Source organism: Temnothorax longispinosus, chromosome 9 (genome assembly GCF_030848805.1).
Source record: "Temnothorax longispinosus isolate EJ_2023e chromosome 9, Tlon_JGU_v1, whole genome shotgun sequence".
NCBI classification, from domain to species: domain Eukaryota; kingdom Metazoa; phylum Arthropoda; class Insecta; order Hymenoptera; family Formicidae; genus Temnothorax; species Temnothorax longispinosus.
In genome coordinates, this window is record NC_092366.1 from 12,603,832 (window position 1) to 12,743,119 (window position 139,288).

A 139,288-nucleotide genomic window follows, 5' to 3' on the forward strand; every position below is an offset into this window, starting at 1 on the left:
CTGTAAACCAAAAATACACAATGTGACTTCGATGTGACCCTACTTGTGAGTCAATCGGTCTTGCCTTCACTGGCCGGATCAATGTTGGGTCTTGCCTTCACTGGCCGAATCAAATCTTGGGTCTTGCCTTCGCTGGTCGGATCAAATCTTGGGTCTTGCCTTCACTGGCCGGATCAATGTTGGGTCTTGTCTTCATTGGCCGGTACACCTTGGGTATGCTAATGCCGACGGGATTGTAACTTTCAAGCCTTGTAACTCGAAATAAAAACTTTATGAAAAAATACTCAAATATAGGGTTTTAAAAAGCTCTTTAGGTAAGCTACAAGAATATGCAATGAAAAATAGAGAGTTTCATTTAAAAAAACAAAGTTAAACTCCATATGACCTCGACACGTTCACTCAAGGTCAAACCAATGACACCATCTTATGTCCCCCTTCGAACCAAACAACTTTTGTCTGAAACGTTTTTCCGTATCTTTCATATTTTTCAAGATATTTGCCTGGGGCGATTAAAATGAAACACCCTATATATAGGCTATTATTCAGTAATAAATCTAAAATTTCTACAATCATAATAAATTAATTAACTCAGTTTACCTTAGCAAATTAAAATTTACATTTAATATTCAAAAACACTTATCTTTCGTTCACAACAAAACAATGCAATCTGACTGTAAAAACTAAGATTATGTTACCTCCTGGATAAACAAGGCATGCAATAATGACAGTGCAGCCAACCTAAAAAACCCCCTTTTCCTCCAACTAGCAGTATCTCAACATGCCCTGTGTCTCAACATGACCCTGCACTCTTTTCCTACATATGTATATGTATGTGTATGTATGTTGTGTATGTGTGCGCGCACAAGAGATAAATTCAATTATACAACCTCCATATCGTACAGCTTAAGTAACACTAATATCGACGGTGTCATAACTTCTATGGCTTATCCCAGCAAACAAAAAAAGATTGAAAAGAATTAAAACGGGATTGCCAGGAATTCAATTAAGATCTTTCCGAATTCCATTTTGTCCAAAAAAGGGATTGAAATAGTTTCAATATCATGGAATTCCTTATTTTGGAAAGAATTTGTCTTTTTTGAATCCCATCCAATTCCGACACAAAAACGTAACAAAATGAATGCCACTGAATGCCAAGTTAGGGATTGGAAAGTTTCGTCATGAATTCCATTGAATACCGTTGATTCCGTTAACGAAATGAATACCATTGAATGCCAAACTAGGAATTAAAAATTTCCGTATTGAATTCAATGGAATTCAATGGAAACTATTTCAATCCCTTTTTTGGACAAAATGGAATTCCTGGCAATCCCGTTTTAATTCTTTTCAATCTTTTTTTGTTTGCTGGGATAACTCAAAAAGTTCCTGGTCACTATAGGGGTCAGCATAACCCCAAAAATTTTTCAAAGCAGAATTACACTAACTCCAAACTTTGAAACAGACCTTGTGGTGCATCTACCAAAAATTGACATTTAAAAAAAGTCATTTTTCATGTACCTTAAGGGGATCCTTAGCGAAGGCCAAACTTCCTCGATGTCGATAATGTCGAACATTTTTAATTCCGTTCTAATTCGTTTCCTATCATTTTCTATATTACCGGCCTATATCTGCCCTTGTCTAACAAGAGGCATCTGTCCTTGTTTCGATTGCTGCGCCATCTCTCGCTACACGCCATACTGCTCTTCTTGTCATTCCGCATGTATATTTGCATGTATAAAAGTTAAAACAATGACACTTTTTTTCTACACTTCTATCGTAGTTGTAATTGCACGATATTGTTCTTCAATGTTTTCCCTAGAGGGCTAGATTCTCATTTTGTATATATAAACTGCAGAATTTTTGTATAACCAAATATTGTCGTCAGTGACAGCTCTATGTGCCCAAATTTTTAATTTTTTTTTCGTTTTGGAAGTTAAAACCGATCTAGCCCTCTACATTTTTGTGCGTACTTTAATTCTAGACCAAATTTTTGCAATTCCGTAAAGCCAATTAAAAGTGGTTTTGTTTTAATTAAATGTCGGTAATTACTGCCACTATAGGATCCCCTTAACTTCTGTGATTTTTTTTAATATGTTAATATTAAGTAATTAACAAAATTATTATTGCGGCAGGTTTTACAACATTTCAAGAGGTTAAGTAATTTTTTTCAAGTCAAAATAATGAAATACTGAAAATGCGGCAACCGATTTTTAAGTCGCTGGGGTCGTTTTGACTCCGGTGTGACTGTTATGAAATTGTAGATAAGTATGACCACGAAGAGTTAACAAAAAAAAATTAATTACACCATTCTCAAAACATCTCAATATCAACTACAAGAATTTATAGTAATAAATGAAAATTCATGTTGAAAAAATATCAAAATAGCCCTAACCTGACTTTAAATTTCATCTAGGGTCAAACAAACATTACGTTTTACATTCTACACATATTTTACATTCTACTTCAGTCTTAACCTAAAAAATTTTTTAATACAACGTATTTTTTTTTAAACATTTTTGCATCATATTAAACAGTTTATCCGGTATACTTATACAAAACATACATTATACAGGGTGTTGAAAAAAGGTGATACCAAATTTTAGAAGTATGTAGTACTCATAAACCAAGAAGTCTTTAAAAAACCATTCTCAAAAACCACTTATTTCCGAGTTATAAAGAATATAAAGCATTTTCTACAGCAAATGTTCGATGTGCCCTCCATTCATTTCTATACACAATTCGGTATACTTTCTCATTGAAGATCGAACATGTTCAAAAACTTCAGGTTTATTTCGTATTAACAAAAGTTTTCTATTTTTTGTATCAGTTTATCCGATGTGTCAACTAATGTGTACACTATGCTCTTCAAATGTCCCTCCCATAAATAAAAGTTGAACGGATTTAAATCCCATGAACGAAATGGCCATACAACTAGACCGTCACTTCCTATCCACTTTTCCTGAAAACAATTGCTTAAATGTTGCCTAACAATCATGAGAAAATTCGCAGGAGCACCATCGTGCATGAACCACGGTTGTTGTCTACGTAGAAGAGGAATATTTTCCAAAAGTTTGATGATGTTCATTATTCGTCAACCTTAGAAGCTCGTGAAGGACGGGTCGCGTGTAAATACGTTATACTAGAGACCCTCTAATCAGAGGCCAGCCATAAAGGGGCTACTTTTGATTGGTCCGCCATTTTTCTTCAAAAAACAAGAGAAAGAAAGAGATATAAGAGAGAGAACGAGAAAACAATATAAATTTAAAGGATCTCTATGAATGTATATCGCTTTCTCTTTCTCTCTTATAACCTTTTCTCTTGCAGGATTTTGAAAAAATCGCCTGATGACCAGTCTCTGATTACAGGCGGGTCTCTACGTTATACAATGCATAATCGTAAAACGAATGGAGAATACATCGAATACTTTATAACTCGGAAATAAATGGTTTTTGGAGTAATACTTATTAAGACTTTTCACGAGTACTACACACTCTTAAAATTTGGTAACACCTTTTTTCAACACCCTGTATATATACAGGGTGAATGGAAAGATGAGGTCACCTCCAACTAGGAGGTGAAAGAGGAGCTTAAGTAGAATAAAAAAATGTATATAAACTTTTGTTGTATTCGCTATGGTTCAGTAAGTGTAGCACTTCATACATATAGTATTTTATATCTGCAAACTAAACATACAATACATTGTTGAAGACCGATTACAATGTTTTGCGTTTACTAGAATAAGGGCCGGTATCACAGTCTCCGATTAACGTGATCCTCCGATTAAACTCACTCTTCGTCTCTTTCTAGAGGGACAGTTAGAAAGAGATGCAGAATGAGTTTAATCGGAGGATCACGTTAATCGGAGACTGTGATACCGGCCCTAAGTGTTCAAAATGCTTTTCTCCCTCGCGCAAGCATAATTTTCTCGATCCACATGTCTACATTATGCCTTAGACGATCAACATGATGGTGTAGTTGAAGTACACCTGTCTCTCCTATCCTTCGATGGCTTCCTCCTAAAGGTGCCTTTTCATGCTGACGCTCGACGCTCATTTTCAGCGGCAAGAAAGTCGCATGACCACAATTGACGCCGGCGTCAATTGAAATTCATGAAAAGGAAAACAGCATCAAAATTTCGGCGTCTTCGCGCTGCTTTGGCTTTGACGCTTCAAGTTGGAAAAATCCAACTTTTCTTTCTTGACGCTGGCATCATAGTGATGTCACGTGACGACGCTCAACGCTGTTTTTCAGCGTCCCATGAATTGGCACCTTAAGGCTTCAAACATTCGTCTATTAGGATCTTTTCGCCGCGGAAATCGCATCTGAATATTCTCTCTCAGCTGTGGCAGCATTGCCACCACAAAACTCATAAAGATAATGCATATCGCGATATTCCTCATATTAAAGCGGGGAGCACACACTTCTGCATAACGCATAATGCGTAAGCATAAGAAAATTGATTGGTCCGTACACATGTGCATAAGGAAATAGACCAATCAATTTGCTTATGCTTACGCATTATGCGTTATACAAAAATCTGTGTTCCCCGCTTTACTAAACATTTTCTATCTGTGATCTCACTATACAATTTTCTATGTAAAGCACTTGGTTGACTTCACTCTTTCTTTTAGTATTGTTGTAGATACATAGTCTGACTGAACACAGTAGTCTTTTAAATAAAGCATAGAGACATGACGACAACAGATATATGGACACAGTACGGACGCGGTAAACACAATTGGCTCACAAATCACAACATTACATATTCAGCATAAATAGTCTAATGGGTCTCTAGAAGAGTGTTCAGAAGAAGGTTGATCATGTTTATTTTGCAAATGTAAAACCTACAACACACCTGTATTTACTATAAATCATAGCGAATACAACGAAAGTTTATGTACTTTTTTTATTCTACTCAAGCTCCTCTTTTATCTCCTAGTTGATTGACCTTACTTTTCCATACACAATGTATATAAATCAGGATGAGTCACTTAAGACTGGCTACCTGAATAACTCCCACAGATTTGGAGATAGAAAAAAATGCTTCAAGTAAAAATTGTGAAGGAGACATCTTGCGGATATTTTTTCCCAGATGGAAGTACTTAGGAGATTTGAAGGTCCTTATTCTTTTAAATGGGACCATGCATTTTTGAACACCTATGATTAAAACCTTTTGAAGACAGTTTCAATGGTCACATGAAAAAAGTTAAAAAATAAAAATTTATCGTGAATATTTTCGAAACAGAATACTCGTGGTTTTATTAATTGAATTAAATCGAAATGTTATTATTTATGTCATTGGTTCATATTTTATTGAGATGGGACGTTAAATTGTGAACAATACAAAAGATTTTTAACGCAAGTTATACTATTCACCTTATTATATGTCCTATTACACGTTTGAAAGGACTTTTCACAGTTCATTTATAATGGTGTTCCGAACATTCGTACGAATTTTCAGCTCTATCGGAATTATTGTAACCTTACCCCTATTTTTTGGGCTAAGTTGACCGGACTAAAGTGTTATTATTTATGTTATAGAGGTTCATATTTTATTGATGGGACGTTGAATTGTAAAAAATACAAAAAACTTTTAACGCAAATACTATCCACCTTATTAGAAGATGTCCCGTTTACCAAATCTTATAATATGATAGTTGTTCAGTACATTTCACATATGCTATTCGAAAATCGTTGGATTAGATGAATGGGGAGTCATAAATAGCCATTTCATCTAACCTAACAATTTTCTATTCAAAATTGCAGTTACAGCACATGCGGAATATGCTAGACAACCATCATATTAGATCGTGCAATTATCTATAATAATTGTCTCTATACTTTTTTCTGTAAGAGTCACCGTTTCCGAGATATAATCATTCAAAAAGTTGAAAAAACGGTGTTCTTCATAATATGTATGTACGCGGCGTACTTATGCATATTATGAAGAACACCGTTTTTTCAACTTTTTGAATGATTATATCTCGGAAACGGTGACTCTTACAGAAAAAAGTATAGAGACAATTATTATAGATAATTGCACGATCTACAATTATTGTCTAAGCTATTTTTATGATAAAACTTACCATTCGGCTGAAAAACACAAAAAACCCATTTTTGCCACCTTTGACCTTGAATAAAATTTTTTCCAGGCACGGGATGTATGGGGACTTTTCACAGTTTATTTATAATGGTGTTCTGAACATTCGTACGAATTTTCAGCTCTATCGGAATTATTGTAACCTTGAATGTCTACTTTGACCGGACTATTTCAATTTGATTCAATTAATAAAATCGCGAGTATTCTGTTTCGGAAATATTCACGATAAATTTTCACTTTTTTCATGTCCATGACTTTGAACCATGACCATTGAAACTGTCTTGGAAAAAGCTTCAATCGTAGGTGTTCGAAAATGCATGCTCCCCCAGTTAAAAAAATGAAGATAACCTTTAAATCTCCGAAGCACTTCCACCCAGGAAAAACTGCACTTCCGTAAGATGTCCCTGTCGATACCACACAACTTTTAACTTGAAGCATTTCTTTCGTGACCCTATATACTTAATTATATCAATGACGTATATACATAGACCAAACATTCCTATACTTCTGCTACAGCAGCGGTTGACATCAAGGTCGGTAGCGCCATTGTCCATTTACCGACTTTGGTTGACGTCCCAGCAAACAAAAAAAGATTGAAAAGAATTAAAACGGGATTGCCAGGAATTCCATTTTGTCCAAAAAAGGGATTGAAATAGTTTCCATTGAATTCCATTGAATTCAATACGGAAATTTTTAATTCCTAGTTTGGCATTCAATGGTATTCATTTCGTTAACGGAATCAACGGTATTCAATGGAATTCATGACGAAACTTTCCAATCCCTAACTTGACATTCAGTGGCATTCATTTTGTTACGTTTTTGTGTCGGAATTGGATGGGATTCAAAAAAGACAAATTCTTTCCAAAATAAGGAATTCCATGATATTGAAACTATTTCAATCCCTTTTTTGGACAAAATGGAATTCGGAAAGATCTTAATTGAATTCCTGGCAATCCCGTTTTAATTCTTTTCAATCTTTTTTTGTTTGCTGGGGGTTGAAAGTCAGATGTTGGCAGTTTAAGGCCGGTATTCATAAGTTATTTAAGACTGTCTTAAGTTCAATCTTAAGATGTCATGAACCAATCACAGAGCCGTATTAGCGTCTTAAGACATTACTTAAGACGATCTTGAAGACTACGAATACCGGCCTAAGACAGAGTGAGATAGTTGATTTGGTTCTAGTGCTTTCTCACTTTGTCTCTTTCTGTCTTTCTATAATATCTTATATCCAACTTTCTCTCTGCTTATATAATATTTTCAATTTTCTCTTTTTCTTTCTCACGAATAATGGCGACTTTTGACAGTCACTCTTAAGATGGAGTGAGAAAACAGTAGAGTAGACATAATATAACTTTCTCACTGTTCTAAACTGCCAACTTCCGGCTTCACGTCAATAGACGGAATGTTTGGTCTACATTAACTATGTCGCTGATATATAAGTATATATATATATATATATATATATATATATATATATATATACATATATATATAGGCTGCGGTCCACTTGACGCTACAAATGCTTTGGAGCGTTCTTCTTCTCCTTCTTTCTTCATTAAAAGAAAAGAGAAGAGGAATGTTTCGAAGCATTTGTAGCGTCAAGTGGACCGCAGCTATATATATATATATATATATATATATATATATATATATATATATATGTATATATATTTATTTATATGTATATATATATATATATATATATATATATATATTTATTTACTTATATATATTCTGATCTATTAATTCTGTCCTCTCATTACTTTTATTAGAATTAAAATAAAACATTCTAACATGAAATGAATTATAAATTAAATTCTAGAAAATATATTTTTTATAACAATCAATATATTGATAATGGAAATTTAAATATTGCAACAAAAATTTTCTTAAAAACATTTTATTTTCTCCAGGAAACATGTACGTTATCTGTCCGGTATCTTTGAGCACAAGTAGTTTGCATCCAAGGAGTACTACCCTTACATTTGTATTGGAGTAATCCGGCAACCGCGATCATAACACCATTATCTATGCAGAACCGCTCATCCGTCGCATAAAGAGTTGCATTCCTTTCCTTACACATGACACCCATCATTTCCTGCAGTCTTTCATTACATCCTACACCACCCACGATCAATACCTCATTCGAGCCTACATGCGCCATTGCACGTTCTACAATATTATTCGATGTAAACAAACAAGGAAAAAAACGAGAGAAAAATTCATCTACTTGGAATTACCTGTGATTTCGATGAGCATGGCAAACACAGTCTCTTGCAAAGAGAAACATAAATCTTCAGGAGTAAACTCTTTCGTATCAAGCCACTTGGAAAGATGTTCCTCTATGTAACTCAAAATACCAGAGAATGATACGTCCATCCCTTTTACAACATATGGTAGTGGTACCAATTTTTCACATCTTTTCACATCCATAAAATTTTAGTTGAATCCAGCAAACGTGACATACATGAGCATAAATTTAAGATTAATATTTATATTGAGAATAAACAATAATCAGATAAAAATTTACTTGCTTTTTTGCTAACTGCTCTATATTATATCCAGGGGAAGGATTATTTGAAAGCTTTAGCAGCCTTGCAAATCTGTCCAGACAATTTCCAACTGCTATATCAATTGTTTCGCCAAAAATGCGATATCTTTGTCGAGAATATGCAATGATTTGAGTATTTCCACCAGAAACATACAAAACAGTAGGATTTTTAGTACCAGTGATTAAACGTCCCATCTCAATATGGCCAATGCAATGATTGACTGCAACCATAGGTTTATTGTATAATTGAGCAACAGTCCTAGCTACTAAAGCAGCAACTGTCAATGGTGCTCCCATTCCAGGTCCCTTTGTATAACAAATAATATCCACATCCTTCAGACTAATCTTTGCATCGTCTAATGCTTTTTGCAAGATATCTAATATATGTTTCCTATGATGTTGCGCTGTCTCTCTAGGCAAGAAACCTAATAAAAAAACATATCTAGATTACATGTTAAAATATTTACATATTACAACTATTTAGAATGTGTAGAGAAATATAAACTAGACCAATCTATATACATATATTAAAGTCCTAAAAAAATAGCTAATAAACTTTATTTGATAAATAACTAAAAAGCTTATACTGTGTATAATATGTGCTTTTTATTTTTATCATTATTTTATTTTATTTTTATATTTGTATTGACAAATTAAGCTCAAACTAATAGAATTCATATAATAAATAATGAGAACACTAATGAAATAAGTAAACAAAAAATATATATAATCTTAACGTACAGAATACAATGTCCTGATTAATAAGAAAGTAAAAAAAAATTAATATAACATTAATTTATTTTTGTAATCTAAGTAAAACTTGATTCTTATATAACCTTTAATATTTTAAATATAAACCTAATTCAACACATAAAAAATATTTTTTCAAAAAATAAAAATATTGTATTTATAAAAGTAATTTAAGAAATAAAACTTTATTTAAATCTATTTTTTTCCCTTCTGTATTCCAACCAACTGTGGAAGTTAATTGAATCGTTTTGAAATAACAGATGGACATACAGTAAGTAGTACAAATTTAAATGGAAAATATAAATAACTCAAAAATTAACTTATATTAATAAATATAAAACATTTAATATATGCTTGTGCATATTTACAAAATATTATTTTGAGGTTACCTTCTCCAGGCGGAGTAACATAAGTGTGGCGTACGTTCGACAATACGTTTTGATCACGAATTATTCCTACACCCAATTTATTCGCGCTACCTTCAAATCCAATAACTACGACCATTTTTTACAAGTTTTTAACAAATCGCAAACTTCCTCTTCTTTTTCTATTTAATGACTCCCCACATCCATGGTGTATGTATGTACAGTATAAAGGCTATCGCACACAAAATGCATAGAACATAGACATAGCATAAGCATGGCATAGATATGCAACCTACACAAATGTGCATAGACATAAGTTTTGGCCAATCAGAATTGAGGGAAAAATAATTGACATATATTCCTAACCGAAATATTAGGCTTGTTCACGTTGCTTGAAATCCCCAAACATTTTTGCACTTGAAATGAGATAAATATATATTTGGCCGTTGGAGAGAGAGAAAGCGAAGATGCTGAGTGCAAAAAGTGCAAGCAACGCGAACAGACCCATTAAGGGGATCCTAAAGACGTTTGTATTACCGACCGAATTCTATATCCTATATCTATCCTTGTATAGACAATGATGATAGGCAAGAATAGACATGGTTATAGGTTATCACGGTCTTACATACAGGTCTGGAAACTTGTAGGGTGGGGAGTGACTCAGATAGTGAGGCAAAATGGCGAACCTAGGGGTGAGCCAATCAAATTAGGCCGCGTTCCGATGCATGTTCAAAGCGCTATTGGCGTTATTCTATCCTTGTTTATGCCTAATGAATGATAAAGATAGAATGATGCCAATAGCGCTCTGAGTGTGAATCGGACTGCGGCCTTAATTATATATATACATATATAATATGTATGTATGTATATATGTATATATGTATGTATGTATAATTGTATATATATATATTATATACCTTTGTACATTGATATATATAATACCTTTGATATATAATTTTATATAATTGTATATAATTCTTTATAATTAATACATAACCTTATGCAAATGCGAAAATGCAATCGACAAAACTGTTTAAATAATTCACACTTACATCAATGAGAATTTTTCCATCTGGACCACGCTTCTCTAATTTTCGCACGATGCACGTTGGCTCAAAATGACGCACACACATGTTGCGACGATTTCAATACTGCAATGCCGGGAATTGCAGATTCCCATTTTTTACGCAATTCTTCGTCCTGAGGCACTTTAAAAACGGAACATTTTTCTGTATTGTCCTTAAATTTCTTCCAGCAATTCGGCACAATGCACGCTTTTGGCATTGTATTTACAATTTATGTTAACTTTCACTCATACAAGTTTCAAAGATTTTCACTGATTTCGAATTTTGACACACGATCACCACCATTTGAACATGGTCACGGTCGGCTCAGTTTCCCGTCCGTCCGATAGGTTTGCTCCAATACTGGGGTCTACGTGCCTCACTAACGGTGACACCCCCCACCACTTAAAAACACAGGAGTTTCCAGACCTGTATGTAAGACCGTGTAGGTTATAATTTCTTCGAAGCTCTCATTTTTATTCCAGGCTTTCAATCTCAATTTCAAAAGTACGTTATTGTTTGTGCACGTCTTCTGAAGGGTGGGAACATTTCATTTCGTACATATTACTTATACAACTGTTTATATTAGAAAATAAGGTAACAGCATTTTTAATTTTTTTCAATTATTACTAATTATTATACATTCCCACCCTTCATTAGTACCTATACTTTACTCCTGTAAAAGGATTTTGCGATCTATAAAGCCGTTTCAAAATTAGACCTTTGACTGTAATTGTCGGTAATTGAGTCAGTTTAGCATCCCCTTAAGGCGATCCTAAAGCCGTGATCCTAACCGGTTTTTTTCAGTTTTTTTCTTAGCACTAATCTTTTAATTGGCTTTATAGAAATGCAAAATTCTTGTCTAGAATTAAAGTACGCATCAAAATCTAGGTCATGGTGGTCGAATTTATATGTGGTGGTCGTCACGTATAACAAAAAATATTAATTTTTTTTCGTTTTCGATATAAATTCGACCACCATGACCTAGGCCGGTATTCATAGTTATTTAAGACCGTCTTAAGTTCAATCTTAAGATGTCATGAACCAATCACAGAGCCGTATTAGCGTCTTAAGACATTACTTAAGACGATCTTGAAGACTATGAATACCGGCCCTAGATTTTGATGCGTACTTTAATTCTAGACAAGAATTTTGTATTTCTATAAAACCAATTAAAAGATTAGTGCTAAAAAAAAAACTGAAAAAAACCGGTTAGGATCACGGCTTTAGGATCACCTTAATATGTGTCAAATTTGTCAAAATGGACACGGATGACTGCATAATTTACGCTGTGCTAATAGCTGCAAGTTAAGGCCATTGCACGTAACAAAGTTTAGTCATAATCGTAAGGCCGTAAAAATATAGACCAATCACACTCGATTATTCTTCGAGCTCGAGAAGAATAATCGACTGTGATTGGTCTATTTTCTTACGGCCTTACGATTATGACTAAAACTGGTAAATCTGAAGAATAGTGGCCTCCTCACCGATTTCGTTCAACTTGGGCTCAATCGACGCGTTTTTGCACGAAACGACCGAATCTGGCAGAAAAAAGTGTCGCTCTGCCCCGCGAAGCGAGATATTAACGGTTAAAGTTGACAGGAATCAGGTTATGATTCCTGTCATACCGACGAGATGCAGCGACTACGACCATGCCCTGTGGCCACACGCGCATGCTCAGTAGCCGCACGCGTATGTAAAACTGCGCCAATTTTAAATGAATCAATCGTGCAGAATAACCAAGCGTCTTGATTCAAGCAGTTAGGTATCACGCTGGGAGTTTGTTTAGTTTTATTATGCGGGGGAAGGGGCACCGCCGCAGGCTATTTCTATGTAATCTTCGGTATTTCTATTTTCCATTATACAGTCCCGTAAGTCGAGGTCATCCGCTCGGGAGATGAAAGGGGAACCAAAAACAAGAAAAAAAGTTGGTACAAACATAGGCCCAAAAATGCGTTGTTTTCGAGTTATCGCCATTTTTATGTTAAAATTTGAAATTGCTCTGCCTTCAAATTTTTTTGTCAAAATTGAAACATAAGATGGTTTTTATGAGTTTTAAAACACAACTAAAGTCAAATAAAAGTTGCGGGCTGCTTTAGCACTACCCAGGATGCACCGCGTGGAGGTACAGCCCGCTTAGCATCCCTTGACAGAGATCAGGACCCCACAGTTCGTCACTCCTGTGATATTTAGTGACTCCAAACTCTCTCTATCATGTGTATGTGTGGCGTGCGTGCGTGCGTGCTGCGTGCGTGCGTGCGTGCGTGCGTGCGTGCGTGCGTGCGTGCGTGCGTGCGTGCGTGCGTGCGTGCGTGCGTGCGTGCGTGCGTGCGTGCGTGCGTGCGTGCGTGCGTGCGTGCGTGTGCGTGCGTGCGTGCGTGCGTGCGTGCGTGCGCTGCGTGCGTGCGTGCGTGCGTGCGTGCGTGCGTGCGTGCGTGCGTGCGTGCGTGCGTGCGTGCGTGCGTGCGTGCGTGCGTGCGTGCGTGCGTGCGTGCGTGCGTGCGTGCGTGCGTGCGTGCGTGCGTGCGTGCGTGCGTGCGTGCGTGCGTGCGTGCGTGCGTGCGTCGTGCGTGCGTGCGTGCGTGCGTGCGTGCGTGCGTGCGTGCGTGCGTGCGTGCGTGCGTGCGTGCGTGCGTGCGTGCGTGCGTGCGTGCGTGCGTGCGTGCGTGCGTGCGTGCGTGCGTGCGTGCGTGCGTGCGTGCGTGCGTGCGTGCGTGCGTGCGTGCGTGCGTGCGTGCGTGCGTGCGTGCGTGCGTGCGTGCGTGCGGCGTGCGCTGCGTGCGTGCGTGCGTGCGTGCGTGCGTGCGTGCGTGCGTGCGTGCGTGCGTGCGTGCGTGCGTGCGTGCGTGTGCGTCGTGCGTGCGTGCGTGCGTGCGGGCGTGCGTGCGTGCGTTGCGTGCGTGCGTGCGTGCGTGCGTGCGTGCGTGCGTGCGTGCGTGCGTGCGTGCGTGCGTGCGTGCGTGCGAATGTAAAAATTATATGAGGTGTTCAAAATGACCTCCTTCTGCACGAATGCAGGCTCTAAGCCTTCTTTCTAAGGAGTCCTGAACTCTTTGTAGCACTTCCGGAGTTTCTCTAATATTTTCAAATCCATTAGTTATTCTTTGCCTAAGTTCATGGACGTTATTGCGGACGCTAAAGCAGCCCGCAACTTTTATTTGACTTTAGTTGTGTTTTAAAACTCATAAAAACCATCTTATGTTTCAATTTTGACAAAAAAATTTGAAGGCAAAGCAATTTCAAATTTTAACATAAAAATGGCGATAACTTGAAAACAACGCATTTTTGGGCCTATGTTTGTACCAACTTTTTTTCTTGTTTTTGGTTCCCCTTTCATCTCCCGAGCGGATGACCTCGACTTACGGGACACCCTGTATATTATTTTAGCCGTCGCTCGTTATTCGTTAAAAAGTTATTAACAAAAAAAAATTTGGAAAATATAGCAGCTATTTTAAGTATTGAAAGGCATAAATAACTAATATATATATGTCGAAATAGTTCACGCACATTATACACACTTTCCACGCGAAACGAGGTGCCACATGGGTTTATGACGCGCTTTACAACTTAAAATGCTAAGTTGACACACACACACACACATACACACAGACGAGGCGGTGCGAGGGGGGGCCGAAGGCGATAAAAGTAAAACAAATAATTAAAAACGTGAGCGCGCAAACTTTATGCGATAACATTTATAATCCAAAAATAGTAGTTATGCCGTCAAAGTTTTCGTATCGTCCTCGGATTTTCGGCTTTAATTAATTTCGGAAATGTACACTATATTAATTAATTAAGGTATTATACATATTATAAATTGTAAAAAAACACGGAACAATAATAATCGCACCCTCGTGAGGAAAAGAAAAAAAAATAACACGAGAAACACCGATAATTCTTCCCATGATTTATAAAATTCTTGGTATCACAGATTATATATACAATATTTTCATTATCTGACCCTTCAGTTGAGATTTTTGAGGTTCCGACATTTTTCTTAATTGACATGCAACTGCTTTTGCAAAAATATCATCTTCATCTATAATTACATCAAAGGGTGCTATATCTTGAGTTTTGGCTATATTTTGAGTTTTTTTGTTTTCTAAATGCGTTGAAACCACTGACGATGATAATTTTAAGAAAGACTGTTCTATCTTATCTGGTGAAAATGGACGTTTAATTTTTTTCATAAACCTATTTGGTGCATCAGATAACATGCTTGAGGAAGGATCAAGAGACAGTGCTGGCAATACTGATTTTCGATCAAGTTGAGATAAAATCTTTCTGTTAGGTGGAGATCTTGCTGCCGGAGAAATTGCTTTGTTCTTTGTTAATGTTTCTGAACAATTTAATAGAGGAAATATTTCATTGTAATCATTTGTTACATCTGGAGTATGCGATGTATAAAAATCATCATCGTTATCAAATGATTCTAAAGAAGAAAATAAAGAGAATCAATACATAAATATTAATTTGTCTTCAGTGTTATACAGGGTAAAGAGAATCTATAGGTACAAACTTTTAGAGTTGGTAGAAAGGATTGAAACAAACATTTTTTGCTTATAAAGTGGTCGGCTTCCTTTTTCCTTAGACACTAAGTAAATGGTGACAATTGGAACACAAAACAGCTATACCAAAATGTTTTATTTAACTCGAACACAGTTATTTTCTGGTCGTTAAGGCATTTAAAACTCCGTGTGTACAATTACATACAGCAATTCCAAAAAAATAAGCAGAAATTTTTTTTCGTCTACCTACTGTTATGTTCATAAGTTGAATAAACCGCCCTGAGAGTGCAACCGCAAGAGGGCACGATAGCCATAAGATTACAACCGCAAGAGGGCACGATAGTGAGTTTCCGGTCCCGTCAAAAAGAATTAAGAGCCTTCTGGCAGACATTTTGTAACTGTCAACTCGGTCGCATGACTGCTTCCTCGCACGCAATAAAGACGAGTTATTTTATACATTGTGTAGACTTACTACCTGCTCACGTACATAATAAGTGGCGACGAGGACGTTACGAACCCAAGTGCAAGTGCTGCAGACTTCCTACATACATTGTTGCGCAGTACGAAATACGACTAGTGCAAAATGCCGAATACATGGCAAACCACTACGTTCCAGCAAGTTGTCTCTATTGAGTCATTCGATGCGTCAAAGACAACGTTTGACCGTTGGACGAAAAGACTGGAAAGTGCATTTGGAGTGTTCAATGTGCCGGTGCCACCAAGAAGGGACTATTTACTTCATTACATGGGTCCAGAAACATACGACCTATTGTGCGATAAATTGGCACCGGTGGAACCGACTACAAAGACATACGAAGAATTGGTGGCTATAATGAAGAACCATTTCAACCCGGAAACTTTGGAAATAGCGGAAAATTTCCGATTTCTGCAACGACGCCAAGGAGAGGGGGAGACGGCGCAGGAATACATGGCGGCCCTCCAGAAGCTGGCGCTTCATTGTAAATTCGGGGACTACTTGCGCACGGCGCTGCGGAACCAATTCGTTTTCGGCCTGCGGTCGGAGAGAATACAAGGACGCCTACTCGAATGCAGAGACCTCACGGTGGACAAGGCAGTAGAAATTGCAGTCGATATGGAAGTTTCGGCGCGGGACGCAGCACAATTACAGAAGTCCAACGCAGCGAGCGTAAATAGCGTAAATACGAATAAGCAGAGTAAGATTAAGTTCCCAAATAAAAATCGTAAAACTCAGGTCAACACAAAAGAAAATAAAAGTCAGAGTAATAACAAAACTTGCTATAGATGTGGTTCAGATAAGCATTTAGCGAATAATTGCGATAAGAAAGAGGTAATCTGTAATTATTGTCAAGTAAAAGGTCATTTAAAGAAAGTATGCATGAAAGCGAAAAAAGATGGTAATCAAACGAATCAGATCGAAGTAATTTGCCTGGCTGACACCGAGCATGCGACATTTCGAGAGAAATTTATGGTAAACGTTGAAGTAAATAAAGTCAATATTCAATTTGAAGTAGATAGCGGTGCAGCCGTAAGTCTTATAGGCGAAGAACAATTCGTGAAGTTTTTCAAAGATGTACAGATACATTCGACTACGCTTAGACTAGTTACATATTGCGGTACGGAACTCGAGATGTTAGGAGTTTCTAATGTCAGCGTATGTTACAAGGGTATTACAAATAACCTCGAAATGTATGTAGTTAAGGGGAAAAGGAAACCTTTGCTAGGTCGAGAATGGATCAGGAAATTAAATGTAGATTTGGGTGAGATCGCTCAAGTAGATACTGATAACACCGATGTGCAAGCACTTTTAAAGAAATATTCGCGAATTTTTCAGGAAGATATCGGGAAAATTACAGGTATACAAGCTAAATTAAAACTACGCGAGGGGACTACTCCCGTATTCGCAAAAAGCCGAAAAATCGCTCACGCATTGCTACCTAAAGTAAAGGAGGAAATTGATAAATTGGTCAAAGAAGGGGTATTACAAAATAAGTCGTTTTATTTTCGACCCAAATGGCCAATTGAAACAAGATTGCACGACGTTTCGACCGAGTTCCGGTCCTTATCAAGTGCTTTAATTTAAGTTACACCGATCCGCATGACAAATTTAATTGCATCGTTGACGTGGTGTCCTGACAACGTCAAGACAAACGCAAAACTAAACAAAAGAGAAAATAATACATTTAACAATAGAAAAACTATATAAAATCGTTACAATATCGCGCTGGTCAAAAAAATAAAATTAATTAACACTGTAAAAATCAGTTAAAAGCTTACAATTCTTATGTGTTCCAAAACAAACGGTGAAATCAAAACGTCACCAGCCATATCGAGGCACAACGTCCGAACAGTAAGACAGTCAAAGTCGAAATATTGTCAAACGTGATCCGCGGATAGCAAACGGCGCTCTGGTGGAAAAACGAGCAGAACCGAATATACAGGGCCGACTAAGTAATACCAATGACACGGTTATAAATAGATGGCAGGCTCTCAGTATCGTTTTGTAAATTGATTGTGCAATCAGGTTTTTTAATGAAAAACATTTCCGATATTTCTCTTTTTTTGAAATGTTTTTCTTTGTATAAAATTTTCGGATGCTGCCACTTGAAATCATGATTGTGTGTAAGACGGTGTTTGCTCACAACAGAGTGATTATCTACATTTTTCCTGATATCACATCGATGTTCTTTGATGCGTGTTTCTAAATGCCTTTTTGTCTGGCCAATATATACCGCATCACAATTTGCACAATTAATCTTATAAACTAACTCAGTCTGACTGAGATTCGAGAAGGGGTATTACGTAAAGTGCAACATTCCGATTGGGCTACACCAATAGTGCCGGTAACGAAGTCAAACGGGGGAATTCGTTTATGTGGGGATTTCAAAATTACAATAAATCCGTTTTTGGTCGTGGACCAGCACCCTTTACCAACGACTGACGAAATGTTTTCGTCGCTGAACAGTGGTACGGAATTTTCGAAATTAGACTTACGGGAAGCGTACCTACAACTTGAAGTAAGCGAAGACAGTAGGAAATGTCTGGTACTTAATACTCCCTTTGGACTTTACGAAAACTGTAGATTAATGTATGGGGTTGCTAGCGCGCCGGCAGTATGGCAGCGCAAAATAGAAAATCTGTTACAGGGCATTGAGGGAGTCGGAGTTTTCTTGGATGATATCAGGATCACAGCGCCTAACAGGAAAGTACATTTACAAAGGCTTGAGGCGGTACTAAAAATATTATCCGAATATAACATTCGCGTAAATTTAAAGAAATGCATGTTTTTACAAGACAAAATTGAGTATTGCGGTTACGTAATAGATAGAACAGGGCTGCGTAAGTTGACCAGTAAAATCGAGGCCATACAAAACGCTCCCAGACCAACTAACAAAACGGAAGTCAAGTCTTTCGTGGGCCTAGTAAATTATTACGGTCGTTTTTTTCAAAATCTAAGCAAAGTACTCCACCCATTATATCACTTGCTAAAGGATAGTGTACCCTTTAAATGGAATACAAAATGCCAGGAAGCATTTAATACGGTAAAAAAAGAAATACAATCGGACAAAGTTCTGGCACACTTCGACCCGACACTTCAATTAATACTCGCAACAGACGCTAGTTCTTACGCGGTAGGTGCGGTACTTTCGCAGATTTCCCTAGACGGAACAGAACGGCCAATTCAATTCGCTTTACAAATGTTGAGTAAGACTCAGCAAAAATATTCACAGATTGATAAGGAAGCTTATGCAATCATTTACGGAGTAAAGAAATTTTATTACTACTTATATGGCAGGAAGTTTACGCTAATTACAGATCACAAGCCATTAGTACGAATTTTTTCTCCAACTAATGGCCTTCCAGTGTTCTCTGCCGCACGCATGCAACACTATGCAATTTTTTTGCAAGCATTTGATTTTCAAATTAAGTATAAAAAATCAGAAGACAACGCAAACGCGGATGCAATGTCTAGATTACCCCTACAAGATGAAGCTCATGGCTAGAAGTTACATATGGTGGCCTAACTACACAAAAGATATAGAACAATTAACGAAAAATTGTTTCGAATGTAATAAAATTAGGAACGACCCTAGTAAAGTCACGTGGCATCCATGGGAAAAAACTACGGAACCGTTTCAAAGGGTTCATGTAGACTATGCGGGTCCGTTCTATAATACATACTTATTGATATTAGTCGATGCTTACTCGCGTTGGCCAGAGATTTACATAACAAAAGATATGACAACTGCGACTACTATACAAATTTGTCGTAGAATCTTCTCAATTCGGGTTACCTAAAGTTCTAGTTAGCGACAATGGAAGACAGTTCACTGCTCATGAATTTAGGAACTTTATGAAGGAAAATGGTATTTTTCACAAATTTAGTTTATCATACCATCCGGCTACCAATGGTATGGCAGAGCGATACGTACAGACAGTGAAACAAAGTTTAAGAGCGTTGCACTGGCAAGGGACTAACAAAGAGAAAGATAGAATGTTGTGTAAATTCCTCCTACAATACAGAATTACACCACACAGCGTAACCAACAAACCCCCAGCAACACTTTTTTTCAATCGGAATAACTTACGTACACGTTTAGATCTTTTGAAACCAGCCATCGAGCATGTAAAGCAAGAGGCGATGAGCGAACAAGGGATTAGAAACTTCGCGGAGGGGGAAAGAGTGGCGGTTAGAGACTATATTCACGAGGATAAGTGGAAATTTGGTAGAGTTGTACAAAAGTTAAGAAAACTTATATATACGATACGGTTGGATGACAGTAAAATCTGGAGGAAACATATTGATCAGATACGAAAGATAGGAGAGAACACAGCAAGCGATCAGTTACTACAGCCAGAGCCTCTCACCCAACGGAGTCAGAAATGCGAATGCGATATACCAAGGTTGCTAGATCGAGACCAGGTTTCGGAAAGCGGAACAGAAAGCGTAGCCGACGAGCGTCCGACCGAACGGAATACAGAGGATAGGCCTAAGAATAGGGAGTTGGAGACTGTAACCCCTAATGTAATAACCGCACCCGAGATAGCTCTCGATAGAGACTTAGAAGCCAAAGCAGAAATACCTAAGACTGTAGAATTACGTAGGTCTAAGCGAACAAGGAAGGCTCCTGAGAAGCTTGACCTGTAGGTAGTTTAGTTCAGGACGTTGCGTTATACTTATAACTTCTTAATGTAACTAGTTGTAAGTATTTCCTAAGGGAGGGAGGAAACTGTTATGTTCATAAACCGCCCTGAGAGTGCAACCGCGAGAGAGCACGATAGCCATAAGAGTACAACCGCAAGAGGGCACGATAGTGAGTTTCCGGTCCCGCCAAAAAGAATAAGAGCCTTCTGGCAGACATTTTGTAACTGTCAACTCGGTCGCATGACCGCTTCCTCGCACGCAATAAAGACGAGTTATTTTATACATTGTGTAGACTTACTACCTGCTCACGTACATAATACTTACTGTGTACATACTGTATACTGCGTTACAATTAAGCTTACCTTTACGAATGGAAATTTTTGCCTATTTCTTTGGAATTACGGTATTTGTACACGCGGAATCATAAATGCCTTATCCGCCAGAAAATAACCGCGTTTAAGTCAAATAAAACGTTTTGATATAGGGCCGTTTTGTGTTTCAATCGTCACCATTTACCTACTGTTTAAGGGAAAAGAAAGCATTTCCGCAACTACTACTTTATAAGCAAAACATGTTTGTTTCAATCCCCTCTACCATCCCTAGAAGTTTGTACCTATAGTTTCTCTTATATATAAAACTGTGCATAATTCTGAAAATAAAGATTGAACTATATTCTGTTCAGTAAGAGGTCGCTGGGCGATATCTCACTGAACAGGGTATATACTTGTTATATTTGCAGATTCAGGATTTATAGGAAATGGTCTGAGTAGTTTACTATGCTTATCTGGTTCCTTTGCCATATTTCTCTGGAAACAATTATCACTATTATTTGAGCAAGATGGGAGAACTGAGGGAGAAGGAGAGTAGGATGCAGACGGAAGCGATGAATTTGTAGAAGTTTTTGTTGCTGATGCATTCACAGTTTTTAATATTAGTTCAGATTTGTTTAATATTAGTTTAGATTTGTTTACTATATTTTTCTCGTTACTTGATTGGATCTGATTTCTTGATATATTTGAGGATTCTGCAATTGCAATTATATAATTTAAAGTAATAACACAATATTTTATAAATAAATACAATATTATTTTAGCTGTCTATTAAATATGACCAATGAGCGTCGAGAATTTACCCTAGCTAGCCACACTTCCCAGACACTCCTTGAGGAGCGGTCGGTTCGGCGGGACCACGCCGGACCCCCGCACTTGCGCCCTCAAGCTCGCAATCCTTCCGCCCCGCCGATTGGTTGTGTGCGTCGCCCTGTTCGCGACGTTGCAGACGATTTCCGCCATTTTCCCGCAGCACATTTGATTCGGCTGCTGGTTGTGCGCGGGCCCCTCGCGGTTTTCCGCCCGGCTGATCAGGCCGTGGCGGCGCCGCTCGGCCCTTGGGGCGCCGTCGGGTGAGTGTGTGGGTCGTCCACCCGCGCTGCAGTCGCGGTGGCGCACCCGTGTTCATGCTGCGGCGGGGCCGTGTTACGCTGGGCGAGGCATTCCCGGCGCTTTTCCAGCGGCAGGTCCCGGTGGCCCGCCCGTCGGCCGACCACTCCGTCGTGCGTCCTCCGAGCGCCCGTTTGTCCCTCGTCGCGACTATCGTCGTTACAACAGGTCGTGATCCCACGCTCCGGCACCACCTGTCATCCCTACGGAATGTTTCTTAAAAAAGGTTAGTTAACGCGGGTAGTCCTTCCTCGACCCGAGTCGAGGCGCCATCCCTGACCTTCCCCTCGGCCGAGCTATCGCCTGGGCGGCGGACGCTACAAATGTCACGTCACAATGCATATGCATATTGAAAGAATCCATAAGAACGAAATTTCTATGCATATGGTCTATGCTACAGCCAGCAATTAAATGACAAACTATAGTTCCATCATATCGTATATTTATCCATATTATATTATTTAGTGTAGACTGCATTGAAGATAATAAATTAATAATAATAAATTAAAGACAATAATTAAAATCATAATATAAAATCATAATAATTATAATTTAAATGAAGAGAAAATGAAGAAAATAAAATAAACTCACCTAACTTTTCTTTTTGTATTATTTAGTATAGAGTGCATTAAAGATAATAAATTAATGATAATAAATTAAAGACAGTAATTAAAATTATAATAAAAGATCATAATATAATTATAATTTAAACAAAGAGAAAATAAAGAAAATAAAATAAACTCACCTGACTTTTCTGATGTTGACTCATTTGTCTGGATTGGATGTAATAATTTTTTGGACGTCAAGTTTGATATATTGGTTATAGATCTGAATAAAACAATCACTATTATATATTTAAATCACACTAATCACTCAAATATAGAGGATTATGTAAATGTTTTAACAAATATAATATTCCAGGCAGCACGCATGTCTAAAATCGGGACATAATACGTTTTATGTCCCGATTTTGGAAATGGTGCTATCTAGGATAGCTATTAAGAATATTAATTTATAGAAAAACTAACTTCCTACTCTTAACATATAAATTTCTCTTTTTTCATATTTCTCTCGTATCGTCAAAAAAATTAGGAAACATTGTGTCTTGCGAAACATGTTTCCCGCCACATCAACCCATTAGTGTAACTGGACTACAATTTAAGTTAAATCTTGAATAAGTAGAAAATTATATTTAAAAAAAAATAGAACATGCAATACGTTCGTGGTAAGTGCACATTTACAGAATATTCAGTTAAAGCTACACTTTTAACTTCTATGCAGATTCCGTCTTTAAACCTGGAAAACTTGGCATATTATACCACCAGTCAGTTTATCTCGATATCTTACGAACTTTATATTAATTAATGCAAGTAATGTTTATAATCATTGGTAATAATTATAAATAATAATTATATTAAATAACTTTTATTTTATTGTTACAAAATCAACATCAGATAAATTACATTACTAACAGTGGATGGTCTGGTAAAATTTTAATATTACTTTGGAGAGAAAGTGTGTTGTGTGTATGTGCATACACATATTCGTGCATGTGTGTATCAGTGTATATATATCGTATGTTTTTTGTTACATATTGTTTATAAGGTTATAATAAGTCCGGACATGGAGCGTAATAGATTTGCAAATATTAAAGGAGACAGGGGAAGAATAGTCGGTTTATATCAAGCAGGATTCAGTAGGACAGAAATTACGCAAATAACTGGATACAACAGGAAAACCGTTAACTTATGGATAAGGAAGCATGAAGAAGGAGTACAGTATTTACGAGATCATTGAAAAAATAATAGACGCCTAAAAAAAAAAAACACCTGAAAAAGATCAAGAAATTGTTGAAGCTATCGATGAGCATCCTTTCGAAGCAGCTGGAACCGTTTTACACGACAGGAATGTAAATATTTCTGAAAGTACGATCAGACGCCGTTTACATGCTGCTGGTGTTCATTCACGTCCCGCAGCGAAAAAAATTGAATTGAAGCCAGAACATCGAAATCGAAGAATCTAATTTGCAACAGAGTACTTGCCGGGTCGTCGGAGACGTCGAGATCTTCGCTTGCTTCTTCTTCTTTAGTTTAATACAATCATCCCGAAGATGACCTCTATTACGGCAATATACACAGAAAATTTCCTGTTTCTGTGAACTGCTGCTTCCTTCGGCATCATTTCATATCCTTTAGTTTGACAGGTTTGACAGAAAATTCTTTGAGCTTATCAAATTAATCCACCGAATCGGTGCGGATTGTGGCTGCTGCTGATTTCATGGAAAAATTGGTAATTCCATTTATCAGCAAATGGATGATGATTCATGTCTTCGTCTCGCAATCTAAGTAGTTATATTAACGCCAGTTTATCCATTGCGTAGTCTTGGTATGATTCTGCAAAAAAGTTCCATGTATGATTGTTGATTTTTTGCATCACCACATTAAATAAGACTCTTCTTTTAAATCTTCTGACGATGGCCTCCTTGAAGGCCTCCCAGGAACGAACTGGATCGAACCATCGGCGCGCTGCCTTGTTTAATTTGATCGTGGCCGCAGACAACCTGGTCACTGAGGATAAGTTGTAATTCGCGGCAATGGCTTCAATTTTTTCCAACCACAGAGATACATCCTCTTCTTCCGTACCACCTACCAAAAGAGGGAATTGCCGAAGACAAGAACTTGACTGAGTGACCAATGGCTGCCGCACCGAAGGCTCTGCAGCATGTTGCGTATTAGAATTTCGACCATTTTGGATATCGAATTCGGCAGAAGAGAGTACATCTTGAGTTTGTGAAGGTCTTCCGCTCATCCCAGCAAACAAAAAAAGATTGAAAAGAATTAAAACGGGATTGCCAGGAATTCAATTAAGGACTTTCCGAATTCCATTCTGTCCAAAAAAGGGATTGAAATAGTTTCAATATCATGGAATTCCTTATTTTGGAAAGAATTTGTCTGTTTTGAATCCCATCCAATTCCGACACAAAAATATTATACCACTGAATGCCAGGTTAGGGATTGGAAAGTTTCGTGATGAATTCCATTGAATACCATTGATTCCGTTAACGAAATGAATACCATTGAATGCCAAACTAGGAATTAAAAATTTCCGTATTGAATTCCATTGAATTCCGTCTATTCTGACAATAAAATGAATACCATTGAATGCCAGGATAGGGATTGAAAAGTGTCCGTGTTGAACTCTGTGGCGGTACGCGCCACCAATAGTACACGCCCGCGCGGTATCTGCATTACCGGCAATTCGCGTCGACGCCGCTAGGCGTCACATCGCCGGGGCATCTTCTCGAGTTCAAAGTTTCGTCTCGACCGCTATGTAAACTGACCCCCTACGGTGCCTGACAGATCTTACAAATTTCATTTTCGGGCTAATTGCCCGTCGGCAGTAGTGCGTGTAATGCCCTTAGGCATACACAAAAGCTCACCGACGAACAACGGCGCTTGGTCGCCCAACGGAGGCGCGAGACGTTTCCTAAACCATCTAATGCCATGCAATTCCATAACCTTTACGGATTCCATAGGATTGGATGGAATTGAAAATTTCTTTTTTGGATTCCATGGGATTGGACCATCTCATTTCGAATCCCATCTAATTTCATCTAATTCCGCCAAAAAAGGGATTCAAAGGTATTAAAAAATTTTAATATCTTTTAATCCTTTTGCGTTTGCTGGGATATTCATCGCCATAAACATCTGCTGCATCATGGCTTGTTGCTGGGCTAATTCCCGAGTAGAAATTTCAGTTACTGTCTGAACAGGTCCAGATCAGGTGTGCCATAATACATAATCTGGCCCTGGTAAAGTCACCTGACATGGTCCTGACAAGATGTGTAACGCATTGCATGTTCAGGACCGGATTTCATTTACCTAATAAGGACCATGTCAGGCGAATTAATGAAAACCCTTATATTCACCCGACATAAAAAAATTTGTTTATTTTGAAATTTTATTACTATTTTTTAACTAAATTTGTTTCTTAGATGCAGTCTATAATTATAAATATTTTCTGTATTTGAAAAAAACACCTACCTTGGTGGGATTCGAACTCGGGACCTCTGGATCGTGAGCCAACTGCCTTACGTGGTAGACTACTTTTTAATTTAATGTAAGTGTTATATATGGTCTACATATGTCATAACCAGCGCAAATATATAATTTTTCAAAAATCATCTTAAGAAACAAATTTAATTTAAAAAGAGTAATAAAATTTTGAATTGGCTATATATGATATAATATTATATTAATATTATATAATGAAAGAAGACGAATTGTACTTCCTACAATAATAATATTAGTCAAATAAAAAAGGCCTTCAATGTTTTATTATAGATATTATATTAATAATATCAGATTAATTATAATTATTAATTAATTTTGATATGACCTTTGAAAATTTGTGTATTAAGGGATACTCAATAAGGTCCTGACTATTGCCTTATCAGGCTTGCCTGGTTATATATAACCAGGCATGCTTGATATGGCACCAGTCAGGACCTGATCATGCCGTAGTCAGGCATGCCTCATTCATATCTGATCAGGGCCGTACATGACAACAGGCACGCCTGAATAAATTTCTACTCGGGTTGCTGCAACAGCCCCTGCTGCTGTGCCATTTATTCCTTTTGCAAGCGCGTCTGTTCTTCTCTTTGCAAACGCATTTGCTCTACCAACAGCATGTAAGGCTGTAACGTTGATTTATCTGCAGATGAGGGCTGTAAACTGCTGTCAAATATGTAAATTTCTGGAGCTGCCTCCGCTATGTTACCTACTGCCGATGAGCTTGGTATATCGGCTTTACTATCGGCCTCCTAAGACTGGTTCTGTCTTTCTTTTTCTTGATTGCTTCTTATTAGGCGATCGATGCGATAGCATCTATCCATCGTTCCGGCTCGTCAGTGGAAAAGTTGATTCCATATTTTTTTGCCTCTTCCTGTAATTATATAAGAGACATCTGTGTGAGTCGCTCCTTCGCCACCTCCATCAAAGTCTCGGAAACCGACATAATTGTTTTTTATGAGCCACTGTTCCGCGCGGGAAAACTGCGATGTGCTGACGAACACGTACACTCGCGGGAATCTCTACAGTCTACGATAGCGAGAGAAATATTACGACTGCGTGCACATGAGGAAATCTTCACAGTCTAACCCTTACGAAAAAAACGCCCAAGATTTTGGTGTTTACACCCAACTTTGGGTGTTTACACTCCATTTTCGGTGTCAACGCCTAAATTTTCAGTGTTAACACCAACATTTGAATGTCGACACCCAAAGTTTCAGTGTCGACACTCAACTTTTGGTGTCGACACCCAAATTTAGTGTCGACACCAAAGTTTCAGTGTCGACACTCAACTTTTGCTGTCGACACTCAATTTTGGTGTCGTCATCCAAAGTTCGGTGTCGACACTCAACTTTTGGTGTCGACACCCAAATTTTGGTGTCGACACCCAAAGTTTCGGTGTCGACACTCAATTTTTGGTGTCGACACCAAAATTTGGGTGTCGACATCCAAAGTTTCGGTGTCACACTCAACTTTTGGTGTTGACACCCAAATTTTGGTGTCGACACCCAAAGTTGAGTGTCGACACCAAAACTTTGGATGTCGACACCTAACTTTTGGTATCAACAATCGGGTTTCAGTGTTGACACCCAATTATAAAACAAAAGATAAAAATTATAAAATGCAAGGTTAAAACTTTAACTTATTATGAGGCCACATTATACATATATCTAACTTTAAATTATATATATATATATATATATATAAATATATATATATAGGTATATACCTAAGTAGCAAATGATATTTTTTAATTGTTTTTTTAAATATTTATTTTTCATTAATTATACATTGTACAATTCATTGTAAAAAAAATTTTTTTTAACATTTATTGAATATTTATTTTACATTAATTATTTGTTTGAACTAATGATTTAGACGCTCGACAGCACACGGATGTGCCTTTGTTGATTTGGTGTGCGTTGGCAGCATGTGGGGGGATGCGCTGCTAACGCATGCGCAGGGGCCATATTGTGTTCGTCGTCAGTGCCGTTAAGGGGATCCTGCAGCCGTATGATTTACCGACATTATCGTTAATCGATGGATCTTTTAATTGGCTTTACAGAATTGCAAGTTTTTAGTCTAGAATTAAAGTCTGCACAAAAATCTAGGGTGGAAAACGCGATTTTATATCAAAAGCACCAAAAAATTAAAAATATTACTTATTGGGGCACATACACAGCTGTCACCTGACGACAATATTTGCTTAAAACAAAAATTCTACAGTTTATACGTACATAATGTTTATCATCCACCCTTGGGAAAACATGTAGGAATAATATCGTGTAAGTAGAAGTAAGATTCAATGCGTACAAAAAAAGATCCATCTAATAATTATTTTAGTAATGCAAATACGGATGCAGGATGACAAGAAGAGCAGCAACAGTAGTTGCCGGATCTTGCGTAAGATGGCGAGCAATCGAAAAAAGGACAGATGTCATTTCGTTAGACAAAGACAGATATAGGGAAAACAAAATTAGAAAAGTTGACATTATCGACATCGAAGCGTTGCCGCGTCTTATGGATTTTTTAGCAATACGGCCTGAACCTGAAAATGCTTTCTGGCCGTCCGTAGCAGAAGGCAGTAACGTATCAAAGCTGATAAGTACCCGCTTTTTATAAATTACACATATTCTTATGCACACATGTGCGTATATATATATATATATATATATATATATATATATAATATGCATCTAATTATTATGTGTATGTTTATAATTGTCTGATGACAAATAATAACAGTAGCATAATTGAGAAGGTGAATTAGTATACATAGTATATATTGACGCGGGTACTTATTAGACTTGGCAATTTACTGCATCTCTTGCACCTCAAATAATTTTTTTCTTGTAATGTAAATAAATGATGTAAAACTATTTCAAAGGATCTATTCATTCTTGATAGGGTAAAATAATAACTTCTATAACAAATGCAATAAATATTAAATTTATAGTATTGATTTATATAACTAATTTTATTCTGTCTTTATATAGAAAAATATACACTCAGTCTTAGCATCAGAGTAGAGGGTAACGCAGCTGATAATATAGATAACAAACTGAATAAAATATAACATAATGATATTAATAATTAAGATTTTTATTCAGTTTGTTAATTATCTATAACTGCATAACGTGCAGTTTACGCCGAAGCGGCTGTTTTAACGCGAGCGATATGTTTCGTCGACGGATGATTATTAGCTACTAATTATGATTGTATACAGAGGCTGCGTTCGGGGAGCGCGCTATCATCGCTATTTGCTTATTCTATCCTTGTTTTACACCTGATAAGCGATAAAGATAGAACGATGCAATAGCGCTAATAGCGCGCTCCCCGAACGCAGCCAGAAAGTGGATATTTGCGTAAAGTATCATTGCCTCGCGAATAAAGTCGAAGGACCGTCGAGAAGAGGAAGCTCGCGGTGTTTTCATTTCCCTTCCGAGTGCGCTTCAAGGTGCCTTTTCATGCTGACGCTCGACGCTCATTTTCAGCGGCAAGAAGGTCGCATGACCACAATTGACGCCGGCGTCAATTGAAATTCATGAAAAGGAAAACAGCATCAAAATTTTGGCGTCTTCGCGCTGCTTTGGCTTTGACGCTTCAAGTTGGAATCCAACTTCTCTTTCTTGACGCTGGCATCATAGTGATGTCACGTGACGACGCTCAACGCTGTTTTTCAGCGTGCCTCGCGAATAAAGTCGAAGGACCGTCGAGAAGAGGAAGCTCGCGGTGTTTTCATTTCCCTTCCGAGTGCGCTTCAAGGTGCCTTTTCATGCTGACGCTCGACGCTCATTTTCAGCGGCAAGAAGGTCGCATGACCACAATTGACGCCGGCGTCAATTGAAATTCATGAAAAGGAAAACAGCATCAAAATTTCGGCGTCTTCGCGCTGCTTTGGCTTTGACGCTTCAAGTTGGAATCCAACTTCTCTTTCTTGACGCTGGCATCATAGTGATGTCACGTGACGACGCTCAACGCTGTTTTTCAGCGTCCCATGAATTGGCACCTTAAATCTTTTATCCGTTTTCGCCCTCGTCTTCGTTTCCATTGTTAGTATGCGACAGCCGTTACTGCACTCCATGAAGGGTATCATTGCTTTGTCGAATAATACGTAAGCAAAAGAGATGTCTTTCCTTGTGCTTAGAAATCCAAACAGATTTGATTTCGAGAATTATAAAGAAATTGTATTGTGTTACTTTCTTTCCATCGCGGCGAGTACCTAATCGTTTTTATACATTTATAGTTTACAAGTATACATAGTACTTGAAAAGAAAGAAAAAAAGTGATCGTCGCGTTTTTTTTTTACAGAGATGGGCAAACGTGTAACTGTGTTCACGTTGCCCGACTAAATCAAACTCGGATGCTACAAGTATTTAGTTTTTATCCATCGGGACTTTAGGATGCCGCGAATGCTGATATCAAAAATAATTATGATTTATCTTATTGTTAGTGGAGTACGTACATCTTTTCGGCTTAGAAACGGAGACGATGACGATCAAACGAACGCTTCCGTTCTTGTCCCAAAATTGTTTTCGTTTTCTCTTGTAGCGAACGTTTCGAGGAATTTGCTTACGACGGTTCGTTAGCATATGTTTCGCGGTAATTAACGATTATACGGAGCCGTCATATTTTCCACAACGCGTCGGGAAAAAATTGAATGGTTTCTAATATGTATTCAGAGAATGTTGATTCATCATATTATTCTTTCAAACTTACTTTCCTCCTTTTGAAAATTTACACCAAGAGAAACTTTTGTTACATATTACTTTATATTAATTTTTTTTAACATCTTTATTTCTTAAAAAGGAAACGAAAACCGTAGAAGAAAATTATTAAACTTATCTTTATCGTGTTGGAAATTCATTCAATTTTATCGCTACGTGTCTCAACTTCTCTTGTTAAAAACAAAAACTAATTTATAGCTTTTGATTTTACATATAATTGTTAAATTTCAGTTTTGTCAGATGCGATTTGTGCGAGCTTATTTCGTGGAGCAAATATTTTGTTGCGTTTTCGAGAAAATGTTTATCCGATCATTAGCGAGGCGACGCGATGCATTTATATTCGATCACGAGGGACTATGCGCAAATTTTCGCATTGTTTGCGGATTTTATAACTTTATTGACAAATATAAGATCTAAGATCTTTCGCATAACTGATTTACGATTAAACTTGCGCTTTATATTGAGGCTCAGATGTACACCTGTCTGTATCACGTCAATACAAATCTAGCAGCAAAACGTGTATAAATTCATTCGTTTAGCAAAGGATGCGCGTTGACCTTAGAAGCGCACGTTGGAATTTCATCCGGAGGGAAAAAACTTTGTCGCGTTTTTTTAATTTTTCTGATTCTCAAAATAAATTCTTCGTGTATATTTTTTTGTGCTCATAATATTATTTGATTTTTACAGATTAATTTTCTTTTCATGAAATATATTTTGGCAACTATGCCGTCTATAGAAAGAAATCTGTCGGACCTGTGCTAACTCGGACCACGTGCGTTTCTGACGTTTAGATATTAGTGAAATTCGGTTAATGATTGAATTCTCTTAGAAAACAAAAAAATGACCTATCTCGTTTCTTGATAGAAATTCGATAGAAATTCGATAGAGATTCGATACTAATTTATTAGGTGCGTTCGGGAAGACGCTATTAGTGCTATTTGCTTATTTTATCCTTGTTTTACACCTGATGAGCGATAAAGATAGAATGATGCAATAGCGCTAATAGCGCGCTTCCCGAACGCAGCCATTGTGTTATAAATTCGACGTTCGCTTTTCGCGTGACACTGACATCGGCTTCCTATCTCGCTAAACGGGCCTTTTTCAGTCGGATACGTTTCTTTCATTATAATATAGAGAGGAGAAGAAGCTATAGGGATAGGTAGACATACATTTTGTACGACAATATCGGGGGTCTATCGTTTGTATAATACGATTATTTTTTCTCTGGGCCCGGAGCCTCGTCCACGATGACGATATCGCGGACACGGGATGTCTCCAGGATCGTGCTCCGATTACTTTGTACTAAGAATAATTCTGCATAAATTTCTTTTGTGCCTTTTATATCATATGTATTTTTCAAGCAAAGTTCATTTGTAGAATTTACGCGATGGAAGATATATATAGGGCGTTCCACGCCAAATCGGACACCATTTGGGTTTTGCATCTCCGATTTTTTTGAAAATTTTTTATGTTATAGTATTGGTTGAAAGAGGCCTCCATGATTTTTTTCAAATTTTTTTGTCAAACCGTTTTCAAAATATCGATTTTTGAAAAATTACGTTACTTTTTTTTTAAACGCCTATAACTTTACGAAAAATGGGCCAAATGGGACGTTTTTTTCAAAATTTTTCTTTTTAAACACTTTTGATAAAAAATATCAAAAAAATTTTTCAAACTGTATTTCTATAAGATTTTCAAATTTTTGACACAAATTTTTGATTTACAAAAAACACGTACTGATCGATTTTCTCCAAAATTTTTTGTAAAAAACTCATCGATTCCACAACTTTTAAGCCTAAATTTATAATGAGATAATGACGGGATCTATTTTTTTTCGATTTTTTAATTTCCATCTTTTATTTATCCGTGCTGAAAAATATCTGAAAAGAAAAAATAATTTACACAGGAACTACTATTAATAATTATCTGAGACATAGTGATTACTAAATAGTTTACAAATTGATTAAAAAAAAAATACAGTTGAATTAAAGCGTTTATTATGCTTGATAATTTTTTTTGTATTAAGTAGCGTTTATTTTCTTACACGTTTAAATATTTTAAAAATTCGAGATTCAACAGATGATGAAAATTGTTTAAATCTCAAAGTGCCTTCTCCGTCTGGAATTACACAATGATATTTCTGCGTTCCTGTTATTGTCTTAGCTCTAATATATCGCTTGTTTAATGATTCTTTGCTCTGAATATAATCTTCGTTAGAGAAGAATTGCGCATAGATATTTGGCAAATTTTCCGACGGAGCACCTCAACAATTTAAAAATTATAAAAATTTTGTAAATCTCAATTTTCATGAAGAAGACTTTGGGCTAAAAGCTAAATGGCATTATTTTGCAACTGCTCATGGCAAAGGTCCTTGTGATGGAGTAGGGGGAACTGTTAAGAGAATAGCGGCACGAGCAAGTCTTCAACTTTCATATGACGAACAAATCTCAACTCCTCAAGAACTATATAACTGGGCGATAAAATCAAATTCTTTGCCAAATATCTATGCGCAATTCTTCTCTAACAAAGATTATATTCAGAGCAAAGAATCATTAGACAAGCGACCCAGTAAGCAAAACGATAGCAGTCTGTCGGCAGATTGGCAACAGATTTAATCAAAACATGTCAGCAGACTGATGTCAACTGCGTTCGCATTTAGATCATGTTCTGCCAACAGAGTCTGCTGACAGGCAATGTAAGCAGATTGCCAACAGAAACCGCGCAGAGCCTGCATACAAAACCTGGCAGCAGATTGGCAGCAAAAACCGAGCAGAGCCTGCGCGCTCGACCTGAGAACAGATTGGCAGCAAAAACCGAGCAGACTTTATCCATACCCATACAGCACAAAATATTTTTTAGAAAGATTAAAATAATTTACAAAAATATTTTTTAAATGTTTCTATGTTCGCCAGATTATGTCAGAAAAATATTTTTGAAAATATTTTTAAAAGATTGCAAATAAATATATACAATAATATTTGTAAAATCTTTCTATCAGAAATATTGCTTCGAAAAATAAAATATATATGTTTCAGCAATAATTGTTTTGTTTGAAAGATTTTTTTAATATTTAAAAAATATACATTACACACAATATACTTTACATCTTACTTTAGAAAATATTATTTTGCATATCTATATCATTGCAGTAATTTTGGTTGAGCCTTGCGTTGTATTGCTGACAAAGATATGTCTCGGGGATGTTATGATTTTGCTTCGCAGGAGGCCTGCTTATATTAGCCCTCAACTGACTACCCCTGAATTTACTTACGAGTTAGTCTTACCATTATGCGCCGCTTAGTAGCGTCGTTGCAAACTATCACGGAAAGGATCTGTTCGGTTTTTGCTGCCACTCTGTTCTCAAGTCATACGTTTAGGCTTTGCTCGATCTTTGTTGTCAATCTGCTGCCAAGTATGTGTGCAGGCTCTGCGCGGTTTCTGCTGCCAATCTGCTCACATTGCCTGTCAGCAGGCTCTGTCGCATTTCTGGCTACAGTTTGACAACATCATCTGATAGAGCAGTTTCCGCATGCAATTTGTTGCCTTTCTGATACAAAAAATTTAATGCAGACTCTGCTTGGAATTTGCTGCTCAGGTTTGGCTATCTAGGGATATATTAAAGCTAAGACAATAACAGGAACGCAGAAATATCATTGTGTAATTCCAGACGGAGAAGGCACTTTGAGATTTAAACAATTTTCATCATCAGTTGAATCTCGAATTTTTAAAATATTTAAACGTGTAAGAAAATAAACGCTACTTAATAAAAAAAATTTATCAAGCATAATAAACGCTTTAATTCAACTGTATTTTTCCTGAAATCAATTTGTAAACCATTTAGTAATCACTATGTCTTAGATAATTATTAATAGTAGTTCCTGTGTAAATTATTTTTTCTTTTCAGATATTTTTTAGCACGAATAAATAAAAGATGGAAATTAAAAAATCGAAAAAAATTAGATCCCGTCATTATCTCATTATAAAGAGCATAGGGGGATAAGCATGTAAAAATTGCCCCCGCAAGTATGAAGTTGATATTGGCGTCGTAAGTTAGTACCCATGTGACCTTGAACTCCTGCAAATATTGACCTTAAAATTATATTTTTGAAGGAGTTATGGAGGAAGAAAGAAAAAAAACAAAAAATTTCTTTCTCGAAAACAACTCGACCAATTTGTATGAAAAAAATATATGTTGTAGGTATCAATAATGGTGTTTAAAAGAAAATATTTTGTAATTTTTGAACAAATAATAGAGCTAAAAAAATTTTTTGAATTTTTCAAACAATTTTTTTTTGTGTTTCTTTAGAGTGACACCTTTAATTTTTTTTGCAAAAACATTGTACTAGTATCTATTTTAACATATAATTTTCCTAGATTTTTAAAAAATATAGTTTTGGAGTAAAAAAATGAAAATCATGATCGTGTCACCTGACGCTCAAAGTAACGCCTTGTAGCGCCGGTCAAGGCATAAAGGCGCTTTGTCATTGAATGGCATATTTTGTTAGAAAAGCTTTGGCTTATTATTTATTACTTGTTTATCACATTTTTTTTAGGCTTTAATTACAATTTTTTAATTATTTTATATTTGTTTTAAATGTTTATTCAATAATGGGTATTCTTCTGTTGAATATATACAATGATTTCATTTACATTTCTATAATATTCATTTGACGGAGCAACATCTGGAATCTGAAAAGTAATGCAAAATTTTAATTCATAGAAACTGCAAAAATCGCATCTTATAATTATAAATGCTAACCCCTTACGAAAAAAACATCCTAAATAACACCCAAAAAAACACCAAAAAATAATAGTGTAATTTCGGATCCCCAAATGGCGTTTACACCATTTGAGCGTTAACGCCAAAGATTTCGGTGTCATTTTGGTGTTTTTCTTGGCGTTAACGCTCAAATGGTGTAAACGCCATTTGGGGATCCGAAATTACGCTATTATTTTTTGGTGTTTTTTTAGGTGTTTTTCTTGGCGTTGACGCTCAAATGGTGTAAACGCCATTTAGGTATCCGAAATTACGCTATTATTTTGTGGTGTTTTTTTTAGGTGTTATTTAGGGTGTTTTTTTCGTAAGGGAGCGACAACGGTCGAAGAATCGCGAACACGCACGGACGACATTGACTGCCGTCTTGCCTGAGTTTTGAGCGTGGCCGGCCACGGATAATCTTCTCAGTCTTCGCGACAACGTGAGAACCGTGAACGCGCACCACGAATTGCAAGCACACGCGAAAAATCTCCACAGTCAACGGGAGACCCGCGAATGCCCGCCCCGAGATAGGAACTTGTCGTTTGTATCAAAAAGAAAAAAAATTGCGCTGTCCAAAGCACGCGTACATCCCACTTCTGATGCTGCAAGACCCTGATGGTGATGTCAGGAACTGGGATGGGCGACCAATAGGACGATGCTCGGACAAGATAACACTTATTCGTTTTCTAGCAGTCTATATTTCTGATATGTACTTTTGCCGGTGTTACAATGGCTAATGGCGCCAGGGCCCGTTGCCAGGTAAATATCTCTCTCTGTCCCGCGCTCTTAACCCATTACAGCCCGAGCCGTACGCGGTATTCCTACGCCACCAATGACAGGCGAGATTGCCGCTGTGCGCGCCACCTCGCTGTGTAATCTATAGCGTACCCTTACACAATATTACATCAAATAAGAACTTGTTGGCAACTTGCTTGCAATATTTTTTAGCAAGTTGTTAGCAAAATGCCGGCAAAATGTTATAATATCTAAAAAATAAGATTAACCTACCCAGATAGTCAAATGCTGTCATGTTGCCAACAATCGTTGATGCAACTAATTTTTACAAACTTGGGACAAGGTGAGACAGCATTATGTCTGTCGGGTTGAACTCACATGAATTCTAATTTTATTCACGGCAAATTGAGAGCAACATGTTTACACAGATTCGTTATCCATGAAAAGATGATTTGTGACTGCAACTTGATGATAACTCGTTGTCATCTACGATTAACAACATATTGATTGCAATTTAAGGGCAACTTCCCAGGCACCAGCGTCACGTGATTTTCAGGTCAGTTTTTGATCAATCGTTATGTCAATAATTATTCTTTTATAATCACGTAATAATGACGTAAAAATGACAGGAATAAGTCACCGATAAAACCAATGACGATATTTTAAAGCGTTAAAACCGTGACCTTTATGATCTTTTTAGCCTTCCCTTACGAAAAAAACACCCTAAATAACACCCCAAAAAACACCAAAAAATAATAGCGTAATTTCGGATCCCCAAATGGCGTTTACACCATTTGAGCGTTAACGGCATTTGGGTATCCGAAATTACGCTATTATTTTTTGGTGTTTTTTTGGGTGTTTTTCTTGGCATTAACGCTCAAATGGTGTAAACGCCATTTGGGTATCCAAAATTACGCTATTATTTTTTGGTGTTTTTTTGGGTGTTTTTTTAGGTGTTTTTTTCGTAAGGGTATATATTTCATAAAAACGATATATATTAGGGTGTCATTTTGGAGCAACTTTTTTTTTATTTCACGAATAGCATGTATACTTGCAGGAAGGTAAAATAAGATACCTGTTAAAATTTTAGCCCTTAATATTAATATTGACAGGTCGCTCATCGCGATTTTTTATTTTTCATTTAGTAAGATAGAAAAAATTTTATAACTATCTAACAAACAGTAATACAGCATTGCGCTACATAGATTTTCTGTAGTAAATTTACCGCTCTACAAAATTTATCTCTTATCATTTTTTCATAAATTCAACCGTTCAAAAGATATTCAAAGTTAAAGTTTGATAAATTTTATAAAAATTGTTTTTGCTTCTTATGAATGTTGTATCATATCGACTATCAAAAATTATGAAATAATCAATACACATCTTTGTAGAAAATTTAACAATCTACAAAAAAGGTCTCTTATATTTTTTTCATAAATATAACCATTTAGACGATATTAAGGTTTATACTTTGAACTTTAAACCTTAATATCGTCTAAATGGTTATATTTATGAAAAAAACATAAGCAACCTTTTTTGTAGATCGTTAAATTTTCTACAAAAATATGTATTGATTATTTCATAATTTTTGATAGTCGATATGATACAACATTCATAAGAAGCAAAAACAATTTTTATAAAATTTATCAAACTTTAACTTTGAATATCTTTTGAACGGTTAAATTTATGAAAAAATGATAGCAGATCTTTTTTGTAGAGCGGTAAATTTACTACAGAAAATCTATGTGGCGCAATGCTGTATTACTGTTTGTTAGATAGTTATAAAATTTTTTCTATCTTACTAAATAAAAAATAAAAAATCGCGATGAGCGACCTGTTAATATTAATATTAAGGGCTAAAATTTTAACAGGTATCTAATTTTACCTTCCTGCAAGTATATATGCTATTCGTGAAATGAAAAAAAAAGTTGCTCCAAAATGACACCCTAATCTATATATATACTAGCTGGTTACCCGGGCTTCGCCCCGGAGGACATATGTAATAAGACACGCAAATAGTCTCTCTCTCTCTCTCTTCCTCTCTCTCTCTCCCTCTTCCTCTCTTCCTCTCTCCCTCTCTTTCTCTCTCCCTCTCTCCCTCTTCCTCTTCCTCTCTCTCTCTCTCTTTTTTTTTCTCTCTTTTTTTCTCTCTCTTTCCCCCTCTCTCCCTCTCTCTCTCTCTCTGAAAAATTTCGTAACCGATTTCCAAAAAAATACCGGTTCCCAAAAAAATCGGTAACGAAAAACTATACAGTTTATAGCACTCCCCGGGACATTCTACCCCTGTTTTATATACAATTCTTTAAAATTCGATCAATTATTTCCCGAAAAATTCGTCAAACTTCTGATACCAGTTTCCAAAAAGATCGGTAACAAAAAATTATATATTTTATAGCACTCCCCGGGAAATTCAACCCCTACTTTATGTACAATTCTTTGACATTCAGTCATTTGGAACCGGTTTCCAAAAAGATCGGTAACAAAAAATAGTATACTTTATAGCACTCCTCGGGAAATTTTACCCCTACTTCATGTATAATTCTTTGAGATTCAATCAATTATTTTCCAAAAAATTTAAAAATTTAAAAAAATCGGTTTCCAGAAAATCGGTAGCAATAAACTATACACTTTATGGCACTCCCCGGGAAATTCTACCCCTATTTCATGTACCCTTGATAAAAATTCGGTCTACTAACGAATGAGTAGTTCGCGGACAGACGGACGGACGGACGGACAGACAAACAGTCGGGTTTTATATAATAGTATGATATATTATATATATATATATATATATATTAGGGTGTCATTTTAATATATATATATATATTGAGTGTCGACACCGAAACTTTGGGTGTCGACACCAAAAGTTGAGTGTCGACACCGAAACTTTGGGTGACAACACCAAAATTTGGGTGTTGACACCAAAAGTTGAGTGTCGACACTGAAACTTTGGGTGTCGACACCAAATTTTGGGTGTCGACACTCAACTTTTGGTATCGACACCGAAACTTTGGGTGTCGACATTCAAATGTCGGTGTTAACACTGAAAATTTTGGCGTTGACACCGAAAATGGAGTGTAAACACCCAAAGTTGGGTGTTTTTTTTGTAAGGGTTTTAATGACGTTTTAATAAGAGAATTATAAAAATAAAAATTATATACAAAATATATACAAATGATATACAATAATTAATTAAGAATTGTTATAAAATACATACATTTTGTTTTGTGTTTATTTAATTATTATCAATCTTTAAAAATAAAGGTATGATAACTAAAATAAGATTACATTAATTCAAAAGTGTGTCACACATTATTATAAAAGTAGACTCTACAATACAACTGATACAAGTTGTGCAATTCCGCCATTTATGTATTGTTCATAATATATATACTATCGTTCGTCATATTTTAAATACGAGAAGATCCCATCAAATGCCATCTATCGGATCCGACATTTGCACATTCTTTATAAACGTGTGACAATTTCACATTTAGCAAATGACTTATTTAGCAAATGACTTATTACAATTAAAAAACTCCATAGCTTGACGACATATACGCAATAATGGGTGAAAATCATTATATATGTGTTGTTGCCATCATGTTTGCATCATGATGCTCAACATGGAACGGCAAATCATTTATTGCTGTCATGTTGCAGACAACATAACGTATCAGTATTGCGGACCGCTTGATGCTCTTGAAATTGCGTCAACTGGTTGCATGTATAAGCAATCATGTAGCTGTATTTGTAAAACGTGTTCTATTTTGATGTCAGCAAAATTACAGCAAATATGTAACACAACACATACAATGCATTACCCTTATGGAAAAATACGTTTAAAAAACACCATAGAAAAACCCTTAAAGTTGGGTGTGATTTCGGACCGCCAATTAAAGGTTAACCATCATTTAAAGGTTAACCTTCAATTGGCGGTCCAAAATCACACCCAACTTTAAGGGTTTTTCTTTGGATGATGGTTAACCTTCAAGTGATAGTTAACCTTCAATTAATGGTTAATCCTTAAAAAAATGACGGTATGAACCCTAAAAATATAACCTTCAAATGAAAGTAACACCCAAAGAGAATAAACCCCATATTTAAATGTTCTCAATTTGCTTCCGCCGATAATGCATATCCGCAAAAGAAAACATCACCACACACTATGCAAAGTTTATATATATATATATATATATATATATATATATATATATATATATAATTAAGGTTTTATTTCGTGTGCCAATTATTTCCACCAATTATCTAAGAAAGTATTGGTTTATTGGAAAAGTGTTTCAGATAAAAGTTGAAAGGTTTGAAAGGGGCCAATAAACGATCTTATTGGATTTTGGATCCAGGGCCTGTATTGAGCTCTATAAGGCCTAAGTCAAATTTTTTAAATAAAAACCCTTTTTTTTATTGTACCATCTTTCTCTATTAATTAATTTGAACAACTTTTGTTTGAAAAATTCTTTTATTTGCTTAATACTTTTTGAGATATTGGGTGCGTTCGGGGAGCTCGCTACCACGCTACCAACGCTAACGCTATTAACTCCGTTCATGGAGCCATGATAGCGCTAGCGAATGCGAGCGCATGAACAGCAGTAGCGTACTAGCGTAGCGTTTCGTAGACCCCTGCGCCGCCAAATTTGAAAAGCTGAGTTAATAGATGCTGCTGTATCAATTACTTCTTTAATATTTTCAGGGCAGAAGTTGAGAATAGTATGTGTGTATGTGTGTAAATGAATACGATTCATTCGTAAAACAACTTAAAGAAACTATTTTATGAAATGTTATGTTTGCAAAGCACTTCTGGATTCGACTCTTCAAAGTATTAGAGGTGTTGCTGAATATCTCGCAGACAAGCAGCATTATATTCAAGTCTCGTTCTCACGATTAACAAGTAGTACCGGCTTCCATGCCCGGTGGCGCCACAATCTTCAGAGTAACTTTTTTCCCTAGCCCCATGCTTCCACGCTTCTGTTCTTCATAACGTTTTTTGTGCTCGTAGGAGTCACAACTCAGAGTATTGAATTGAGATTTAGAGAAGTTTTTCTTGTCAATATTCTTCTGCCAGGATGTCGAAAAGGAAGCTGCGTGAAGCGGATATAGGAGAGTTAAATAAGCAAATGAAAAGATTGCGTAAAAAACTGAAGAAGCTCGAACGGGAAGAGACCAAAGCGGTTAAGAAACCTTCGGCCGCCATTGTGGTAGGCGAAGCACAAGGTCAAAAAGACGATAGAGAAATCGGTAAGTAATAAGGAAAAATGTGCTCGTGCTCGTAAGCGTCTCGGCGATGAGCCTCCACTAGAGGGAGGACATATCGCGCGCTCGGAAGAGAGTAAATCTCTCGGCGATGAGCCTTCACTAGAGGAAGGACATATCGCACGTCTGTAAAAGAAAAATCTCGCGGCGATGAGCCTTCACTCGAGGGAGGACAAATCGTACGGATAGCGAGTCAGCTGCATATTTCTTATTGTTTTGCTTGATATATTTTCATGGCAGCTGCCACAAGGAAGGAAGCAGACCTTGTGAAGGACGCGAGCGAGGAGGGGCCCTCTCAGTCCTCTCGTTCCTCTACGTCAGTTGACGCGTTAGATACTGACGAGGAAGTTGGAACGGACGCGGACGTAGAGGTTATAAAAGACGAGGCGATAGATACTGCGGTGAGCAGCCTCAGTAACGAGACTCGAGAGAGACTTTGCCTCAAAGCAGAGCCGGCGCGGTCGACGGATATCGCCCTGCACCCCACGCTGATTGCAGAATGGATGAACTGGATGCGCAAAGGCCTCTATGAAGGGGACGAAGAAGACGACAAGAAACGTGAGGAGGAGGAGAGTAAGCTACGCGAGGAAATCATGAAAAAATTTCCTAGAGGGGGAGCGTTACAAGCAGAAGCTCCGAAACTCAACCCAGAGGTTCTGGCTTACATGTCAGTGACTGCAAAGAGCAGGGACAAGCATTTTGTCTCTTCGCAAAACGCTTTAGGCTCGGCGATGGTAGCTATGGGCAAAGCTATCTCCTTAATTCTCGAACTGGAAGAGGATGAGGCCTCGAGTGCCCTGTTGCATTTTTTGGGAAATGCAGGCAAGCTGTTAGCAGGCTTGCATTATCAGCAATCGGTAACGAGGAGAGCGTTTATCTTGCCAGGTATCGAGGAGAAATATCGAGATCTGTTGAGGAAGTCGGATATTACGTCCGAGTTATTTGGCAAGGATCTGTTTAAGAGGCTTAAGTATACAAAATCCTTGGGCAAAGTAGTAGAGGATCTCACTCCGCACCAGCAATCCAAGAAGTATCCAAAGACTTCTAACTGGGGAAACCGGAGAAGCCTGCAGAGGAAGTCCAAGGGCCACTCACAGCAGGCTCAAAAATCAGGCCCTCAGAGATCCCTGCGTTTCAAAGATCGCCAGAGGAACACTTATTCGAACAAGCATGCGCCCACAAGGTCGACAAGGTCAAACCGGTACAATCGTTAGAGGTGAGAAATGTGGCTGGTCGTTTAAAGCACTTTACTAAAGAATGGCAATCAATTACCAAAGATAAATTTGTACTTAACTGTATTAAGGGTTATAAGATCCGATTTACGTCTCAGCCTTGTCAGACGCTAGTCCCAAAGGCACCACTGTTACAGGGTTCACAATCCCTCGATGACGTCAGTGAGGCAATAAATAAACTCTTGGTGTTAGGGGCCATTAGACCGTGTACGCCGGAAGATCCTCAGTTTGTGTCTTCGTACTTTCTAGTTCCGAAATCGGACGGAACTTTCAGATTTGTTTTAAATTTAAAGAAACTTAACGAATTTATAAGGACAAAGCACTTTAAATTAGAAGACGGTCGTACAGCGGAAAAACTAATCTCTAAAAACGATTTTTTAGCAAAGTTAGATCTAGAGAATGCCTATTTTTTGATACCGCCGATACCGGTAGACGAAGATTCTTCTAAGTACTTAAGATTCATTTTCCAGGGCCAATGTTTCGAGTTTTTATGTATACCTTTCGGTCTTAATGTGGCTCGTCTCATGTGTTCACTAAGGTCTTAAGACCAGTCGTGAACCATCTGCGTAAGAGAGGTTTTTCTTCAGTTACATATCTAGATGATATGCTGTTCGTGGCGTCCTCTAGACAGGCGTGTATAGATAATGTAAAAACCTCGATTGAACTCTTGGAATATTTAGGCTTTATTATTAATTATAAAAAAAGTAGCTTGGAACCGAGTCAGAGAACGGAGTTTCTGGGAATAACGTACAATTCCGTGACGATGACACTGGAATTACCAGAAGATAAGAAGCAAAAGATACTCGACTTTTTGAAGAAATTTGTTCCCGGAAAAACGGTCTCTCTTAGGCAATGGTCAAGCTTCGTCGGTTCAATTAACGCATGCTGCCCAGCAGTTAAATACGGTCGATTATATACTAAAGAATTCGAACGTGTCAGATATTTAGGATTGCTAAAAAATGATAACAATTATGACGCGAAAATCTGTCTCCCAGAAAATCTCGAGCCAGATTTCAGATGGTGGAAGATAAATATTCCAAAATCCTCGAATCCTATTAGACAAGGAAACTATAAGCATGAGATTTTCTCTGACGCGTCCACCACGGGATGGGGCGCCTTTTGTGAGGGAAATAAGGCTCGAAGTTTTTGGACAGAAAACGAACGAAAATGGCATATTAACCGTTTGGAGCTCAAAGCAGCATTGTTTGCTATAAAAAGCTTTGCTAGGGACCTTAGAAATTGCGAAATACTTTTGCGTATGGATAACACCACAGCTATAGCATATGTATACAAGATGGGGGGAGTGCAACACCCGAATCTACATAGAATTGCGAAAGAAATTTGGCAGTGGTGCGAAGTACGGAATATTTGGTTAGTGGCCTCATACATTAAGTCCGAGGATAATGTTGAAGCTGACCAAGAATCTCGAATAAAGAATATAGATACGGAATGGGAATTAGCAGATTACGCCTTCCGTCATGCCGTAAAAGCGTTTGGGGATCCGAAAATCGATCTGTTCGCTACTAGATGTAACACAAAATGCGAAAAGTTCTTCGCTTGGGAAAACGATCCAGAGGCATTAGCAGTTGACGCATTCACTGCGAATTGGCATTCGTTAGGTTTATTTTGGGCGTTTCCGCCATTCGCCCTCATTTTAAGAGTCCTAAAAAAGATCACGGTAGATAGGGCTACGGGTATAGTGGTAGTTCCCTATTGGACTAGCCAACCATGGTTTCCCTTATTTACGAAACTTTTGACTGAAAAACCATTAATTTTTAATCCTTCGCCTGCCTTACTTTTATCACCTTGTAGGTCGATTCAGCATCCACTAGCAAGGAAGCTGTCCCTGATGGTCGGCAGATTATCAGGGAATCTTTTAGAAGGAAAGGATTGCCTAGTTCATCCCTCAGTATCTTCGAAGTTTCGCTAACGGAGTCAACGCGTAAGCAGTATGCAGGCCCCTTAAGACAATGGTGGTCGTTTTGCCTGGATCAGAATCTGGACCCGTATCAACCGGAAGAGGTTAATGTCATCCAATTTCTGACCAAAAAATTCGAAGAGGGGGCGGCGTACGGATCTCTTAACTCGATAAGATCTGCAATTTCCCTGATCAGCGGCAGCAATATTGGCCAAAATAGGAATATTTCTAGATTTTTTAAAGGGATATTTTCACTGAGGCCGGCAAAACCGAAGTATGACAGAACTTGGGATGTTGAGATAGTTTTTCGGAAAATTGAAGAATGGTTTCCCTTGAACGAGTTGCCCCTTAGTCGGTTGACTGAGCGCCTCGTGTTGCTGCTCGCGTTGGGCACCGCGCATAGGGCGCAAACTCTGGCGTCAATCAAGCTTTCTAACATCAAGCGTAGTTCGGAAGGATACGAAATTGAAATACCAGATCGGATAAAAACCTCCCGGCCAGGAGCATATATCAGCCTTTGTTAGTCTTGCCAATTTTTCTGGAAAATCCCAAGTTATGTATTGTGTCGACAATTGACGCTTATATTCAAGCAACATCGAAGTTGAGAGGTGAAATAGATAGTGTCTTTCTGACAATTAAAAAGCCATTCAGGGCAGCTTCCACAGCAACAATAAGTAGATGGATTAGGGCGGCTATATCTCGCTGTGGTATAAGTGAAAGGTTTACAGCTCACTCTACGAGACATGCGGCGACTTCAGCAGCATTGAAGAAGGGAGTTGACTTAGAAACTATTAGGAGAACTGCTGGTTGGTCCAAAAATTCACAGGTTTTTGCTAAGCATTATAATAGAACTATTGTTTCAGCCAAAGAATCCTTTGTAAAAGTGCTTATGCGTTAATATTAATTTTACAAAGCACAATATGATTTTATTTAAAAAAAAATGTTTATTTCTTGTGTTATCAACCTAAGGTAAAGTTAGTTTTTTTTTGGAATTTGCGAATAAGCTGGTTATGATTTATATACATATGTATATGTGAATCCAAAATATGTAACGGATGAATAAAAATTATTTTCTCTGAACCTCTACTTGTTAATCGTGAGAACGAGACTTGAATATAATTGGAAGATCAAACGATCTCATAGAGAGATGTTCGATCGTAATTATATGAAGAGTCTCGTTCGAGCGATTACTCCCACCCAATGTAATTATACATTTCCCAACCCCAGCTTTAATAATTTTTATTTCATATCGACTAGTGAGCTAGTCGAGCTCTAAACTATATGAAGAACAGAAGCGTGGAAGCATGGGGCTAGGGAAAAAAGTTACTCTGAAGATTGTGGCGCCACTGGGCATGGAAGCCGGTACTACTTGTTAATCGCTCGAACGAGACTCTTCATATAATTACGATCGAACATCTCTCTATGAGATCGTTTGATCTTCCAAATCTCCTGAGGAATTTTTAATATATATGATCCACACAAAATGGTTCCCTTGAATATTAGAAATGAGCAGGTTAGATTATTTTTATATTTTATTTATTAACATTAAGCGACGTTTTAGATTAGATAATATTTTAACAAATATTTTTATTTTAGTAAAAGTTATTGTCCAGTTGAGTGACATTGTTTTTATATAAAATGAGAAATATAAATAAATATATTTTTTAATAATATATCCATATTCGGTTCCATTTAATATTATATGCTATATAAAATAAATTTATACTTTTAATACAATAAAAAAAAATTAGTGTATATGAATTTTGTCCATTAAGCTATATATAACTTTTATTACAGTTTTTATAAACTATATATATCTAAGCAATACCTAGTCTACAGTATCTAGATTTACAAAATCTAGGCTTAATATTCTAATTAAAGCTATTGTAATTAATATTGTAGTTTTGGTTATGCTCGTATTTATGGTGTCAATCTCAATGTTACTGCGCTACTCGCATCACCAGATCTTTGTCTTTATCGTTGATCTCATACAAATGCTATTGTAATAATATTGTAATTAATATTGTGATTAACAGCTTCTATATAAATTAATCACCAAATATAAGATTATTATTTTTATGATATATATAATAAGTTAGATTCTCACGTTTAGTTTTACTTTTTCATAATATGGCATCTAATAAAGAAGCAGATTATTTTAATAAGTCGTGTGAGCTTCTTGGAGTTAAAAAATTACGATTGGAGTTGGCTGCGAAACATACAAGTATTATTCCTCCTGAAGATCCTATTCTTGTCGAAGTTAAAAAGTATTTACATATCTCAGAATCTATTATCGAAGATCCTCTACAATGGTAGAATAAAATGAAGTTGTCACTGCCGAATTTGTGCAAATTAGTATGCTGCATTTATGCCATACCGATTACAACTTCAGCATCTGAACGCGCATTTTCTTCTGCAGGTTTGCTTATCACAGCAAAACGTTCTTCGTTAAAATAATCAAAATCTAATAAAATATTATTTATTCTCGATAAATTATTTCAAATTAATAAAAGATATGTATTTAAAGTCAGTAAAATAAGTCAGTAAAATAAGTTTTACATTAAGTATAAGTTATATTATTCATATTATTTATACAACTTAATATGTGAAGAAATGTTTAATAAGTAAGAGAGAAAGAAGTCTGATATCTGATGGTTATACAGTAAATTACATTTTATTTTTGTTACGTATGATGATCAGGAATAACATTTTAAGATAAATTTTATTTTTTTTTGTGAAAGAAAAGATATTAGTAATGCTAAAATAAAGTGATCGTATTTTGAAAACAAGTGCTGAGTATTTATTGTTTGCTATTTTTGTTCATATTATTTATGAAAAGTTAAAATTGAATTTTATTTTAAGTCAGGAGGATTTTAAAAAATGTATTAACGCCGCCGTTCGCCGTCGCCGCCGATAAATTATCACCCGCCAATTCCGCCGCCGCTGAAAGAGAAAATTATCGGCGAATTTTGCCGCCGCCAAACTATTTTGCTTCAAACGCCGCAATTTACTACCATTCACTATTGCGCTGTTTATAGAGCCTGTAACGCTAACGCTATTAATGCACTACCTCGGAAGGAAGAGCGTTGGTAGCGAGCAGTTATGACGTATAATACTACCAGTAATGACGTCACGACAGCGTTTAGTAGCGCTATCATAGAGCTCCGCGAACAGCCAGTAGCGCTAGGTAGCGCTAATAGCGTCTCCTCGAACGCACCCATTCAAGGAAAACTTGGTAACTTTTTCAATATTTAGTTTATGATATCTTGATAATTGTTTGCCAGAGGAAAAAGTGGTATAGAGGATTTTTTAACTTAATTTTGTCCTTTTTTTTGTTCTCGTTGGAAGAGGAAAATGCCTCGCGCATTCCTGACCCCGGTTGTCAGGATATGTGGGGCTTGCACCCACTAAAAAACCTCTCCCAAAACAAACAGCACAAAGGACTACAGTCACGCCACGCGGGAGACCCGGTGTATTACATCACGTGAAACTTGATTTTGTCCTAAGAATATGCTGTTGCAATAGCACTCCAATTTTTTTAAATATTTGTAAACACTCCAAGAAGATGCATAGGGGAGACCGGGGCTAAAACGTCAACGGGGTTGAATCGTCAAATCAAATATCTCGGAACTTGTATATTGTGCGAACTCGCTATTGACATTGTAAACACTGCTTATGGTACCCATGTGACCAACAGAGTTTCGGCAGGTTACCTGCCGTGTTATGATTTTTACGAAAATTTTAGGGCAAACGTGTTTTCGAAAGGTGAAAGTTACATTTTCTACGCGTGGAAATTTTGTAATATCTGCAATAATATTTACTCTCCAAATCTCGAGGTACGTGCTTATAAAAAGTAATGCATGCTGAACACGAATCCAGTGTAGTTTTTTCATCGTTGATGTCTAATATTTCGTGGGCGATCAAACCTGAAACTTGTTTGGGGCTAATCCGTCAGTAAGCGGTACGGGTGCATTTCCAAGGCATTTCCGGGCATTTCCAGGCTCACTTCATATGGAATATGGATAAGACGGGAATTACAACCGTTCAGACACCGAAAAGAGTCATCGGACGTCGAGGAGTGAAACAAGTCGGGCGAGTGACTTCTGCGGAAAAAGGAACCCTCCTAACTATTTCTTAATGTTTCGCATAAAAATTTTAAATAAATTTTTATATTTTTCTTTTAAAAAACAATTATTAAAATGTAGCCTATCATTTTTCAGGATTAGATGTACGTATATGTATTGAATTAAACCCCGGCATTTTTGAGATTTCAATTTTTCTACCGTTGTCGTTTTTGCTCTATACCGGTTAAACAAAGCGACGTAGACAAAAATTTCCTATATAAATTTTGTAGCTAAAGGTTCACTCTTTACAGCGGTATACCACATTTAACTAAAATTATTTATTTTGTTATTAAAAATCGGCACCGAAAAAAAACTGATGGTTTAGCCCCGGTCTTCTACACAAATATTTTAAAAAAATTAGCTATACTATTGCAATAGCACATTTTTGAAATAAAATTAAGTTAAAAAGTCCTCTGTACTACTTTTATCTCTAGCAAACAATCATCAAGATATCACAAGCTAAATATTGAAAAAGTTACAAAGTTTTCCTTGAATATCTCAAAAAATATTAAGCAAATAAAAGAAATTTTCAAACAAAAGTTGTTCAAATTAATTAATATAGAAAGATGGTACAATAAAAAATAGGGGTTTTTATTTAAAAAATTTGACTTAGGCCCTATTGGACTCAATACAGGCCCTGAATCCAAAATCTAATAAGATCGTCTATTGGCCCTCTTCAAACCTTTCAACTTTTATCTGAAACATTTTTCCAATAAATCAAGCCGTCAATTGACACTTAACGAAGATTAACACAATAACATTTAAACGACACCCAACGATAAAGGGATCATGGCGACACTGATTAAATCGACATAGAACATTAAAGGTTAACACCCTGTTAACACCAAACCAACATCCAACGATGAGGATCAATCTCCAACCTACACTAAACATTGAGGCTTAATCCCCAACCTACACTTATCATTGAGAATAAACTCCCAATATACACTCATCATTGAGGATTAAACCCACAACTTACCTAAACCTTAATAGTCAACACTCAATCTACACCTAAATTTAAATGTTGACACTTAACTTTAATGAAAAACACTAAACACTTAATACTCAAATTTGAGTGTTAACCATCAAAGTTGAGTGTACTTTTTCATAAGGGCTGTAGTATACTAAAAAGTAATAATATTAATATAAAAAATCAGAAAAATTATTTAAAAAGTTTAATATAAAGAAAAGCTTGCTATATAGAGATTAGTTCAGAGTTTTAAGTTTTAACATTAATTATCAATATTGATTTAATATTGATTATTAAATAATATATATACATATGTAGTTTTAAAATCTAATATCTTACTTTATACTTTAGCAATACAAAAATTTTGTATGTAATTATAGAAAATTATGTGTGATTGTTCAAAAAGTATTTTATTTAATACATATTTTTTTGAAAATTTATATGTATAATGTATAAACATATTATACATATAATAATAATTAATGTATATTATACATTAATTACACAGGCACACAAAAAATAAAAAGTGTCTTGGCCGAGACACTACATTAGCGTATTCCCATGTATTTTGACCCGCTGAATCCGAATCCGAAGTCAGAATTGTCAGATTGGCTCTCAGTTCCGAGCAAACCTAAAAAAAAGTGTTCGTTTCGTGGAGTTTTGAACTTTTTTTGAGGTTTACTCGGAACTGAGAGCCAATCTGACAATTCTGACTTCGTATTTGGATTCAGCGGGTCAAAATACATGGGAATACACTAGTGTAGTGTCTCGGCCAAGACACTTTTTATTTTTTGTGTGCCTGTGTTATTATATACGTGTCTATACATATAAATTTTCAAAAAAATAGGTATTAAATAAAATACTTTTCGAACAGTCACACATAATTTTCTATAATTACATACAAGACTTTAAGCATTAGAAATTGTATATTCGCCAGAATCTATTTCCGTTTCTCTTGCTTTTCATTCTTCTCTTCAGAACGCTTTCACAAATTTATTATCGTATATTATTATCAGCTTTTGCTGCATTTCAATTGCAGTTTGAGATGCAGCATGGTTCTTTACTCGAGGGAGAGATCACGGGACAGAGCATGCCGATTAGTTCTCTCCGAGTGGTCGGCGCGCTTATACGTCTCTCGTGGAAAGCACGGTCGTGATGACGAACGGCAACAAGTACAATTCCTCAGTCGAGATCGGCGCCACGACAAAATCGTCTGATGATAATGCAAGGCAATTTATCAAGAAAGAAACGGTGCGGAAAATCAAGTCAATCGGCGGTCATGTGGGTCTGCTGATCACCCTGATGCTTTACACCGCTATTGGCGGGCTGGTGAGTCTCGAGATGAAAACGGCATTGTCTCAAGAATAATTGAAATCTATTTTCTTCAGTAATAAGACAAAAATAATAAATGGATTCAAAGAGATGTTCCCGTCATTTCTCTCAGCAACGAGTTTTCCGTAAAATTGCAGTATCTACGAAGCTGGGAATTGATTTTCAGATGTCTCTTCTGTAATAAGTGGGGTTCAAGGGAAATCAATAACCGCGTGATCCATTTCTTCAATCCATTTCTTCTCCGCTTTTTAAGTTTGCCATTTATTCGCGTTTAACTGACGCGAATTGCAGGCATGTAATCGATATTCTATTTCCATGATTGATTTTAATTTTGGGGAAAATTCGTCGAATTACATAAGCCGCGCGACGAACTGAAGAAAAGAACGAGGTCCCGACGATATTTCGAATTTACGAATCCACCGTCGTACGCACGGATTCTCGTTTGAGAAACGTCGAGATTTCCAGCGTGGAGTTAAATGTATTCGATGTTCCATAAATATTTACATTCTGTACAATAACGAACGAACTTATAGCCTGCCGAATCGAACCTTTATTTTTAGCGGCAGGCCAATTGGCGCGGTTTCATAGGAAGTATATTACTACTGACGCCTTCAATGAAGTCCGGTAAAAATACTAGTGCATTGAAATTCACGATGGTCATGATTTTTTAAGTGCGCCATAAAACGCGGAAATAGTTATAATATGTACGTATTTCCAAACGATGCTTCTCAATGAACCCAATTCATTTGCGACTGTGAATTTCTCACGTGGGAACAACTCGGAAGGCAATAAATGCAACGTAATGTAAAATAAATAAATAATTAATTTAAAAAAACCCATACAAAAATTATAAAAATTTTACTGAAAATTACGAAATTTTTTAGACTTCTTGAAGCAAGTTTTTTTTTCAAGGTCTACCTAATTGAAGTTTTTAATCTGCTACTAACGGATGCATTTTGACTATTTTAGTCTGAATAATGCCGTATTCAGATTATTACAAAAACTAAAATAGGTAGAACTTCTTAAAAAAAAAATCTTGCCATACTCCAAGAGGTCTCAAAAAATTTCGTAATTTTCAATAAAATTTTTATAAATTTTTTTTAAATTTTGTTTTTTGTTTTTTAATTTAAAAAAATGGCAAACTTTATAAATAACAATTTTTTTCTTTTAACACTGTATAACACAACTTTAGACTGTCCAAAAATTAAAAAGAATATATACATCATGTAATTCACTTTAAACTGAACAAATTTCATCCAAGTCGTTTTTTGATAGGATTGAACATTTTCAAGATTTTAACGTTTTAAAAAGCAGAGTTACCGAAAAATTCAATTTTTACAAAAATTACTGTCGGAAATATTGACCGTACGTCCAAACTAAAAAAATACGTGTCTTCTCTTTTTTAGAATTTTTCTCGGAAAAAAATTGTCAAAATTATTGTAATAAGTCAAGGTAAAATGCGAACATTTTAGCGAGAATTCCCCATATGCAACTGATCAGAAATTAATGCCAGCACGTGTTGACACATACATTATAGTAAATCGTTGTCAGTAAAATTGGTAAAAATTATGTTTAAAAAAGACATTGTATTTTTTGTTTAAAACATGTTTTAAACAGTTTAAAAAAACATGTTTAAAACAAGAATGGCTTAAACATGTTTCAAATTTTTATAATATAATATATAGAATAAATATCTTGTATACTCTTTCATTTTATCCTATAATTATCTCATTAAGTCCTAGGTGACCTCTGTGCACTTTTCTATTTTAAATCTTTGTAACTCGGAGTCTTAATATAAAATCTTATTCCAACTTTTAAATCACAATTAGTATTTACGAGAAAAAGAGTTGCCCTTTCCGAAAAGGATTCGGCGTTAGAGTGGGATATTTGAAAAAAAAAAGATAAAGATTGTGAAAGTAGAGGTAAAAAAGTGACTTCTTTTTACTGACAAATATTTAACTAATAAATGATTTCAGCTATATTCTCGAATAAAATAAATTAAAATTGAATGTATAGGCTCTGTTGGAAATCCACAAATATAAGAGAAACGGGCTAATTGAGAGCCAGACGCGGTGAATAATGCGCGAAAGTTCTTTGTAATTATATGTATTATACAAAAATAATTGATATAATCATTATTACTTGATTGAGTGATGAACTTGATTGAAATTTATTAGATACTAGATAATATAAATATTAAAATATAAATAATAGAACTGAAAATATAATTTTTGTTTATGTTTTTGTATTTTATTTAAGTTTTGAATATTGTAATAAGACTATTTCATATAAATAAGATAATTTTTTAAATAAAATCTACGAGAAATAAACGTTATATACGAATAAAAATAAACATATAAATATTATTCTCCCAAAATCTGTGTTGAACTTATTTCTAAAAAAAACATGTTTTTAACATTTGTTTAAACATGTTTAAAACAAATGTTAAAAACAGTATATTTAAACATGTTTTAAATGTAAATGTTTTAAACATAACAATTCTGGTCAGTGTTACGTCAAGCATTAGAATTTGTAGAATATTAGGTTTAAAAGAATAGCAAGGAAAAGGCTATCTAGAGGAGGGGAGATAGGAAGACGTAACGAGATCTTATCGTATCTCGGGAGTAGTTAGTATAGGCCGATTCCACCCCGGGGGCTCCGAGGAGGGGTGATCTATACGGGTCGGGTTTACCCACCCCTCCGCGTTCTCAAATATTTTCAGTTGGAAAAAGATTCCTGACATTCGGTTTCCTCTTCTGTTTAACATTCCTATCTCCCTGACATTGAGATACGTTACGACGTTTATACTTATATGGTTTTGACGGAGCGGTATCCTCTGTTGCTTATGAAAGGGGTACGGGTGATCCACCATCCACATTATCGAAAATCTCCTCATCTCTCACCAGAAACTTATACCCCTTAGTAGTAGACGTTTTTTTATCTCTCTACAAACTTGCTACGCGGTTCGCGTAAGCAATCAGCGCCTCGTCTACGAGGAGAAATCGGGCACCCGTCAGGCGGAACAGGTCCTCCCGCGCGCGGCCTGGCGCGGATATCGTGTCCCCAAACGGAAGCCGGGGCGCGGGAGGAGCGCCTTCAAACGCTTCTATAGCGTCTTCAAACTGGGGAGCGAGCGTCGGACCCCCTCAAAATTTCACTGTTTTCTATGTCTTTAGGTATATTGCGTTCGCGCGGAGGCATCACAAAAAAAACTTCGTTTAATCACAAAAAATACAATGTCACGTTCGAGAATTTTTTTTACTATTGGCTTGCAGACTCCGATCGTTCGGTCTGTATTCGCACTACACAGCCACGACGAGACTGAATTCAATGACGGTTGCAGAAGTCGCCAGAGAAAAATATAATGGCGGTGTATAAAACTGATAGTCGTAAGATAAAATATGTCTCGCACTACAAAGGCGAGCGCCGACGTCCGCCGGAACATCGGCACCTCGCTTCTATGTTATGATATGCGATAATGCAATATTTGATTGCCAATTCATGCAACCGATGCTCCAGCGGACGTCGCATATACGGCTCGAATAAAAATGCGCGCGAAGAAAATATAGTATGATTTATACTTAAAAAAAACAATCCATCTACGCAGTACGTGAAAAAAACAATCCATCTACGCAGTACGTGAAAAAAACAAAGGAAAAAATGACGTCATCGGGATGATGATCGACCCGATAACACATCGAACCTGTAGGGACATGTTCGTCGTAAACAACAGTTTTCTAGGAAAAGGGGGTGTTATCGCGTAGACTAAACAATCGAATCTGTCGGGACACGTTCGACGTAAACAACATATTTCTAGGTGATATACGCGGCGGCCTGAGTCAATGTTCCGGCAGATACACGAAGGCCAACAACAAGTATATGGAGTCGTACGATTCATCAAAACCGTCGTCGTACCTAATGTACTTTGATGTCAACAACTTATACGGCTGGGCGATGTGTAAGCCACTACCCTACGCGGAGTTTCGATGTGTCGAAGACTCGTCAAATTTCGACGTTAACGCGATCGCTTTGGATTCGCCTACAGGCTATATTCTCGAGGTCGATCTCGAGTATCCGCAGGATAAACACGATGCGCACGCTGACCTACCGTTCTGTCCGATGCGCGATAAACCGCCCGGCAAACGGCAGGACAAACTTCTCGCCACGCTGCACGATAAGGAGCGTTATGTCATCCATTATCGCAATCTGCAACAGTGCATGCGCCATGGCATTCGCATCACTAAAATACATCGCGTATTGCAATTCGCTCAATCTGAGTGGCTCCGCTCTTACATCGAACTCAATACAAAATTCAGAATACATGCCAAAAATGAGTTCAAAAAAACGTTATATAAATTAATGAATAACGCTGTTTTTGGGAAAACAATGGAGAATGTACGCAACCACGTCGATGTAAAATTAGTGACGAAGTGGGAGGATAAATACGGCGCGAAGGCAATGATCGCGCGACCGAATTTCCACAGCAGCAGTGTGTTTTCGGAAAATCTGGTAGGTATGTGCATCCTCGACTTGTCGAAGGTGTGCCTATACGAATTTCACCACGATTACATGTCTCCCCTGTACCGCGACTCGTGTAGAATCATGTATACCGACACGGACAGTTTGATTTATCATATCAAGTGCGACGACGCGTAGAGAGAACATGAAACATGATATAGCCCGGTTCGACACAAGTGACTATGCGGTAGATAACGCTTATGATATGCCTCTCGTCAATAAAAAAGTGCCGGGCCTGATGAAGGATGAAAACAACGGGGCCATTATGACCGAATTCGTTGGACTTAGGGCGAAAATGTGTACGCCTTGCGAGTCGATGGTAAGAAAGACACCAAAAAAGCGAAAGGTGTCAAAAGCAACGTCATCGCGCGCACTATCGCATTTGACGACTACACGCGATGTTTGAACGATGAGATCGAAATGACTCGACCACAGTCGTGCATAAGATCGAAAATGCACGAAGTATACATTATTAGCGAGACGAAAATTGCTCTGAGTCCGTACGATGATAAACGATATATCGTGCCGGATTCGACCCATACGTTGCCGTGAGGACATTACCGAATATAACGTAATGTATATAATGTATATAATGTACGTATGTACGTATGTACGTATGTATATAATGTATGTATGTACGTATGTACGTATGTACGTATGTACGTATGTACGTATGTACGTATGTATATAATGTATGTATGTATGTATGTACGTATGTATGTATGTATGTATGTATGTATGTATGTATGTATGTATGTATGTATGTATGTATGTATATAATGTATGTATGTATGTATGTACATATGTATGTATGTATGTATGTATGTATGTATGTATGTATGTATGTATGTATGTATGTATGTATGTATGTATAACGTGGTCCCGGAGGGAACAGTGCGTTTTCCAGGGCCCTCTCCCAGAATGTTGTGACGACACCCCCCTATATGGCGCCACGAAGCACGAAAGTCACAGTAGTCCTCGAGTAAATATCGTATTATATATGAGAAGAGATATTAATAAAGATATCCCACATGTATTTAATATTTAATATTTTTTATTATATACTTTATATGTATTACATGTATCATTTTTATATTAAGAATAAAATACAGTTTGCACGAATTAAATCACATTGTCCTTGTGTATCCATGAGTTATGCGATCCATCGAATCCCAGCCATTTCACGTAAACCTTGTCGCCCCTCCTGCGCAGTACTTTCTCCACGAGATACACGTCAGGATAAGTCGCGCGATGCAACTCGTACTCGTAGAACGCTCCAGCGACGGATTTTCCACGATAGTCCTCGAGTAGGTAGGTTACGAGATTGGTATGCTGCACTTTAACGATCTTAAACACCTCGGTGGTCCAAGTCGGCATGTAACCCTTCTCGAAAATTGTCTTGTATTTGCTGACGCGTACTGAGTCGCCCGTTTTGAACTTTGCCGGGCCCGCGATCTTTATAGCGCTGTACACCGTAGCCAAGAGTCTTTCGGCGATCGCGGGGGTAACGTCGACGGGTCGCATGCCGATCGTTCGATGCTTGCGCGCGTTGTAATCCAACACGAGTCGTGATAACGCGTCAAACCACTTGTAAGTTCCATTGAGCGTAAACATCTTCCACATGTTGTTTTTAACGTGCGATTGAATCGCTCGACGACCGACGCCTTCATCACCGATACGTGGAATAATGATTGATGTCGTGTTTTTTTGCGAGACGTTGCACGTCGTTGTAAAATTCCTTCCCCATGTCGGTTTGTAGATTACTAGGGCATCTCCCGCTATCTCGAATTATCTCAGCGATAGCGTCAGCTGTCTCGCTGCCACCTTTACCCTTGAGCGGCACGGCCCACGCGTACTTGCTCAACACATCGATGACGGTGAGTATGTAGTGGTAGCCTCCGTTGAAACGCGAGTACGGACGCATCTCGACGATATCAGCTTGCCACAGGTCGTCGTACCCTCGCACTATGACGTGTCTGCGGGGAAAATTTCTTCTCGCCGGTGCGTGCAATTCGTCCACCAACCGTCGCTTTTCGATATTTTTATCCACATCGGTCGATTTTAACGGTCTCATGTTCGGTTAGCGTTTCGTTGGCTGTCGGTCGTCGTTCTTCGGCTGTACGTAACCGTTTCTGTTTATGTTTCTGCGTCGTTCATCGCTGTTTCTGAACCGCTCAGAAACGATTTCGAGCCGTTCTCGAACCGTTCGTTGTCGTTCGTTGTTGTCAGTTAACTGCTTCTTGTCACTCATCGTCGTCGTCGTCGACGTTCTTTAGCCGTTTATAGCCATTCCTGTCTCCGCGTAGTTCGCAGCTGTTTCTAAACCGCTCGTAATCGTTTCTGAGCTATTTTTGAACCGTTCGACAACCGTCCTTGAACCGTTAGACAGCCGTCCGACAACCGTTCTCGAATCGTTTGTTGCTGTACGTCGCCGTCGTTAATTAACCGTTGCCTCTCTTCACTCGTCGCCGTTCGATAGTCGTTTCTGCTGAACCGTTTCTTCATCATTCATTAGCCGTTTCCAATCTAACGATATTCACACGTCAAAGCTTGTTCACCGCAGCCTGTAACGCTCGCACATCCTTCTCAAACGCAGTCAGCTTCTCGTCTGACTCTTTCCGTTGATCTGTCAGACTTTTAACGCACCGATCCACGTATAGTTTGTTAACCGCGTCACCGTCAGTCTCAGGTTGCGCTACGCGACGAACCTTGCGCGACCTTGCGTTAAAGTCCGTGGCGGCGCGACACAGAGCGTTGTCGCGCACAAAATTTCTCACTAATCCGCTCTACCGATAGTACGAAATGGTATTCGTCGCGTCTTCGCGCTGCTCGAACAATCCAAATTTATTGATCGGCATTTCGACACCGATTGAACGGATCGCTGTCGCGCCGTTTAATTTATAATAAGCCCAGCCTCGCGAAGTTCCTTGATGATCGACGTGATCTCGTTGTCGTGGACATTGTTGCCAGCTTGACGCGAAGCGTCGAGCAATTGCAGACGATCCACCAGCTCGTCGGGGTCGTCCCAGTGCACATAGTCGATCTTATTGTCGGGTCGTCATCGCGCGAGGCGCGAATAATCCCTTTCCGGCTTTTTTCTTCTTGGATTTGGTCGACATCAACGGTGCGATTACCTGTGTATACTTGTATCCCCCATTACCCTTTAATCGCTCGTGAGGATCGTGCTTGTATTTATGAGCACTCGTTGCCAACAGTATGCTCCTGTACTTTTGCATATCGTCTTCCGTGTAGATATCGTAATCGGATATTTTCTTGAAGATCAACTCGTAAATACCGGGTGTGCCAGCGTATCGTACGCCGTCGATATAAATGTTATCCGCTTTATCCACGTCAAAACGTTTATTACCAAGCATCAAATCATTCTTGCCGAGATAAACACCGTATGCGATGTCGAACGTTGGATAGGCGCTCAAAACAGACGCGATGTAAATTCGACTCAGGGGACCCAAGTGATCTTGCAACGATTCTATAAACCACTCTCGACCCTTCGACGTTTGCAACCGCTTTTGAACGGTCGTCCCCGATCGAGTCGTCCGTGGTTTCGAAAACATCCACGATTTTGAGAAATTTGGGACTTGTACTTTGCACGGTTAGCGTCGGTGTAGAGGTTATCGGTAGTACAATCGATTGATTAGATTTACGCGGTGTCGATGACAGATCCGACCAGGAGTCTAATCGTTTCTTCTTTCTCTTCGGTGTAGCATCCTCCACCTCCTCCTCGCGCTGTTGAACGGATAGCGGTTCGATTTTCACGTCAGCGTCGCTCTCCGTCGCGGTCGGTTCCTCTTTTTTCACCGCGATCAAGCTCGAGTTGTCGACGATCTTTTTCAACGGCTCGATGAGAGGTTTAAAGTGCGTGTCCAACTCAATGTCCTTCTCGATCTTACCGGTCTTCAAAGCGCGAAGTTTCTTGCGAATCGAATTACTCGTTTTCGCAATATCTTCCACGATCTTCTCGCGTTCGCGAATCGTCTCGCTCCCGTCGATCGCAGCCATCGTAGGGGGGAAAAAACAAAGCAGAGTGTCGATCTCTCTTTCCGTAACACTAACGTTGTTTCACCTTCGACGACGTATCGGCGACGACTGACCGCTTTTGCGGTATCGCGAACACGTTGAATCCTTTTCTTATCGACCGTTCGAAAGTGCGCTGTCCTTGTCTATCACTACGAATCCGTACTTGCATTGCCAACAATCGTGGCACAACGAGCAAAATTCATCGTACGACATGTCGGTATTTACGTGATTGTTGTACACGTGTTTCAAATTAGTACCGTCTTGTTTGAACAGGATCAGCAGATTCGCGTTGTCGCGTATCAGATGTTTCGGTATTCTCGCGTACGTCTGACAGAGATAAAAGCAGTCGACGTTCGAGTGTCTGCCCATCGAGAAATACTCTCTCACAGTGTCTTGCTTATCGCACGCCACGTCATCGAAGACGAATATCGAGTTCGGACACGCGTCGCTCGGTGGAATAACGTCACTGTTATTGGAGAAGGTGTAATAGCCGATTTCGTCGATCAATGTTAATAAATTTTCCAGATATCGGTATTTCGGTTGTTGCAGCGATTTCGAGTACACGTACACGTTCTCGAAACGTACACCGTGCGGACTTTCCAGCAAACTTATCAGAACGTTGGTTTTACCGCAATTCGAGGGACCGCAAATGATCGCGCGTATAGTAGTCGGCAGCATCGTACCGTGTCTGCGCCTATCCGCGTTGCCCTCCATCGACCGTGATCTGTCGTCACAATTCGTCACGCGAATCGTCAACGGTTGTCGCACGAATCTCATTTTTTTCCTCACACTTTGTACGACTGAATCGAACTTTCTCGTTCGAACGTCTATTTATAGGTGCGCGGCACCGCGAATCGCTCAGTCGCAAAGATGTTCGTCCTGCTGTCGAAACCTTCGGACATTCGCGATTTTAGCGCCGAACAGCTGCAATTCGTGCCGAAAGCCGTTTTATTGCAAGTGTGCGGTGATCACGTCCACTACGTGTGGGACAAGCTTCCGCAGCATATAAAGGTGGATTTGGAGGTTCAGACCTATCGTCGCTGTGACGAACATTACCGTGGCAGGAAACGCACGTCGACGGTCCTGCCCCGTTGATTAAGAATTGTGGCAAATGTCAACGAAAAAAATAAAAACAGGTAGAGGTCTGTTTAATTGCACGATAGGTGCACTTCCGTTCGAACTGCACATTCCCGGCTATCAGTATTGCGGTCCGCGTACTCGTTTGCGAGAACGATTGGCTAGAGGTGATCCGGGTGTAAATCCATTGGACGCGGTGTGTCGCGAGCACGACATAAACTATTCGCGTAACAAAGGCCTCACCGAGAGACACGCGGCGGACAAGATACTCGCCGAGAGAGCGCTGGGACGCGTCATCGCGAGAGATTCGACTCTCGGAGAGAAAGCTGCCGCTACAGCCGTCTGGGCGGCCATGAAGGCTAAGACGAAGCTCGGAATGGGTTTGAAAATAAAGGCGAAGGCAAAGGCGAAGACGCAGACGAAGATTAAGATGAAGAAGAGAGCGGATTCGAAAAAACGGATACTTCCGGCAGCGAAACAAGGCGTCGTATTGCCGATTCTACCGTTGTTGGGAGTTCTCGGTTCTCTGGCCGGCGGAGCGGCCGGAATTACAACGGCGATGAACGCTAGCAAAGCCGCGCGACGTCAGCTGGAAGAGACGCAACGTCACAATCGCGCCATGGAAGGTCGCGGACTTTATCTTGCTCCGTACAAATATGGACAAGGACTGTATCTCGGCCCGCACAAACGCGGGCGAGGAGTAGCGTTGAAGATTAAAAAAAAAACATCAAAGAAGACGTTAAATATGCCCACGGATGTTACGACTAACGTACAATTGAGTCGACTGGCAAGGCGAATGCGCGTACCGTTCTTCAGAGGTGTTTTCATGCGTAATTCGTTACCGATCGTCGATGGTGTACGTCGAAACGAGAGCGGTATCGTGAATTTGGACGATGCAGCCGGTTCCGGTACTCATTGGGTAGCGTACGCCAAGAGGGGAGATCGAGTCATATATTTCGACAGTTTCGGCAATCTTCGACCACCGAAAGAACTGGTGCGATATTTCGGACCGAGCGTGACGAAAATTGAGTACAATCACACGTCTTATCAGCGCTACGATCAGAGCATCTGTGGCCAGTTGTGCTTGCAATTTCTCCGGACGATCGATGACGATCGGTGCTAATTTAAAACCTGACGACGCGCCGTGCGGAGACTCAGTGTTCGTCGACCAGCTTCCGCCGATATGTCTATAACGTTTACGCTGACCAGGAAGAGTAGCATCCTCGCGGAGCACTATTTTCCCGCCGTGGATCTGAGCGACGGTGACTACGAGCTCGGTTTAACGTGTTTCGAGACTTATCACACGATTCCGAACGTGAATTCTTTGAATAATAAATTTTATTTCGACGAGGATGACACGGAAATTACGATTCCCAAGGGATCGTACGAGATACGAGCCATAGACGAGTTTTTGAAACGTGAAATTTCACGTAAACGTCCGCGACGCGTGGTTCGTTCCAACGACGATCGTCGTACGTCGATCGCGGATATCGCGCGAGAGGAGACCGTTCGCGTGAACGGCTACGAAGACGAGGTCGCGGAATACCCGATAGTGCTTCATGCAAATTACAATACGATGAAGAGCGAGATCAAGTGCGCTTTCAGAGTGAACTTTAACAAACCGAACAACATCGGATCGCTGCTGGGATTCTCGTCGACGCGTATATTGCAGCCGGGACAGTGGCACGAATCGGACGCACCGATTAATATTATCAACGTAAACATTATCCGCGTGGAGTGTAACGTGACCGCGGGTGCGTACAGCAACGACAAACGCGTTCATACGATACACGAATTTTCACCGAGCGTACCACCGGGATATAAGATATCGGAAACGCCGGCGCAGATCATTTATCTGCCGATCATCGCACGAAGCGTTACAAATCTAACGATACGCGTCGCTGATCAAGACGGACGATTGCTCGATTTTCGCGGAGAAGAGATCACCGTCAGATTGCACGTACGACGACGAGAGCGATAACGCACCAGTGTATGCGTGAGTGTACGCGCGACACATGAGATGCTAGTATTGAACGACTCGGAGCACGCGACAGATAACAGTAATGCCGGGATTATGATGAATTTAACGTAACGGGACGCGACGGGACGCGAAGTAACGTAAAACCTAAACACATTGTTTTTATATGCGTTACGTAAAGTCGATCGTAATCAGCCGCATATAAAAACAATGTGTTTAGGTTTTACGTTACTTCGCGTCCCGTCGCGTCCCGTTACGTTAAGTTCATCGTAATTTCGGCATAATATCTTTACGGCTGCACCGATCGACAATATCGTCAAGTCGACATTCGGTGGCGTTAAACAAGCGACGAGAAAGAAGCTCAACGCGTCGAACGTTAAGTTTTTACAATCTTTGGGATTCGCGGTGCGAAACATCTGAACGATGACTAAAATTCTCAACATCGGAAGCGAGCCGGTCTTTGACGATCGCATCGTCAAGATCGAGACTCACACGTACAACCCGTACGCCAACACAACGTTTGATTATAGCGACGAGATACGAATACCCATACAACAGCAGGATCTGTATACGTTGCCGTGCGAAAGTTTTCTCTACATCGAAGGAACATTGACGGTGACCAGAGCAGCCGACCAAGTCGATAATGTGGTATTGGGTACTAATTGCGTCGCGTTCATGTTCGATGAGATTCGATACGAGCTCGACGGTATGGAGATTGATCGTTTGCAGAAACGTAGGAATAACCAGCACACTCAAGAACTACGTTACGGTATCGTCCGACAGAAGCGTGATCCTGCGAAACGCGGGCTGGGAACCACATAATAATCCGAACGGATATTTCAATTTCTGCGTACCGCTCAACTTGTTACTGGGATTTTGCGAGGATTATAAACGCGTGGTGATCAACGCTCGTCACGAATTGATCTTGATACAAGCGCGCAACGACAACAATTCCCTGGTGGGAAGTCTCGCGTTCGAGCCTACTATCAAAATACTCAAGATACAATGGCAAATGCCTCACGTGGTATTGAACGAGATCAACAAGCTGTCGATGCTGCGCGCCTTGGAAGACGGACGATATCTAAGTATGGGTTTCCGTTCGTGGGATCTGTACGAGTATCCCCTGTTGCAGAACACGACCAAGCACTCGTGGGCCATTAAGACCGCGACTCAGCTCGAGAAACCGCGATACGTCGTCTTCGCTCTGCAGACAGGTCGGAAGAATGTCATGTCCGCCGACACAACCCGATTCGACGATTGCAACTTGACCAACGTAAAACTCTATCTAAACTCGGAAGTTTATCCGTACGACGATCTGAATTTGGACTTTGGCAAACACAGATGGGCGATTCTGTACGATATGTACGCGCGTTTCTGCAAGGGCTACTACGGATACGAATATCTTGAGCCGAGTCTCACCGTCTCGACTTTTCTACGTAACGGCCCGTTCGTGATCATCGATTGCTCCCGCCAAAACGTCAAAAACGCCACCGTGGATGTCAGAATAGAATTCGACTGCATGGAGGACGTACCGCCAAATACCTCCGCGTACTGTCTCCTCACGTGGAATCTCCTCACAAAATCCGACAAATTGTGCGCTACCTGGTTGATTCGCAATCACCATAGATTACGATGGGAAGATGGAAACGTGCCGTACAGCATGGTGAAACGCCTGATTACATCGGCCGTGCTTGGTATGGAAGAAGAAGAAGACGATGACGACGAGATGCCGACTCTCGTGTACGTCAAGGAATGCCAGAAACGAGAATGGCTGGTGGATCTGTTGAAGAATTATGCGCGAAAAAACCTAATCGTCGAGACTCTGGATGCGCATTACGAAGATATCGAATCTTTGAATAAACTAGATGACACTAATACTATGCGATGCAGAAAACATGAAAAGAATTGCGCGTTACAAAATGTAATAAAACTATTTAATTGGTGGTCGCGCGCGACGCCATAAAGATTTGCGATCTTTTTTTTTAATAAATAAATTATATATAACTTTTTGTTTTCTTTCTTACTCTCCTTCCCCCATCATCACCGTTAGAGTAGGCTTTACTTCCCTTTCTCCTAAAAAATCCACTGCGCAGTTCTATAAACATTAATTCCCCCTCCCCCTTCTCCCACCACCACATCATTACTTTTTGGAGTTGTCGCGTATACTCGAGTAATTTCATATGATCAGTCTTTTCGCGATCGCTTGTACTGAATACGGTCAACTTACTTCTCAGAGCCTAGAGAGCGAAAATGTTCTCCTTTGAAGGATGCAACAGCAGCAGCAGCAACAACAGTGCAAAACGCGTGAATGCCGTGAATTATTACGTGCCAATTCACAACGTTGAAACTCAAACGTATGAGGCCAGATGCAATAGGTAAGTTTCGTTTGAGAGAAAATTAACATATAGAGTCTCCCCCAGTTTTTATATCTTTGCATATTGTAATACTTTCGAAAAATAAAACTATTTTCATTTCTTTTATCCAGCATTTCGGGGGACCGTCGCGCGGTACGTATACTCAGCAGACGATACGCGCTGACAGGTACGGGATACAAATTCCTCGAAATTGGCATCAACGTGGGTCCACCGAGCTACGTGGAGATCGCCGTTGGAGATCATCGAGGAAAGGAACTGCTGTTGTCTCTCGAAACGTGGAAGGCACTCTACGAGCAACGACGAAATATTCAGAATTTCTTTCGCAACGACTTCAAAGATGCCCATAGTTTTACAAACGTTGGACCGCTAACGGTGAGAGTTTGTACGTCGGTTAATAACGTCAAACTCATACGTCTCGAATCTGTAAACGTACGCTTGATGATGACCGAATCGACGCTGCATCGTATGTTCGATCTCGATCGGTGCATCAAAGCGAGATTCGAACGTTTGGTCAGAATCCTTGCGGTGGTCGATGTAAAATTTGCGCAGTTCTCCGATATCGCGTCCACCGTGACGGATTCCAGGGAAGCGTCGAATGCAATATACGCTAGCGATGCGTTCAATACGAATCAGCTCATCGATGTGAGCTCGCAGTTTTAGTTTTTTAGCACGTAAGATATATTATGTAAAAGAAGAGTTAAATAAACAGGCTTTTTTACACCAATCGAACGATGTATTTTCTTTGCGTGCATGTCCTTTCCTATACCTAACTTTTATCATATGTTGTTTACGACGAACATGTTCCGACAGGTTCGATGCGTTATCGAGTCGATCATCGTCCCGATGACGTCCTTTTTTTCTTTGTCTTTTACGTACTGCGTAGATAGATTGTTTAGTCTACGCGATAACCGCCCCTCTTTTTCTAGAAATATGTTGTTTACGTCGAACGTGTCCCGACAGGTTCGATTGTTTAGTCTACGCAATAACACCCCCTTTTCCTAGAAAACTGTTGTTTACGACGAACATGTCCCTACAGGTTCAATGTGTCATCGGGTCGATCATCATCCCGATGACGTCATTTTTTTCTTTGTTTTTTCACGTACTGCGTAGATGGATTGTTTTTTTAAGTATAAATTATACTATATTTTCTTCGCGCGTATTTCTATTCCAGCCGTATATGCAACGTCCGCTGGAGCATCGGTTGCATGAATTGGCAATCAAATATTGCATTATCGCATATCATAACATAGAAGCGAGGTGCCGATGTTCCGGCGGACGTCGGCGCTCGTTTTTGTAGTGCGAGACATATTTTATCTTACGACTATCAGTTTTATACACCGCCATTATATTTTTCTCTGGCGACTTCTGCAACCGTCATTGAATTCAGTCTCGTCGTGGCTGTGTAGCGCGAGTACAGACCGAACGATCGGAGTCTGCAAGCCAATAGTAAAAAAAGTTCTCGAACGTGACATTGTATTTTTTGTGATTAAACAAAGTTTTTTTTGTGATGCCTCCGCGCGAACTCAATATACCTAAAGACATAGAAAACAGTAAAATTTTGAGGGGGCCCGACGCTCCCCAGTTTGAAGGCGCTCCTCCCGCGCCCCGGCTTCCATTTGGGGACACGATATCCACGCCAGGCCGCGGGAAGACCTGTTCCGCCTGACGGGTGCCCGATTTCTCCTCGTAGACGAGGCGCTGATTGCTTACGCGAACCGCGTAGCGAGTTTGTAGAGAGATAAAAATACGTCTACTACTAAGGGGTATAAGTTTCTGGTGAGAGATGAAAAGATTTTCGATAATGTGGATGGTGAATCACCCGTACCCCTTTCATAAGCAACAGAGGATACCGCTACGTCAAAACCATATAAGTATAAACGTCGTAACGTATCTCAATGTCAGGGAGATAGGAATGTTAAACAGAAGAGGAAACCGAATGATGTCAGGAATCTTTTTCCAACTGAAAATATTTGAGAACGCGGAGGGGTGGGTAAACCCGACCCGTATAGATCGATTCCTTCGGGCAGTGGACAGTCAGGAAAACGTGGGCATTATTTCATGGCCGTGATTCCCGAAAGTTATTTCGAAGGATGTCGCAAGACTTTAAAGAATTCCGACTGTCAGGTAATAAATAGAGAAAATGTCAATGCTGTGTGAGGGAATATTCTCCCCGCGGACCCTCACGCGACCCCACGCGGCCCCCGCGGACCCCCACGCAGCCCCCGCGGACCCCCCCGCGCGGATTCCGCGGCGCGACCGCGACCGCGAACGCGGACTTCCCCTCCCGCAAATCCGCGGCGCGGGTGAGTCATCCTCGGTGATTCATCCCCGGTGAATTATCCCTCCCCTTCCCTTCCCTCCACGAAATCCGATATTTTTGAAAATCCAATACTCCCCTCCCCCTCACCCCCCCGCGAAATCCGATATTCTTGAAAATCCAATACTCCCCTCCCCTTCACCCCCCGCGAAATCCGATATTCTTGAAAATCCAATACTCCCCTCTCCCTCACCCCCCCGAGAAATCCGATACCCCCTTCCCTCACCCCCCCTCGGAGCCCCGAGGTGGAATCGGCCTATACTAACTACTCTCGGGTGCACGCTGGAAAAGACGCGTGCCTCGAGACGAATGCACGTTTCGAGAAACTCCTGCAGTCATGGGTCAACGTCCAGAAGGGACGCTATTACTCCTACTGTGAGTTTCGTGCACTCGTGGTCCTAATTTTGGTCAAGAAAATTAATCCATATAACCAGGGATCGGACCGTGTGCGACTTTTCAGAGAGCGAGGGAGCTGAGGACGAGGTCTTATTCTATGAAATGACTGGTATTCATTTTACAATTAATATAAGTTTATTCATAACAAAGTCATTTAAATAGTTATTAACAAAGAAAAGATCTAGTAAAATTTAAGCAGAATATAATTACAACAGAAAAATAGGCAAATCATTATATACGCATATATACGAGTGCGTGCGTGCGTGCGTGCGTGCGTGCGTGCGCGTGCGTGCGCGTGCGTGCGTGCGTGCGTGCGTGCGTGCGTGCGTGCGTGCGTGCGTGCGTGCGTGCGTGCGTGTGCGTGCGTGCGTGCGTGCGTGCGTGCGTGCGTGCGTGCGTGCGTGCGTGCGTGCGTGCGTGCGTGCGTGCGTGCGTGCGTGCGTGCGTGCGTGCGTGCGTGCGTGCGTGTGCGTGCGTGCGTGCGTGCGTGCGTGCGTGCGTGCGTGCGTGCGTGCGTGCGTGCGTGCGTGCGTGCGTGCGTGCGTGCGTGCGTGCGTGCGTGCGTGCGTGCGTGCGTGCGTGCGTGCGTGCGTGCGTGCGTGCGTGCGTGCTGCGTGCGTGCGTGCGTGCGTGCGTGCGTGCGTGCGTGCGTGCGTGCGTGCGTGCGTGCGTGCGTGCGTGCGTGCGTGCGTGCGTGCGTGCGTGCGTGCGTGCGTGCGTGCGTGCGTGCGTGCGTTGTGCGTGCGTGCGTGCGTGCGTGCGTGCGTGCGTGCGTGCGTGCGTGCGTGCGTGCGTGCGCGTGCGTGCGTGCGTGGCGTGCGTGCGTGCGTGCGTGCGTGCGTGCGTGCGTGCGTGCGTGCGTGCGTGCGTGCGTGCGTGCGTGCGTGCGTGCGTGCGTGCGTGCGTGCGTGCGTGCGTGCGTGCGTGCGTGCGTGCGTGCGTGCGTGCGTGCGTGCGTGCGTGCGTGCGTGCGTGCGTGCGTGCGTGCGTGCGTGCGTGCGTGCGTGCGTGCGTGCGTGCGTGCGTGCGTGCGTGCGTGCGTGCGTGCGCTGCGTGCGTGCGTGCGTGCGTGCGTGCGTGCGTGCGTGCGTGCGTGCGTGCGTGCGTGCGTGCGTGCGTGCGTGCGTGCGTGCGTGCGTGCGTGTGTGTGTGAGAAGGACGCGGGTGTTACAAAGGTGCGGAGGTCTTCGAGCAGGATTTAGAAGGAAAAGAATCTAAATTAACTTGACATCCTGCTCGGATTATTACAGAATCGTTAAAATTACATAGAAAAGAAAGAAAAGAGAAATTAGTGTAATGTATGTACAATATATCGAGAATCATGCAAATTGAACGGAGAATTGAAAACATTTATAGTAACTTAAATGTGGGCTGTATGTCGGACCGCAGTAAAAATAAAATAAGCAAATATGTCGCGGTTAAATGTACATAATTATTTAATTATATATATATTATAAATCTGCAGTAGTTGAGACGGAGAAATAAAATTCTAGGATCCAATAATTCAATAGACCTTTTTGTAGGGGGAGATCCCTTACAAAAATATTTCACAGCTTTTACATCTCATATGGATCGTTTTTAGCCCATTTTTAACCCGTTTTATCATTTTTGTGTCCGTTTCTTACACTCTCAAGCACGCGCAGTCTACTGCAAAAGAACATGATGAGTATACGCGAGTATGCGTATGAGTATTTTTGAGTAGATTGTCCGTTTTTAATACTCGTTTTTCAATCGATGAATGACAACACGTTAATACGTTCCTTTCTTACTCACAAAGATGAGGACGAAGTAGGTTGTCCGTTTTCAATACTCATTTTTCAGTTGATGAGTGACAATACGTTAGTACGTTCCTTTTTTACTCACAAGAAAATATCCGCGGATTTTGCCCGATTTTAACCCTTATGTTACATACAGGAGGATTTCGAGTCAGCTCGAATTCTATCCATCAAAATTTCTCATAAATTCTGAAAGACTCCCACTCCTTATCTCCTCCTTATCTCTAAATTGTGAAGTACATTTATTCTACAAATTTAAAAACCTTTTCAAACTGTACCGTAAGGGTTAAATATTTTAGTACTTACACTATTTATCCTTCACTAATAGATAAGTGGTACGATGTAATATTCAAATATTCGCGAGAAATTTGCATTGAACGTTTCTATAAGTGCAATATCCCGTGTAGAAATTTGTTAGGGATGGCCTTACATAACATAAGGCCCCGATCATTAGTTATTAGGGATGCCATAAGAAAGGTTTCCTTATTTTAACTTAATGAGGTCCCGATCATTATTTATTAGGGATTTCATAAGAAAGATTTCCTTATTTTTATCTAAGAGGCCCTTGTAAGGATTTGATAAAAATGTTTTAACTTTATAAATATATTTACGAACACACAAAATTTCGTAATAACTCGGCACTGGTTTCTGACATTCACCCGACATTAAGAAATATTATATCATATGTCCAATTCAAAATTTTATTACTCTTTTTCGCTCTTTTTAAACTGAATTTGTTTCTTAGATAATTTTTGAAAAATTATATATTTGCGCTGGTTATGACATGTGTAGATTATATTGTATAACACTTATATCAAATTAAGAAGTGGTCTACCACGTAAGGCAGTTGGCTCACGATCCAGAGGTCCCGAGGTCCCGAGTTCGAATCCCACCAAGGTAAGTGTGTTTTTATATGTGTTTTTAAATACGAGAAAATATTTATAATCATAGACTGCATCTTCAGAAACAAATTTAGTTAAAAAATAGTAATAAAATTTCAAAATAAATAATTTTTTTTATGTCGGGTAAATATCGGAAATCAGTGTCGGCTCGATACTGGCACGTAGCATTGGACCGATGTCGTACACAGCACGTATTTACCACTCAAAAATACTCATAAGAATACGTTATTACTACTCGGATATACTCGTACGCAATCCGCTTTAACCACTCGTTTTTAAGCAAAAGGGACCCTTTGCGCCCCAAAAACGGGTCGTACTCATTGAACCAAATGCACGTTTTTACTACTCAAACTGACCGTTCTCGCGGTCCAAAAACGGTGAAAAATTTTTATAAGGGGAGGTATAGATGAGAGAAAAGAGGAATTTAATACTTGCTGGCCTTAGCGTTTTCTCTTCTTGACGGAGTTTCAAGATCTCGTGGCTCTGCAGATCGATGGTGGTTTTCATCGGCATGGTGATTTTGTGTTGTGACTTAACGCACACAGAATTTAGTTATAATAAATATAAAATTAACGGCGCGGGTCGAGACTAGAAGCGATTGTATTATGAATCCCGTTGGACGCGGACTCTACTGTTTAGAATTTTGGAATCGAAAGAGGCCTGGTGTCCCGTTATCGCGATTTATATATGACTAGATATTTCGCCCGCGCTTCGCGCGGGCTCAAAATCTATTCCCCTCTCCCCAAACTCACTCATTAATTAGAAGCACCAACAGAACCCCATAAAACCCAATTTTTAACCTCATAATAGCCATTTCCATAAAATTAGTAATCTTTTGGTACCAATTTCATCAAAATCATCAACAAAAAATTAGAAAAATTTTGGCACTGGTTTCAAGAAAATCGATCCATTAATACAAAATTATCCATTAATGAAAAATTAAACTTATCCTCCAAAAATTAAAACAAAATTTGGTACTGGTTTCAAGAAAATGGGTTAATTAATACTTATTATTTCTCAAAATTTGAATAATTTCCAAACTGGTTTCCAAAAAATCGGTAACAAAAAATTATCCATAAAAAAATTCAGTTTGATACCTCAAAGTTTGCGGAAATTGGAACAATCACGTACACTTTTTTTAAACAGAAATTGGCAATTCTTTTAATATTAACAATTTTTCAAATTTTATTACATTCTTTAGTTCTTTCTACCCCTATTTCATATATAATTGTTTAAAATTTAAACAATTATTTCCCAAAAAATTTGAAAAATTTTGGAACCGGTTTCCAAAAAATCGGTAACAAAAAATTATACACTTTATGGCAATCCCTGAAAAATTCTACCCCTACTTCATATATAATTCTTTAAGATTCGGTCCATTAACGAATGAGTTCGCGGACAGACAGACAAACAGTAGGGTTTTACATTATAGTAGTTTTCATAACCGATTTTTATAAAACCGGTTTCCAAAAAATCGGTAACAAAAAAGTAAAAATAAAAATAAAAATAAAAATTATTTAAAAAATTTAGCTTGATATCTCAAAATTTGCGAAAATTAGAGTAATCACGTACATTTTTTTTTAACAAAAATTTTAAACCTCTTTATTATTAGCAATTTTTCTAATTCTATTACACATTCTTTAGTTCTTTTTCTACCCTTACTTCATATACAATTCTTTAAGATTCAGTCAATTAATTCCCAAAAAATTGGATAAATTTCGTAACCGGCTTCCAAAAAGATCGGCAACAAAAAATTATACACTTTATAGCACTTTCCGGAAAGTTCTACCCCTGTTTCATATATAATTCTTCGAGATTTGGTCAATTATTTCCCGAAAAATTGGAAAAATTTCTGATACCGGTTTCCAAAAAATCGGTATCAAAAAATTATCCATAAAAATTATCCATAAAAAAAATCAGGTTGATATCTCAAAGTTTGCGAAAATTGGAGCAATCACATACATTTTTTTTAACACAAATCGGAAACCCCTTTACTATTAGCAATTTTTCTAATTCTATTACATTCTTTAGTTCTTTCTACCTCTATTTCATACATAATTTTTTAAGATTCGGTCAATTATTTCCCAAAAAATTGGAAAAATTTCGGATACCGGTTTCCAAAAAAATCGGTAACAAAAAATTATACATTTGAACATATTACCTACCGGACGTTCGGGCACGGAGCCCGGGCACGGGCCGAGAACCGCTGCGCGCTCGTCAAACATCGAGTCCGATCGCCGAGCGGCGGAGCGCTCGGCGATCAGACTCGATGGTGGGGCGAGACTCGATGGTGGGGCGAGCCTCACGAGATCTACTACTTAAATAAGCGAAGACCGCGGAGACTGACTTTTCTATTGTTCGCGATCGCACGAGAATACTATTTCGTACATCGAATTGCAAACATAATTAAAAGAAAAAAATGATTACTTTGTTATATAAATATGACAGAAATATATATGATTTTCTCACAGAGCCGAATCGACTTTATTGTAAAATATGTTCCACGTTCCTGTATAAAGTTACTTCCTATTCCTTAATACGGCATGAGCAAACCGATAAACATATACGTAATCTTTACCGATCGCGATTTTCGTTGGACGATGCTCCAACCACAATTCAAGGAAGAAAGTCCACATTTTCGCAAGAAATATGCGAAGCTTTCCTTGCTGCCGATATCCCGCTAACAAAACTAGACAATCCTAAATTACACAAGTTTCTTGAAAAATGGACTCAACAAAATGTCCCGGAAGCGTCCACATTACGAAAAAATTATGTAGAACCAAATTACGTCGAAACAATGTGTAAAATACGTAATATTGTGAACGAAGATAATATCTGGTTATCGGTAGACGAAACTACAGATGTAGAAGGCAGAGCTGTTGCAAATTGTATAATAGGGACCTTACATTCTAATAAACCCAGTAAAATTTTCCTTCTTAATTCTGCAGTATTGGATACAAATAATGAAACTATTGTTCAATTTGTCGAAGACTCTTTAAAAGAATTGTGACCTACTGGAATACGCAACGAGAGAGTATTATTGTTTTTATCGGACGATGCTGCTTATATGAAAAAAGCTGGGAAAAAACTATGCGGCATGTTTCCGAAATTGATTCACGTAACTTGTCTTGCCCACGGATTACACCGTGTAGCCGAAGAAGTTAGGTGTACATATAAAAAAGCAAACTGGATTATTTCGGAAACAAAAAAATATTTCGCAAAGCTCCACATAGAGTCGACTTGTTTAAAGAAATGCTTCCCAATGTTCCTTTACCGCCATTGCCAATTACAACTCGTTGAGGTACTTGGATCGAAGCAGCAAGTTATTATAAGAAGCATTTTTTGGAAATAAGATCTGTCATTGAGGCTTTGCCAAATGATTCCGCCGCTATTAAAAAAGCTAAGAAACTATTTAAGTCGACAAAGATCCAGGAAGAGTTCGAATTGATTCATACAAATTTCGAATGCCTGGTGCTTGCAATTAAAAAACTAGAAAATCAGACTCTTCCTATACTCGACGCAATCAACGAAATACAAAATATTCAGAACATAATTTCTGCATCTGACGAAATTAAATTATGTATTAAAAAAAGATTGGTTACAGTTCTGAAAAAAAATGAAGGATACCAACAGTTTGTGACAGATGTAGAACGTATTCCTCCTATTTTCAAGTATGCCCCACTTACTTCATGTGACGTGGAACGAAGTTTTTCAAAATATAAATCCATTTTATCGTCTAATAGAAGAAGTTTTAAATTTCAAAATCTAAAACACCTTCTTATAGTAAACTGTTTTCATAATTCATAATTAATTAATTTACATTTAAAAAAATATTCCTATTTACTTTTAATTTCAGAAAAATAAATGTTAAAAATAAATTAAAATATAATATATCTTTAAAAATAAAAATAAAAATAATAAAAGACGGGAAAACTTAAAAAAAAATAAAAATAAGGTTAAAAAAATAAAAACAAAAACTAAAAAAAAGCAAATGGAACCGGCTCTCCACCACGTCCTCGTTCGTGGTTCTGATGTAACTAAGAGTGGAAACTCTTAACTTATTTCCTTTTTTAAATTAAAAAAAAAGAACCCCTTTACCGATCATCGCCAAATTCAATACCAACCTTCCTTGAATAATACTCTATCGATTAAAAAAAAAACAGCCCAATATCTCAATATTTACGGAAGTTAGAGCAACCACGGACATCAAATCTGCACATACATACATACGGGCGCGCGATATTTTGACATTTTAGAACACTGTAAACATATTGGCATCAAAAACTCAAAAACCAATCTCTTCGTTGGTTTCTTCTACCCCTATTTCATATATAAATCATTTAAATTTGGTTGATTAGACCCAACTTTATACGCAATAAAAGGTTCATGTACGAAATTTATGAAAACAAAGCTTCCTCTATGAAGAACCGGTTTCCAGAAAATCGGTAACAAAAAACTATACACATCATGGCACTCCCCGAAAAATTCTACTGCTATTTCATACACTTTTGGTAAAAATTCGGTCCACTAACAAATGAGTAGTTCGCGGTCAGCAGACAGACAGAAGACGAACTGGTTTCCAGTTAAACCCATCCTCAAAAAATTAATAAAATTTTTGAACCGAAAAATTGGAAAAATTTCTGAACCGGTTTCCAAAACAATCGGTAACGAAAAATTATACACTTTATAGCATTCCCCGAGAAATTCTACCCCTACTTCATATACAATTCTTTAAGATTCGGTCAATTAATTCCCGAAAAATTGAAAAAATTTTGGTACCGGCTTCCAAAAAAATCGGTAACGAAAAATTATACACTTTATAGTACTCCCCGGAAAATTCTATCCCTGTTTGATCTATAAATCTTTAAGATTCGGTCAATTATTTCCCGAAAAATTGTAAAAATTTCTGATACCGGTTTCCAAAAAATCGGTAACAAAAAACTATAACTTTACGTCATTCCCCGGGAAATTCTACCCCTACTTCATACACAATTTTTTGAGATTCGGTCAATTATTTCCCGAAAAATTGGAAAAATTAAAAAAAACCGGTTTCCAGAAATCGGCAACAAAAAACTATACACTTTATGGCACTCCCCGGGAAATTCTACCCCTATTTCATGTACCCTTGATAAAAATTCGGTCCACTAACGAATGAGTAGTTCGCGGTCAGACAGACAGACAGACAGATTGTCTGCTACACCTCTCATGTCTCCTTACAGTGCCAGACTAGAGTCAAGCTCAACAGGGTCTTCTTTCCCCGCTAATTTTTCCAAGCCCGTTCCCTTGGCAGTGGTTTCGCTAGATAGTAGATAGGGACAGTGGGAATCTCGTTAATCCATTCATGCGCGTCACTAATTAGATGACGAGGCATTTGGCTACCTTAAGAGAGTCACCGGGGTGAGTACAGTGCCAGACTAGAGTCAAGCTCAACAGGGTCTTCTTTCCCCGCTAATTTTTCCAAGCCCGTTCCCTTGGCAGTGGTTTCGCTAGATAGTAGATAGGGACAGTGGGAATCTCGTTTCTCTGCTCGTTGCTTCTGGAAGAAGCAACAGATTCCAAAATGCCCGTACAACTTCGAGAGCTATTTGCCTACATTTGCATCTATGGAACTCCAACAGATGTACTAACTCTTTGGAATAAATATAAAGATCACATGATTGAGGACTTTGTACACAACAATGTTGTCAATCCTGAAAATATGGCTTTAAACCATATACAAGAAATTCTGAAAAATAATGGAAGTAGCTGTAAGAACTTCCAATTGCCAAATCCAATTCCAGTGAATATTTACGTCACAGAATATAATGTAGATGAAGAAAGAAGACGTGGTGACTATTTATTATCAACATTAAATGTTGAACAAAGATACGTGTACGATATAGTTATGCGAGCGATTGACAATGAGAATGAACCTCAGCGGTTATTTTATATTGACGGGTTTGCAGGAAGTGGAAAAACCTATCTATTTAACACATTTCTGAGTGTTATTCGAGGAAAAAACGAAATGGTTATTCCATGTGCTTCAACTGGCATTGCAGCCACACTTCTAAAAGGAGGAAAAACTTATCATTCCCTGTTCAAACTTTCAATACCAATTGATGATGGAGTTAAATCTAATATAAGAGGAAACTCTCAAGCTGCACGAGAACTGATCTCTGCTAAACTCATTATATGGGATGAGGTGAGCATGACGGTTGGGCATGCCTTAACAGCAGTTGATAAACTCTTCAAGGATCTAATGAAGAATCCTAGACCATTTGGAGGAAAAGTTATTTTATTTGCAGGAGATTTCAGACAAAATCTCCCAGTAGTACCTCATGCACATAAAGCAGCCATAATTGAGTCAACTGTCAAATACAATCCTATATGGAGAAATGTAACTCAGGTTAAATTACAGCAAAATATGAGAACTGCGGATGAAAAGAAATTTGCAAATTGGCTAATGCAATTAGGAGATGGTAAATTGTCAAGTACAGATGGATTACATCTTGATACAATTGAAATCCCCCAGGATTTTATATCAAAAGAATCTATTATTACTGAGATTTTTGGTGATAGAATCACCATGGAACAGATTAGAGAAAATCCAGATCGAGCGATTCTTTGTCCTAAAAATGAAGATACTTTCAAAATTAATGACGAAATCCTTCGTTTAATGGAAGGAGAAGAAAAGGAATATCTATCAATTGACTCTATTGTAAGTGATGATCCACAAGAGCAATTGAATTATCCGACTGAGTTTTAAATTCTATGACACCTTCTGGAATGCCAGTTCATCGACTTAAAATAAAAGTCAGTGTTACAATTATCTTATTAAGAAATTTAAATACTAAGAAAGGACTTTGCAATGGCACAAGATTTATTGTTACAGATTTGAAACATAATCTTATTTATGCGGAGGTTCTAACTGGTCCTGCTCGAGGCCAGATTGTCTTCATCCCAAAAATCGATTTCATTACAAATGACTCGGAAGTTCCATTCAAGCTTAAACGGAGACAGTTTCCTATTCGAGTATCATTTGCTATGACAATAAATAAATCTCAAGGACAAACTTTACAAAAAGTTGGGATTTATCTGCCACATCCTGTATTTGCTCATGGTCAACTCTATGTGGCATTTTCTAGAGCAACCAAAAAGGAAAATGTCAAAATTAAGATTGATGAAACAAGCAATCAAGGACATCTCATTGAAGAAAATCCAGAATCTTATACAAAAAATATCGTATACAAAGAAGTTTTATAAATTAAACAAATAAAAAATTGTATGAGAGCTAATAATATAGTGAGTCAGCGGGGGGATTAGCTTTGAGGCCCGCGCGAAGCGCGGGCCGAAAAGCTAGTAACCTAATAAGTTTAAGAAATAAGCTCCATAATATTTAAGTTAATTTATCCTAGGTACCTTTATGTACAATGTGAAGATGAGACGATTATTATTATTATTTTTGATATGTTATTTATTTACATAATAATGTCTTAACGTTTCAGTCAGTTGTCTTTTTATAATGACGTTATGAATTATACCTCTCAGTAACTTTTTTTTTTATTTCACAGCCTATTCCCCCGCCAATCAGCTTTTCGGCCCGCGCGAAGCGCGGGCCTCAAAGCTAATCCCCCCGCTGACTCACTATATTATTAGCTCTCATACAATTTTTTATTTGTTTAATTTATAAAACTTCTTTGTATACGATATTTTTTGTATAAGATTCTGGATTTTCTTCAATGAGATGTCCTTGATTGCTTGTTTCATCAATCTTAATTTTGACATTTTCCTTTTTGGTTGCTCTAGAAAATGCCACATAGAGTTGACCATGAGCAAATACAGGATGTGGCAGATAAATCCCAACTTTTTGTAAAGTTTGTCCTTGAGATTTATTTATTGTCATAGCAAATGATACTCGAATAGGAAACTGTCTCCGTTTAAGCTTGAATGGAACTTCCGAGTCATTGTAATGAAATCGATTTTTGGGATGAAGACAATCTGGCCTCGAGCAGGACCAGTTAGAACCTCCGCATAAATAAGATTATGTTTCAAATCTGTAACAATAAATCTTGTGCCATTGCAAAGTCCTTTCTTAGTATTTAAATTTCTTAATAAGATAATTGTAACACTGACTTTTATTTTAAGTCGATGAACTGGCATTCCAGAAGGTGTCATAGAATTTAAAAACTCAGTCGGATAATTCAATTGCTCTTGTGGATCATCACTTACAATAGAGTCAATTGATAGATATTCCTTTCTTCTCCTTCCATTAAACGAAGGATTCGTCATTAATTTTGAAAGTATCTTCATTTTTAGGACAAAGAATCGCTCGATCTGGATTTTCTCTAATCTGTTCCATGGTGATTCTATCACCAAAAATCTCAGTAATAATAGATTCTTTTGATATAAAATCCTGGGGATTTCAATTGTATCAAGATGTAATCCATCTGTACTTGACAATTACCATCTCCTAATTGCATTAGCCAATTTGCAAATTCCTTTTCATCCGCAGTTCTCATATTTTGCTGTAATTTAACCTGAGTTACATTTCTCCATATAGGATTGTATTTGACAGTTGACTCAATTATGGCTGCTTTATGTGCATGAGGTACTACTGGGAGATTTTGTCTGAAATCTCCTGCAAATAAAATAACTTTTCCTCCAAATGGTTCTAGGATTCTTTATTAGATCCTTGAAGAGTTTATCAACTGCTGTTAAGGCATGCCCAACCGTCATGCTCACCTCATCCCATATAATGAGTTTAGCAGAGATCAGTTCTCGTGCAGCTTGAGAGTTTCCTCTTATATTAGATTTAGCTCCATCATCAATTGGTATTGAAAGTTTGAACAGGGAATGATAAGTTTTTCCTCCTTTTAGAAGTGTGGCTGCAATGCCAGTTGAAGCACATGGAATAACCATTTCGTTTTTTCCTCGAATAACACTCAGAAATGTGTTAAATAGATAGGTTTTTCCACTTCCTGCAAACCCGTCAATATAAAATAACGCTGAGGTTCATTCTCATTGTCAATCGCTCGCACGTCCGGTACTTATATATATAGATATAGATTTTTAGGGATGGGTTATCGAGGAATATGTCTCAAATTTTTTGGTGGGTGACCTGTTTTTCCGATGATGACTCTCGTTAGTCATCGATTGAAAAACATGTTTTTCTCATGTATCGAGATGCGAGATTTCGAAATTTCTATTGTCTCGCCTTAATCTGTTATCGTCTAGCGTGAAGTGTTTTTCACGAATTTTCCTTGGAAGTGTATATGACGGCCCGACCGGCCATTGACCGACGGCGCAGATTTCACAATTTCTCACGGATCGAGACGCTAGATTTCGAAATCTCTATTGTCTCGTCTTTATCTGTTATTGTCTAGCGTCAAGTGTTTTTCATGAATTTTCCCTGGAAATGTATATGACGGCCCAACCGGCTATTGACCGGTGGCGCAGGTTTCACAATTATTATCAGTAACCTGCCCGCCGATCGACATTATTATTCGGTTCTCGTCATCCCAAAAATAATTCTGTGGGAAAACATCTTACGAAAGGCTTTTATGAAAGAATGAAATCGCGAAGTCCACAGAACGTAACATCAGTAAAAATCAGCATGAACGACAGCGTGATCCTTGTAAACAGTGCAGATGGATGTGCATTTGCTCAATAAATATGCATCGGTGAGTTATCCTGAAATAGCACTCGATTCGAGACTCGAGAGCAATAAACCTCCGTACGGTTTAAAAAATTTATCGATCCATCCAGTAACTTCGATTGTTATGTGGTTGACACGATATTGCTATTATAAAATATTAAAGCTTTAATATGTATCCAATGTAAAGTAAAAGGTGCGCCATAAGAAAATAAAATATTTTATTTAATCATATTAAATACAATAATATTTTTTCATAATATGTTTATGACAATAAAAATTCATTAATTATTTACTTTAGGAGACATTACGCCAATGACTTTGACCTTGACATATGTTGTCAAAGACATGACCCTGAGTAACTTTTCCTTATAACCTAGATATATAGCCACATTGCTAAAAGTAGGCTTTTCAAACTGTATGCCGCATGCCATGCTGGCATAATTTTGGCATAGCAAAGCATGATCTGCCATGCCAGATATATGCATAAAAATGAAACAGAAATCTAACAGAATCTGACATCATGATGATAGCAGATTGAAACGGCATGTTGATTGTGCACGGTTTCTGCTGTGTTTCTGCGATTACATATATATTGTGGCAGCCAATCGTACTGCTAGAAAATAATTAAGCTTAATGAGAACGCAGTGGACAAGAATCTGCTGGCATGATATTGAAGGTATAATTCTGCTAGCATTTGAATATTATATATTGTCACTATCAACGTTGTCATCATTGTCATTGTCATTGTCATTATTATTATTATTATAATTAGGCCACCAAGGACCGTAAATGGAATTTTTCTCTCTAATTAATTTAAAATTGTTTCGCAAAATTTTTAACTCTGAATGCGTTTCCAGATTTTTCGACAGATTGAACTGCCAGCAGAACTCAAACGCCTGGAGCGTTTGCGCGCGAAATTACGTGCGCAACGGTATCATTTTGTGGAGTCAGTTTCGAACAATACGGACGTGTTCAATCTGCATACTTTGGTGAGAAATTAGCAACATCGAAACGTGAGTAATTTCCACTCATCACCGTGACACTCATCCATGACACTCGGCGTCTTCCAGGTAAGCGTAAAATTGCGCGATTATGAAGAAGTGGTTCAGGAAGCGGCGGAGGCAGGTCTCCTGATCAGCTTCGTGACGGATATCATTGATCAAGATGATTGCAACAAATCGGAATTGCCACCCGTCGTGACGGAGAGGTGGAACGTTCTCCAAGCGATTTTCTTCGCCAGCACCGTCCTCACGACAATCGGTACTAATTATTAGTCAAGAGTAATTGATATCTTAATCATTATCAAAGAATTTGTCGATTATGTGAAATCGATTTTCTATCTCCAAAAAAATCATTTTATATCTAATATCTCCAATATCTCTCTATATCTCCAAAGTTGGAAACTTTCTATGCAATAAGTTTTTTAGTTCACTCGATGAAAATTTGCATTTAATAGGATATGGCAATGTTGTGCCCTCGACCAACTGGGGAAGAATCTTTTGCATTCTCTTCGCTTTCATCGGTATACCTCTTACTCTGATAGTGATCGCCGACTGGGGAAAGCTATTCGCGAGTGCAGTGGTGCACATTGTGTTGACGATGAAGTCAAAACTTCCGTTTCGTGCAAAGCTTCCGTGTATCCCGACGAATGCAACCGGTCGACGGTCGCTTGGTGAGTTTAATAAATTTAATTGATTTAGTTGATTTCTGGATCTGATAATCTCCTTTACAGGTGCCTGCGCCGCCATCGTGCTGCTCTTTCTATATCTTGCCTGCGGCGCTGGTATGTTTATGTTGTGGGAGGACGATTGGGATTTTTTCGATGGATTTTACTTCTGTTTTGTAACCATGACCACCATAGGTTTCGGTGATCTCGTCCCAAGTAAGTGAAAAATCTTTCTCCCCAAAGAAATGAATAAAAATGATTAATTTGTTGCGTATTTTGCGTGTAAATCTTGGGAATTTGACTGAAGAGATGCCAATGAGGTACAGATTCTGTACTCTGCCCGAGAAAAAAAAATTAAATCTATTGAGATATGACCAGATCTGGTTTATCAGATCTGGCCAGATATAATTTGATCTGTAAATTGTCTCTATCTGGCCAGATCTGACCAGATATAATTTGATCTGCCGAGATATAATTATTTACCGAGATCTGCTCAGATATAATAAAAAATCATAAAGGGATATAAAATGCTATAAAACCATAAATATATCAATTTAATTCAAAATTGTGTGCCACTTTATTATAAGCGTGGACTCCGATACAACTGATATTCAATAAGTTGTACCGTACACTTGATTTATATACCGTTTTTATACCATCGTTTGTCATATTTTAAATACGAGAAATGGATCTCATCGGATGCCATCTATCGGACGATCCGACATTTGCATAAAGGCAACGGTCAACGTGACGCTACAAATGCTTTGAAGCGTTCTTTTTCTCTTTCTCTCTTTATTGAAAGAAAAGAGAAGAGAAATGCTTCGAAGCATTTGTAGCGTCACGTTGACCGTAGCCAAAGAGTTCTTTTCTAAAAAGGAGATGTGAAGTTTATTGTTGTCGCTTTTCCGCGATGCCGATTGGTTTTCTTGCTGCGCTTACTTCATTTGCAGCTGTCATTGTATATTTTGACAGTTGTGTATAATAGGGTTAATAGTGAAATGTTAAAGATAAATAGCGCGCGCGTAGCGCGCGTCTGTAGTGTCTAGTGTAACAAAAAGGTCGGGACATTGGATTATCTCAGAAAGATGACGTTTTCGGAAGAAATGTTTTGTACAAAAGTTGTAGGGTACCAAGTTGTCCATTATGTGGTGATACTGTGCATGTGTGCGTTTGTGCGTGTGTGCGTGCGTGCGCGTGTGCGCGCCTTTGCGCGTGTGTGCGTGTGCGTGTGTGTGTGTGTGGGGGGGGGGGTTTGACCTTGAACAATCTTGGGAGTCACATCAAGGTCACATTGAGTTTTTTAAACAGGGACCCCTATTTTTTATGTCATATTCTTGTAGCCCTTGTCGAGACGTTTTCAAAACACTACAATAAAACTCTCTTTCGATAAGAATATTTTCTGAGATGTTTCAAATTTTCATAACGTTTTTAATATAAAATATAAAATATCTCGTAAAGGATTCACTTTTCGACAACTTCACCTTCATACTTTTATACGTAGAATAATGAAAAAAATCGATTGTTGTAAAAGAAAAACAGAAAATATTATTTTAAAAAATTTAATTGCATTTTGTAAACGCATTTAATTTTGCAAAATTGCAAATGTAAAAATTAATATTATTATTCGATTCCTTTTATTATTCTACGTATAAAAGTATGAAGATAAAGTTATCGAAAAGTAAACACTTATTTATGAGATATCTCATATTTTATATTAAAAATGTCATGACAAAATTTAAAATAACAGAAAATTTTTAACGAAAAAAAGCTTTACCTTAGCATTTTGAAAACGTCTCGACAAGGGTTACAAGAATATGACATAAAAAATAGGAGTCCCAGTTTAAAGAACTCAATGTGACCTTGATATGACTTTCCCAAGATCGTTCAAGGTCAAACCAATCACCACATAATGGATAACTTGGTACCCTACAACTTTTCTATAAAACATTTTTTCCGAAAACGTCATCTTTCAGCGATAATCCCGACCTCTTTGTTACACCCTGTATAACCAATAAATAATTCTTATTAATTAAAGTAAAAATTATAAAGTCTCTAATAATTCTTATTCGAGTTGGTAATTATTTATGTAAGTTTTCAAATAACTTCAACACAAATTTTTAATATAATCTAGCTATTAAATAATAATAAAAATAATCATTTTTTCACTTTTGTTTATCCATCATCTGTAAGCTCACAATGTACAAAATAACTTACATTTCTGTGATTGTGTTTTGTATTTTAGATATAAGGCAAATTGATGAAAATGCTTTTCTCACAACACCTCCATGGAAAGTTCGACTTTCCATGCCTGTAGAGAGAGGCGAAAGTGGCCAATTTCACGCCAGGGCTTACTTTCTTCCCTAGGGAGAAAAGTAAGCCTTAGCGTGAAATTGGCCACTCTCGCCCCTCTCTAGGCATGGAAGTCGAACATTTCTATAAATGTGTTGTGAAAAATATCGTGTGCACCTCGGATCGAAAGCTTTTTCAGACTCGTGTGATTTGCCGCCCTCGCCTTACACTCGTCTGAAAGACACTACTTTCTCCCCTTGGTGCACAATATACGGGTGCGTTCGGGGAGACGCTATTAGCGCTACCTAGCGCTACTGGCTGTTCGCGGAGCTCCATGATAGCGCTACTAAACGCTGTCGTGACGTCATTACTGTTAGTGATAGTATTATACGTCGTGTTAGTATTATACGTCATAACTGCTCGCTACCAACGCTCTTCCTTCCGAGGTAGTGCATTAATAGCGTTAGCGTTTACAGGCTCTATGAACAGCGCAATAGTGAATGGTAGTAAATTGCGGCGTTTGAAGCAAAATAGTTTGGCGGCGGCAAAGTTCGCCGATAATTTTCTCTTTCAGCGGCAGCGGAATTGGCGGGTGATAATTTATCGGCGGCGACGGCGAACGGCGGCGTTAATACATTTTTTTAAATCCTCCTGACTTAAAATAAAGTTCAATTTTAACTTTTCATAAATAATATGAACAAAAATAGCAAACAATAAATACTCAGCACTTGTTTTCAAAATACGATCACTTTATTAGCATTACTAATATCTTTTCTTTCACAAAAGAAAATAAAATTTATCTTAAAATGTTATTCCTGATCATCATACGTAACAAAAATAAAATGTAATTTACTGTATAACCATCAGATATCAGACTTCTTTCTCTCTTACTTATTAAACATTTCTTCACATATTAAGTTGTATAAATAATATGAATAATATAACTTATACTTAATGTAAAACTTATTTTACTGACTTTAAATACATATCTTTAAGGGCCGGTTGTTCCACTTTCAGATAAACTATCTGGTAACTTATCTGATGGATAAGTGTCTGGTAGAGCGTTGTTCCATTTCTCGGTAAAATTTAACTTCCTGATAAATGGCCACTATCGACAGATAAATTACACGGTACTTTGGGTACCGTGTAAGACTTATCTGACAGATAAATGCGTAGTGGGATTAGAAATCATACCCCGTCAGCGGAAGATGCGCAGCGCTGGTGTATCTGACGTTTCACGCATTTGTATATTAATATTTTGCGATAAAGAATTTGGATATTATCGAACGGACGGTATCGGACGGCATCGAAAATGGAACCAGGATTATGCGAAAATCAATTTCTTTATGGTGACGAAGATGATAACGAAGAATCTGATGAAGAAATATATATAGTGGTGCTTCGCAAGCAATATACAGTTCGTCCACGTCCAGATTTATTTAACGAATATGATAATATAAAATTTGTATTGGATTAATAACCGTGGAACAACGCTCACTAAATAGCTGGTAAACTACCTGGTAAGATTTATCCTATAGGTAGTAATCTGTCGAGTAAGCCGAGATTTATCGAAAGGTGGAACAACCGGCCCTTATTAATTTGAAATAATTTATCGAGAATAAATAATATTTTATTAGATTTTGATTATTTTAACGAAGAACGTTTTGCTGTGATAAGCAAACCTGCAGAAGAAAATGCGCGTTCAGATGCTGAAGTTGTAATCGGTATGGCATAAATGCAGCATACCAATTTGTACAAATTCGGCAGTGACAACTTCATTTTATTCTACCATTGTAGAGGATCTTCGATAATAGATTCTGAGATATGTAAATACTTTTTAACTTTGACAAGAATAGGATCTTCAGGAGGAATAATACTTGTATGTTTCGCAGCCAACTCCAATCGTAATTTTTTAACTCCAAGAAGCTCACATGACTTATTAAAATAATCTGCTTCTTTATTAGATGCCATATTATGAAAAAGTAAAACTAAACGTGAGAATCTAACTTATTATATATATCATAAAAATAATAATCTTATATTTGGTGATTAATATATATAGAAGCTGTTAATCACAATATTAATTACAATATTATTACAATAGCATTTGTATCAACGATAAAGACAAAGATCTGGTGATGCGAGTAGCGCAGTAATATTGAGATTGACACCATAAATACGAGCATAACGAAAACTACAATATTAATTACAATAGCTTTAATTAGAATATTAAGCCTAGATTTTGTAAATCTAGATACTGTAGACTAGGTATTGCTTAGATATATATAGTTTATAAAAACTGTAATAAAAGTTATATATAGCTTAATGGACAAAATTCATATACACTAATTTTTTTTATTGTATTAAAAGTATAAATTTATTTTATATAGCATATAATATCAAATGGAACCGAATATGGATATCCTTTCTAAAAAAAGGCATGTTAAGTCGATACTCGCATATCTCGAAGTTTTTTGTTGCCCTTTTTCCGCGATGCCAATTGGTTCTCTCGCTGCGCTTACTTCATTTGCAGCTGTCATCGTATATTTTGACAGTTGTGTGTATCAAGAAGTTAATAGTGTAATAGTAATTACATAATGTTAAAGCTAAATAGCGCGCGCGAAGCGCGCGTCTGTGTGGTGTCTAGTATTATTAAAAAATATATTTATTTATATTTCTCATTTTATATAAAAACAATGTCACTCAACTGGACAATAACTTTTACTACAATAAAAATATTTGTTAAAATATTATCTAATCTAAAACGTCGCTTAATGTTAATAAATAAAATATAAAAATAATCTAACCTGCTTATTTCTAATATTCAAGGGAACCATTTTGTGGATTATATATATTAAAAATTCCTCAGGAGATTGCTGCTTGTCTGCGAGATATTCAGCAACACCTCTAAAACTTTGAAGAGTCGGATCCAGAAGTGCTTTGCAAACATAACATTTCATAAAATAGTTTCTTTAAGTTGTTTTACTACGAATAAATCGTATTCATTTACACACATACTACTCTCAACTTCTGCCCTGAAAATATTAAAGAAGTAACTGATACAGCAGCATCTATTAATTCAGCTTTTCAAATTTGGCGGCGCAGGGGTCTACGAAACGCTACGCTAGTACGCTACTGCTGTTCATGGAGCTCGCATTCGCTAGCGCTATCATGGCTCCATGAATGGAGTTAATAGCGTTAGCGTTGGTAGCGTGGTAGCGAGCTCCTCGAACGCACCCCCGCGTAATATTATTTAATATTAGGTAATATTCTAGGCGTAATCTTAGAACATTAAATACAATATTCTAGTAATATTAATAGATGGTTATATGTCCGCTCCTGATAATATTATATGAAAATTATATGAAATAATATTATTTAATGTTATAAAAATATTTTAAATTTTCGGGAATAAACTATCAAATAAATTTAATTCAATAATTAAAAAATTTATAAATATTTAATGAACATAATAGTTCTAAAATTAATCAGAATAAGTAATTTTTACTTCGCCAGAGAATAATTAACCCAATTAAGAATTTCAATTGACTATATATACTGGCAATGATTATAATCGTGACAACGATTATATAATCGTCGTGACAAATCGTCACCGCATTTCGACCAAGGATTCTGGTCATTCTAAATATAAATAGAATGACCAGAATCTTTGGTCGAAATGAAGTGACGATTTGTCACGACGATTATAATCGTTGCCACGATTATATAATCATTGCCAGTATATAATTAATTGAAATTCTAAATTGGGTTAGTTATTCTCTGGCGAAGTAAAAATTCGGGGAGACCGGGGCTAAACCACCAGTTTTTTTTTTTGTGCCAATTTTTAACAACAAAATAAATAATTTTAGTTAAATGTGGTATACCACTGTAAAGAGTGAACCTTTAGCTACAAAATTTATATAGGAAATTTTTATCTATGTTGCTTTGTTTAACCGGTATAGAGGAAAAAGGGCAACGGTGGAAAAATTGAAATCTCAAAAATGCCGGGGTTGAACCGCCACCCCCCCGGGATAAATCAGTTTCAGATTTGATCGCCCATGAAATATTAAAAATCAACACTGGATTTGTGTTCAGCATGCATTACTCTTTATAATCAGCATGCATTTATAATCACGTACCTCGAGATTTGGAGAGCAAATATTATTGCAGATATTACAAAATTTCCACACGCAGAAAATTTCACTTTTCACCACGAAAACACGTTTGCTCTCGTAAAAATCATAACACGGCAGGTAACTTGCCGAAACTCCGTTGGTCACATGGGTACCATAAGCAGCGTTTACAATGTTAATAGCGAGTTTGCACAATATAAACCGTTGGCGGTTTAGCCCCGGTTTCCCCTACTTATTCTGTTTGAATACACACCATTGACTGAAAATCGGTGTTCCATCTTATTATTGTTTGTCATCTTAATACATGTTATTGCAATAAATATTACCACATGCCTCAATGGTCGAATTGATACGACACCCATCACGGAATGAGGGAGGTTCCAGGTTCGAACCTTGGCTGAGGTAATATTTTTTGTAATAATAGTATATTGTGCACCAAGGGGCGAAAGTAGCGTTTTTTAGACGAGTGTGAAGTTTGCCGCCCGAGCCGAAGGCGAGGGCGGCAAATCACACGAGTCTGAAAAAGCTTTCGCCCCGAGGTGCACACGATATTTTTCACAATACCTTTACGGAAAGTTCGACTTCCATGCCTAGAGAGAGGCGAGAGTGGTCAATTTCAAGCCAGGGCGGAAAGTAATCACTTTCCGCCCTCTAGGAAGGAAAGTGCTCACTTTCCACCCGCTAAACGTACGTTCCCGATTCAAGCAACGCGACTGGTCGAAACTTTACTGTTACCGCTTCAGCGTAAGCCATGTATTACTACGCGCGTGAGGCGCAGACCGCTTTACGTCCCGGGATCTGATCACGCGAGCGGAGCGTGATACGGCGCGTGCGCGGGACGGACACGTACGTGCTTGCAGCACGACGAGCGTTCATTCGTTCTCAAGTTCCCTTCCGGCTAAGATCGTTCTCGTGCAAGAGACGATTATTGTAGTTGTCCGCAATATATCGAGTTTCGAAGGATCACTACTTCTCACATTGTTCTATGAGCAATTATTATTAGTACGGCTATCAGTCTACCGAATCGACGATTCAACGACGTCAACGAGATCCTGAGAGAGATTGTTGCCAAACGGACGATACGGAAAGAGACGAGCATTCGCCGCCATTATCACGTTGTGGCACGGAATGGAAGGACGAGCGGCCATTACGGCTATGAAAGGATGCCTTTTCGGGCTGTTCAGAAAGATCCTTATACTAAGGAATACTTTCATATTCTGGATAATTCTGCTATTTCAAGGTAACTCGTTGATTTCTAGATAAACCACAGATCAATTCTGAACGATGCTAAATCACCGTTTAGCATGATAGATATCGAACTCACCGGTTCGATTACATGTTGTTAGATATCAGATTCACCGATCCGATTGCATTTCTGATCTTGGTTTCAGAAATAACGAGAACATTCGAGAAGAATACTTCCTCGGTAAAACGAAGCCGTCTGGCTTCACATTCGAGAATCTGAGCTCAGTACTTTCCTTTTTTCATACATTATTGAAACGGTTGCAACCGAGAATCATTATTCGAGTCATTCGCTATTTGTCTGTAACCAAATTGGTAAAGATCTTTACATTCCTCAAATCCTTTGCAAAAAAAAGACTGCGTCTTACGATAATTATAAGTATTACGATACAGTTGAATCTATATTCTGTGAGATTCAGTACATTAATTGTCGTTTACTGTTCTTACAATCCAAGGATCATTCCCTACATTCAATTATGTCTTACTTACGATAGAGATATACAGATTAAGCTATTCGTTGCGTGCGAGCTCAATTATTTAAAATATTGATGCGTTATAATTTCTCTATTGCATTCTACTTGAGATAATACGTCATAACTTATATGATTTGTGTTTATTAACTTTCAGCAGATATATGTATATCTAAGTCTTTCATCTTGACATTACTTTATGCTCTCTAAATTATCTTTGATTGCATTTAACGTTCTAATTTAACATAGTGGCTATTGAGAAATTGATCTGCTTGAGTTATCTCGATTTGACATATTAATTCCCTGGCGGAAAAAATTTATATAAATAACTACAAAATTTAACTAGAAATAGAAATTTGTACATTTTTGTTGAAATATTTTATTTTTTGTAGAAATAGTTATTTTTTGTAGAAATATCTACGAAATAGTACCACAAATTACAATGTTCTCAAATCAAGAAATTATTGCAAGCAGTATTTTATGAAAAAATACAATTTTATAAAAATAGTACAAAGATCTACAAATTTTAAAAATTTAAAAAGAAACAAAATCTTAAAAAATTAAAACATCTGCTTACTTGTAGAATACTACAATTATTTATAAATAACTATAGAAATCTACCACAATTTACGTATCGTAAAACTATGCAACTTAGAATCTAATTCAGTTTTTAGTTTCTCATAAAATACTACAACTACGTACAAATACTAACAAATACCGATTTGTTTGTACAGCTAAAAAATTTATTACAATTATGGCTAATTAAAATTTGTCATTTTTAGTTAAATGTTACAAGTTCTTACACAAATCTTCCAAAACTCATCTATTATTAATAACTTCTTAATTCGCAGAAGTCAAAATACATATGTTTTTATTTTCGTAGTCTGTTGTAAAGACCAATAGAAAAATACATAAATGTACAATTTTTTACCTATATAAATTTCTGATTCGTGAATGATTGTAATTTTGCATACAATACTACAAGGTTCTACAGAAAACGACACAATTCTTAAGCCTTTTACAACTCGTGAATTCATGAAAATCTACATAAATTTGCTTTTTTTACATGTTTATAAGATACTACAATTTTACATGGAAATTAACAGACCTTCAACCAAACCTTCAACCTTTCCATGGAAAGTAAAAATTAATATGTCAATTAAAAAACTTAAGTATCTTATGCAAAATTAGAAAAAAAAGAAAACTTAAGATAATATATAAGCGATGAGAAGTGCCGTTTTCGATCGAAGCGAATCTTGATGCTTAATAATATTTCACAATATCAATTATTATTAAATACATGTTTCAGTTTTTTAAATTGGCACTGCATGCCAATATGGACTTTGTCGGACTTAAAACGCAATTGTGTAAACTGAAACTAAAATAATATATTTTATATTAATTTGATATTGTCAAGTAAAATAATATACTATTAGAAGAATATTTATAACAGTTATACAAATTTATATGGATAGATCCATTATAGAGTATATATTCATATATGATTATCTTTAACCTTATAAATATACTTTTACATGATCACACATGATAATATACTAGTATATAAAACCATATATGACTATATAAAGTTATATTTAAAGAGATTTAGCCATATAATATTGTTTAAGATTATATTTCCATTTTTTATATGACCATATATAATTATATATTTACTAATATGAACAAATAAGAGGTATTTTTTCCCGAGTATATAATCATATATGCTTATATATGGCCATATAATATTGTTTAAGATTATATTTTCCATTTCTTATATGATCATATATAATCATGTATCTACTAAGTACTAATATGAACTAATATAAACTAATATGAATAAATAAGAGATTTTTTCCCGGGTTATGCGGTTTTAGACATGTGTGTATGTGGTGCTGGGTAAGGTTTTTTTTTATAATGACTTGCTTTTTATTTTACAGATAAGTTAGAATAAAGAAGTTTTTTTCTTTTTGTAATCGCGCGGCGCGACGTTGGCCCAATAGGTCTATTTTGTAATATAATAATAATTCACCCGACATTAAGAAAAAATTATATTCGTATATCCGATTCGAAATTTCATTACTTTTTTTAAACTAAATTTGTTTCTTAAGAATTTTTGAAAAATTATATATTTGCGCTGGTTATGACACATGTAGACTATATATAACACTTACATCAAATTAAGAAGTAGTCTACCACGTAAAACGGTTGGCTCACGATCCAGAGGTCCCGAGGTCTCGAGTTCGAATCCCATCAAAGTAAGTGTGTTTTTCACTTGGTTTTTCAAGTACGAGAAAATATTTATAATCATAGGTTGCATCTTAAGAAACAAATTTAGTTAAAAAGTAGTAATAAAATTTCAAAATAAATATAATTTTTTTTATGTCGGGTGAATTTTCTCATTAGAGAGTGTTTTAATTCTAGTATTTCCTTGTAGTCTACTGTACTCAAATAGATATAGAAATGTGTAGAATATCAGTATTAGTTGTAGTTTGGCGTAGTTTTACCGAAAAATTTATAGATCAAGATGCACTAAAAAAATACAAAAATTTACAAAAGTGTTCCAATTCTAACATTTTCATGTAGAATTTTGTAGTACTTTTTAAATTCATGTAGAATTTAATATTTTGGCAATTTTTTATAGTTTTTTGTAGTACACTTTTATTTTTTTTTAAATTTTGTAGAAATATTTCCGCCAGGGGAGCATCGACTTGATGCCCTTACGACGGAAATCTTGCGGTCGAACGGATGAAATCTTGTCCGCGAGGCAGACTCCGAGCGCGAACGCGACACGACGACAGTAATTCGGGGCGAGCTCCTTTGATGAGCTCGATGATCACTCTCGGAGAGAATGTAAAGTCTCTTGACACTCACGCACTTTGCTGAGATGGTTGGGCGGCGATACCGCGCACGAATCGGTGGAGAAACCACGCACAAAGAATGTTTGCCGTTATGCCGAGATAACTAGATTCGGAGACGTGCGAAATGAATCTGACTTGCAATCATTCTCTTCCGCCGGGAGGGTTCTCGAGAGACGGAAACAAAGGCGAGATCCGGAAAGCGGCGCTCTCTGATTGATCCGACGATTGACGGAGTTGCGCTGTGGGCACAATTTTCGCGAACAAAGACACTGCGCGTGTCAGGAGTTGCGCCGTGCTCCGATTCTCGACAATGCCGGAATTCGCGCACCTGTACGTGGGGCGACATCGACGATCGATCACGCGGGACGGCGCGGCGTGATCGACAACCCCGTGCGGATCGAATCGTGCCACGAGACTGGCAGCAAGCACGTAGCAGTCAGCCTCGCGGCCCAATTACATCGAGAATATGTTCGATCCTTAATACCACTGATATTAAAATAGTATACTAAAGGATATTATGTGAAATGGACATATAACATCAACAGAATAATCCTATAATATTTAGAAAATATTATAGATAGTAATATTATTTTAATTTTTAATAACATTAATACAATATTCTAGGAATATTGTATGGTTATAGGGGATATCATCAGACCTGAACAGTTTTCGATCAAACACAATCTCAGTTTGACTTATATGTGGAATCTGGACAGATATGGTCAGATGTAATGTATTTTAGATCGCATTCGAGTATAGATATGGTTATATCTAAACAGATACAGTCAGATCTGGACTGTTTCTATGAAATTCAATCACAGATATAGTTCGATCTCAGCAGATATGGTCCGATTTGAGAAGATATGGTCCGATCTGAGCCGTCGAAGACCAGATTACATCCCATATGTATTTATATATAATTATATATGAACATATGTAACCAGATCTGTGCAGCGACATGAGAAGTCGTATCTGAGCATCTGACCAGATAAAATTTGATCTGAGATATAACCCAAAGAGCGCCAATGCGCGTATAACATACATGCTTTTAATGCGCGTACAATTGCATTGGCTTCAAAACCACAATTATGTGTTCAAAAGGCGCGCATTCGAATGCGTAATTAATGTAAATTGAGCATTCGATTTATAAATAACAGGTTTTATAAAATAATTAAATGAGTAGCTTTTGACTCATTATGAAACATTTTATTTAAGTTTTTAAGTTTTTTAATTTTAAGTTTTTCAATGTTTACATCGAAAAGACGTTATATATTGTCAGTCAGTCGATTTAAATTATTTAATTGTTATTCTATATACTGGCGAAGAAAATTCATTATTTTTTTTTTAATTTTATGTAAATTGAATTTAAAAAAAATGATTCAACTAACTATCTTTGTTCTTATATTTCTGCTTTTAAAGCATCAACATGTAGATGCACGTGTAGACCCTTAGACCCTGTTGTGTATTAAACTTAATTTTATATGTACTAAGAACCCGCCATAAGAGTGGGAACCCCCTCCCACTCTCTTGCTTTGCAGTCAGTCCTCTGCTTGCCTTCGTCAATGGCACACGTGTGCCTGTGTGCAGAATAAAGTACACAATTTGTGCGTACCTGAGCTTCAGTTTATCTCCTATCACACGTCAATACACTACAACTGGGTGTCAGAAGCTGAAATTCTCACAACTCGAGAGGGATACAAGTATATTCGCCGTAAAATCGGTTATCAAATCTTCGATTGCTACGTGAATCGAGAACCGGAAATCCAAGATGGAGGTCCCTCCAGAATTATTGCAGGCGCTTACAAGCATAATGGTCAGCGCCATCCAGTCGTCCGCGACACAAGCTACGGCTAATGCAGGTACCACAGGCAGAACACCCGCGACATTGCAGTCGCCAAAGCCGCCGTCGCTCACGGTAAGCGAATACCGATTGTCAGAAGGATCTTCAGTTGCAAATTATTTCAAGAGATTTGATTGGGCTGTCCAATTGAGTAAAGATACCCGAAGAGCAGCACGTGAATTACGCTCGCGTATTTATGGGCGCAGAACTAAACAATGCACTCAAGTTCTTAATCAGCCGGCGGCTACCAGAGGACTTAAGGACGTTCTCCGGTGGCAGTTGTGCTCAACTCAGACGCACGGAGTAATGATATGGTTGACAACTACTTCCGTGCGCAAAAGTCTGAAACTCGTCTAGCCGCGCAGCTTTACTCGATCTGGCAAATTTTTGTTCCGTTTCCATTTCTCCAATACCAATCATAAATAAGTACGTCCTACTTGTTTATTGAGCATTCTAAAAGTAAATAATAATGAATCATAAAAAAAAAAGATTAAATAACTTGATTTAAATAACGTTGCCCATAAGATCTTGACGTTCTCTACTTAACCTATATGTCGTAGCAACGTTGCCAAGTCTCGCAGTGATCTCTCCCTCTCCCTGCCTTCGAGCAGACGAAAATTATGTTCGATAGTGTTCTTTAAGCCCCTTGCACAATGCCAGGCAACAGGCAATAGGAACAGGAAATAACCAAAAAATCGTTAATTACAACCTAAAAAATTCAAATGCTATGATTGGTTGGCAATAGGCAATAGGCACAGAATTTCCAACGTGACGGAAACTCTGTGTCTATTGCCTGTGTCACTGTTTATTCTGCATTTATACATGATTTCTGATTTCTATTCCCTGTTCCTATTGCCTGTTGCCTGGCATTGTGCAAGGGGCTTTAAACGACTATTTCTCAAAAATAAATACCGCTTGCTATATCGAACTTTATTGTCACGTTACTAATAATATGAGGCATCTTATACTATTTTTTCAAAAAAATTTCAAGAAAACTGTACTTATTATTAAAATGTCCGTGTCGAGAGAGCTCAACATAGGGATCCCGTGTTAAAAATCGGAACTTTGAAGCTGAATATCTCAAATTTTAGTACCGCAAGGGGCATTGAATAAAACGCCTACGTATAAAACGCGTTTAATTAAATATATACTGAAAGTTTAAGAAAATTTCTAAGAAAACGATTTTGCCGGTGAACGTCCTTAACCTACGTTGAATTACGTACGATACTTATTAGGCATTTCAACCGCGCAAAGAATAAATACGTAGAGAGTATCAAGTTTCGTCTCATTGTACAACAAAAGAGAGAAACTATCGCTGCTTTTGCACTACGCCTCATACTACGTTTACGTGAGCGTTATTTCTGTAGTAACTTACGATAATTCCTTCGCGTAAACGGGATTTTTCTTCGCGTAAACGGGATTTTGTAGTAACTTGCGATAATTTACTCCGCGTAAACGGGTGAATTATCATAAGTTACTACAAAAGTAACGCTCGCGTAAACGTAAGTATCAGACAGGGCTCTGCACATTGCGAATATGACGGATTCCTTGACAGGATGTTAATTGAGCAATTTCTACATGGGCTTATAACACGTGAAATATGCGACGAGATTATCGCTAAGAAGCCATCCACCTTCACGGAAGCGTACGAAATTGCGAACTCCCTCGAAGCCACGTGCAACGTCAGCAATAAGGTTAAAGTTGCCGGAGTAGGAACCGCATCAGAAGCCGTGCATAAACTGAGATATGCACCATCGCAATTCAAGCGACAGAAGAAGGGCACACACCAGAAATCTCAACCACATGAACATAACAAGCAAAGGAATCCACGTTTCCAGCGTCAAGGTGACAAACGGAGTTCCGACAAGAAAGAGCGTATCTGCGCAAGCTGCGATGGACCGCACGCTCGTGACAAGTGTAGGTTTCGTGAGGCTATATGTCATAATTGTGGCAAGAAAGGACACATTGTCAAAATTTGTAAGGCACCGAAGCAAATTCAAACCCCTGCAGAAACAATGGATCAGATTGCAACTGATCAATCGACGACACGGGTCGACATTGTGCAACGTTTGGACAAACTCAGTGAAACTGACAGATGTGATACTTCGTCTAAACGCACGCTCGTGGTAAGCATTGATGGCCGAAATTTAGAAATAGAGTTAGATACGGGTGCGCCCTGCGGTATTGTGAGTAAGGAAATTTTGCTTTCAATTAAACCGAATTGCAAGTTGTTCAAAACAGACAGACGTTTTGCTAGTTATACAGGGCATCATATTAGTTGTATCGGATGTACACCCGTGGAAGTTACGCTAGGTGTGACTACTCGGAAACTAGATCTTTATGTCGTTGACGGTAATTTTGATTCACTATTTGGCAGAGAATGGATCTCCCAATTTACGCACGAGATAAAATTTCACGAACTTTTTGACGCGCCAGATAGCATTTATACGATAATTACGGAGATACCTAACCTCCGCGAAGAGCAGAAGATTCGTCTAGATCAATTCTTAATGAATTATTAAGATTTATTTAGTACGGTACCGGGCAAGCTGACAGGACCGCCAGTCTCAGTCCACTTCAAACCAGGAGCGACACCCGTTTTTGCCCGTGCACGAGAAGTTTCTCTAGCATTACGTGATGCTTACGCCAAGGAGATTGACGCTAAAATAGCTTCAGGATTCTACGAAAGAGTAGAACATTCAGAATGGGCTTTTACAACGCATATAATCATGAAAAAAAAAACGGTAAATTAAGGATTACAGATAATTACAAACCTACGTTAAATCCACGCATTGTCATTGATGAACACCCCAGATAGCAATGCCTGATGATCAGATTTCATCACGTCATGATCTTCTGATATTGATCGAAAGGTGATGTATGTCTTGTAATCATATTGTGATGATACACATCATGAGTACAAGTTAACATGTATATGAGGAAATATATGAGCTCAGATATTGACGTTACTTACAAGTAACACTACCCAAGTGTAAATCGCCGATTTGGATAATTTTTTAATATGTTTTAGTAGACGTAAAAATAAGACATACGTATTTTTTTTTATCGGCGGAAAACCATATTTAGGGTGTGAAACACCCCTTTGAATTTATGGGTATCGATTTAATTGTTTTGTATATAAGGATTCAGTATTTTCGGCTCGAACCAAATAAAATAGTTGCATTATCAAGAGATATGAAAAATGAAAATTTTTCGACTCGGTTCGATCATTTTTAGGGGGTAAACCACCCCCTGTATTTGAAACAAAAATTTAAAAAATGCCCAGATAATTGCAAATTTCATTCAAAAATTTTGAAAAAAATATATGTTACACTCGCATCCAAAACAAAAGTGAGACTGTTTGAGGATTTAAGGGTGACCACCCTTTTATCGAATTTCTTACGTAACATTTAGAGCATCGGCAAAAAATGTCCGTTTTCGGTACCTCGATTTTTGAAACTTTTTTTATGCCAAATGGTTACTTATGATGACCCAATAATCCCTGCAAAATTTCAAGAGGAGCATACGCTCCGTTTAAGAAATATAGGGAGTCAAAGTTGACCATATCCAATCAGAAAATACCCCCTATATTTCTTAAACGGAGCGTATGTTCCTCTTGAAATTTTGCAGGGATTATTGGGTCATCATAAGTAACCATTTGGCATAAAAAAAGTTTCAAAAATCGAGGTACCGAAAACGGACATTTTTTGCCGATGCTCTAAATGTTACGTAAGAAATTCAATAAAAGGGTGGTCACCCTTAAATCCTCAAACAGTCTCACGTTTGTTTTGGATGCGAGTGTAACATATATTTTTTTCAAAATTTTTGAATGAAATTTGCAATTATCTGGGCATTTTTTAAATTTTTGTTTCAAATACAGGGGGTGGTTTACCCCCTAAAAATGATCGAACCGAGTCGAAAATTTTTCATTTTTCATATCTCTTGATAATGCAACTATTTTATTTGGTTCGGGCCGAAAATACTGAATCCTTATATACAAAACAATTAAATCGATACCCATAAATTCAAAGGGGTGTTTCACACCCTAAATATGGTTTTCCGCCGATAAAAAAAATACGTATGTCTTATTTTTACGTCTACTAAAACATATTAAAAAATTATCCAAATCGGCGATTTACACTTGGGTAGTGTTACTTGTTAGCCAACTCATGATAATCACATGCTGACGAGCGCTAGTACCGCACGCTGCCGCGACGCGGCTATACCACGCGTCACTTTCTCGTAATCAAAAATCATCACGCACTAGTATAAGAGGCGAGCTTGTGAGAAGCCTAATTACAATGTTCTTTGCTGCAGATCAGCTTGTGATACCTTTGGTCTGCGAAGCAATTTTTGATAAATTGTTGGATACATCTTACTTATTTATTTACATGTTTTTAAATAATTTTATTAAGTATAAAATATTTAAAATTGTTGTCATTTCTTGAGCTTTATATGCACACAATATGCAGTATTTCATTGAACATTTATGTGTTCATTATGGAACTATTTTGTAAACTTTTATAGAATTCATAACGTGTCTGCATTCTGAGCAACATATGAGCCCGCATCTGTGTCTATTCTTGCCATCATGTTTTTAATAAACGTGAGTACAATATGTACTCAGAACGAACACTTGTTGCTATCTGGGACCCTATCCCTAAGCCAGAGCACCTGTTTAACCGAATGAAGGGTGCAAAGCTTTTCTGTCATTTAGATATTACGGACGCATACACGCACCTTTCAGTTGACGCAGAGTTCAGTCATGCATTAACATTGAACACTTCAACACACGGACTAATTCGTCCCAAACGGGCAGTATATGGAGCAGCCAATATCCCAGCAGCGTGGCAACGCCGTATCGAAACAATCCTAGGAGATCTAGAGAATGTAACAGTATTTTTCGATGACATAACAATATTCGCAAATAGTTTTGACAAGCTTCTAGTAATCTTAGATACGGTTCTTCAACGATTGAGAACCAATTAACGGTCTAAAATTGAACCGTGACAAATGCGTCTTTGCTACCCCATCGGTGGAATTTCTAGGCCACAAAATCAACGCTCATGGAGTGCATAAGTCTGATAAGCACATCAGAGCGATTAGGGATGCACCTAAGCCATCCACGCAAGCAGAACTTTAGTTATTTCTGGGAAAAGCAACATAGTAAACGGGTGTTGTGTCCTCAAGTGAGGACCGGTGCTAGGCACGTATTGATAGGATTTGAGTCACTGGTAGACACGGTTTAGAGAACATGAATATTTTATTACAAACGATCTGTACAACTGCCTACCAACGCGCCTACCGAAAGACTGACTTTCTCCACAAGGCGGGCTCGCAACACCCTCAGGTAGCCGGAAGGGTGTTCTACTAATCAAATTCCCCTAGCTATATATTTCTATTTGAAAACTTCGTATTATACGTTAACAACGGGTTTTTCATTCCGGACCTGTCTAGCAGGAGTCGTCCACTGCGGGACATGCTGAATACATATCCTTTTCAATGGACAACAACAGCGGAAGAAGCCTATACAGACATCGTTAATATCGCCTCAGGTTTTAATGCCTTACGACCCGCAATTGCCACTGGTATTGGCTACAGACGCGAGCAAAACAGGTTTGGGAGCTGTATTATCTCACCGGCTTAATAATGGTTCGGAGCGTCCTATCGCTTACGCAAGTCGCACGATCATGTCTACAGAGCAGCGTTATCCACAAATTGACAAGGAGGCGCTTGCCATAGTATGGGCTATCAAGAAATTTTTCTACTACGTATATGCCCGCCACTTCACACTGATAACGGACCACAAACCTCTTACGCAGATTCTTCATCCGGAGAAGTCTCTCCCTGTACTATGTATTAGCAGAATGGCGAATTATGCGGATTATCTTTCCCATTTCGACTTTGATATTATATATAAGCCTACGAAAGCCAACATTAATGCTGATTATTGTTCCAGAATGCTTTTACCTTCAGCAACAGATACAATTCACAAATTGTCTGCTCGGGAGGAGGAAGAAATACAGCACGGTGATGGATTCGATTACTTTATTGTTATGCACCAGATCAAACAGCTACCGGTGCGAGCGGAGCACATCGCAAGTGAAACACGCAAGGATCCACACTTAAGCAAAATAATCCAAATCTTGGAGACAGGTCAATGCCTTACTCGTTTCGGATACAAAGCTCCGGAGACAAACTGTACACTATCAAGAGACTGTTTTAGTCCAAGATCCCAGGGCTCCCAGACGTAACTTATTTTGTGAAAGACAAAATGTGGGACATTGAGTAGTGTTCATATGAACTTTGAATACCTGCGTACCTGCAAAGGTGGTTAGACGGCCGATTTACAGGTACCAGGTGAGAAAGGTAAGTAAAAATAGGACTAACTTAACTTAAATTCTGACGGCTGATTTTTATATATACTTTATAAAATATTATTACAAAATAATATTCAACACTGCCAGACACTTTTCGCCGGCCATAACTTCCGCCAGACGCTTTAAAGCTCCCTAAAATAAAAAAAATGAATAACTTTACTTACATTCTGACGCTTGATTTTTATATATGTTACTTAGCGGACTATTTCAAAACTATATGTGCTTAGCCAGACAAATCGTAAGGGCCAAACATTCCCCCAGACACCAAAAACATTCAGCCGTGAGTATGAGCGCGAGGGTACTATGCTCGCGTTTTAGAGCGAGTAAAATATCTATATGTGAACTAATTTACCCCTCTTAAACTCAGTCTTATAATATCTATGAAGATAAGTCAGAAAAAAACACCGTCCTTTTTTTATTACATTTTCTTCAACAAAAACACACATTTTATCAAAAACAGCTTGATGGAGTTGACGAACATCATGCCACTTAGTTTTAATTGTTTTTTTCTTTGACGATGTTTTATAAGAATATTCCAATTGACAATTTTTGTGATAATATATTTTTGTATGAATACAATTTTTAACTTTATTAATCAACTCCGCAAATGTTTCGTCTTCTTCATCTATCTTATTCAGAAAATCGTTTTTATTAGATGAATGTAATGGCAGTCTTTTTGATCTATGTTTTTTTGTCTTTTGGTTACAAAATATACTTATATGTATAAGTATATTATATGTATAAGTATATGTATAAGTATATTTTGTAACCAAAAGACAAAAAAACATAGATCAAAAAGACTGCCATTACATTCATCTAATAAAAACGATTTTCTGAATAAGGCTGCGGTCCACTTGACGCTACAAATGCTTTGGAGCGTTCTTCTTCTCCTTCTTTCTTCATTGAAAGAAAAGAGAAGAGGAATGCTTCGAAGCATTTGTAGCGTCAAGTAGACCGCAGCCTAAGATAGATGAAGAAGACGAAACATTTGCGGAGTTGATTAATAAAGTTAAAAATTGTATTCATACAAAAATATATTATCACAAAAATTGTCAATTGGAATATTCTTATAAAACATCGTCAAAGAAAAAAACAATTAAAACTAAGTGGCATGATGTTCGTCAACTCCATCAAGCTGTTTTTGATAAAATGTGTGTTTTTGTTGAAGAAAATGTAATAAAAAAAGGACGGTGTTTTTTTCTGACTTATCTTCATAGATATTATAAGACTGAGTTTAAGAGGGGTAAATTAATTCACATATAGATATCTCACTCGCTCTAAAACGCGAGCATAGTACCCTCGCGCTCATACTCACGGCTGAATGTTTTTGGTGTCTGGGGGAATGTTTGGCCCTTACGATTTGTCTGGCTAAGCACATATAGTTTTGAAATAGTCCGCTAAGTAACATATATAAAAATCAAGCGTCAGAATGTAAGTAAAGTTCATTTTTTTTATTTTAGGGAGCTTTAAAGCGTCTGGCGGAAGTTATGGCCGGCGGAAAGTGTCTGGCAGTGTTGAATATTATTTTGTAATAATATTTTATAAAGTATATATAAAAATCAGCCGTCAGAATTTAAGTTAAGTTAGTCCTATTTTTACTTACCTTTCTCACCTGGTACCTGTAAATCGGCCGTCTAACCACCTTTGCAGGTACGCAGGTATTCAAAGTTCATATGAACACTACTCAATGTCCCACATTTTGTCTTTCACAAAATAAGTTACGTCTGAGAGCCCTGGGATCTTGGACTATTTACTCTTGGAGCATCGAGTCATCATACCGCCATCATTGCGACCAGCCATTCTCGCCGACCTGCATGCAGCGCACGTAGGCATCGTCAAGATGAAGGGCCTAGCTCGCTCTTTTGTCTTTTGGCCAGGCATAGATGCTGACATTGAGGATGTCGCCAGAGCATGCACAGAATGTGGAAAGCATGCGCATGCACCGCCAAAATATCGTGAGCACCAGTGGAAATATCCTAAAGGACCTTGGGGTCGATTCTGTATCTTGAGACGAGGTGAAAATTACAAAAGTGAGGAAATTTACTAGAGAATCTACAATTTTATTTGTCAAAATCTAGTAAATCTGTTCACTTTTGTAATTTTCACCTTGTCTCAAAATACAGAATCGACCTCTTTGGGAGCGGATCCATATCGATTACGCGGGTCCAGTCGCAGGCATGATGATACTCATTGTTGTGGACGCCTTTAGCAAATAGCTAGAAGTCAAAGTTACGAATTCCACTACATCAACAGCAACGATCAGAATCATGGACGAACTGTTTGCAGCCTACGCCGCGGCGTTCCAGTCACTGTGGTCTCAGATAATGGCACACAGTTTACGTCAGCGGAATTCAAAGAATTTCTACGAGTAAGTGGAGTCAAGTACCACAAATTTACGGCCCCGTACCACCCAGCGACGAACGGTCAAGCTGAGCGCTACGTACAGACGGTCAAAGACGCGCTTAAGACGATGGCAACTACCAAGAACACTCTGCAACGAAATTTAAATGAGTTCCTGCGGCAATATCGCAAAGCCCCGCATTCAACCACTGGACAACCACCTTCGCAGTTGTTCCTAGGACGAAGCTTGCGTACCCGCCTCGACTTGGTGCGGCCTGATGTTAAGAAGCCCACGAAGGCAGTGAAGCCTGAGAGTCGAGTGGTCTTGCCTTTTAGAACGTTCCAAACCTCACAGACAGTATACTTTCTTTCAGGTAATCCGCGTATGGACAGGTGGATTCCCGGAGTTATCGCCGCCCGCCTAGGAGACCTCCATTACAAAATCAAATTCGATGGTCGATGTTCAAGAGACATGTCGACCAGATCAGGAGTCGTCAGGAAGGTCTAAAAACTGCCAAACAGCCACAGCCTGCTCCACCAGCAGGCCTGAGTGCAACTACTCCACAGCGGTCACGGCGCATCCATTTCTACAAGAAAAAGGGAGGGACGCCAGCGCGCTCACCCGCCATTACACCAGCGCGCCCTCCTGCCGCCGCACCAGCAGTACCCCCGACTGATGCTCCAAAACAAGGAGCAACCCCGCCTGTGTACCCCGCAGAAGTAGTTCTGCGCCGACACCACGTCGTTCCCAACGACAACGGCGACCAACACAGCGATATACACCGAGCTAAACTCATCATTTAAAGTCACTTAAAGTCCTAATGATTTCTTTTGTTTTTTTACTTTCTCTCATGTGGGGGAGGAAATGTTGTGTATTAAACTTAATTTTATATGTACTGAGAACCCGCCATAAGAGTGGGAACCCCCTCCCACTCTCTTGCTTTGCAGTCAGTCCTCTGCCTGCCTTTGTCAATGGCACACGTGTGCCTGTGTACAGAATAAAGTACACAATTTTTGTGCGTACCTGAGCTTCAGTTTATCTCCTATCCCACGTCAATACACTACAGATCCCCTATAGGTTAAGCAAGTTGGTGGAGTTTTGGTTGTCCACTGTGAACTCTACAAAAAAAAAAAAGAATATTCTTATGGCGGAAATATTTCTACAAAATTTAAAAAAAAATAAAAGTGTGCTACAAAAAACTATAAAATATAATTGCCAGAATCTATTAAAGTCTACATAAATTTAAGAAGTGCTACAAAATCCTATATGAAAATGCTAGAATTGGAACACTTTTGTAAATTTTTGTATTTTTTAAGTGGATCTTGATCTATAAATTTTTCGGTGAAACTACGTCAAATTACAACTAATACTGATATTCTACACATTTCTATGTCTATTTGAGTACAGTAGACTACAAGGAAATACTACCCTGGTGGAAATAATTTTATAAATTTTCACGCAAAAATTATGCGAAAATTACAATTTCTTGTAATATAATTACAACTTTTCACGCTATTTTTACGTAATTTTTACATCAAAAGTACGCGATTTGGGCCATGTTTGTAATTTTTCACAAATTACGTAGAAACCCAATCTCAACAAAGAAATGTTTTTAAAAATATTTTTAAAAACATTTGGAAAACATTTTTGAAAACATTTTTAAAAATGTTAAAAATCATGGGTTAACACACCTTTTTTTCATTTAAAAAACATTTATTTTAACATTAAAAAAAAACATTTTTTTAACGTTTAAAAACGTTTATTTTAACGTTTAAGAAAAATGTTTTTTTAGTGTTTAGAAAATGTTTATTTTAATGTTTAAAAAGATATTTTTTAGTGTTTGAAAACGTTCATTTTAACGTTTAAAAAGATATTTTTTTAATGTTTAAAAAACATTAATTTAAGATTTGAATAAATATTTCTTTCACATTAAAAAAGTTTTTTTAATATTTGAAAAACAACATCTTAAAAATTGTTCTTTTATATATTTATATTATTAGTTGTATAAAAATTTTAGTATTCGTATTAAAAGAACAGTTTTCAAACGTAAGATGTTTTTCAAACATTTAAACAACCTTTCAAATGTGAAACAATTATTTTTCAAATCTAAAATAAATTTTATAAACGTTAAAAAACATTTTTTACTTATAAACTTAATTGTGTGCTATTGATAGGCTTTAAAACAACAAAGTACTTTATTAAAATTGAAAAAATAAATGTTAAAATTTTATTTTTCTCATTATTTTATTTGAATATATTTCTATACAAATATCTATATATTATTTATATATATTTTTTTTTCTTTTATATGTAATATATTTATCTTTATATATTTGTCACGCGTCATCTTTTACTCTCCGAAATCCCATGTAGATAAACTCGAGAATATTGACCTTACGTAAATGAACAAGAGCTGGACAGTATATCCCATGTAAAATATCTTTATGGGAGATTTTTTTCCTCATCGTTCTTTTGGTTCTCATTGTTCTCATCACTATTCTCGCAGTTTTCAGAGTTATCATCGTTGCCATCTGAATGAGCTTCGTTATTGTTGCCGGTGTGTCTGTTAATGTTAAATATATCTCTATAATTATCGTTATTCTCGAAATCAAAGTATTCAGAGTACCTACTCAAAATGATCAGAATTATTAGTAAATTCAGAATGGTGAGGAAGTTCAGAATGATGAAAAAGTTAATAATAATGAGAAAGTTCAGATTCTTTTTGATTATGAAGAAAATCTGGTATTACGGAACTTTGGCTTTTAACGGAAGCATGTGTTTGCTGAATATGCAATTGACCAAATTCAATTAAAGAATCTGTTGAATTGAGTTCTTCTACAACTTCAACATTCACTTTCTGCCCTTTAACTTTCTTGGAAAGCTTATGAAACGGTGTTTTTGGCATGTTCTAAAATAAATTGCAAATAAAATGTTATTTGTTATGTTTACATAAAATACATAAATTTCAAAATATATACTATCTTTACTCTTTAAAAACATTTATTTTTTCAGATTTTCTACTGCACAATCACTATAACAAATGTGTTAATGGAAAAAAATATAACTAAATTAAAAAAAACTAACAGTACAAAATAAACTATAGGAAGGAAGACTGGCTGATTTTCGAGTTATAAAAAGGTCATCAACTTAAATTTAAAAACAAAATCTCGTTTAATTAAACAAATTTTAAATACAATTAACGTTTTACGTTTCGACTTTATATACTTAGTCTTCTTCAGAAACCTGATACGTAAGAGATAATACATAAAAAATAATTAAAAAATAAAAAGAAATAAAATTGCTACAGATAAAAAGGATAGAGAACAAAGCCGCATACTTTGGACTGACTTGCCAGAAATGTAGCTAAGATCTACACTATGACATAGTATAGACCTTAGCCACAATTAATGTATATACGAGTTGTCAAAAATAGAATGAAATAAGTCAAGTAATAAAATTGTTACTATTATCTATACGGTTGTTATTATTATCAAACAATATTATTTATTATTTGACAGTGTAAAATTGTAATGCATATATTAAAATTACATTAGGGCTAGAATATAAACCAGAGCCACAAGAATGAGAGCAATTCCAAGATCTCAAGACGAAAATTAACCTTGCAAAGCCCCTTGTACTACTACGATCAATGTCGGTCTTCCAATATGGCGTCCCAAATGAGAATATCGGAAGAGTCCTGCTCGCTGGACCGGACTCCTCGCTTCAATCCTCCCTCTCGGACGCGAGCTGCCGCAGCTCTCCTTTTCCTGGCGGTGAGCTCTCCTTGGGAAGTCGAATCTCGCTCGATTGGTCTCCAGAATACGTGCCGCTTAGCTCAATCAGTTACGAAAGAAGGAAAACGTACTCGTCTCGTCCGAAGAAACGCAGCAAGAGCGGCCATGACACTGAACGAGAGCAAAGAAGGAGGTGGGGGGCGCTTTGAAAGTGGCGACTCACGCGTCGCGCCATCTGAATGAAACAATCGGACGTTTGCAAAACGCGAAGGAATTTGAGCGCAATATCTGAACACACACATACATATATAATATACATATGTATCAGCTTTATATAAATACGTGACGCGGAAATTTGCCACGAAACGGCATTTATAGAGCAAAACGACAATAGAAAAATAATAAAACTCTTATAATGAAATAATTAATATAAAATAATATTAAATAAATGTTAAGTAAATGTTTCTTTCAATCATTATTGCAAATAAATAATTAATGTAACATAAATATTAAATTAATATCGAATAAATGTTAAATAAACGTTTTTTTAAATTATTATTGCAAATAAATAATTAATGTAACATAAATATTAATGTCGAATAAATATTAATGTCGAATAAATATTAAATAAATGTTTTTTAAAATCATTATTGCAAATAACTTACTAATGTAAAACAAATATTAAATAAACGTTTAATAAATATTTTTTCTAAATTATTACTTCAAATAAATAATCAATGTGAAATAAATATTTAATAAACATTACATAAATATTATTTTTACAATGAATTGTACAAATGTATATAATTAATAAAAAATAAATATTAAAAACACATTTAAAAAACATTGTCTGCTGATTGGGAATTTTTATGAATAACTACAACTTTTTGGATATACTACAAACAAAATAAAAAATAAAATTTACTTCTCTTGTTGAACATTATTTTATTGCTGAAAATCTTGATTACGTGCAAGTTTAATTAAATAAATTTATATTGTACTTAAGCGGGGAGCACACACTTCTGCACAACGCATAATGCGTAAGCATAAAAAAATTGATTGGTTTATTTTCTTATGCACATGTATATTGTTACGCCCGTGCTGAGACGCCCGGTACACGCGAGTCGGACGTGAAGTGAGAAGCGCCCCGTGGCAACGGTTGTTGATTAGCGACGCGAGTCAGATTTGAATCTGGGCTTTCGTGCCGAACAAACGTGTCTGCCCTGTTGTTGTATTTTATAATAATAAACGAGTTTCTAACATCAGAGTGTCCTTCCTTGCTTTCCGCGAGCCGCCAGTGATTGAGAGAGTGTGAGTGGCGTGAGACGTACGGCCGAGCGTAACAATATGAACCAATCAGTTTTCTTATGCTTACGCATTATGCGTTGTGCAAAAATGTGTGCTCCCCGCTTTATTGTTAAAAAATTTGTTTACCACCGCTGGATTTGAACCTGAAACCCCTGGCTCTTGAGTCAGTAACCTTCCGCACTGTGCTACAACATTGATTGATGAAGACGTTTCGTATTGTCTACATATGTTACACTTATTGTTAACAGACGTACGGAAGGTGTCAGCTCTTAATAGGGTCATATATATATATATATTTCTTACAAAATTGATATCGAATCGATGACTTATCGACATCGAATTTGACATTGAAAATCAGCCGATTTCAATCAAATTGTTTTGGCATCAAGTTGCTTCTTTCTAAGTTACTTCGTTACTTGTGTCCAAAACTCTAAAAATTTTGTCTAAAATTAAGAGACTATGGCCGGTATTCATAGTCGGATCTTATTTCAACTCATGATGCCAAAACAATTTGATTGAAATCAGCTGATTTTTTATCTTAATTTCGATGTCGATGAGTTTCCGGCGAATCGACGTTGAATTGACGTCGATTCGACATCAGCTTTCTCACTGGATAATACTAAATATGCGACATGTTCGACATTGGCCTAGTTTACACCAATCTCTTGATACGCGTATCAAATAGTATATTTGAACTGATCAGCCAATAATCAGATTTATTTACTAGTTATTTATTATTTAATACGCGTATCAAAAGTGATCGGTGTAAACTCTGCTGAAATCTACAACTTTCAATAAGATCTGTTTCTATTCCTGCACTGCTGAATTAGTGCACACTGATGCAATATAAGTTAGAGTAGGACAAGTATACTTTGTTTATATCTTACATTTAATCATAAAAATATTTTTAGAATATTGTAGAAAGTTGTAAATAGTTGTAATTTTTACAATAACTTGCAACTTCTACAAATTACTACAATTTTTATAAAAAATTTTGTTAAAACGTTGTAGAAAGTTGTAAATAGTTGTGATTTTTACAATAATCTACAACTTCTACAATTTACTACGTTCTCATAAAAAATATTTGCAGAATGTTGTAGATAGTTGTAAATAGTTATGATTTTTACAATAATCTACAACTTCTACGATTTACTACGTCTCATAAAAATGTTCGTAAAAATGTTGTTACAATTTTCTATTACTTTTTACAACTTACTACAATTTATTACAATTTACTACAATTTACCATGAATTTCTACAATTTTCACATGTAGAAATTTGTGATTTGTTGTAGAAGATTGTAATTTTTCATAGAAATACGTAAATTGTTGTAAAATTATTTCCACCAGGATAGAATAGAAAGAGATTAAAACACTTGTGTAGATTTTTCGATAGTTTTTGTCAGAACTTGTAGTTATATTGCTACAACTTGATCTATATATTACGGGACAAAACTACGTCAAACTACTATTAACTACTATTAAAAATTTGAGAATCAACAAAATCTTAAAAAATTAAAACATCTGCTTACTCTTGTAGAATACTAAATTATTTATAAATGACTATAGAAATCTACCACAATTTACATATCGTAAAACTATGCAAATTAGAATCTAATTCAATTTTTAGTTTCTCATAAAATACTACAATTTTGTACGAATAGTAACAAATACCGATTTGTTTGTACAGCTCAAAAATCTATTACAATTATGGCTAATTAAAATTTGTAATTTTTAGTTAAATGTTACAAGTTTTTACACAAATCTTCTAAAATTCATCTATTATATTAATAACTTTTTAATTCGCAGAAGTCAAAATACTTATGTTTTTATTTTTGTGTAGTCTGTTGTAAAGTCCAATAGAAAAATATATAAATGTACAATTTTTTACCTATATATATTTCTGATTCGTGAATGGTTGTAATTTTGCATACAATACTACAAGATCCTACAGAAAACGACAAAATCCTTAAGCCTTTTACAAACTCGTGAATTCATGAAAATCTACATTGCTTTTTTTAGATGTTTATAAGATACTACAAGTTTACATGAAAATTAACAGACCTTCAACCAAACTTTCAAACTTTCCATGGAAAATTGTAGTATTCTTATAAAAATCTAAAAAAGTGAATACATGTAGATTTTCATGGATTTACGATTCGTAAAAGGCTAAGAATTTTGTTGTTTTCTATAAGACCTTGTAGTATTATATGCGAAATCACAATCATTCACGAGTCAGAAATTTAATAAGGTAAAAAATTGTACATTTGTGTATTTTTCTATTGGATCTTACAGCAAACTATACAAAAATAAAAACATAAGTATTTTGACTTCTGCAAATTAAGGAGTTAATAATAGATGAATTTTGGAAGATTTGTGTAAAAACTTGTAACATTTAACTAAGAAGTACAAAGTTTAATTAGCTATAATTGTAATACATTTTTGAGCTGTACAAACAAATCGGTATTTGTTACTATTCGTACAAAATTGTAGTATTTTATGAGAAACTAAAAACTGAATTAGATTCTAAGTTGCACAGTTTTACGATATGTAAATTGTGGTAGATTTCTATAGTCATTTATAAATAATTGTAGTATTCTACAAGAGTAAACAGAAGTTTTAATTTTTTAAAATTTTGTTTTTTTTTTTTTTTTAAATTTGTAGATTTTTGTACTATTTTTTATAAAATTGTAGTTTTTCATGAAATACTACTTGCAATAATTTCTTGATTTGAGAACATTGTAATTTGTGGTACCATTTCGTAGATATTTCTACAAAAAAATAACTATTTCTACAAAAAATTAAATATTTTAACAAAAATGTACAAATTTCTATTTCTAATCAAATTTTGTAGTTACTCATAGAAATTTTTTCCGCCAGGGTTTAGAGAATATATTTATCTTTGACATGTAAATCTTAAAATGAGATTATAAAGCATTAAACAAAGATAAATTACTTGCATCAAAACATATATAATTCAATAAAAAAAAATATATTCTTATTATTTAAAAATAATTTTTATTAATGGAAACCAAATAATATTGAATAAAAAATAACAGTACTTTTAAATCAAAAGTATAATTTATATTATAACGATAGACGTTTAAAAAGTTTAATCTTATTTTAAAATTCAATACTCTCTACGTGAACACAAATAATGTTCAGAATAATAAATTTTTTTTGCCAGTATAGAATAACAATTGAAGTAATTTCTTTAAATCGACCGTGACTGGCAATATATAACGTCTTTCCGATATGAACATTGAAAAACTGTGAGCCAACTTGGTTTGTCAGATTCACACGTGTGTACAGCACTTTTTCGGATCAATCATCGAGGCATTATTAATTTCGACCATGGGTTTCGGTCAGTTGATGTAATTTCTAAATTAAATAGGTTTAAATTTTTATTGCGAAAAATATTACCCCAGCCAGGGTTTGAACCTGACAAATAATGTTGTTTCAATTTTATTATGTTACAATGAAGAAGAAGAAATTGGAAGAAGAATTGGCCAGTATTCATAGTCGGATCTTATTTCAAGACTGTCTTAAGTAATGTCTTAAGATGCTAATACGACTCTGTGATTGGTTCATAACACTTTAAGATCGTACTTAAGACGGTCTTAAATATAAGATCTGACTACGAATACCGGCCATTGTGGCGGCCTACGCCACCCGCATAAAACGCATCCGCGCATTTTGCCGACGGTAGTTTGCAACAACGTCGCTAGGCGGCGCATGACAAGAAGAGCTTTCTCGTATTTAAAATACATCCAGCCGCATATATAAGCGAACCCCCCTGTGAGGCAGTGTGAGATAAAAAGCAGATTCGGTTTTAAAACCTCATTATCAATAAAATTATTTTTGAATAATATATTTTTCTTTATTGAATTATATATATAATGCTTTGATGCAAGTAATTTATCTTCGTTTTACGGCAATCTCATTTCAAGATTTACATGTCCAAAATAAAGATATTCTCTAAATAAGAATGTTCTTTTTTTCTGTGATAGCTGTACTGGAATATGCTCACAGCAATGCTTAGAAGCCGAGCACGAAAAAAAAGAGATAGATTGCTCAACGTCCGTTTCTTTCTCTGTCTGGACACTGAGCAACCTATTCCTTTTTTCTTTGTGCCCGGCCCCTAAACATTGCAGTGAGCATTCCAATATAGTACAAAGTTCACTGGTTGTCCGATTGGGATCCTCAATCAATGAGCGTATGTTCACTTTTTGGTATCCGCTGCCATATTCGCTCCGTGCGATGGTATACTATAGCGGAAAAGTAGGACTTAGGGCGCTCATGGTTGCCGAAATTTGCATTATTTGCTGGAGTGACAGTTATTATTTTCCAGTAATCTAGTACATCGTAAGGGAAAAATTACGAAAGAGAAACTTAAATTGTTGCGTGCATTCGTGTAAATATGTATTTCATAGAAGATATTAAATTTTCACACCCGAACCTTCAGGAAATATGAGTACCAGCTGGATGAAACCCAATTCGGATTCAGGAATGGTCTTGGCACCCGCGAAGCGTTGTTCTTCTTGAATGTACTAACACAAAGATGCAGAGACATGAACATCAATGTATTTGCATGCTTCATTGACTACAGAAAAGCATTCGACTGCGTCAAACATCATAAGATGATAGAGATCCTCAGAGCGACTGGGATCGACAGAGAAGAAATACGCTTAATCTCAAACCTCTACTGGCAACAAACCGCAGAAGTTAGACTGGAATCAGCAACGTCGGAAACAACTCTCATCAAGAAAGGAGTGCGGCAGGGATGTGTCTTATCACCACTACTATTCAATATATACTCGGAGGCTATTTTCAAGGAAGCTCTAGAGGGAATTACTGGTGGAATCATGATTAATGGCAGGACGATTAATAATATCAGATATGCTGACGATACCGTTGTGTTAGCAGAGAACATGCATGACTTGCAAAACATGATGGACCGCATAGTTCGACACAATGAAAGCTTTGGCCTCTTCACGAATACTACGAAAACCAAAACCATGGTTTTCTCTAAGACACATGTGCGTGCACATCTGATTATTAAGGGGGCAACTGTGGAACAAGTCTCGTCCTTCAAATATCTTGGAACCATCATGACCAGTCTATATGACCCTAAGAAAGAGATCAGATCAAGAATCGAGCAGGCTAGGAGAACATTTACGAATATAAAGACGTTCTTCACGAGATCGGATCTAAGTTTGGACCTCAGGGTCCGTATGATCAGATGCTACATATTCTCTACCCTGTTATACGGTTGCGAAAGCTGGACTCTTGACTCAAATACGAAAAAGAAAATAGATGCTTTCGAGATGTATCTGTACCGTCGTATGTTGCGCATATTATGGGTAAATAAAATAACCAATGAGGAAGTCCTCAGCCGTATGCATAAGCAGAAGGAACTCATGTTGACAATCAGGGAGAGAAAGACGAGATATATAGGACACCTGATGCGAGGAGAAAGATACGAACTCATGCGACTGATCATCCAAGGCAAGATTCAAGGGAAGAGATCCATCGGCAGGCGCCAAAATTCCTGGTCGAAAGACATCAGAAGATGGTTTGGCTGTACTTCAGTGGACATCTTTTGCATGGCCGTATCTAAGACTATGTTGGCCATTTGGATCGCCAACCTTCGAAAGGAGACGGCGTCATAAGAAAAAGATTAAATTTTATTCATTTCCAAAAGCATTGACAGACTTTTGCGGTTAGGTTAGGTACGCAGACGCTTGCGGTACCATACTACACCTTATTAAATGACTTATATTTACACTGCGCAATTCTTCAACGCGAACTATATGCGATATTGCTAAGGCTTTTCCTTTTAATATTGCACTTGGATTAAATTTAATGTCATGAGATAGGCCCGAATCCCGTTTGTATGATAAGGTTTATTCCAAAAAATAAGAGAAAAATTAACTTATATTTAAAACAAATATAGCGAAAATCTATTTCAACTGATTTGTATATAATATAACAATTTTTTCATCAGTAAAATTAAGATTCAAGTTATTTAACGACAGTTTACGTAGCTCGAATATTAATAATCATTGACAGCTATTCCAGCAAAATGTGCGATATTTCACCAATCATGGCAGCACTAGTCTCTCTGTACACAGCGAATAATATGCATTAAACACGATCAATTTTAGAAGTGTTCTGAAACGATATATAAGTGATTTTTTTATTGAAATGTCTTTTTATTGGAGAATGCCACACACGACAAAATAGAGTCATTTCTCGCCTCGATAGCAAGAAATTCAATATGGCCGCGGTGACTACCCGGGAAAAAAGATTATATAAATTATGTATAATTATATATAATTATGGCCGGTATTCGCATAGCCGAATCTTATATTTAAAACCATTTTAAGTACAATCTTAAGATGTTATGAACCAATCACAGAGCCGTACATTAGCATCTTAAGACATATTACTTAAGACAGTCCTAAAATAAGATCCGACTATGAATACGGACCTATGTATAAATATATATGATTATATGTGATTATATATGAAATTTGGTATTTTATATAAAATTATGAGTGTAGTTCTGAATGACCCCTGCTTTCGATCGACCTAAAGTTTTACACATAAGTTGTTTTCGATGTAAAAAATAAAATCTACGTGGTCCCAACTTCGAGAAATAAAATTTTTTTTAATGATAATACTTATCGACTAAAATCGATTCTAGATGATATATATCCCTTATGAAAAAGTACACTCAACTTTGATGGTTAACACCCAAATTTGAGTATTAACTCTCAAAGGGCGTAAATTATATATATATATATATATATATATATAGGGACTTCCGGTTGAGTAAGGCGGGCAGATGCTCCGAGAAGTGAAGGAGAAATTACAGAAGGATTAACGGAGTAGGAGCGGAGGAGCGAGGGGAAAAAGAAGAGTTGCATAAAGGAGGGACGGAGGAAGACGAGCACTTGGAAGAGAACCTGGAAGTACGAAAGATTCGGAGTAAGGCAGGATGGAAAAGGCGAAGAAAAAGTGAAGTTAAGTCAGGACGAGGCAGGGCAAGGAGAGAAGAGGAGGGAGAGGAAAGGAACAGTAAGGATGGAGGCCGGAAATGGGACGGAGAGGAGGGACGAGCGAGCATGTGATGCGGACACGGAGACACGTGGCGCGGCGACATGGAAGGGAGTGTAGAACTGAGTGGAGAGGGCTGCAATAGAGAGAAGGGCGGATTCGCAACGGTATCAACGGACAGCCACGGAGATCGAGAGATCGAAGAAGGGGGTCGATGGATCGAAGTAAAGAGGTAGGAAACGCACATGGTGGTAATAGAGAAGGTAGGTCGTAAAAAGAGTTGAATAGCAGAGGGAAGTAAGCGGAGAGCATAGAAAGATTTGGTGGTGTAAGGGTAGAAAGTTAAGGTGGAAGCGAAAGAGATAGCTCAGGATGGAAGGAAGGTGTATAGTGGAGAAGGAGGTGGGGGAGAAGGTAGTGGAGGAGAAGGTGAGGAAGTTGCTAGGGGAGGTGATAGAGGACGGGAAAAGGAAGGCGAAAGTGATAGAGGAACTGAAAGAGGAGGTAAAGAGTCTGAAAGGAAGGTTGGAAAGAATGGAGCAAGGAGGGGGAGAATGGAAGAAAGAGGAGGGCGAGGAGAGTGGAGGTAAGACGGGGAGGAGGAAATGGTGGGCAGAAGAGGATGAGAGAAGTGAAGATGAAATGAGAAGGAAGAACATTATAATAAGAATTGAGAAGGAGAGGTGGGTAGGAGAGGAATCGAATTTGGAGAAGATGAAGGAACTCTTTGTGGAAGGCCTGAAGGTGAAGGCGGGGGCAAGAGAGGTGAGGGTGATAGGGCTGAGGGGGGATTGGATTACGTTGCTAGTTAGGTTGGGGAATGAGGAGGAGAAGTGGAGGGTCCTAGAGACAAGAAGGAAAGCGGGAAATAGATTAAGGGTAAAGATAGACGAGGACAGGTCGGTGGAGGCGAGGATAAAAAGAGAGAGAGAGAGAGAGAGAGAGAGAGAGAGAGAGCGGAGTGGGAGGGGAGATTAGGAGGGAGAGTGGAAGAGAGCAGGAGTGAGAGGATGTCGAAGGAGGAGGAGATCACGAGAGAGATAGAGGAGAAGCTCCTCATGGGCGCGGACGATGAGCAACAGACCCAGGACAGGAAGTAGACAGGAAGGAAGAACCGAGACAGGATGATGTGGAAGGAGACGAACGGAGAGGCGAAAGAAGAGGGGAAAGTAAAGGAAGGGAAAAAGATTAATTGTGAGGCCGCACATGGCCAGGGAACGAACGAAGGGGGATTTTTGTAAGAGGTTTGGGTACGTTCCTAAAAAAAACGCCTTGTAAACCCTACGGAGACACACAATAAACCGATACATATATATATATATATATTAGAGTGTGTCATTTTGGGGCAACTTTTTTTTTATTTTACGAATAGCATATATACTTCCAGGAAGGTAAAATAAGATACCTGTTAAATTTTTAGCCCTTAATATTAATATTAACAGGTCGCTCATCGCGATTTTTTATTTTTCATTTAGTAAGATAGAAAAAAATTTATAACTATCTAACAAACAGTAATACAGCATTGCGCCACACAGATTTTCTGTAGTAAATTTACCGCTCTACAAAAAATATCTCTTATCATTTTTTCATAAATTTAACCGTTCAAAAGATATTCAAAGTTAAAGTTTGATTATAAAACTTGTTTTTGCTTCTTACGAATTTTGTATCATATCGACTATCAAAAATTATGAAATAATCAATACGTGTTTTTGTAGAAAATTTAACGATTTACAAAAAAGGTCTCTTATGTTTTTTTCATAAATATAACCATTTAGACGATATTAAGGTTTAAAGTTCAAAGTATAAACCTTAATATCGTTTAAATGGTTATATTTATGAAAAAAACATAAGAGACCTTTTTTGTAGATCGTTAAATTTTCTACAAAAACACGTATTAAGTATTTCATAATTTTTGATAGTCTATATGATACAAAATTCATAAGAAGCAAAAACAAGTTTTATAAAATTTATCAAACTTTAACTTTGAATATCTTTTGAACGGTTGAATTTATGAAAAAATGATAAGAGATCTTTTTTGTAGAGCGGCAAATTTACTACAGAAAATCTATGTGGCGCAATGCTGTATTACTGTTTGATAGATAGTTATAAATTTTTTTCTATCTTACTAAATGAAAAATAAAAAATCGCGATGAGCGACCTGTTAATATTAATATTAAGGGCTAAAAATTTAACAGGTATCTTATTTTACCTTTCTGGGAGTATATATGCTATTCGTGAAATAAAAATATATATATATATATTAGAGTGTGTCATTTTGGGGCAACTTATATATATATATATATATATATATATATATATATATATAACAAATATAAAGAGTTTTAAAAAATATTGAATTGTTTGGATTTTATGAGAAAAGTCTAGGTGGAAAATTGTTACACTGTGTATATAATGTTTCATATACAATTTAACATGATTATATATGAGTTCTTATAAATTATACCTATATAAAAAGCATTTTGCCAGGCCGGGTAATCGGGCAGAGTTAAATTTTGTAAAAAGTTTGGGAATGTTCCCCGGAAAAAACGCCTTGTAAACCCCAAGAGGATACAATAAACGATATACAATACAATATAAAAAGCATTTATCCACATAGATTATATATAATTATATATAACCATATATAAACACAACACATGTGCATTATATATATTACACTTTTAAATTCGGATTGTCCGATAGATGGCATCCGATAGGATTTATTAAATTTATTTCTCGTATTTAAAATTTGACGAACAGTGGTATAAGGATGGTATCAAGAGACACGGCAGTGTCTCACGTTAAACAGTGCCAAGTTATAATAATATGGGATAAATCATTTTACTTTTGATTCTATAACTTTTGAAAAAATATACATTTAATTTATCCCCAGATAGCAAAACGTGTCTGAGCAAAATTGCGCAAATCTATGATTGCTTATGATGCTGGCAACTTGCCGTACATTTGCTTCAATTGATTTTGAGTAATTTAATATTTGAAGCAACACGCAGGCAACATTGGATATATGTATTGCCAGCAATTTGTCGGCAAGAGAGCAGCATCAAATTTACTTCGCGTTGTTAACAATATAACAGCATTGTGTGATCTTGTGAATTATTACAGCAACATGACAGCAACAGCTCGAATTTTGAATCAGACGATTTTAGACCGTAGCATAAGTTGCCAACAAGTTGCTAGCAAGTTGCTATACAAAATAATTGTTATATTGTGAAGGCATCAACTTGCCGACAAATGCGGACTAAGTTGCCACAATTCTGGTAGCAACACATATTATGTTGTCGGCAACATGCCAGCAATAATGCAAACACGTTGCTATCTGAGTCAATGCTTTAAACAGTTCTTTTCAATATATATTGACTATATATGGTCATATATGATTATATATATTTTTACATATATATAATCTCATTATATATGTTTATATATAATTATATATAATTATATATGTCATATATGATCATATAGAGACAAAATTCATATATAATTGCATTATATATAATTATATATATATATTTATATATAAGATATATAATCTTTTTTTCTCGGGTACCCAGGAGCCTTAAAGCATGAAAAGATACGAAAATGCAGTTTTGTTATAATAATATGATAATAGTCATATTAGTAAATGACAATAGTAAATGTAGATAGTTGTGAATAAAGATAGGAGCTAGTTTCGATAAAAGTAGATAATTCATTAATATCTGTCTGTGAAAAAAATGTTACTGTATTAACTATATAGTGTCTGTTAATCATATTTAGAGAAACCAAAGTACACTTTATTGTGTACCTTATACATCTTAGTCGGCTTGGCGCTGACTAGCACTATCATCGAACTTGTCAGACGACAATACACTCAGTCCTGGAGGAGGTTGCAAAGACTAAGTGGCCCATTAGCTGAAACTCTCAGGAAACTTGGCGAACAAGCGGGCGGCGACATGTCGGCGCTGCACTCTGATCTGCGGTATATCTCTCTCTTTATCAATTTCTTTATAATTTATAGCTATATAAAATGTCATTATTAAATTTTCTCTATTGCACTGTAATTTCAAAGAAGTTGTTTGGAGGAGATTAATAATGAAACGCTAATTTCAGGAAAGTACTGACGGTTATATCTATGCCGCGTTTGAGATGGTCTGCGTCCATCGACCGGAGTGTCATAAAGGACCGGAACTGGGAGGAAGCTATCGAAGCAGTGTTGCGCGACATCGCCGCATCAGCGACGTCCCCGCCGTCCAAGAAACCGATCGTACAAATTGTCGTTTATGAGTCCAGCGTTTAGTATTGTTTAAACGCTGAGCTTAAAAAAATACATATATTACATTAATTTCGTGGGCGTCTTTAACCGATCGTCGTACACACGGCACACAATGGGGAATTTCGGCTAAAACACCATAAATTGACGAATATCAGGAGTTCGATTGCGTATCTTGGCTGTTCCGTTATTCAATGCCAGCTGAAAATCTATATATGTGACGTAAACTATAAATTTTTATTACTGGCAGTGAATATCGGAGCGCAGCACTTGGGGTTGATTGTGTATCTTGAAACGAAATGAAAATTACAAAAGTGAACAAATTTACTAGATTTTGACAAATAAAATCGTAGATACTTTAGTGAATGTCCTCACTTTTGTAATTTTCACCTTATTTCAAGATAGCAATCGAGCCCCTTGAGACAAGGTAAAAATTTATAATTTATAATGAAATTCACTAAAGTACATCTACGATTTTATTTGTCGAAATCTAGTAATTAATCTGCTCACTTTTGTAATTTTTACCTCGTTTCAAGATACACATCCCGTGTTCCTTTTTTATGGGCAGTGCTGAAAATATATAGTTTGCGTCACGTAACTATAGATTTTCAGTACTGGCAGTAAATAAAGGAACACAGCCACAATCGATCCCTTGAATTGCATAAAAATCGGTAGATATATGTTTTCGAGGTCGCTGATTACGAACACGGTGTGTAATTTTTCAATTTTTTTGTAGAAATATCTACGAAATAGTACCACAAATTACAATGTTCTCAAATCAAGAAATTATTACAAGTAGTATTTTATGAAAAACTACAATTTTATAAAAAATAGTACAAAGATCTACAAGTTTTAAAAACTTAAGAAGAAACAAAATCTTAAAAAATTAAAACATCTGCTTACTTGTAGAATACTACAATTATTTATAAATGACTATAGAAATCTACCAGAATTAACATATCGTAAAACTATGCAACTTAGAATCCAATTCAGTTTTTAGTTTCTCATAAAATACTACAACTGCGTACAAATATTAACAAACATCGATTTGTTTGTACATCTAAAAAATTTATTACAATTATGGCTAATTAAAATTTGTCATTTTTAGTTAAATGTTACAAGTTCTTACACAAATCTTCCAAAATTCATCTATTATTAATAACTTCTTAATTCGCAGAAATCAAAATACATATGTTTTTATTTTCGTAGTCTGTTGTAAAGACCAATAGAAAAATACATAAATGTACAATTCTTTACCTATATAAATTTCTGATTCGTGAATGGTTGTAATTTTGCATACAATACTACAAGGTTCTACAGAAAACGACAAAATCCTTAAGCCTTTTACAACTCATGAATTCATGAAAATCTACATAAATTTGCTTTTTTTAGATGTTTATAAGATACTACAATTTTTCTTGGAAATTAACAGACCTTCAACCAAACCTTCAACCTTTCCATGGAAAATAAAAATTAATATGTCAATTAAAAAAATTAAGTATCTTATGCAAAATTAAAAAAAAAAACTTAAAATAACATATAAGCAATAAGAAGTGCCGTTTTCGGTCGAAGCGGATCTTAATGCTTAATAATATATTACAATATCAATTATTATTAAACACATGTTTCAGTTTTTTAAATTGGCACTGCGTTCCAATATGGACTTTGTCGATTAAAAACGCAATTGTGTAAATTGAAACTAAAAATAATATATTTTATATTAATTTGATATTGTCAAGTAAAATAATATACTATTAGAAGAATATTTATAACAGTTATACAAATTTATATGGATAGATCCATTATAGAGTATATATTCATACATGAGTAGTTAACCTAGGCGGGTTCTAACTCGGGAGCTCCGAGGGGGAGTGAGGGAGGGGGGGTATCGGATTTCGCGGGGGAGTGAGGTGGAGGGGGGAGGGGCGGGGTATCGGGTTACAAGGAGATAACGCGGGGGGGAGTAAAGGGGAGAGGGGAGGGGCGCAGTATCGGGTTACACAAGGGTATCGGATTACACAAGAATATCGAGTTTCAAGGATAACGGATTTCGCGGGAAAGAGGGGGGGTTGACCTTGGCATACCACCGTGATGACTCACCGGGATGAGTCACCGGGATGACTCACCCGCGCCGCGAATTCGCGGTCGCGGTCGCGCCGCGGGGTCCGCGTGGGGGTCCGCGTGGGCCGCGGAGGCCGCGTGAGGGTCCGCGGGGGCCGCGTGGGGGGCCGCGGGGGCCGCGGGGGCCGCGGGGGGGGGGGGAATATTCTCTCACACAGCATTGACATTTTCTCTATTTATTACCTGACAGTCGAAATTCTTCAAAGTCTTGCGACATCCTTCGAAATAACTTTCGGGAATCACGGCCATAAAATAACGCCCACGTTTTCTTGAGTGTCCACTGCCCGAAGGAATCGATTTATATGGGTCGGGTTTACCCACCCCTCCGCGTTCTCAAATATTTTTAGTTGGAAAAAGATTCCTGACATCATTCGGTTTCCTCTTCTGTTTAACATTCCTATCTCCCTGACATTGAGATACGTTACGACGTTTATACTTATATGGTTTTGACGTAGCGGTATCCTCTGTTGCTTATGAAAGGGGTACGGGTGATCCGCCATCCACATTATCGAAAATCTCCTCATCGATACATAATAGTCTTGTTCCATTGTTACTTTACGTGCGTGGAGTACTACGTTTAGTAAGCGTCTCACCAGAAACTTATACCCCTTAGTAGTAGACGTTTTTTTATCTCTCTACAAACTCGCTACGCGGTTCGCGTAAGCAATCAGCGCTTCGTCTACGAGGAGAAATCGGGCACCCCGTCAGGCGGAACAGGTCTTCCCGCGCGCGGCCTGGCGCGGATATCGTGTCCCCAAAACGGAAGCCCGGGGCGCGGGAGGAGCGCCTTCAAACGCCTCTATAGCGTCTTACGGCGAACCACTCGTCGACCGGTGGTCATATCCACCGAAACTTGCTGGGAGTCAGGCACCAAACGAGGCGTGACAACCGCCTCCGCGTAAGAGGGAGGGGGCGACACCGGCCCCGGGCCCAAATTTGCGGCAATTCGCGCACTAGGCGTGGCGCCTACACGCACGGCGCCCGCACAAGCAACTTGCAGGGGGACGTCAGGCATCAAACGAGACGCGACAACCGCCTCCGCGTAAGAGGGAGAGGGCGACGCCGGCTCCGAGCCCAAATTTGCGGCAATTCGCGCACTAGGCGCGGCGCCCACACGCACGGCGCCCGCACGAGCGGCGCGCAGCCAGTAAGAGCGCCAACAATGGTCACACACGTCGATGGCACGTAAAAGCGGTCACACAATAAACACCGCATAATTAAAATCACAAATAAAAGAGAACAGACTCCAGTCGCTCGATCTGTACTCGCGCTACACAGCCACGACGAGACTGAATTCAATGACGGTTGCAGAAGTCGCCACAGAAAAATATAATGGCGGTGTATAAAACTGATAGTCGTAAGATAAAATATGTCTCACATTACACCTGTGAGAGCCAACATCCACCGAGCGAGAACAACAAGTGGCTCAGCTTCAAGAACCACAGTAGGAAAGAGCGACTTCCCTTCGTGGTGTACGCCGATCTGGAGTGCGTGCTGCAAAAGACACAACCGGATACGGAACACGCGTCATACGCCTATCAACATTATCGGGTATGTAGTATAGCATACTACGTACAGTGCTTGTACGACGAAACGTTATCGACGTATCGATTTCGTCGCGATAACGACTGCGTCGCGTGGTTCGTCGAGGAACTCAAAGGATTGGCGCATCGCGTAAAGAACATCTTGTCCGACATTGTATGCATGGTAGATCTAACGCGAGACGAGTGGAAGACATTTCACAGCGCGACGAAATGTCACATATGCGAACAACAATTCGCGCCTGATAATAATAAAGTGCGCGATCATTGCCACCTGACCGGGCGGTACAGAGGTCCAGCACACTCGACGTGCAATCTAAATTATAAGGATTCTCACTTCATCCCAGGAATATTCCACAATCTGTCGGGCTATGACGCGCACTTTATTATCAAGAAGATAGCTGCCGCGTTCGAAGGCTCAATCGATGTACTGCCTATAACAAAGGAAAAATACATCTCATTTACTAAACACGTGAAAGACACCGCGGAAAATTTTGATCGTATAATTTTCAATTTATCATTATCTAGGAAGGATGCCAATTTTGCGAGACTCGCGCTCAGAAATTTGTACGAGTCGATGAATCTTAATTTTATATCGCTTCGCGAATCAGTCGACTCACAGTCGTGCATAAGATCAAAAATGCACGAAGTGTACACTATTAGCGAGACGAAAATCGCTCTGAATCCGTACGACGATAAGCGATATATCATGCCGGATTCGACCGATATGTTGCCGTGTGGGGACATTACCGAATATAACGTAATGTACACTCGTACAAAAAAAATAGGGAACACTTCATAAACCCTAAAAATTAGGCTAATTTCAAACTGCTGTAAGTCGGCGAAAAATTATCGTAAAAAAAATTTAAAAAAGCATTTTGAAGCTTGAAGTTTCAACTTTAACGCGCTTTCGGTGGATTTTTAAAATTTTTTTATTTTCTTTGTTGTACGCCTTAAAAAAGAACACATTGTTTTGTTCCTTAAAATTAACTTATGTTTGACTACTTGAAACTCAATTAAAAATTTTTTTTTTTTTAAATTTAATTAACGTTTTATAAACTACATAATTTTACCTACAAAATGCTTTTTTTTAAATTTTTCTACGATTTTTTTTGACCGATTTACACGACTTTGAAGCAAAACCTGTATTTTTTAGAAAAAATGACGTAACTCGATGAAAAATCATCGTAGAACAAACAAAAAAAAGCATTTTAAAGCTCAAAATGTCAGCTTTAACGTGGTATTGGTGACTTAAAAAAATTTTTCTGTCTTCCTTGTTTGGTGCTAAAATTAAAAATGTTGATTTATTCCTTAAAATTACACATTTTTATATATAACACTCTGCAATTTGATAAAAAAATTTTTTTCACAAATTCAATACAAATACTACAAACTGTAACATTTTACCTACAGAATGCTTTTTTGAAAATCTTTCTACGATTTTTTTTACCGATTTACACGACTTTGAAGCAAACCCTGTATTTTTTAGAAAAAATGACGTAACTCGATGAAAAATCATCGTAGAACAAACAAAAAAAAGCATTTTAAAGCTCAAAATGTCAGCTTTAACGTGGTATCGGTGACTATAAAAAATTTTTCTGTCTTCCTTGTTTGGTGCTAAAATTAAAAATGTTGATTTATTCCTTAAAATTACACTTTTTTAACACTCTGCAGTTTGATAAAAAATTTTTTTTCACAAAATTCAATACAAATACCACTTTCGGTGGATTTTTAAAATTTTTTTATTTTCTTTGTTGTACGCCTTAAAAAAGAACACATTGTTTTGTTCCTTAAAATTAACTTATGTTTGACTACTTAAAACTCAATTAAAAAATTTTTTTTTTTTAATTCAATTAACGTTTCATCAACCAAACTGTAACATTTTACCTACAAAATGCTTTTTTGAAAATCTTCCTACGATTTTTTTTACCGATTTACACAATGTTGAAGTTAACCCTTTTTTTCTTGAAAAATGACATTTATTGCTGACATTAGCATTAACCAATGTGCACCACGTAGAGGTTGTCATTTAAATACTGCAGAAATGACGAGCTGCAGAGTCCTTATCTCTGCTGTGACACACACACACACACATACGATGTGCAAAATCTGACCGACAACCTCCACGTGGTGCACATTGGTTAATGCTAATGTCGGCGGTAAATATCATTTTTCAAGAAAAAAAGGGTTAACTTAAACATTGTGTAAATCGGTAAAAAAAAATCGTAGGAAGATTTTCAAAAAAACATTTTGTAGGTAAAATGTTACAGTTTGTGGTATTTGTATTGAATTTTGTGAAAAAAATTTTTTAATCAAACTGCAGAGTGTTAAAAGTGTGTAATTTTAAGGAATAAATCAACATTTTTAATTTTAGCACCAAACAAGGAAGACAGAAAAATTTTTTTTAGTCACCGATACCACGTTAAAGCTGACATTTTGAGCTTTAAAATGCTTTTTTTTTTTGTTTGTTCTACGATAATTTTTCATCGAGTTACGTCATTTTTTCTAAAAAATACAGGTTTTGCTTCAAAGTCGTGTAAATCGGTAAAAAAAAATCGTAGGAAAATTTAAAAAAAAGCATTTTGTAGGTAAAATTATGTAGTTTATGAAACGTTAATTGAATTTTTTGAAAAAAAAAATTTTTAATTGAGTTTCAAGTAGTCAAACATAAGTTAATTTTAAGGAACAAAACAATGTGTTCTTTTTTAAGGCGTACAACAAAGAAAATAAAAAAATTTTTAAAATCCACCGAAAGTGCGTTAAAGTTGAAACTTCAAGCTTCAAAATGCTTTTTTAAATTTTTTTTTACGATAATTTTTCGCCGACTTACAGCAGTTTGAAAATAGCCTAATTTTTAGGGTTTATAAAGTGTTTTCTATTTTTTTTGTACGAGTGTATATAATGTATATAATGTATATAATGTATGTATGTATGTATGTATGTATGTGTATGTAAAAAAAAAAAAATTTAGGGGTTGTGAAAGAAAATGCATTTACGCATTCCAGGCTTAGGTGTTTTGCCCGGATATGTTGGACTCGAACATTGGCTGGTGACTTGTCAATGCTAATACCGACTAAAACTTCCCCTTAAACTCTGGCCTCTGATCCTCACGGAAACCGCCGTTAGGCATTACTTCGTGAGGGGAGGATCTAGCTACTGCTCTTCCCTCTGGTGGCTAAGATGACTTCATCGTTTCTTCTAGTTGCTTTCTTTAGCTCTCTTCCTCTCCGTTGAACGCAGCTCTATAAGGACTTCTGTGACGAAGGTGCTTGTGGCGTTCCAGGCAGCTTGAGTTGACAACATTGCATCTATCCATGTCTCTGGTTGGATTCTCTGATTCAAGATGTTCTCCAATTCATTACGCTGTGAATTGAAACGAGGACATACAAAGAAAACGTGCTCTGCATCTTCAGTAACTCCTGGGCAGGATGGGCACTCCGGAGAATTATCGTGCTTGAAGCGATGTAGATACTCTCGGAAACAGCCATGTCCTGACAACATCTGCGTAAGGTAGTAGTTGACCTCGCCATGCCTCCGGTTCAGCCAAACGTCAATTCCTGGTATCAGACGGTGTGTCCATCTTTCCTTCTCTGCGGCATCCCACTGGAGTTGCCATCGGCTTATGCTGTTCTGCCGTTCTTCTGTTCTAATCTCCTCAGCGCTTAGTGTGGTAGTTGACCTCTTTCGATCATAGAGGGCCCGTCTTTCCTCCGCTAGAACTCTGAGAGGCAGAGTTCCGGAAATGACACACACTGCTTCCTCTGATATTGTGCGGAAGGCGCTGGCTACTCTCAGAGCGCTCTGTCGATAAATTGGACCCGCTTTTCTCCATGTTTCCTGTATGTCTAGTGCGTCGGCCCAAATGGATATGCCATATGTGAGCACTGATGTGACTACAGATGATAGAAGTAGTCTTCTGCTCTGCTTTGGGCCTCCGACGTTGGGCATCAGTCGTGCGAGGCTAGCTCTCACTGCTGACGCTTTGGCACTGACGTGTTCGACCTGCTGCTTGAAATTAAGTCGGGCATCAATCATCACTCCCAAATATCGTATAAATGGTTGTGATTCTATTTCGTGCTCTCCAACATTTAGCTTGATCGTTTCAATTTGCTTTCTGCTTGTGATCAGCACTGCTTCGGTTTTATGTTGAGCTAGTTGCAAGTTCACCGTATTCATCCACATGTTAATTCTTCTGAATGTGATGTCAAAAGCCAGGTTTATCTCTTCAAGGTGCTTCGCGACGATCACTACTGCTACATCATCAGCATATGCCACAAGTTTGACTTCTGTTGGCAAGGCTATTCTCAAGAAGCCATCGTACATGATGTTCCACAGTAAGGGACCCAAGACTGAGCCTTGTGGTACTCCTCCGGTGATTGCGTACTCTTCTGGGCCGTTTTTCGTGTCATATTTAAGGACCCTGTCCGTAAAGTAGCTCGCTACAATTTTACGGAGGTATTCTGGTACGTTCATTTCTTCAAGGGCTCGCATAATGCAGTCCCAGTTGGCAGAGTTGAAAGCATTCTTAATGTCTAAAGTGGCCACTAAGCAGTATTTCTTCTTTCCGCCCTTCCATTTTTTCCCTGCAATTGCATCCTTGGCCGTACTAACAACCAGGTTAATTGCATCTAGGGTTGATCTTCCTTTTCGGAAACCATACTGGTTGTCTGCTAGAAGTGGGTCGACTACTGCTTCTATCCTTTGGTGGATTATACGTTCGAATATCTTACCTGCCGTGTCCAGCATACAGAGTGGACGGTAAGATGATGGCTCATCCGGCGGCTTCCTTCCTTTAGGGAGCAGTACAAGTCTTTGCTGCTTCCACCTTTTAGGAAAGATTCCTTCTTTGAGACACGTATTGTAGGCCTCTAAGAATAATGCCGGCGCTGCTTTGATAGATGTTTTTAAAGCAATATTTGGGATTCCATCCAATCCCGGCGCCTTATTATTCCCTACACGGTTACATGCCTCCATCAGCTCATCTTGCGTAACAGTTGGGATGTCTTCAGGATTAGTCTGCTCATGTCGATATGTGACTTCACATTGTCGAGGGAACAGCGTAGTTACGATCCTCTCTAGAAGCTGTGGACACGTAGGTGACGGCATTGGCTGGCTCTTCAGGTGGGTCATGACCACCTTGTACGGTCTGCCCCATGGATCCTTATCTACCTCTTCGACGAGCTCCTTCCAGCAGCGTTTTTTGCTATCTTTGATGGCTTTATTCAGTTCCAGGCGGGCCTTTTTGTACTCTGCCACCAGCTCTGCAGAGTTAGGTCGACGGAAGCCACGCTGTGATATTCTTCTTTTCCTGAGACACTCTGTACGAAGGGCGCTAATGTGATCGTTCCACCAGTGCACCGAGGGTCTTCGATTTATGCCACGTTTCCGGGGCATACAGGCGTCGCAAGCCTGGGTCACTCTCTTTATTAGTTCCTTTGTTTTCTCTTCTGCACTTCTTGCGACAAACTGGTCGCTGTCTAAAGCTGCTATCAAAACAGTTGGGTCAAAGGATTTTACCTTCCATCCTATTGCATTAAATCGTCTGTTTGCTCTTCTAGAGTTCTGACCAGTCGATATTTCTCACAGTATTGCGCTGTGGTCGCTGGCTGTATAGGTGTTCATCACTTCCCAAGAAAAGCTTCCTCTAGTTAGACTGCTGCTGACGAACGTAAGATCCACTATTGAGCTTGCCTCTCCTTTTGAATATGTTGGTGTCTCACCGGTGTTAAGGAGGACAACATCTAGTGTGGCCATTGCCTCGAGTAGTGCCTTTCCCCGTGGATTAGTGATTGCTACCCCAGTCTATCGCCCAGGAGTTAAAGTCACCGGCTATTGCTACGGGGTAATATTGTCTTGCATCCTCGATTAGCCGATCAAGGAAATCTGCGAATTGCTCAGTAGAGAGACTTGGCGGTGCATAGCAACTGTAGAAACGTATACCGTCTACCCATGCTGCTACAAATCCAGCTTCTCTATTATTTATTGCGTCCTGGAAAGGAGATTTGCCACAAGACCAGATGACAGCTTTGGTGGTGCTGTCCGATTCCCAAGGTTGGGTATTCAGGTGTTTGTATGGCTCTGCTATTAGTACTAGGTCTAGCTCAAGTTCGCGCGCGGTCTGCATGAGCAGGTCGTGCGCAGCCTCACAATGATTGAGGTTGAGCTGTAATATCTTCATGTTCTTGTGTTCGTTATCTTCTGGAGCGCTTCTTGGAAGGCCGGGCATCTGTGAGTGCCTGCATGGTGGGCAGCCTTCTCTGCGCCGTGACGTTCAATGCACAGTACGCATTTAGCTGGGTTTTTACAGTCAGCGATCTTGTGCCCTTCTTGCCCGCATCTGATGCACAGATTAGACCGGTTCACTTCACTTTTACACTGGGAACCAAAATGTCCAAAGTTCCAGCATTTGAAGCATTGGATCGGTCTCTTTGTTGCTCTTATTCGGCAGTTGACCCAACCGATCCTTATTTTGCCGTTTCTTCCTAGCAGTGTCTGAGCTACAACCGCTGGTAGAGTCACTGTAGCAGTCTGAGTACCTCTGTAGGCCTTACGGATCTTGATTGCCTCCAGTGGTATCTCACAATTTCCCCCAGCTTCTTTTCGTAGAGCGGTCTGGATGTCTTCTTTCGTTGTCGTGTCATCCACGTCTCGTATCTCGATGACTTCTTGCGGTCCTTTGCAGATTACTTCAGCGTCCTCTTTGAGGATGCCCGCAATGGCCTTCTGCAATGCTTGACCTTTGTCAGTGCTCTTCTTCGAAAGGGTGATGAGCATGTCACCGCTCTTGGTCTTAAGGATCTTTTCTACAGACGAGCGGGCCTGGTCATCATGGACGTCCGTCTTTATTCGCCGCAGGATGTCAGCGTATTTCTCCTTCTGGGCTGGTCGGATAATAAGAGCATCCGGTCTGATCCATTTACGCGGTTTCTTTCGCTTGGGTTCAGGTCGGGGTCCCGTTGGCGGCTGCTTTGGGAGCTGCTCCTTTCTTTGCTTCTTCAGTTCTTTCTTGGACTGAACTATCTGCCAAGCAGTCGTCATTTTATGTTCGCCGCTCTGCACTGTTGCCCTTTGCAGTGGGCTCCTCTTCAAGTTCTTCCTCTTCGTGACTTGGCTGACCGTTGGGTCCGGAGAGGTTCGGTACTTTCTCTTATTAGACTTGGTGCCAGTTTCGCTTTTGTCTCCAGCGACAGATTCATTGTCACCATCGACTCCGGTGTCCATTGCTTCTTCCGTCTCAGCAGTAGGTTGACTGCTTTTCTCCGGAGTAACACGGGGAGTGAGTCGTCGAGATGACTGCCATTCTTCATCCAGTGTTTTAAACCTTTGAAGGACGTTAACTACACTGGTTGTCTTGGTCTTTATCTCCTTATGGATGTTGACCTTTGATTTGACAAACTCATGCAATTCGCTGGTCAGTTTTTCAAGGCGTTCCAGCGCTTGCGTTCTCTTCATTTCAGCGCTTGCTGTAATCGCTGCTTCTTGGGCGTGAGGCCCACTAAAATTCTTGTTTATTTCCTGATTCTTCTCCATGCTTTTATTTTTGTTTTACCAGCGCATCGTACGGAGTGGAGCGGGTTGTCATAACTAGGAACGGGTGTACCCTCGGAGATAGTACTCCTACCCCAGTCCTCTGAGGCCTAGTCGACACTTAGCCAGTCCCGGAATACACGGACGGACTAGACTCGCTCGGGGCGGTGAAGATCCGATATCTATCACTCACTGCGTACTTCCTGATCAAGGCCCGAGGTGACTGGCTCCTGATCCACTGCTGCAACTTACACCTCGGCAGAGCAAGCTCACATCAGCCGTAGCCCGCATCGTCGGAAATAATCGACACGGGTTCCGGACACTCCCAGTGAGTTACAGCAGGGAACGATCGTCTTGCACGGTCAGATGGAGTGACCGAACCCTTTATAGGGGAGTTTGTTTCACGGGAGCGTATTTTATTTAACTCCTACCCTCTGTACCTTATCAACTGAGAGACTTAGTCTCTTAGTGTCATCCAAGGACAGCGAGCGTTCTCCAATTCTCATGGAGACGCGCCTGGTAGCAGTTTCTCCTCTGCCGCAGGTGTATGTATGTATGTATGTATGTATGTATGTATATATGTATGTATGTATGTATGTATGTATGTATATATATATCTATGTAAAAGTCCGAACATAACCGCCCGGCCTCTCTCCGGAGGCTGGGGGTATCCTATGAGGATTTCCCCGGGTAAAAAATGTATGTAGTATACATTTATGTGATATAACTGCTGCAAGAGATTCTTTAAGATTGTGACAATATATACGTGAAACTTTGATTTTTTTTCACTTCACATTGTAAACGGGGTGAAGATATATATATTCTTTTACAAAATATTAAATGCAATGTAAATTATAATATAATCATTTATTCAATGAAAACAGTTTATCATACAATATTGCCTGTTAATATCTCCCTAAGCATTTTATTCCTAAGGTATGGCATATCATTCTGCGTGAATGTAATTTCTTTACCTGCACAGACATACTCGGCGAACATGCACGAAAACACGCCACAATCGCTACCATTCATCTGTTGCGGAATGTTCTTTGCGGACTGACATTTCCAGTCACTCATATCATAAGGTTGCTTCTTTTTGTCAAGACTTTCATCTTGTAAATAAAGTTTTAACACAGCCAGACATTTTGAATTATTGCTACCCATACTGTCGTAATAAACAATCGTCTTATCGCGAAAATCTATTATTGCCATACACCAGTGAACGTCCAAATGTACAGGCACAACCACAAGATCCTGCGCAAATATGTCCACCTTCCTAGTCCATCGCTTTAGCGACGAGTGACCACCCGACAGAAGTTTTGGGTAAAAAAACGTGTTCATCGCGTGCACTTTCGGATACGCGTCGGAAGATGTTTCTCTGGCGATTAGCAGGTTCATATAAAAGTTTATCACTTCGTCGTTTAGCCAATTTAAGTCGACCAGCGTGTGAAGATCCTTTTGCGTGAACCTCAGACCGAAGCCTTCCACCACCACCACCACCTCCATACTGTGGTGGAAACCTTGCCAAAAAAAAAAGAAAGTATAATGTTATAAATTTTTGGTTTCACAAAAAAGTATGTAACATTACACTCTATTATTTTTTAATATTATTAATATGTATATTTACCAGTGTCGATCGATTCACAACCTCTCTTTTACAGCCTCACTTTCTTCACTTGCATGTGATAACGTGTTTAACCACACAATAACGAAGAAAGGCTGCACATATGCTCTCAATCTTACTTAATGCGGCTCGATGCGCTTCATCCCTCATTATATACCTTTGCTCTCTCTCTCGCTTTAATTAAATCTTGAAAGATTATTTCTTTTTTCTTTGTCTCGCGTACTGCGTCGTAAAAAATAGTGTGAAATAGATACATCTACGCAGTAACCATCCCCTTCTCCAAGAAAAAAATTTGTATATGACGCCACGAAGCACGAAAGTCACAATAGTCCTCGAGTAAATCTTATTATATATGAAAAGGGATATTAATAAATATATCGCACATGTATTTAGTATTTAATATTTTTTATTATATACTTTATATGTATTACATATTTCAAACACTTTACATGTATCATTTTTATATTAAGAATAAAATTCAGTTTGCACGAATTAAATCACATTGTCCTTGTGTATCCATGAGTTGTGCGATCCATCAAATCCCAACCATTTCACGTAAACCTCGTCGCCCCTCCTGCGCAGTACTTTCTCCACGAGATACACGTCAGGATAAGTCGCGCGATGCAACTCGTACTCGTAGAACGCTCCAGCGACGGATTTTCCACGATAGTCCTCGAGTAGGTAGGTTACGGGATTGGTATGCTGCACTTTAACGATCTTAAACACCTCGGTGGTCCAATTCGGCGTGTAACCCTTCTCGAAAATTGTCTTGTATTTGCTGACGCGTACCGAGTCGCCCGTTTTGAACTTTGCCGGGCCCGCGATCTTTATAGCGCTGTACACCGTAGCCAAGAGTCTTTCGGCGATCGCGGGGGTAACGTCGACGGGTCGCATGCCGATCGTTTGATGCTTGCGCGCGTTGTAATCCGATACGAGTCGTGATAACGCGTCAAACCACTTGTAAGTTCCATTGAGCGTAAACATCTTCCACATGTTGTTTTTTAACGTGCGATTGAATCGCTCGACGACCGACGCCTTCATCACCGATACGTGGAATAATGATTGATGTCGTGTTTTTTCACGAGACGTTGCACGTCGGTGTTGTAAAATTCCTTCCCCATGTCGGTTTGTAGATTACTAGGGCACCTCCCGCTATCTCGAATTATCTCAGCGATAGCGTCAGCTGTCTCGCTGCTACCTTTACCCTTGAGCGGCACGGCCCACGCGTACTTGCTCAACACATCGATGACGATGAGTATGTAGTGGGAGCCTCCGTTGAAACGCGAGTACGGACGCATCTCGACGATATCAGCTTGCCACAGGTCGTCGTACCCTCGCACTATGACGTGTCTGCGGAAAAAATTTCTTCTCGCCGGTGCGTGCAATTCGTCCACCAACCGTCGCTTTTCGATATTTTTATCCACATCGGTCGATTTTAACGTTAAAAGATGAAAGTCTTGACAAAAAGAAGCAACCTTATGATATGAGTGACTGGAAATGTCAGTCCGCAAAGAACATTCCGCAACAGATGAATGGTAGCGATTGTGGCGTGTTTTCGTGCATGTTCGCCGAGTATGTCTGTGCAGGTAAAGAAATTACATTCACACAGAATGATATGCCATACCTTAGGAATAAAATGCTTAGGGAGATATTAACAGGCAATATTGTATAATAAACTGTTTTCATTGAATAAATGATTATATTATAATTTACATTGCATTTAATATTTTGTAAAAGAATATATATATTTTCACTCCGTTTACAATGTGAAGTGAAAAAAAATCAAAGTTTCACGTATATATTGTCAAAATCTTAAAGAATCTCTTGCAGCAGTTATATCACATAAATGTATACTACATACATTTTTTACCCGGGGAAATCCTCATAGGATACCCCCAGCCTCCGGAGAGAGGCCGGGCGGTTATGTTCGGACTTTTACATAGATATATATATACATACATTACATACATACATACATACATACATACATACATACATACATACATACATACATACATACATACATACATTATATACATTATATACATTATATACATTATATACATTATATACATTATATACATTATATACATTATATACATTATATACATTATATACATTATATACATTATATACATTATATACATTATATACATTATATACATTATATACATTATATACATTATATACATTATATACATTATATACATTATATACATTATATACGTTATATACATTACGTTATATTCGGTAATGTCCCTACGGCAACATATCGGTCGAATCCGGCATGATATATCGCTTATCGTCGTACGGATTCAGAGCGATTTTCGTCTCGCTAATAGTGTACACTTCGTGCATTTTTGATCTTATGCACGACTGTGAGTCGACTGATTCGCGAAGCGATATAAAATTAAGATTCATCGACTCGTACAAATTTCTGAGCGCGAGTCTCGCAAAATTGGCATCCTTCCTAGATAATGATAAATTGAAAATTATACGATCAAAATTTTCCGCGGTGTCTTTCACGTGTTTAGTAAATGAGATGTATTTTTCCTTTGTTATAGGTAGTACATCGATTGAGCCTTCGAACGCGGCAACTATCTTCTTGATAATAAAGTGCGCGTCATAGCCCGACAGATTGTGGAATATTCCTGGGATGAAGTGAGAATCCTTATAATTTAGATTGCACGTCGAGTGTGCTGGACCTCTGTACCGCCCGGTCAGGTGGCAATGATCGCGCACTTTATTATTATCAGGCGCGAATTGTTGTTCGCATATGTGACATTTCGTCGCGCTGTGAAATGTCTTCCACTCGTCTCGCGTTAGATCTACCATGCATACAATGTCGGACAAGATGTTCTTTACGCGATGCGCCAATCCTTTGAGTTCCTCGACGAACCACGCGACGCAGTCGTTATCGCGACGAAATCGATACGTCGATAACGTTTCGTCGTACAAGCACTGTACGTAGTATGCTATACTACATACCCGATAATGTTGATAGGCGTATGACGCGTGTTCCGTATCCGGTTGTGTCTTCTGCAGCACGCACTCCAGATCGGCGTACACCACGAAGGGAAGTCGCTCTTTCCTACTGTGGTTCTTGAAGCTGAGCCACTTGTTGTTCTCGCTCGGTAGTCGGATTGCGCATTTCTTTACCTCTCGGCAGTCCACGGTGTGGGCTTCCAATTTCATGCTTGTGTAGAAATAGTGCAGACATCTACAAAAAAGAAACATAAATATTATAAATATTTTTACAAAAAACATAAAATGATATATATTATTAAAAGAAGTAAAGGTACTTACCGATCGCAAATGTACTTCCGACTATGGTGCGTGCTCAATTGTGAGCTCACGAGACGGGATAGATCCTTAATCCATGCAAAATGTCCAACATTGTCGTCTCGTGGTTCCTGCACGTACAGCAGATTCACATGTTTTTTATCACTCGTGCGGTCGGTAAGCCGTATCGGGAGAACGTTTGAAGTCTTCTGTCCCTCGATGATAGACATTGACGGATATATCGTTGAGTCGTTCGAACTGTTTAATTTGACTCAACGTCATTGGAAACTCAATGTCTTGTAAATTCAGTACCGTTGAATAATGCGGGTATAAAGATTCCCGTTCTGGATGTCTTTCGGCTGGATGCAAAGCAGCCGTTACGGCCCACGCAAAACACGCATTGTCCATAGACAGCACATTGATCACCGCGTGCTTAACTTTAATGTCTTTAGGCAATTCCAAGTGACACCCCGCGCGCAAAGGATTGTACCTGTTGACGCTCACCGTCAAATTGAGGATTCAAGTCAACGCCCACCCACTGTCGCGTTCCTGGAACTCCTCGAGTTTCGCTAATGTGGGCTCGATAACGTGCAGCTCGTACCACTCGCGCAAGTGCGATGTACCACAGAGTTCTATGTTATTTGTATTAAAACTCTTATTGGCACGTTTATCACCCGCCACAAACTCCCCGTTGAACGCGGTGTTCACTTTGACAGAGTTGACATGTATTTTTATAATCCCAGCAAACGAAAAAAGATTGAAAAGAATTAAAACGGGATTGCCAGGAATTCAATTAAGGACTTTCCGAATTCCATTCTGTCCAAAAAAGGGATTGAAATAGTTTCAATATCATGGAATTCCTTATTTTGGAAAGAATTTGTCTTTTTTGAATCCCATCCAATTCCGACACAAAAATATTATACCACTGAATGCCAGGTTAGGGATTGGAAAGTTTCGTGATGAATTCCATTGAATACCATTAATTCCGTTAACGAAATGAATACCACTGAATGCCAGGTTAGGGATTGGAAAGTTTCGTGATGAATTCCATTGAATACCATTGATTCCATTAACGAAATGAATACCATTGAATGCCAAACTAGGAATTAAAAATTTCCGTATTGAATTCCATTGAATTCCGTCTATTCTGACAATAAAATGAATACCATTGAATGCCAGGATAGGGATTGAAAAGTGTCCGTGTTGAACTCTGTGGCGGTACGCGCCAACAATAGTACACGCCCGCGCGGTATCTGCATTACCGGCAATTCGCGTCGACGCCGCTAGGCGTCGCATCGCCGGGGCATCTTCTCGAGTTCAAAGTTTTGTCTCGACCGCTATGTAAAGGGACCCCCTACGGTGCCTGACAGATCTTACAAATCTCATTTTCGGGCTAACTGCCCGTCGGCAGTAGTGCGTGTAATGCCCTTAGGCATACACAAGAGCTCACCGACGAACAACAGCGCTTGGTCGCCCAACGAAGGCGCGAGACGTTTCCTAAACCATCTAATGCCATGCAACTCCATAACCTTTACGGATTCCATAGGATTGGATGGAATTTAAAATTTCTTTTTTGGATTCCATGGAATTGGGCCATCTCATTTCGAATCCCATCTAATTTCATCTAATTCCGCCAAAAAAGGGATTCAAAGGTATTAAAAAATTTTAATATCTTTTAATCCTTTTGCGTTTGCTGGGATGTCTCGCACTCACTTGCACACGACGCTGCAGGCGTCTTCCAAAAACTGTCGCGGTTCTATATGGTCTGTATTAATTACCGCACCGGTCATTATACGCTTTTTGAACCCGGCGTCGATTTCTCGCCATACGAGTTCTGCCGCGCGCGTGTCACCACTGGTACCGGCGTTCGCATAATTACCACCGCTATGGATAAATTGTCTTTCCAATCGCGACTTCACACCCTCGAGTCGCGCGATTCGGGCAACCAACGATTGCCTCTGCCCGATCGTTGGATTGTCGGAGAGCCGCTGACGTTTGGCACTACAGCGTGTCTCGAGCTGCTCGACGAATTTCGCGCATTGCAGCGCCCATGTGAAATATTCACCCACGGTAGCTACTTGGTCGGACAGCTCCAATAGATCGCGTTCGGTTTGCTCGAATTGATCCATGTTTTATCTATTCAAATTTAGGTTGTTCATCACCACGAAGTCGACAACTGTAGTCACCCAATAGCGATACTTCATTAGATATTAATGGTTTATATGGTAATAACGTTGCAGACACATATTGTTCATCACCATCATGCCAACCACTACTTTGACAAAGGACCCCGGGCCCAGCCATAGGGAAAATGGATCCCGGTCAAATTGGTTGAAACTGCAGTATGTTGTACTTTATAATCTCCTGATCAAAAGTGTTAATGGGCACGAAGTCCGGAACCATCTACTTTTCGAGTTATCAGACGTTGAACATGGTAAAAGTGAGGATATTGAGGATATTCTATTTTAGAGTATCCACGGCAATAATTCTTTAGGGTTGCATTTTTGTGTGTGTGTGCGTGTGTGTGCGCGCGCGCGTGCATGTGCGTGGGTATGTGTGTGTAGGTATGTCTGTATGAGCGTGTGCGTGTGCGTGTGAGTGCGTGCGTGCGTGCGTGCGCGCGTGTGCGTGGGTATGTGTGTGTGGGTATGCTGTATGAGCGTGTGCGTGTGCGTGTGAGTGCGTGTGTGCGTGTGTGTGCGCGCGTGTGCGTGGGTATGTGTGTGTGGGTATGTCTGTATGAGTGTGTGCGTGTGTGTGTGTGTGTGTGTGAGTGCGTGTGTGTGGGGGGTATGTTTGTGTATGTGCGTGTGAATGTAGATGTGTGTATATTCTTATAATCAGTGCATCGTCGGCATTAGCATCATTGTCGCGGCGGGGTGCCACAGGTCGTACCCCGCGTCCTAAGGCCAGCTCAGCGAGAAGAAACCTCGCGTAGAGCAAAAGGGCAAAAGCTGGCTTGATCTCGATGTTCAGTACGCATAGAGACTGCGAAAGCACGCGCGGCCTATCGATCCTTTTGGCTTGAAGAGTTTTCAGAAAGAGGTGTCAGAAAAGTTACTACAGGGATAACTGGCTTGTGGCGGCCAAGCGTTCATAGCGACGTCGCTTTTTTATCCTTCGATCGGTCCGCGATCCTGGGGCCGCAACGGCCGACCGCGGGCCGCCGAGGCGGCCGTACCCGCAATAGGAGTCTCGTGAGTCGAACGGCTTAAAACAATGTGACACACTACTAGGGTAAACCAGCCAGTGAATGAACAAATAAGCGGTGTCTTCTATTCATTAGAGACGTGAAATAAAATTATTATCCGTATCACTTTCAGCATCGATGTAGTTGATTCAATATATCATACTGATTATTAAAAAAAATATTAAAGGTGCTTTCAGAATAAAACATTTAGAATATAAATGGAAAAGTGATAAAAGGACCGATATACCAGTGAATGAACAGAATTGCCAGTAAATAAACGGCTGCTTACCAGTGAATGAACATATGTATTCCATGTAGATACATACCTACTAATGTATATAGATCTTAATAATTAAAGTTAAATATT

The 139,288-nt window shown here is 38.0% G+C and overlaps 2 protein-coding genes and 1 long non-coding RNA gene across 3 annotated transcripts; 1 reads left to right on the forward strand and 2 right to left on the reverse strand.

Moving 5' to 3' along the window:
- Nucleotides 1–7,981: 7,981 nt before the first annotated feature.
- On the reverse strand, nt 7,982–9,985 carry Tcs3 (Probable tRNA N6-adenosine threonylcarbamoyltransferase Tcs3). The gene is made up of 4 exons (XM_071788869.1): nt 9,788–9,985; nt 8,632–9,073; nt 8,338–8,516; nt 7,982–8,269 (listed from the first exon to the last, which is right to left on the reverse strand). The coding sequence occupies exons 1-4, from the start codon at nt 9,900–9,902 to the stop codon at nt 7,998–8,000; spliced, it is 1,008 nt and encodes a 335-aa protein (XP_071644970.1). The 5' UTR covers nt 9,903–9,985; the 3' UTR covers nt 7,982–7,997.
- Nucleotides 9,986–50,629: 40,644 nt separating this feature from the next.
- On the forward strand, nt 50,630–121,287 carry LOC139819348 (potassium channel subfamily K member 15-like). Its single transcript, XM_071788614.1, is given in 8 exon segments — nt 50,630–50,822; nt 50,825–51,031; nt 80,899–81,030; nt 81,112–81,301; nt 81,498–81,713; nt 81,774–81,923; nt 119,144–119,345; nt 119,477–121,287. Coding segments are annotated over 8 exon segments (1,359 nt in total). The 5' UTR covers nt 50,630–50,747; the 3' UTR covers nt 119,664–121,287.
- A 15,393-nt stretch (nt 121,288–136,680) lies between these two features.
- LOC139818623 (uncharacterized) lies at nt 136,681–137,871 on the reverse strand. The gene is made up of 2 exons (XR_011733464.1): nt 136,898–137,871; nt 136,681–136,830 (listed from the first exon to the last, which is right to left on the reverse strand). It is a non-coding gene; the product is annotated as an uncharacterized lncRNA (long non-coding RNA).
- Between the last annotated feature and the right edge of the window lie 1,417 nt (nt 137,872–139,288).

What these genes read in the sequence shown, in the direction of transcription:
- Tcs3 (XM_071788869.1), bottom strand. Translation starts at nt 9,902, where the DNA reads ATGGTCGTAGTTATTGGATTTGAAGGTAGCGCGAATAAATTGGGTGTA. An exon ending in TGTTACTCCGCCTGGAGAAG is followed by an intron (nt 9,074 to 9,787) that starts GTAACCTCAAAA and finishes TTTTTTTATTAG; the next exon opens with GTTTCTTGCCTAGAGAGACA. An exon ending in CATGCTCATCGAAATCACAG is followed by an intron (nt 8,270 to 8,337) that starts GTAATTCCAAGT and finishes ATAATATTGTAG; the next exon opens with AACGTGCAATGGCGCATGTA.